This window comes from Cololabis saira, chromosome 11 (genome assembly GCF_033807715.1).
Source record: "Cololabis saira isolate AMF1-May2022 chromosome 11, fColSai1.1, whole genome shotgun sequence".
NCBI classification, from domain to species: Eukaryota; Metazoa; Chordata; class Actinopteri; order Beloniformes; family Belonidae; genus Cololabis; species Cololabis saira.
The window spans coordinates 42,239,752-42,352,797 of record NC_084597.1 but is presented as its reverse complement, the minus strand read 5'-3'; the positions used below and the strand labels follow the sequence as shown (position 1 = coordinate 42,352,797).

The window sequence follows — 113,046 nt, the reverse complement described above, 5'->3', positions numbered from 1 at the left end:
CACACACACACAGTATATAGATGTGTGTGTATATTTTTAGTGGGGCTTAATGAGCCACCACTAATCTTCTAAGAGCCACATGTGGCTCCTGAGCCGCGGGTTGAGCATCGCTGCATTACAGCAATCTAGTCTAGAAGATACAAACGCGTGAACTCATCTTTCTGCATCACTCTGGGAGAGGATGCAGGAGACATAACCCTGCTCAAATGCTGACAGAAGTTTAGTATGTCCTGTTGAGTGGATATACAGCTCAAATAAGTCTAGAAACATGTTAAGGTTTTCACGTTCTGTGGTGTTACTTTTAGTAAAGGTCATGCAAAGTTTTACAGGAAAAAACAGACTTATACACAAAATTCAGGGTGGGTTGAAAAACAAGAGGATATATAAAGCACGAGACCCTGAACCAGAACAGAAACCAGTTATATCATACCAGTCTGACCAGCTTAAAACTAGTGGTGAACAGATGGACTACTATGATGACTCATAACTTTCCTACTAGCAACAATTCCCAGCTAGAGTGTTAAAAATTCCCCTAAACCAGCGAAGCAGACTGGCCTGATCTGAGCTGACCAGATTTACCAACCTGGTCAAACTAGGCTGATGTTCTTTTTTTATTTTTAATTTGCAGGGCCATCAAAAACAAAATTACATGCACTATTTAGACCTCAGAAAACTAGTCAACAGCCTTAATTATTGTTTGTGTAAAGTTACTTGATGCTATGGCTCATTATTAAGTGATGCTTTAAAGTAAAAGTGATCTAACTTTAAAAAAAAAAACAATCTCATGGAGCTAAAATGATCATTGTTAGATGTTGGAGTTCTAAAATGAGAACATGTGAACAGTATGAGGTGCATGAGACAATGAGACTTTTTGCCTTTATAAAATAGTGTGTTGTATTTCTCATGTTATACTCGTGAAGCACTAAACAGTTTTTATTTAAAAAAAAAACACTTCTTATGGATCAGAGGAAATGGAAAGACTATTTCCTATTCCTACAAAAGTAGTCCAGTTAAATCATTGACACAACAGAAGATCTCTGCTAACATCTACACATCCCCACACAAAACATTCCTACTTTATTTCTGCTAGTTTAGAGAATCAGGATTTTTTTTCCCCAAACAAAACTCCCATGTATAAAAAAACGTATCTAATGTTGTCCAAATGTTTCAACCTTTTCTCAGTAGTTAACAGTTTCCTGTGGTCATACTGAAACATTTTAACGATTGTGAAGAGCACAAGAGCTGCATGTGAACAGGCTGTTTTTCCAGGAATTGAGGCCCCTTTCAGGGCTGGATTTATTCCCTGCACTCTGTTCCCAGCAGAAACCAGAACAATACAGCTTCAGATAGAACTGGTGGGGAAGACCGCTGGTGGGGAAGACAGAAATGGTCTCTGTTCCAGTTTTATTAATGCATGCTGTCTGTTCTCTGATCCAAATATATCACTAGTTTTTCACTGACAGTGAAGTCATGTTCTAGTGTGGTTCTCTTCTCCGTACTTCTATCCTACACACTTTTCTTATTGAGGGTAAGTTGCATACTGGTTTGTTTTTAATCCTGTACATATTAATTGTTTTGGGTCTTCCAGCTGCTATTTTGTTTTTTTCTGGCAACTTTAACCAGTTTGAGAGTGTTTTGTTGTGCAGATGTTAGTCCCCTGCAGTTGTGCAGACACTTCAGCAGCTGTCTGTCTGAAACATGTAACCGTGTTCATTTAGCCTGTCATGGGAATTGACTTGTTTTTGCAGCCAACCTCTGGCTGCTAGTTGTGGACCGTAAGGAAATCTAGATCTGTATGGGTCTCATCCTGGACCCATACCAGCGGCTCCAGGGTTGTTGTGACGCCCGAAACTTGAATGACTGTCAGGCGCAAATACTGATTTTTGTCACACTCTGATGTCTGTTTGTATTTTTTAATGTCAATCTTTAGATCAAGTGGAAAAGTGGCTATCCTTTTACAACAAGAGTTCGTATTTTAGAAATGCGGGAGCGATAGTCTAGTGGCTACAGAGGAGGGCTTGAGTCTGGAGGACCCAGGTTCAAGCCCCAGAATGGCAACCAAGATGAAGCCCCTGATTGACCCCTGAGCAAGGCCCTTAATCCTAATTGCTCCCCGTGTGTTTGTTCTCTCAGACGTAAGTCGCTTTGGATAAAAGCGGCTGCTAAATGACAGTATTATTATAATTTATGTAGCGAACTGCAGCAGTGTGAAGGTGCTCTTTTTCCACACAGAGGTTTCTCGGTTTTATCAGTGCCAACATGTGTGTTATTGGCAGTAATGTGGGGACACAACCTGTTAAGCCGGGCATACACTGTGCGATTATCGGCTCGTTTTGAGCCGATTTTCCAGTCATGTGACTTTTTTTTGATCGGGCCCGATTTTGACCCAATCGTTGCTCGTGCCTCGTGCAGTGTACGTGGGGTAACGCCGAGAGATTAACACCTCACGACGAGCTCCCGATCAGGAATCGTGAGGTCGCGAGAAAATCAAGCATGTTTGAAATCCTGGTCGCTCCTCGTGAAGGAATCACAGTTGAAGCAGCTACGACCCGATTGGACTCATCCTTTCACAGAGAGCATGCACAATCTCTGATGTCACGTCAAAAACTATTATTTGTAGTTTAAGTGTTGCAAATTCACATTACAAATCATGTTTTAATAGCAAAAAAAAGACCGCATCTCCACGTACGGTGCGCGTCGCCGCGTACCCTGCGCCGTAGGCTCTGCGTTGGTGTAACGCGGAACCATAAATCAGCTTTTAGTGTGTGCGCTGTCTGCTGTTCGGAACAACTCTTTTTTCTCTTCTCATTTTGCTGGGACGCCGGGTTCCTCCGCCGAGACACAACTTTTGCGGTATGCGTTCTTTGTTGTGTCTAAAAATGATGCGCAGTGCCCATCCAATCAGAAACGGTACAAATATTTTGTGATTTTTTTAATATATATAAAAAAATAAAATTATAAAAAAATAAAGGATCCCCATAACCTTTGATCGGGTGGGCAGGACGCACGTTTGGGTGTGGGAACAGCCCACCCCTGCCCCAAAACCGGCCTCGAGTTCCAGTACACAGAGGTCCGACGGGAGGATTATGATCGTATAGTGTGAGCAGACGGAGCATCAGAGCATCGGCTCGTACAGTGTGAGAACATAAATCGTGGGCTCTGAACTTTTGAACTCTGCGATCTAGTCGTGCAGTGTGAGATGGGGCAGTCTCATACGATTTAAAATATCGCCGTGTGTTTACGGGGGGATTCCCTTGACACTATCCTGACCAATCACAGGGAAGCAGGGTCGTGACAATAGCCTCACCTGATTGGTTAATCACTCTTTTTGTTCCAACTCAGCTTGTCCTCCTTACAGGCAACAGAGTGCAGTACCCTGTTTTCACCACGTAACCTTTTTGGGGACGCTGTTTTACACATCATAACACGCTCAATAATGAATGCAGAGATAAGAGGAGGAGACGACAGATCCACACAACATGCAAGGATTACATAAACTGTTAAAAAAGTGTCTTTTACTGAATGATGGTTGTTTTCTGGAAAAGTGAGGAAGCCTAGCATCCCTTGACATCGGCAAGAAAACGCCACTGGTTATTAGTGAAATAAATAGCTCCTCTCTTTATTTCGAGGATAGTGAGTCAAAAAAGCGATTCATGCATTTGATTGCTTTGCTTGTTTGAATTTATTCCAAAAAAAAGAATTGTCATTTTTGATTAGTTTATGTGTCATTTATTGTCAAAGGGCATGAATAATTGAAACAGGATCGAGTTTATGGCAGGATTTGGGAAGCAATCAGCGAGCGAGGACGACAGCAAGAGAGAGAAAGAGAGAGCGGTCTCTCAGTCACAGCCTGTCGGTACAGTCGGGTCCTGGCCTAACGGCATATGGTGGTGTGCTACTGGTGGAACCGGACATGGGGGACAGGGGCTAAAGTGTGTGTGGGGGGGCAATGGTCCCCTGCCCCCCCATTCCAGCGCTGAAGACAAAGAAGAAGACTCGGACACAGCTATTAACAAAAAAAACTTATAAACCAAAGGGGGGCCAGCAGAAGTAGTTTGAGAACCACTGCTTGAACACATGGTGTATTTCCAGATCACATACGTGATGTTGCCGGCAGACAGACAGACGGACGTCCACCTGGATGTGGATCAGCTGCTGCTGCTGCTTCTGCTGTGGAGTTCAGGTAGGACTTCAGAGATGACCTGGTATGGTTCTTGAAGCAAAGCAAAGGAAACTGATCTTAATAATACCCAACCAGTTGCTTTAAAAATCTTTAAACATGTTTGAGCAAATATATTCTATAGTCTTAAGAGTTAGTACACTGAAAAAACTTGTTTTTACGAAAGTAAAAAAGCCTTGTTAAAAAGAATTAGACTATTTTATACTATTTTGTTAGTTTTAAGAATTCTATTCAAGATTTCTCTTACTCACTTATTCATGGAGATTTTATTTGCATAAAATAAGAGAATATTGACTAGATTTATTTCTAGAGGAGCTGTTTTTGCAGTGTACTTTCTTTATTTCTAGAGGAGCTGTTTTTGCAGTGTACTTTCTTTATTTCTAGAGGAGCTGTTTTTGCAGTGTACTTTCTTTATTTCTAGAGGAGCTGTTTTCGCAGTGTATTTTCTTCCTTAAGGCATGATGCATTGGATTTATATTGCGCTTTCCTCAAAATCAAATCCCTCACAATGGTTCCACTATTCATTCACTCTTCTTTCATACTTGGGGATGGTAAACTACATGTGTAGACACAGCATCCCTGGGGCAGACTGACGGAAACATGGCAGCCAATCTGTGCCTCACAGCCTCTCCGACCACCACCGGAACATTCACACACACAGCAATGTTCTCACTGGAGGCAAGGAGGGAGAAGTGTCTTGCCCAAGGGAGCGGGGTTCGCACCGCCAATCCTTTGATCATTGGACGACCTGCTCTACCACCTGCTGCCCCTAAAATGTATGTCTCTACCACTGGTTCTGGAGCAGACACGTCCTGAAGGTTCTTGCTTCTGTTCACATTTGTTCTTTGTCTTTGTATTTTTAATCACTGCTGTGATTGTAGAAAATCGGAAAAAAATATCTACTCTCTACGGCTCCCAACAAACACACGAAAACAACAAGCTCACCTCAGTATAACCCTTGGATCTAATGTCTTTAAACTTTCACATAGTTTTGCTTTAAAATGTAAGAACTTGAGTGCAAACTTCACAAGTTTGACAGGAAGCCTCAGCCATTTCTATTGCCTTTTTCTTTCTTTTTTTTTTTAGCTTTTTCAGAATCCCCATTCATTTTTTTTTAACCCTCAAAATCTGCTACGCCCTCAGTATCCTTTTATATTCCTGGAAATCCTGTGTTTATAACTCCAAATTAGTTTCTACCTGTCCTTTTTGAATTAGCTGACCTGAGATCAGGTTTGGGGCCAGCGTCCTTGATAACCCGCATCTAAGGGTATGCTTAAACATGGGTCTGCTTGGCTGTAAATACCTTGACGTGGGATGGGGGAACTGCGTGGGAATAGTATTTGTATTTCAGCGGGAGTGCAACCCACGGGAATTAAAAAAAACACTAAATGGAAGATCAGAGCAACAAAAGCAAGAGGTGACAAGTGCAACTAAAAAACAGAAAATGGCACACAACCACGGCAGCAGGAGTGGTAGGGGAAGAGTGGACTGGCCATATTTTGATTTAGGGGGAGCCATCTCCCCAAATCATGTTGCTATTCAGGGTAGCTGGCGTTGATACTCTATGCAGCGCCGCATCTTCCCATGCAGCGATGTGCTGTGTTACAGCACGTTACGCAATATCACATGATCAGGGGCCTCATCTATAAAGCTTGCTTGCGCAGAAAAAGCGCCTGAAAGTTGCGGAAGCCGCCATCTACGCAAAGCCTCGGATCTAAAAAGAAAAAACTAACCGAAAAATCTGCGTATCTTTACGGCAACTCGGACCCTCCCGTAAGAATTTACTTAAGACACGGGGAACTGGCGACACAGGCTGTGAGGTGGTGAAATGAAGGCAGATTCATGTCATACTCTTAATGATGTCATCACATATCACAACATATATCAGACTTATAATAAAATAGTGCTGATAACGGAGCAGTGGGGGGGACAAATACATGATTTTGAAAAGTGGGGGGGGATATATAGGGATTATACCCTACGCCGTAGGCTCTGCGTTGGTATAACGCGGAACCATAAAACAGCCTAGAGCAGCTCTGAGGGGAGACGGGAGGGAGGAGGAGGAGCGGGGGCTGCCGGGCCGCCGTCCCGAGTGTCTTGATGATTTGCTGAGCCTACCGTTAGTTTTTAAACTGTAAAAAGTGGGGGGGACAAATACATCATTTTGAAAAGTGGGGGGGACATGTCCCCCCTGCCCCCAGTGGTAATTGCGTCGTGGCACTAACGGGCAGCAACGGCGTGCTGCCACTCACTCGCTTTATTTTATACTATTTATATACTTTTCCTACTTTTACTGTGACCACCAAATAATCTCGTTTCACTGTCCTCTCTCCACATAATCCACAACAGATCTCAGATCTCAGCGAAATTCAGTGGCATGGTGGCTCGACACGTTCATTCATTCTGACGCATTCATCACTAACAGGCTGCAGGAAGCCACTGCGCATGCTCAGTAGGCTCATCCATATGGATTTATGGGCGTGTTGAGGGCGGGATATGGGGCGGATTCGGCTGCGCAGCTTTCCAGGTGGACTGTGATTCATAAAGGGAACATTGCGTGGAAGTCTGCGTGCACGCGGTTTTATAGATCCATTGCGCCCGCCATTTTCGGCTTTTGGGCGTACGTGCACTTTTAGTATGAATCCTACGCACTCCATTTTAAATGAGGCCCCAGGCCCCTTGGCTCCTTGGGGATAAATTTAAAACTACAGGGTCTAATTTAAGAATGCCCCTTTTATGAAGCTATTATTATCTTCTCACTGGCCTCATGAGCTCACTGCATGAGATGGCATCAATTAGCTTGCTGTTTTCACATTTAAGTTGGTGTAAAATCATTTGAAATTCTTAATTTGATCTGACTGAAAATAGGATAAATGCATTTAAAATGGGCTACTTACAACATATATGACATATATTTAAAAAAAAAAGAAGCACCTTACAGATATTTAAAAAAAAGTTAACTTAGGGCATTTACATAAAAGTGGGCCTTTACTCAACTGGGGCCTCATTTAAAATGGACTGCGTAGGATTCATACTAAAAGTGCACGTACACTCAAAAGCCGAAAATGCAGTGCGCAAAAAAAAATCCGGATCAATAAAACCATGTGCACGCAGACTTCCACGCAGTCCAGCTGGAAGGTTGCGCAGCTGAATCCGCCTCATGTCCCGTCCTCTACACGCCCACTTTTTAGCATAAATGCATATGGATGAGCCTACTGAGCATGCGCAGTGGCTTCCTGCAGCCTGTTTGGCGTCAGAATGAATGAGAGGGTGTCCAGCCACCGTGACACTGACTTTCACGGAGACTCAGATCAAGATGTTGTAGATGATATGGAGGCCAGGAAAACCACATTATTTGGTGGTCACAGTAAAAGTTAGAATAAGTATATAAATAGCATACAATAAAATAAAGCGATTGAGTGGCAGCACGCCGTTGCTGCCCGTTAGTGCCACGACGCAATTTCCACTGGGGACAGGGGGGACATACCCCCCCCCCACTTTTCAAAATCATGTATTTGTCCCCCCCACTGCTCCGTTATCAGCACTATTTTATTATAAGTCTGATATATGTTGTGATATGTGATGACATCATTAAGAGTATGACATGAATCTGCCTTCATTTCACCACCTCACAGCCTGCGTCGCCAGTTCCCCATGTCTTAAGTAAATTCTTACGGGAGGGTGAGGGTTGCCGTAGGGATACGGAGATTTTTTGGTTAGTTTTTTCTTTTTAGATCCAAGGCTTTGCGTAGATGGCGGCTTCCGCAACTTTCAGGCGCTTTTTCTGCGCAAGCAAGCTTTATAGATGAGGCCCCTGGCCTTTACATACGGACCTAAGCAAGAGACAACAATCCCCTAAATTTGTGTGACTCAACATTGTCTCCATTCATGGTAAACAAAAAGTAAAAAAAAAATCATAGCAGAGATTACACTGTCAACTTTCCCGATAATATAAGAGTGTCTTCCTCACCAGGGGCCTCATTTATAAAGCTTGCGTGCGCACAAAACAGGGCTTGAAAGATGCACACGCCACCTTCTACGCAAAGGTTGATATTTAAAAAAAAAAACTAACGGGGAAAATGTGCGTATCTTTACGCAAACTTTTATCCTAGCGCACCAAGATTTTGAAGATATGGGGAACTGGCGACGCAGACGGTGAGGTGGTGAAATGAAGCCATGTCATACTTTTATGTCATCACATATCAGACTTGTAATATAATAGCGCTGATCGTGTCCCTCTGTGTTTGAATCACAGCGTCAGTCAGGACACGCCACTTCCAGCTGCGCCATGCGCTTGGATCTCTGTGGTGCTGCTGGTGCAGCCGCGGTGCAGGACACGCCGGGCCGGTGTCATGCCAAAAAGTGATTGCCTGCCAGAATCTGATTTTCCCCTGAAAATGGGTCTTTTTACCTGCCAAAAATTGATTGAAGGCCAAATACAGTTAATGAAAGGTTGTTTCTGCCTAAATATGACTTGAGCTTCATAATCTGAAAATCTGACGTTTTAGCGCTGTCGCTCAACGGGCTGCTGTGCGCGCTCCCGCGGCCAGAAATCAGATTCTGGCACGCAATCACTTTTTGGCACGACACCTGTCATACGACACCGGGCCACTTTTCTCTTGGCCTCCACCTTCAGATCGTACCACTTCTTTTTTATTTCTGCCACAGATCTGTCCGTGACACTCACGGCGTTTACAGCAGCAACGACGTGCTGCCACTCACTTGCTTTATTTTTGTTAGTGATGCCACTACTGTGACCACCAAATAATGTGGTTTTCCTGCCTCCACCTCATCCACAACATCTCCATCTCAGTCTCCGTGAAATTTAGTGGCACGGTGGTTCGACACGTCTCATTCATCCTGACGCAGCAGAAACAGACTGCAGGAAGCCGCTGCGCATGCTCAACAGGCTCATGTATATGCAAATACAATCATCATGTAGTTTGCATTCACCATTCACAGTAGAAAGTGGGCGTGTAGAGGGCGGGATATGAGGTGAATTCACCTGCGCAACCTTCCAGGTGGACTGTGATTTATAAAGCGAACATTGCGTGCAGATGTGTGTGCACACGGTTTTATAAATCAGGATTTTTTTGTGCGCACGCCAATTTCGGCTTTTGAGAGCACGTACACACTTAGTATGAATCCTACACACTCTTTTATAAATGAGGCCCCAGCTGCGGTGTTATTTGTGAGCAGTTTTAACTACTAGTGCTGCTCGTCCCTGAAGTGAAGTGCAGTTTCCCTTTGCTAACGATTGTGGTCGGCACATTTACAACATGATAAGAACGTTTTTAAATTCTCACACTTCTCACTCAGTTTTCTGGGATGGGGGGATGGCCCTTACAGTACTTACAAAACCAGTCTCTGCTTTTTTACATCTTTTTGCCTACCTTGGGAAGTGGAAAAAAGAGGTGATCAGATTTGACGCCTATCTGGAAGTGGGTCTTACATGCAGGCACCAAGACTATCAAAAGGGGGAAATGTTGCACACATAAAAGCCACTATGTAAGAGTCTTTACTGTCAAGTCAAACTCTGAGTGTGTGTAGATGAGCGGAGAAAAGTTCCACTTTGACGAGAACCGGAAGTGCGAACCCGGACCAGTAAAAAGGCGACACAGATCACAGGAAACAGATTAAATTAAAATTTTAAATTCAATTTTATTTATATAGCGTCTAATACAACAGATGTTGTCTCTAGACGCTTTCTACACTACAGGAGCGATGGACAAGAATGAGAGCTATGAGATACTTATAATAAATAAAAATGGAAATGGAGAAGAGAGGAAGGGAGACAGAAGGTGTGCAGACAGCATTTGTCATTTGAGTGAGATCCAGTTAAAACTCTGAGCAGATGACTCAAAGCCCTTTCAAGTGGGGTATTGCATGGAAAACAGCTCAGAACTTGAGAGTGAAAAACTGTGAGTCCGGGAAACTGAAGAGCCAGGAGACGAAACTCTGGGAGCTTCAGCTGGATCAGCAGGATGATAACCTGGAGTTCTGGCATCACAAGGGAAGTTGGGCTTCTGTGAACAACCTGCAGGCGGAGACATGGCTGACCCAGCTGGTCAAAAATCCATGGAGCAACTTAAAGTGGAGAGGACAACAGCTAATAGACGATTTTCTCGCCTGATCAACAGTATAACAAGGACATATGCAGCCATGTCTGAAGAGGAGTTCAAACACAGTTACAGCAAACTCACACTGTGGGCCAACTTTGGAAAAGCTGACATGTCTACAGAACTGCAGGCAGCAGAGGCGGAGTGTGAGCGTGTTGAGGGTGTTCAACCGGACATTAGCCAGGAGGCATATGAATTCAAGCTCAACCACCTGCAGGGGCTGGAAAAAGCTGCAAAGGAAGCGTACAGCCGGTGGAACCGGTGGGTCCCTCCAGATGAACAGTGAGCATCTCAAAGTCATCTAAAAGAACTTGATATCCACACCCCCATGTTGGTTTCCTTAATACAGGCAAGGATAAAGGAGGATGCTGAAAGACAAACGCAGATGCTGATTACCTCCAATCATTCCTTCCCAGCCATCAAATTAAAACCAACAGCCCTCCCCAAGTTTACAGGCAATAAACGTGATTTTTACAGATGCAGGAAGGATTGGGAAGCTCTTCAAAAGCAGGGGGAACCAACCAGCTCAAGAGAGGTCAAGAAAGTTAAGTTGCCCCACACTTTAACCCCCACACTTTTTTTAAATGAATCTACCTTCCAACCTTGTCTCGCCCCCCCTGCAATAGCGCCGCGCCCCCCTGCAATAGCGCCGCGCCCCCCCTAGGGGGCGCACTCCCAAGTTTGGGAACTACTGTGCTACGGCAACCAAACCTCCATTGCTGATTCAAGCTGTGGAGAAAGCACTACAGGACCTGAGTGACCTTGGAGACACAGGTGCTATCAAAAATCCTCTTGACACAAAATCCATTGAAAGCAAACTCCCAGAGACTCTCAAAAAAGAATGGCTTGTCTATGTTGCTAACAGAAGATATGCTGTGGTACCAGGGAACCGGTTTGACAGTCTTTTGGCATTCCTCAAAGAGCAAGAAAGCATATATGAGCAGCTTGAGCCTCTGAGGGAGGAGGAGCCAAGCAAGAAAAGAGCCCAGGGTGGAGCCGAGACACGCAAGAACCAAGTCAACCAAGGCAGGCAGCGACCACGCATGGTGTGTGGTCTGTGGCGACCCGAAGCACAGGAGAAAACTCTACTTTTGTAAGCAGTTCCGGGGGCTAAAGCTGGCAGAAAGGAAAGCTGCTGTAAGAAAGGTGGGAGCGTGCAGAGAATGCCTCGAGGTCCATGATGACAGCTCATCCTGCAAACCTGGCTACCTGTGCAAAAACCAAGACTGCAAAGATGGAAGCTCTCCAGTGTACCATTATTACCTCTGCCCTGTTTTTGAGACAAAGGGAAGCAGCGCAGTTCAGAAGAGGAACAGGTTTGGTTCAGAGGAGGATAAAAGCAGGAGGAGATACACAGAGGAGCAGGAGGAGTTCTTCAGTAAACTCTCGCCAGAACTGGCAAAGCAATGTCAAGATGTGTTTTCCAATGCTGCTTCAAGAGTCTTCAAAACTGTAAAAGACCAGCCGGGCCTCCTAGTGGGAAGTGGACTTCAAGAGCTGCCAGTGATAATGATGCTTCTTGAGGTTACAGCAGGGCAGAAGATTGGAACATTAATTGACTTGGCATCAGACACCAATTATATAACCCACAAGGCTGCAAGAAGATTAAACCTCAGAAGTGAAGAGATCACACTAGTTGTCCATGGAGTGGGAGGAATGAAGGTTCACTTTGAAACAAAGTGGTACCTCCTGAAGATTCGAATAAAAACCCCCAAAGGAACTCTCAAATCACACCAATTGGTTTGTTATGGACTTGACAGCATTGCAGATGTCCGCAGACATGTGACACCATGGCAGCTCCAGAAGTTTTTCCCAGACGTGTCACTAAATGAGCTAGTGAGACCAAGAGTAATAAACCTGCTCATCAGCCACAGGGAAGGTCAACTAGCGCCTCAGAGAGTCAGAGCTGTTGGGGACCTCGTGCTGTGGGACGGACCCCTGGGAAAGACAGTTGGAGGGACGCATCCTGGACTCTTTGAGGAACTTACGGTGTCAGCCCACATGTCCAGATCAATGAGAGCAGCTGCTGTTACGTATGAGGAACTCACCAGCAGGGTCCCAGAGCTACCTCCACCAAACGGTCAAGTCACCATCCAGGTCCAGGAGTCAAGGACTTCAGCCACTAATCAGGACTTCCTAGAGTGGTGGAGGTGGGATAGCATCGGGGCAGCATGTGAGCCTAAGTGTGGGGGTTGCTGCTGTGGAAACTGCCATCCAGGTGGCAAAGAAATGACTCTTTCTGAGGAGAGGGAGCTCGAGATAGTCAGAGAAGGCCTCACTTATGGCACGGAGACAGCCACAGCAGTGAACCACACTGGCACGCCAGAAGATCCCGCCTTACCAAACAATAAAAGGACAGTTGAAGCCACATTTCTCAGGACAGAAAAACAACTTGCCAAAGCACCCAAGTGGAAGGTTGCCTATGCTGCTCAAGTGCATGACATGGTCGATCAAAGGGCTGCAATCAAGTTGTCAAACGATATAATCATCAGCTGGAATGGACCAGTATGTCACCTCATCACTCCCAACCAGCACTCTGTCACAACCCCTCTAAGGCTCGTAGAGAACAGCAATCAAAAGTTCAGAGGTGTGAGCCTGAATGACCTGCTAATGAAATGCCCAGACGTCCTCAACCAGATTTGTGCCATCCTTCTCAGGTTCAGGGGTGGAAGGTATGCTGCGCTAGGAGACATAAAAAAAAAGTATAATTCAGTCTGGTTGGAAGACAGAAAGGTGCACCTACACGGATTCCTTTGGCGAGACTCAGAAGAGGAGGAACTGGGAGAATACGTCATCACAAGAGTAAACATTGCCAGCAGGGTGCAATGCGCGAAACTGCAAACCTCCCTCCTTTCACTCACCTTCAAGAGGAGCGGCAGGTTCTCCAGCATGACAGCTACGTTGATGACATTCTCACATCCCACAACGACCTTGACCGGCTTAAAATCATCACAGCAAATGTGGAAGGTTGATTAACCTCACAATTCCCTCCTGTTGTCCTTTTGAAACTCGCAAGTAATATCCGTCCATTAGGCTTAGAATAGTAGCATCACATTAAGGTCAAACATTTAAGAAATAGCAAGGGGAGCTTATAACACACTTAATGCAAGCTTGTTAACAAGTAATTATACGTCAAGGGAGCGGCGAAAACCCGGCTATATGGGGCAAAATTCCTCTCCGACCCTCCTAGTGAGCGATCACTCATTCTGAAAAGGCCAAGACACCTACAAGCTTAAAACATTTCACAGTAAACAAAATGAAACAGTCTACACTCCATTGTCATCATAAACCTCCTTGTCATCAGTTAGGGTTCGTTGGAGTTGTCGGTAATAGACTTCAGAAGAGGTCAGCCAGGACCAAAACGTGGTGCCTGCTGAGCGTTTGTCTTCTGACACGACTTTGGCCAAGTGACGCAATTCGGCTATAGCTTTGGTAACATTAGCTTCAGCACCAGTTTCATCAGGGATAAACGGTGTTCCTAAATTACAACAACAATGTAAGTAAAGAGTTTGAGGAACAATTCCTAACATGTCAGCATGACTCATTAGTGGAAAAGTGTCTTCCATCTCTCGTATCTCCTCTCCAGTCTGTTGTAGCCAGTCAGTTTGGGGTAGTCATCTTCTTCAGGCCCGTGGCTGGTGAGTAGGCGTCAGATGAGTTCTTCAGCGGACAAAGGTTTTGATACCGTCCAACTTCCGGCCTACTCAGGGTCTGGAAAGTTTTCTACTAGCTTGCACTGTGACTGGTGGATCCACGTAGATCGTTCAGCCACCTTTACTGCTGTCGTGGTCGCAATCTGGTTGCCAGGTACGAACTATCCATGTTAACATGTCCAGACTTGGCCTACCAACTGAGCAACAGCCCGTTGCTTGCCACAGTGCACTGTGTTGGTACCAGGGGCAGAGACACCAGAAAACTCTTAAGCATATGTCAAATGAAATTTCTCCAAGCATATTTTGTTTTAGGTAATTATAGTCATGAACGTGTATATCCATGTGTTCATTTCTTCCAATAAGTTGATTTTAATTAGCTTTTTTAATTGTAGAAACACAGTCTGACATTCCCCAGCTTTTACTTTGGTACAGTACTTCCAGTTACTGGCATTCTGCAAATTAGCTAAATATTTAGTTTTACCCGAAATATTTAGATTTAGATTATACATTAAGATTTAACATATTTATATTTAACATTTAAAATTAAATTTAACATTTATATTTATATTTAGTTTAATATTTATATTTAACATGTAATATTTAAGTATACAATTTAATATTTATATTTAACTATCTTGTGTATTTCTCAGTTAACACATATTGTTGTAAATGTGGTAAAAAGTGGCCTACAAAAATCTTTAAGCATGATTTGAAGCTAAAAGTGACAAAACTGGCTTTTTTTGTGTGTGAGCCGCTTTGCAAACGACGCGCCCCACTAAGACAAATTATTTAATATAGCATGAATATAGTGAAGAGACAATGGCCTCTACAGTGCTGTCCTTTGCTATAAAATAAATAATATTTGATAGTGAAATTTGTCCTTTCTGAGAAAGCTGGGTCAATGGGACACTCGGAGGGAAACTCATTCCAAGCAAATTTAAAAACTTGAGAGCCCTGACCTGTACTCACATCATACTATATGGTTGCATGTCTGCAGTGACGTCCAGTGAGGTTCATGTCTGGTGAGGCAGTGACTTCATCACAATCAGATTTACAACCAGGAACCCTAAAAAGCAGCTTATTCACTATTTGAAATGCAGCAGTTTATGGGTTATGTTTAAAATCTCATATCAGCTTTCTTTACACATATCACCTTTCTTGTGTGTGACAAACGCACAAAAAAAGGACATTAAATTAAAATAAATTATGATCTTACCTTTACTTATAAATTAAGTTATCCACTTTGAAAGTAAGGTCTGACTTGTGGAATAAATAAACGGATGGCTGCACTTGAATTATTTACTGTAGGTTGTAGCTTTCTGTCACTTATTCTGCAGCGGAGGAGTCGCAAGAAGAATCCCTGGGTTCAAGACTTTCCCCTACCGCGAGGCAGGAGAACTGTGTGACTCATCTTGTGTCTCTCCGCAGACATTTATGATTGCTCAGCACAAGTAACGTATTAGGAAGTATTACACCAACCCAACGGCCGACCGTCGCCAAAAAAGCAGTTGGACCAATAGTCGGCTCCCGTCTCCCTGAGTTCGTCAAAAAAAATACTCTCGAACACACCGACTGGAGCGTACATTCTGCGTGTGGCCTGATATGTTCCCATAACTGCAGGCGGTGCTAATCTGTGATGTCGCCCAAAAAGAAAAGGAAAGAAGAACAACCGGAAATGACGGATCGCTCAAGTTTAGAGTTCTGAGCAGAGCCCACTGTCATCAGCCAGTGTTTTCATGTTTGATAAAAGTCAAGAAAGATGCTAATAATGAAAATATAGTGGCATTCACACCACAATCAAACACAATCCAAATCCCAAATGACTGCACAGGACACAGTAACCTGACTCGAGTCATTGACCTTGTCCGACTGTCCAGCGGTGTCTGACACCTGATAATGGGGTTGGTGTGTCTCGGCCTTTACACACATATAGTTGACAAAAAAACTACATTATATACATTACCTAAACTATGGAAATTTAGTTAATATGGCAAAAGAGTTTGAACATTTTAATTGTGACATACAGTGAGACAGCAATACGGTCTCATTGCATAGCATGCCAGCACAGTTAGCCGAGTAATTGCACAATCCATGGTGAGGCTCATCTGGCTGCTACCTCACCGCACGTCTCTTCCCAGTATTTGAACAGTAAACATGAAAATTCAGCAATTTTTAAATAAAAATAAAACTGGCGAAGTTAGATGGAAAATAACTTTATAGTTCCTGGATAAATATGACATTTTACATTTTTTCTTTCCCTGACAACGGGTGAGGCACATCACTTCATGTCTGTGTGTCTGTCATTATGGTAAAATACTAATTCGGGCTGCTTGTTTAAGCCTAGAAATGTGATGGAACAGAATCTTTGTTCACTTATTATCATTACTTATTACATATATTGTGACATACATGCTATTTATTAGGCATTTGACTTAGCCACATGCTGCCTTAATACCACACTCAGTATCATTCAGTTTTTTCAGCCTAAATATGTAAATATACAGACAAAGAAATTAACAAAAACACTCTCAACAAGTATTAAGGTTGCAAAATTATATGTATTTATGTATGAATTACATTTTATATAAGGTTGCACAAACTGAAACAAGTGTATTGATCTCTGGAGTCAGAAAAAGCTTTTCTTATTTTTCCAAACGCAGCAGTAGTTTAAGAAACAGCAGGACAACCTTTTTCCTGAGCCATGCCCGCTGTTCGTAACCCAACCTGAGTGTGTTGTTGTTGAGCTCCAATCAGAATCCTTCATGCTGAAGGTTGTTCTCTGCTTTTGTTCCCAGGAAACCAGGCTGAAGAACACTATGATTCACCAGGTAAATACAGAAAATGAACACGAAAGAAACTTTTTGTCTTAACTTCTTTCATCACAGACCTCTTTCTGGTTTGTGTTCAGACTCCAGCCATTTCAGGGTGGTGGGCGGAGCCAGTCGCTGTGCAGGTGTACTGGAGATGCATGATTGGGAAGGATGGAGACCTTTGGCTAAGTTTAAGTGGACCCTAACGGAAGCAGCTTTTTTGTGTCAACAACTGGACTGTGGTTCTGCTGTTTCTGCAGAACTGAGAGAGTCATCCTCAGATAGAGATGTCTGGTGGATGGATTCTGATCTTGGATCTAAACATTTTCAAACGGTATCAACCAAATACTCCAACATTATAATGGAAATCACCTGCTCAGGTAAGCCTTCAAGTGACATCATTAATGATTATGATAGTAATGTACCGGGTGGACATATACTAACCAGCTACAACAGGAGAAGACTGTCTTGATGAGCCATGACAGAGCAGCGCTTCAATTCAATTCAATTCAATTCAATTCAATTCAATTCAATTCAATTCAATTCAATTCAATTCAATTCAATTCAATTTTATTTATATAGCGTCTAATACAACAGATGTTATCTCTAGATGCTTTCCACGCTTCAGGAGTCCTCTGGAGCAACCAGCTTAAAATTACTACTTCTTCTGCTCTACAACCTTAGGTGGAGATGACAAAACTGGTCACAATTAACAGCAGCTCGGCTATGCTTTATGAGTATCTTAACTCCATCACAACATCCTTCATATCAGGCTGTAAATGTTTTGGTCTCATTTAAATGGCCACGTTGACCTGTGGAACCCCTGATGCTGTTGACAGGTACTGGCATGCCAAGCAAGCCGCATCCCAGGCGATCCTGGAGGTAAAAGCTCAGGTCTGGGAGGTGTTTGTGAGCCCATGGAGGACTACCAGTTGACCTCGAAGAAATTCTGGCAAATCATCGGGCACATCAGAAAGGGGACGCAGTACTCTGCTAACACTGTTTACAATGCGGGTGGAGGGCTGTTGACCTCAACTGGGGACATTGCCGGATAGTGGAAGGAATATTTCGAGGATCTCCTCAATCCCACCGACATGCCTTCCACTGAGGAAACGGAGCCTAGGACTCTGGGGTGTACTCCTCTATCACACAAGCCAAAGTCATTAAGGTAGTTTGCAAGCTCCTCAGTGGCAAGATGCCGGGGTTGGATGAGATCCGCCCTGAGTTCCTCAAGTCTCTGGATGTTGTGGGGCTGTCTTGGCTGACATGTCTCTGCAACATTGTGTGGAGGTCAGGGACAGTGCCAGTGGAGTGGCAAACCAGGGTGGTGGTCCCTCTTTTTAAAAAGGGGGACCGGAGACTGTGTTCCAACTATTAGGGATCACACTTCTATGCCAGGGTATTGGAGAGGAGAATTCAGCCAGTAGTCGAACCTCGGATTCAGGAGAAACAATGTGATTTTCGTCCTGGTTGTGGAACACTGAACCAGCTTTATACCCCCACACAGTACTTGAGGGTTTATGGGGGTTTGCCCAACCAGTCCACATGTGCTTTGTGGATCTGGAGAAGGTATTTGACTGTCCCTTGTGGTATTCTGTGGTGGTTGCTTTGCGAGTATGGGGTCCAGGCTCCTCTGCTAAAGGCTTTTCTGTACGACCGGAGCAGGAGCTTGGTTTGCATTGTCAGCAGTAAGTCAGACCTGTTCCCAGTGCATGTTGGACTCCCGCAGGTCTGTCCTCTGTCACTGGTTCTGTTATCTTTATGGACAGGATTTCTAGGTGTAGCCAGGGGATGGAGGGGGTCCAATTTGGGAACCATCCATCCATCCATCCATCCATTATCTATACCCGCTTTATCCTTTGCAGGGTCACGGGGGTCTGCTGGAGCCTATCCCAGCTTATTTCAGGTGAGAGGCAGGGGTTACACCCTGGACAGGTCACCAGTCCATCACAGGGCCACATATAAACACACAAACCATGCTCACAACCACACTCACGCTCACACCTATGGGCAATTTAGAATCACCAATTAACCTAATATGCATGTTTTTGGACTGTGGGAGGAAGCCGGAGTACCCGGAGGAAACCCACGCAAGCACGGGGAGAACATGCAAACTCCACACAGAAAGGCCCCTGCCGGGCCTGGGAGTCGAACCGGGAACCTTCTTGCTGTGAGGCAACAGTGCCTCCGGGTACTCCGGCTTCCTCCCACAGTCCAAAAAAGTGCATATTAGGTTAATTGGTGATTCTAAATTTGGGAACGCTGGGTTTAAATCTGTGGTTTTTGCAGATCCCCTTCTTGAACCGCCACCTTACTGTGGTGGAAGGGGTTTGTGTGCCCGAGTGATCCTAGGAGCTATGTTGTCGGGGGCGTTACGCCCCTGGTAGGGTCTCCCATGGCAAACAGGTCCTAGGTGACGGGCCAGACTAAGAGCGGTTCACAACGCCAATCATGAGGAGATCGGCGTCGCCGGGGCCCCTCCCTGGAGCCAGGCCTGGGGTTGGGGCTCGCAGGCGAGCGCCTGGTGGCCGGGTCTTCGCCTTCCTGTAGGCCCACCACCCGCAGGAATGACCGTGAGAGGCCGGTGCAATGTGGGCCTGGTAGCAGTCGTGGCGGGGTGCCTCGACGACCCAATCCCTGGACCAAAACCCTCGCAGTAGGGACATGGAATGTCACCTTGCTGGGGGGGAAGGAGCCGGAGCTTGTGCGTGAAGTTTAGAGATACCGGCTAGAGATAGTCGGGCTCACCTCCACACATAGCTTGGGCTCTGGAACCTAGCTCCTTGAAAGGGGCTGGTCCCTCCACTACTCTGGAGTTGCCCAGGGTGAGAGGCAGCGGGCTGGTGTGGGCTTGGTTATAGCCCCCCAGCTCAGTCGCCATGTGTTGGAGTTCACCCCGGTGAACGAGAGGGTCGCTTCCCTGCGCCTTCGGGTCGGGAAAAGGTCTCTCACTGTTGTTTGTGCCTACGGGCCGAACAGCGGAGTACCCGGCCCTCTTGGGGTCCCTGGGAGGAGTACTGGATAGTGCTCCAACTGGGGACTCCATTGTTCTACTGGGGGACTTCAACGCTCACGTGGGCAGTGACAGTGATACCTGGAGAGGCGTGATTGGTAGGAACGGCCTCCCCGATCTGAACCCGAGCATTGTTTTGTTGTTGGACTTCTGTGCTAGTCACAGTTTGTCCATAACGAACACCATGTTCAAGCATAAGGGTGTCCATCAGTGCACGTGGCACCAGGACACCCTAGGCTGGAGGTCAATGATCGACTTTGTTGTCGTTTCATCTGACCTTCGGCCGCATGTCTTGGACACTCGGGTGAAGAGAGGGGCTGAGCTGTCAACTGATCACCACCTGGTGGTGAATTTGGATGCGCTGGCGGAGGAGGAGGTTGGACAGACCGGGCAGACCCAAACGGATTGTGAGGGTCTGTTGGGAACGTCTGGCTGAGCCCTCTGTCAGGGACGTCTTCAACTCCCACCTCCGGGAGAGTTTCTCTCAGATCCCGGGGGAGGCGGGGGACATCGAGTCCGAGTGGACCATGTTCTCTGCCTCCATTGTCGACGCAGCGGCTCGAAGTTGTGGACGCAAGGTCTCCGGTGCCTGTCATGGCGGCAATCCTAGAACCCGGTGGTGGACACCGGAAGTACAGGATGCCGTCAGACTGAAGAAGGAGTCCTACCGGGCTATGTTGGGGGGGACCGGAGAGTGTGCTCCAACTATAGGGGGATCACATTTCTCAGCCTCCCCGGGAAAGTCTACGCCAGGGTACTGGAGAGGAGAATACGACCGATAGTTGAACCTCGGATTCAGGAGGAACAATGCGGTTTTCGTCCCGGTCGTGGAACACTGGACCAGCTCTATACCCTCCGCAGGGTGCTCGAGGGTTCATGGGAGTTTGCCCAACCAGTCTACATGTGTTTTGTGGATCTGGAGAAGGCATTCGACCGTGTGCTTCGTGCCATTCTGTGGGGGGTGCTCGGTGAGTAAGGAGTCCGGGGCCCTCTGTTAAGGGCTGTCCGGTCTCTGTATGGTCGGAGCAGGAGTCTGGTTCGCATTGCCGGCAGTAGATCAGACTTGTTCCTGGTGAATGTTGGTATGGAACCACATAACTTTACTGGGAATGTTTTATAGTCAGTCTGACATCCAGATGGACATCATATCCTCTTAGTTTTATCCTTAGAAGAAAAATTGTCTTTTATATTTTGTGTTACAACATTGGAAAAGAAAACAGATTTTTATTTTATTTTTTTTTTAAATAACAAATGAACTTACTTAATTGGAAAATGCAAAAACATTAAAATCGTACTGGGTGGAAAAAAATCAATTTATATACATACATATATATACTGTATATATAGTTGGGGTGGGAATTTAACGCATTAATTACGATGAATTTATTACAGATGGATGCCTTGATAAAAGCATGGTTTTGTGCAAATTGTGTAAAAAAGAGGCAGTTCAACTTACGGTATCATCTTGCAAAGCATGTCTCAGTGAGCACATAAATTGCCACAGATTGAAGTCTAGACTAGACCATGATGTGTACGTGTAGTAGACATAATGCTTAAAAGTGTCCAGGCTGTTAGAAACACTGTCTCCTCACAATATTCATACTATATTCAATAATTTGTCTTTGTGATGTATAATAATAATAAAAAATCTAAATAATAACAAAACCAAATGGGCCCTTTGAACAGCAGTGGTCTCATTCTGCTCTCAACAAGACAAAATGAAGTAAAGAAAAACAGATTTAGCCCTAGATGAGCTCATTGAATGGTGATGGTTATTCTGTGAGTGTGTTCTTGTGTGTGCGTGTATTTATGAGTGATTTTTTGTGTAACTTTGGTTACTGCCGCTATGCGTTCATTAAACATTTGAAGCTGAATCTCAAAACTTACTCAGCAACAAAAGATTCTATTTTCTGATTGGTTGATAGGTTGGTGACACGAGACAGCTGCTCTGATCTGAGAGCTCAGCGCACAATAGTGTAGTCAACCATTGAATTGATATTAAGATGGGCTGTTGGAATTACTGTGTGGTGAAGTTAATTTCTCAGGGTGAGAAATGTAATGTTTGGCGTGAGAGTGTGTGAACTTGTTAAAATTTGTGACTTGAAAGCCCTGGTGTTGAGTGAAGTTTAAATTGCTGAGTTCTTGTTTCGTGACATGTTTTTATTATTCTCGTATGTGTTTCATCTCAGTTTGATCTTCTGTTATGTCTCAGACTCTGTCAGGTTGGTGAACGGGACCACTCTGTGTTCGGGAAGACTGGAGGTGAAGTCTAGCCAGATCTGGTCCTCGGTGTGTGAAGATGACTTTGACCTCCAGGATGCAGAGGTGGTCTGCAGGGAGCTGGGCTGTGGGGCTCCTTTAGTTCTCCAGGGAGGGCTCTATGGAGAAGTGGAGGATCCAGTTAGAAACACCTGCTCAACTGGAGGAGCTGTTGAACTCACCTGCTCAGGTAGAAGAGCTGCTGCTTTGACCTGCTTCTTTTCTGATGACTGTTTCACCGACCACTCTCTAATCTGTGTTCAGAACTTGAATCTTTCAGGTTGGTGGGAGGAGCCAGTCGCTGTGCAGGCACACTGGAGATGAAACATCTTGGAGAATGGAGAACAGCGTATGCCCTTTCTTGGACCATGAAAGAAACATCTGATGTGTGCAAACATTTAGACTGTGGATCTTCGTTTTCTTTCCAACATACATATCTTTTCGATGGAATACCTCAATGGATGCTTTATAGCTGCCTGTCCACTCTGAGAGACTGTACAGCTTCAGTTTTCTCAAACATTATGCTGAACATTACCTGCTTAGGTAAGCCCAACGGTCATCTTCTTATTACTTTATAAGATTTTGTGGTATTTGTGAAAGTTTTTTGAGGAACTTTGGAACAGAAAAACAAGTAAGACACGTTGTGAAGAAGGTCACAGTCCTGTACCGCTTGCATATATACATATAATCTCTTTGGGTTCCTAGACGTGTACAAAAGTGCTGATTTCATACGTGGAGATGGACCAGCAAAGCAGTGACATCAGAATCAAGTTCCTTTCAGTCACCGTAATAATGAAGAAGAAGAAACACTGAAACAATTTGGCCCCCAAGACCAAATTTAAACATTAAACTAATTGCTGTAAAGGATTCCCTCTTGTATTTTCCCAAAGCGGGTATGATGGGAGTAAGTTAATAAGGATAACTGTAATTAGGGTCCGAGCACTTACAGTGCAAAGGCCCTATTTTATCTGTAGGAAATGTAGGACATTTTTTCCTTCTTACGACTAAATGAGGGCCTTTTTGCCCCCTTAAACGTGTCCCAAAAGTCACCAAATTTTGCACGCAAGCCAGGCCTGACAAAGATTTTTATTTTTAATGGGCGTGGCAAAATGGCTGGTGCACCCAGGTGTGTTATACATCAAAATGTGCGTCTCGATCCTGTGACGACGCGCATTACTTTTTCAAAAGCGTTACCGTGGCAACGCTAGACGCCAAAAAGCTGATTGGTCCATATTTGATAGTTCCCCAAAAGTCACCAAATTTTGCACGCAAGCCAGGACTGGCAATAAATTTGATATTTAATGGTTTGCATTAATGGGCGTGGCCTAATGGCTCAACAGCGCCCCCTAGAAAACTTCGTGCCTCAAGCCCCACAATACGGTTTGACGTACATGCACCAAAATCACTACACACCCAGTGTTGTGCATGAACGCGTTCATTGAACACGTTCATTTCTGTGAGAACGTTGAACTGAACGCAACATGTTTACTCATAAAGAACTTGAACGTGAACTTGTTCATTCTGCAGATCATGAACTGGAATTTGAACTGTTCAGATTATGTGAGTTGCAGCTTCACTGTTTAGGTCCAATTATTACGGAATAATCCTTCTCATTTCACCAGCGTGCAGCGCGCACATTTAAAATGCTCGACGAGCCCGATGCAGTCTGTATGTAGCTGATTTATGGTTCAACGCAGAACCTATGGCGTAGGGTACGCGGCGTGTGGACCGTATGGTTCGCGTCGCCGCGTACCTTACGCCGTAAGCTTCGCCGTCGATTTAACGCGGTACCATAAATCAGCCTTGACAGGTGAAGAGAGACGTTGCAGACGCAGCGAGCCGTCAGATGATGATCCTTATCATTATCTGCGGGAATTTTACACATCATCTCCCAAAGAGTCTGACGGTAAAAATCTAACCTTTCTGTGCAAATTATGTGACGCGTTTCATTCGTACTTCTCACCTAAAAATATTGAAATGAACTGAATTTGAACTAGTTCAAAATGAAAATGGTGAACTATGAACGAGAACTGTTCATTTTTAAACTATGTGAACTGAACTTTGAACTAGTTCATGAGAAGTATGAACTTGCACAACACTGTACACACCTGTATCATGTCACAACTTAAAGAAAAGTCTCTTGGCGCCATGGCCGAAACCGAACAGGAAGTCGGCCATTTTGAATTAATCGTGTACTTTTGCTGCAATTTATGCCATTTCTCCGGCCGTTTCTTCGCCCGAACCAAACCATAACGTGCACCTAGGTGTGTTATACATCAAAATGTGCCTCTCAATCCTGCGACGATTGCGCATTACATTTCTCAGTCAAAAGCATTACGATGGCGACGATAGACGCCAAAAAGCGCGCCCCCCCCCTTCATCTGATTGGTCGATATGTTATAGTTCCTATTTTCTGCCATAACTTTTGAATGGTTTGACATAAAGACTCGTGGGTGGTGTCATCGGACTTGGTTTTGAGTCCTTGAACATAATTGGTGCAAATTAGCCCCGCCCCTTCTTCTAGTTGGTTGATAGCTGACAGTTCCTACTTTCTGCCATAACTTTTGAATGGTTTGATATAGAAAATCGTGGGTGGTTTCATCCGCTAAATGTCCAGGCCTGAAGAATCTACATGCAAGTCATACAAGCTTCCTGCAGCACACTTGAACATGCACCAGGGTGCGAGGGCCCGTTAATCGCTGCTTGCAGCTTTAATTATCCTTATTATTCCACACGGTAGCACGATATCAACAGAAACTGTAATAATAGAGAATTTGTTCATGGGATTTTGACAGTTTTATTGGTGTATTATCATAGTCACATAGCTGGAAACCTGCTTGTTGTAACAGTGACCACAATGTTTGTATACCAAAACACTACAGAAAAGAGGGTACATTTAAAATATTGCGTACATTATTGATTTCCAACAATAGCAAATGTGCGACCATGGGATTTTTGCCAACATCACCAACAGTAGCACCACCTAAGATTTTTTTCAGGAGCCAACACAGAAGAAGAGTTGCTACAAGGTAAATGCATTACCACACCAGGGCCAGTCTGACCACTTACTCCTGCTTTCAAGCACTGATACTATAAACTATATCCATAGACATATATAGACAAAGTATATCCATGTCTATACCAACCAGAAGCCCTGGATGACTAGAAAGACAGAGGTCCTATTGAACGACAGAGAAACATGGGTTTCAGTTCTAGTGGTGGGGCACAGTACAGTACTACCAGGGTCAACTTGAGTGGAGGCAGCAGAGAGACCAATATTCCATGAGAGAGAGAGAGAGAGAGAGAGAGAGAGAGAGAGAAAGAGAGAGAGAGAAAGAGAGAGAGAGAGAGAGAGAGAGAGAGAGAGAGAGAGAGAGAGAGAGAGAGAGAGAGAGAGAGAGAGAGAGAGAGAGAGAGAGAGAGAGAGAGAGATGTCTCAATAAAGTCCCTTTATTGAGACATTGCAGGACATGTCATACAACCGTCATATCAAAAACTCAAGAACAAAAAAGAGCCAAACAAAGACAAACCAACGAACCCTTTCAACCAGACACAGACAATATTCCTCTGCTCAGAATTTTAAAAACAGTTCTACCGGCACCTTGGGTTTGTTTTCTGCGTGTTAGCCAGATCGCCAACTTAACAGAACCTGACAGGAAGTTGATCAGGGTGTGAACAGACCTCCTCTTGGCACTGTACCTTGGACCAAAAATAAACAAAGGAAAATAAAACTCCTCCCCAAGACCCTCACACCATCCCTTCAGGAGCTCAAACAGTGCTTCCAGCCGAGGACATAGAACAAATAAATGTGCCAAAGTCTCCGTCTGAGAGCAGAAGACACAGCCCTCCCCCAGTCCTGGATCCAGGCGCGCTCTGTATCTGTTTGTAGCTATTGCCCCATGCACAATCCTACACTGGAGGTCTGCTGTCCGCTTCTCAACGGGTAGCTTGTACAGGGACCGCCAGCTGCCCTTCGGGGAAACGTCTGGACCAAAAAACTCAGTCCACCTCGACTCTTTCAGGCCCGCCAAACAACGCAGGTTCAAAACCTTGACGCAGACTGTGTAAAGGTCTTTCTTCTCTGCAACCTTGAAGGTGTCCAGGCGAGGGGTTATGAGAGACAGCAGCTGCCCCCCTCCCTCCTGCCACTCTCCCATAGCTGGACAGACAAACAGCGAGGGGAAACTGTACTCACGGTCCTCCCCCCACTGCTCACACAGAGAACCGTCCCTCACAACCGCTCTCAGGGGTTGTGGCAGGCTTGCACAGACCTCCTCCACCACCCTGTTGATCAGCCTGATAGAGGTGATGCTGCTGTTCCTCCTCAAGGTGTCCACCGATGTCGCCGTCATCCTCAGTAGATGGCCCAGTTTAGTACAGCCGGCCTCCCTGAGACTGGTTCGCAGGCTGGCAGACTGCAGGGTTCGAGTCTGTATGAGACCATTGAAGAACAAGGGTTCCTCAAACAGCCACAAGCCTGGGGTATCATCTGTGGTCCATGTGATTTTAAAGACCTGCCAGGCCTGCAGCACCGAGCTGTAAAATGGTGACAGTCCAGAAAGGTCAGCACGCTCAGGCTGCAGCAGGAAAAGCTACTTGTCATACCCCCATCTTCCAGCTCTCCTCAGCAAAATTTGGGTTGTATCCAGCCAACCCGGGCCGCAGCCATACAGCAGTCTCTGCGCGGTCTGAAGTCTGAAGGAGGCAATCCTTGACTGGATGTGGATCAGCCCCTGCCCCCCCTCAGCCACAGGCAGATAGAGAGCCGCTGCTTGGACCCAGTGATGACCAGACCAGAAGAAGTTCAGGATAGCTCTCTGGATTCCCTCCATCAGGCCTTTGGGTGGTGTCAGAACGACCAGTCTGTGCCACAGAGTTGAGGCGACCAAGTTATTGGCGACCAGAACTCTTCCCCTATATGACAACTGGGGTAGCAACCATGTCCATTTAGACAACCGAGCAGTCACCTTCTCCAGGACTCCCTCCCAGTTCTTGGCCTGAAACCCTTCGGTGCTGAAAAACACTCCCAACACTTTCAGCCCCACCCTGCCCCACTCCAGGCCCCCAAGCAGACTGGGCACCGCCTGATCCCTCCACTGCCCCAGCAACAGAGCTTCTAGAGCTTTTAGCACCAAAGCTTTTGAGCTTTTAGCCCAGTTCACCCATGCAGAGGAAGCCTTTTCATACAGGGCTAGGGTTTCCTTTAACCTGTTTAAATCCCCCTGACTGGTGACAAAGATGTTCGTATCATCAGCATAAGCAGAAACAGTATGGGGCCGATCCTGACAAGAGGACCCAGATGGTAAGGGACCACTGAGCCGATCCCTCAACCTGCACAGCAGAGGTTCAATAGCCAGACTGTAGAGTTGCCCTGAGATAGGACAGCCCTGCCTTATCCCTCTCTGTACAGGAATTGGCCGATTCAGCCCTGCCCCCATCTTCACCATACACTGGGCACCATTGTAGAGCAACCCAACCCAAGCCTGAAACCCATCACCAAAACCAAAAGCCCTAAGTGCAGAAAATAAATAGGAGTGATCCACCCTATCAAACGCCTTTTCTTGGTCCAAAGAGACAATGCCGACATCCACATGATCACTTCTACAGATGTCAATAATGTCCCGAACAAGGAAAATGTTGTCCATAATGGTCCTGTCAGGTACACAGTATGCCTGGTCTGTATGAATGATCATGTCAAGGACACCTTTCAGTCTGTTCGACAAGGCTCTGGAAAGCAGCTTATAGTCAGCACAGAGGAGGGCGACTGGCCTCCAGTTTTTAAGTGAGGCCAGGTCTCCTTTTTTGGTCAGCAGGGAAAGCACTGCCCTCTGACAGGAAACAACAACAAACTATCCTGAAACACTCCAATAGGACAGCATGGAAGTCAGGTCCAAGAGTTGCCCAGAAGCGCTTGTAGAAGTCCATCGATCCCTGGTGCTCGTCCTGGCGCCATCTGATGCACCGCCACCGTCAGCTCTTCCAGCGTCAGCTCGCAGTCCAGAGCAGCTTTCTCCTCTGGGCTGAGCTGAGGAAGCCCATCCAGGAGCTCCCCACGAGTCTCCACACTGCACTGCTCTGCTGCAAAGAGGTCCACGTAGAAGTCCATTGCAAGGCTCCTCATCTCCCCCGGACTGGTGGTCACTCCGCCTCCTGGCAGCTTCAGGCAGGTCATCTGCTTTCTCTGGGCCACAAACCTCTCAAGGTTGAAAAAGAAGGAGGTTGGAGCATCCATATCCTTCAGCCGGAGGAAGCGGCATCAGACAAGAGCTCCCTTCACCCTCTCCTGCAGGAAGGAGCTCAGCTCCAACCTCTTCTCCCTCAGCAGCTGACCTGTAGTGTGATCTGAGTTCCTGTGCAACCCTTCTTCAATGGTCCTAATGTCAGCCTCAAGTTCCTGAACTGCTGCCCTGATCTTAGCAGTGGACTGAGAGGTGTACTGCTGGCAAAAAATACGGATCTGTGCCTTACCCACCTCCCACCACAACTTCAAAGAACTAAAGCAGGCCTTTTCCACTTTCCACTGCTTCCAAAAGTGTTCAAAGCTCTGACAAAACGTCTTATCTTGTAGGAGTTTATTATTGAAATGCCAGCATGATTTAACCCTTTCACCTGGCGAAATGATCAAATCTATGCTGACAAAATGATGGTCTGTGAAGCCAACTGGGATGATGTCACTGTGGGTTAATCTGGAGCTGAGACCGTGGGAGATGTAGATCCGGTCTAACCTGGCTGTACTCACTGTGTTGTTATTGACCTTCACCCATGTATATTGCCTGGTCTGTGGATGTTTAACCCTCCATGTGTCCAGCAGATCTAGTTGCGTGACTACACTATTCAGGCTCTGAGCAGACTGTAGGTGAGGCTCCTCACTCGTCCGATCAACTGTAAAATCCAGTGTGCAGTTAAAATCCCCAGCAACGATCAGCTGATCTTGCTGGTGATTCTGTATGTAGGTAGAACAGTCTCATAATTCACAAATGCACAGGACAAGTTTTACAAATGCACAGACCGATTTGCAAATGCACAGAACAATTCACACGTGCGTAGGACAAGATATACAAATGTATTTTTGATGCACACACAAATATAACCTGATTTACAAACGTCTTTTTGTCTGTGAGCTGCGCTGGATTTGCGTGTGACTTTTGAGACTCCCCTGACGTGACTCGATCCACAAATAAGTTTTTTTTAACACGAAAGGATCTGCAACCAATCAGATGTCTCCCTTTATTTCAGCCAATCATAAGAGCACACCCCACGTGGGGGACGCAGAGCAGTGGATAAAACACGACTTACTCTAAACCAATCAGATTAAAGGGGCGGATACACCTGCTGTTTGAACTGCGTTAGTGCCGTTCGCTTAGAAAAGTGATTGATTTTTGGAGTTGGTGGAGTAAAGATAAATAAACAGCAACAGGAGATAAAAGATAAATAAACAGGATGGAGAGGAGATCACTGTTCTGCTTTTCTTGTGATCTCGGTAAAGAAAACAGCGCGATCGGAGATGGTTTGTCGGGCCGTTCAACCAGAGCCGTCAGGAGAGCTCTTAGTCCTGCCGATGCAGCAACTGATGATGAGAAACAGCAGAGATATTTCTGTATGATGGCAAGGTCTACTTCAGGCTGAATCATATTTTATTAAAAAACCTTTCTGAACTATGTTGTTTTTTAGCTCATGTTAGTCATCTAGATTTTTATACTGAGTGGACATGTAGTGCTTCAGTTTGCAAAAGTATTGACACGTGGTCTTTTCATCAGAGCCGTCTGGGAGATTTGCGAGGCCCTGTGCAAAATGGCTGGGGGTGGCCCTCGCGCGCACACAATTTTTGGGTTTTTCGGGTCGCATCGGGTGTCTATATGCGCAATTTTAACTCTCCAATTAGCAAAATACTGTATACCTTCCCCTGACTCATCATCATCTGGGCTTGGCTCCACGCGGGGCCCCGCGGCTGCTTGAGACCCGGTCGGATCGGTGATTTTTGTAACAAATGTATCAAACGAGCCTTTCAGAGAGGCATTAAACTCTTCCATTTTCTTTAGTTTTTTTCTTTTTTCATTCCGTGCTGGAAATTTCCTGAATCTGTCTCGTTCTCTCGACATTGTGTGACAGTTTGTTACACACTCCACCCGTCTCGATCAGAGCACCTTGTGTCAATGCGCTTGGTCTAACGCAGTTGTATTGAACAACTTGACATCAATCCGCAAGCACATCATTGCACATATATTTATTGATATGCACAGACTAGTACACATTTAGGTCTGTAATGGAACGTGACTGTTGATATTTATAAAAAATTAAAAAAAAACGCCCATAGCGCGAGGCCCCTTGGGGCGCAAGGCCCCGTGCGGTCGCACGGTTCGCACACCCCGTGTGGCGGCCCTGCTTTTCACAACCATATATTGATAAATGATTCAATTGATCCTGATATGAGGCATGGGAATGCTATATTTTATTTTAAATTAACATTTTATTGTTAAAAGAGCAAAAGAATATCACATTTCTACCACTTTTAAACACAGGAATGTCCAAATTGTGGGAGATTTCTCTCCACTTTTGTCCCTTTTTATTGATGTCCCGATAGGCCTGCAGTCTCATCCCACAGCTCCTCACACAGACTCACAGCCAAGATCATTCTTTCTTCCATCTTGATCGTCTCTGATCTACAAGCTGCAAGTTTTTTTTCTCCCTCCAGCACCTTCTCTCCTATTGGACACCGCCGAGATGCCGTCACAGGGCGCACAGTGAAATTAAAACATTTTCAATTTGCAGCGCAGCTTGCGCCGTCTTGCGCTGTCTTGCGCCCTTGCCGCCGCGTGCGCCCTGTTGCACGCCGCCGAGCTCGGCGGCAGACCCTGCGCCCTTGTGCGGCAGCAGCACATACACAATGAATGGGAAAGCCGGCAGCGCCCGCCGCTGTGCTATGTGAAATCCGCTTTATTCCTTGTCACCTAAGCATCATAAATGGAGCAAATCCTGCTGGGGAGTCATTATGAAAGTTTCTTTGTTTCAAACCACGTGGTCAGGCATTACAGTTGATCTTAGGGCTTTCTTTGCTCAACACAGGGCCAGGGACGGACTGGGACTAAAAAACGGCCTTGGACACCGACTAGGCCCGGCCCAAAGCAATCGGCGCACGGAAACTCAACAACAAGAACAACAACAATAACGCCTGGCATGAGTGTTACAATACTTAATTGTGGCTCATAATACTATACCATCCAAATTATAGCAATAGCACTGATGTTGACTAGATGTTGTGTTAAGAGCATAGTATTCTAGTTTAACTTGAATACTCTCACATAGAAATGAAGGTCTCACTGCAGTTCCTCTGGTTGAACTAATACAAAACAGGTATCTGAAATATACAACACTGTATGAGATATGATAAATCACGATGTAAAGAGGCTGTAAATATACAGTTTAACTTGAATACTCTCACATAGAAATGAAGGTCTCACTGCAGTTCCTCTGGTTGAACTAATACAAAACAGGTATCTGAAATATACAACACTGTATGAGATATGATAAATCACGATGTAAAGAGGCTGTAAATATACAGTTTAACTTGAATACTCACATAGAAATGAAGGTTGAATACTAACCTAAAAAAACAAACCAGCAATGCCATTTTTCTCAATGTTTGGGGATAGGGAGTTTCTTCAACAGGTCACTTTTTTCTCCAACTCTGTATATGACCAAGTCATTGTCAAGGATGTCTTTCTCTGTGGTCATAAGCATGAATGCTTCGAAGTGTTCTTGTGACTGTGTGCTCCCCCCTCACAAAAGAAAAATAGAGAAACATATTTTCTCATCAACAAAACATGTTGTTTTATTGTCTGTTATTGTCTGTTTTATGTCTGAAAGATGGTTCAAATGTTATTTTGTTGTCTGAAAAATGGTTCAAATGTTATTTTATTGTCTGAAAAATGGTTCAAATGTGATTTTATTGTCTGAAAAATGGTTCAAATGTTATTTTATTGTCTGAAAAATGGTTCAAATGTGATTTTATTGTCTGAAAAATGGTTCAAATGTTATTTTATTGTCTGAGAAATGGTTCAAATATGTTATTTTGTTACTTGAAAATTTTAAAATATGTTTTGTTGATGAGAAAATATGTTTCTCTATTTTTCTTATTTTTGTGAGGGGGGATATATATTGTTTTTCGGCACTACCTTGTTCTCTATAGCTGATATAACATGAATTACTCCTATGTGGGATCAATAAAGTTTATTTTTGCCATCTGAGAAAATGTTATATATTATATGTGGTGCCTAACTGTTTCCCAAGTATATTAGTGTGTGTGTGAATGAATAAATGAGACGTAAAAGGTAAATTTCTTTGTAGAAAGGCGCTTTATGAAAATAAGTCAATTTACTTGTATTAGTTTACAGCGCAGTCTTGAACATCCAATATGGCGGCGACGTTGACGTATCAGCAGCAGCTCCGTAGACTACTACTTCTTCTTCTTCTCCTGGCACGGCCGCGACAGCATCCAACTTAAAGATGCATTGCCGCTGGCCGTTCTGGAGTACCGGCCGTTTTGTGATTCAATAAACATAATAATAGCATCACTCATTTTGGTCAGTCAATCTCGGCACATGGCTTTGGAAACTTACATTTGTGGATCTGCACTCGTCGCGTCTCTTTCAAACAGCAGGTTCCTCAATTGTTTGTTCTATCAATATTCATTGATCTTTTGTGGTGTCTCAGACTCTGTCAGGTTGGTGAACGGGTTTCAGGTTGGTGAACGGGTGAACACCACTCTGTGTTCGGGAAGACTGGAGGTGAAGTCTAACCAAAGCTGGTCCTCGGTGTGTGAAGATGACTTTGACCTCCAGGATGCAGAGGTGGTCTGCAGGGAGCTGAGCTGTGGGGCTCCTTTAGTTCTCCAGGGAGGGCTCTATGGAGAAGTGGAGGATCCAGTGTGGACCAGAGAGTTCCAGTGTAGAGGTGATGAGTCTGCTCTCCTGGACTGTGGAAGCTCCGGCTCAGTTAGAAACAACTGCTCAACTGGAGGAGCTGTTGAACTCACTTGCTCAGGTAGAAGAGGAGCTGCTGCTTTGACCTGCTTCTTTTCTGATGACTGTTTCACTGATCACTCTCTGCTCTGTGTTCAGATCCTCTCAGGTTGGTGGGAGGAGCCAGTCGCTGTGCAGGCACAGTAGAGTTTAAACTGGGAGAGGACTGGAAACAAGTGTCTGGCTATATTTGGAACCTGAGGAGAGCAGCTGTCATATGTGAACATCTGGACTGTGGTGCTATTCTGTCTATGCAAACAATCGATGTAGCAAATTCAGAAGCCTGGTTGATTTCTGAGGACTTTGTTCGGTCTGGATTTTATCTGAAAGAGCATGCGTTCTCTGCTGATGCTTCCAACAAATTATTGGATGTCACCTGCTCAGGTAAGCCCACCTGTGACATAATTAGGGCCCGAACTGACAGTGCGAAGGCCCTATTGTATCTGTAGGGTTTTTCCTTCTTTTTCTTTCTTTCTTTCTTTCTTTCTTTCTTTCTTTCTTTCTTTCTGTTAAAAGATGACAGGGCAGCCACTTCCTGAGGATACTCAGGGGGGGTCGACTGTCCTGGAACGGATGTCCCATTGTCTTTAAAGGTTAACTAAGGTTTAGTTGGACGCATCTGTTTCAAGACCCCCATGAAGTTCCTGGTTTTGTCCAGGAAGGCATTTGACCTATGTGACCCATTGCTTCTAAAACGTATCACTTGCATACCAAAGATTAGTTCCTCTTTAACGGAAAATGTCACATGTGTGACCTTTTAACCTCCATGTCTGCTACCTCCGTATGTGTTTTCTTCTAATTGTCCATTGTCTACCTTATATGGTAATTTTCCTGTCAAATTCTCAATAAAAAGCTCATGCCGAAGAGGAGCCGGCAAGCACTGATCAGCAGCATTCACAAGAGAGCCACGTTGCTCTGAAGCTCTGACTTTGCTTCCCTTTCTGCAGAAAGCGCCTTAAAAATCTTTCTAACAGTCTCTGTGTCTTTCCTCGTTATGAATTTATGTAATGTTGATTTAGTGACCCAACATTTGGTGCCGAAACCCGGGACCTCATAGATCTGTGACGTTGGAATGGCGTAGGATCAACAGGCCATCTAAAACTCTCGACAGCCGTTCCGACTTCAGGGACGGGGCCAAGTTGATCCTGCGCTGGTCCAGGAGTCCAGTGACAGGTCCCCCGAGCCAGGAAAGGCACCTGAGACTGGTGAGAGACCTCTTCTTACTTAATATACCTGGGGTATTGAGTATTTTTGTGTAAAATACGAGTGAAATTCTGTGTATACTAACCAGGGGGTTAGCGAAAAAGGTGTTTTGGCGGCGGGCCGGGGGCCCATTTTTGAAGTCAGGGGACTTTAAAAAAATACTAGCCTAGAGCAGTGCATAAGACCACGCCCACTCGGTCGAGGACCGGCTTTAAGGTCAGGGGACTTTAAAGTACAGAATAACGAGAGGAGGTTTCTTAGGAATGTTTTTTAATGGTTTTTGTTTAATGTTTGTCTCGTCTAATGTTCTTGTCTAATGTTTATGATGGAAACTGTCTATGTTCAATGTTGAGGGTTTCCACAATTGTGAAGCGAAATTTCAATTGTTCACTAGAAAAGATCAGCGTTAAAACCAAACTGTCGAAAAGAGAAACTTATCAGCTAAAAGAAACTTGAGCAAAAAGCAAAAATGACTGGCTAAAATAGCAGACGCGTGGTTAAGCTGAAACGTATGCCTAAATAATTTCTAAAAGATGCTTAGTTGATGGGAGACGTCCCTAAACTCTAGGTGAGAAAAAGATGGTGACAAAGTCTTGTGAAATTAATATAGGAAACTTAAATTATTCGAAAATCAACTAATTTATGGCTAAAAGAAAGTTGTGAACCTGTAAAAGAATGGCATAAAGAGATGTGATTTGATGGGAGATTGGAAAGTGGAGAAAAAGGCTGCTGCTGCTGCTGCTGCAGCAGGGCCAAAGGTCATGGTGTGTGTGTGTGTGTGTGTGTGTGTGTGTGTGTGTGTGTGTGTGTGTGTGTGTGTGTGTGTGTGTGTGTGTGTTGGTATTCCTATCTTTATGGGGACATTGATCTGTTTACACAGTCACGCCATGGGGACCTCCAACCTCATGGGGACCAAAATGCAGGTCCCCGCGAGACAATGCCTCTTAAATGAATGCTGGAGCCATTCTGAAGGTGCCTGTGAAGTTTTAAGCTTCGGCCCATAAGTCATGTTTTTCAGTCGGGAAACACACACACAGATTTCTCACTATCGCCCCCTATCGGCCCCCATGAAGTATTGCAGCCAGTTGATTCACACACATTCTTCCATATATGGTAAGTTCCGCCCCCTTCCTGGTCCCCATAAAGAATGTTAAAAGCATTCATAGTGTTATTAACACTAATATACACTAATTAACACTAACATGTATTAAATATGTATATATATATATATATATGTGTGTGTGTGTATATATATATATATATATATATATATATATATATATAGATAGATAGATAGATAGATAGATAGATAGATAGATAGATAGATAGATAGATAGATAGATAGATAGATAGATAGATAGATAGATAGATAGATAGATAGATATATATATATATTATATATATATATATATATATATATATATATATATATATATACTAATTGTCTGATATATGGTGAAATGAAGAAAGGTACTATGAGTGAGAGGCCTGTGGTCCTTTATGTAGTTGATGATTTACTGGAATGTGTAGGTGAAATGGAAAGGATGAGAAATATTCTTGTGACTTTGGTGAACAGAACACCGGGGTCAAATGTGGAATTATTTAATAATACTTAGGAAGTAAATAAACTATGATACTATCTCATAAGGGTCAAATGGAATGGAGTGTCCAATCTCCAATAACACCAGTACAGTCTCCAATAACACCAGATAAGTCTCCAAACACCAGTATAGGCTCCAATAACACCAGTACAGTCTCAAATAACACCAGTACAGTCTCCAATAACACCACTACAGTCTCCAATAACACCAGTACAGTCTCCAATAACACCAGATAAGTCTCCAATAACACCAGGACAGTCTCCAATAACACCAGGACAGTCTCCAATAACACCAGTACAGTCTCCACTAACACCAGTACAGTCTCCAAACACCAGTACAGTCTCCAATAACACCAGTACAGTCTCCAATAACACCAGTACAGTCTCCACTAACACCAGTACAGTCTCCAAAGACCAGTACAGTCTCCAATAACACCAGTACAGTCTCCAATAACACCAGTACAGTCTCCAAACACCAGTATAGGCTCCAATAACACCAGTACAGTCTCCACTAACACCAGATAAGTCTCCACTAACACCAGGACAGTCTCCACTAACACCAGTACAGTCTCCAAACACCAGTACAGTCTCCAGTAACACCAGTACAGTCTCCAATAACACCAGTACAGTCTCCAATAACACCAGTACAGTCTCCAATAACACCAGTACAGTCTCCAAACACCAGTACAGTCTCCAATAACACCAGTACAGTCTCCAATAACACCAGTACAGTCTCCAAACACCAGTACAGTCTCCAATAACACCAGTACAGTCTCCAATAACACCACTACAGTCTCAAATAACACCAGAAACAAGCATACGCATTCCAGTTCACGCCTAGAGATCCTGGCGCTAACCCCTGGCGAGCTGTGCTTGACTGGAGAAAATTGAGCTAATAGTGGCTAACATATGGACGTAACTCCGATAAGAGGGGACGCGCCGAGCTCTGTGCACCGCCGGAGGATGTCATGTACCCAGAAACGACGGCGGCGTTTGGTCCTCTGTATTTCGGACTTCCAGAGCAGTACAGTGCAGTGATCGTTGTGATTTCAGCCATGAGAGAAGAAGCATGTTGTTGTTAGGGGATTAGGGGAAGCTTCGCTCGCTCGCTGCTCTCTTCCCTGCAGCTTCTCACTGTGGGCTGCGCATCCATGTTTGAGGGGGCGTGGACTTAGACAGATCACTGATGTGAGGGGGAGGAGGGGGGTGGAACTTAGATGAGGTGCTACTTTCAAATCTTGCTAGCTCTCCAACATTACATACTATAGCTTTAAAGCCTGCAAATATATTCAGACGCCCAAAACGATGTCCTACCAGTAATCCAGTCTGCTCTGCTATGGTGTTTCGTTAGCACCACCTGTGACACGTGACTTGTGTTTTCTGATGAATAAAAGATGCAATATGTTGTTGTTTTGATAATAATAATAAGACAATGATATATAGAGTAGATATTAATGGTGATAATAATAATAATAATAGAGCAAATGTCTGAGAAATGAATGTAGCCTACCTATTATGCAGACACACATAATAATAATGATAATGATAAAGACCCTAGAAACTAAAGTCTCTAGTGTTGAGTGTGAAATATGGCATGTTGCTTCAGCCTGCAATAAAACGGTTGTCAATTGAATTCATAATACTTTCTCATCTCCTAATTTTTATACTCAATATACAATGTAAATGGTGTGTAAGAAGAATGATTACATATTTAAATGCTGCTACACAATAAATAGGATATATATATATATATATATATATATATATATATATATATATATATATATATATATATATATATATATATATATATATATATATATATATATATGAAACCCAGTAGAAAATTGGGACTGGTAATATTATTGTTTCTTTGAAAATGTTTATTTTATTTATTAACTCTCATTTGGTTATTATTCTGTAATTATATTTATTTAGCACACACTCAGTCTTATTTGTGAGTGAAAGTAATTCCACCCTATTCTCGCGAGAGTTCCACCTATTCTCGTGAGAGTTAGAGCGAGAGAAATGCGGGCAGAACAGCTGAGTCAACGAGCAGATGAGAAATAGAGAATAGAGAAGAAAGTCACAATCTATTAAACAAATAGCGGTTGTTAACTCACGTAGGAGCACAGAAGAACTCTGGAAACTATACCTACAGGAAGCGGAGCAGTGTTTGAAGACCTGTGAGTTGTTTTCGGCAGAGACTGGTGAGTTACCTGAGCGAGCTAGCTCGCGCTAGCTAGCGAATGCTAACAGCAGTAGCCACATAGTGCATGAAATGGCGGAGAACTTGTAAAAAACATGAACGTGACTTACGGCTACTTTTCACTGTGTGTGTTAAGAGCTAAAGCTATTATTTTGCTCGGATTATCTATTAGCTATTTATTTTGCTGCTCTGTGTGTGTATTTTCTGTTTTATTCTGAGATGCACTGTTATGAGGTGTGTGTTAAAGCCTGCTAAAGAAGTTAATTCATAACAAGGCAGATACTCTGAAGTCTTGAATGTATTATTTTAATGTGTGTTAAAGGTGCATTTTGTTATTTTCAGCTCATTTCATACATAACGTGTGCAATGGTTAAAAAGAGTGTTGAAATTAATTTTATTTCATCTGGTAAACGGATAAAATACCATAATTCATGGTAAAGGCTTAGAAATAATTCATGTTGATTTAAATGTGTGAAAAATTTATGAAAATACTTACCTTGAGAAAAAAAGAGAACTGTACAGTTAAAAAGATAATTCATCTAAGCATTACTGTGTCATTTTTTATGATGTTTCTGTTTTGCATGGGTATTTGTAAATAATTACGTATTACTAATAGGTGTAACCCTGTCAAGCTTCCCGGAGCCTCCAGCCAAGGTTCCTCCAAGGGGTGTTTCCAGGTATGCTAAATGACATGTTTGTGCCTTTTTTAATACAGTTGAGTAACTTGCCTAATACACTGCGATCAGGGCTCTAAATTAACTTTTTTCATCACTAGTCAAAATGGCTAGTAGATCAATATCAACAATTTGGTGTTTTCTTTCCTCTGAAGTCTGGTGTTTTGGCATGTACTAAAGTTTAAAGATCCTTGAACATGTATTTTTATCTACTTGAGTTTTATATGGTGGGCACATTAAGGTCTTAATTTCTCCATTGTTTTCTTTATACATCATTGCAGATGACATTGTGTGCCCTGGATATTCATCCTATAAAGACGTCCCATCCTCTTGCCGTGTCTGAGAAACAGATGGAAGCAGCTTCGTGTCCACAGGACAGTCCTCAACAGGTACATTCACCTTTATCACTTGTTGTTTACTGCAACAGCCTCTCTTAGGTTTAAGTAACTAAATAAAGCAAATGGGCTCATTGTGCAGTTAATTTATTGTCGATCAGATCTACTAACAGTTAAATCTAATGCTACAATGTCACAATGTCATTTAGCAGACGCTTTTATCCAAAGCGACGTACATTTTAGAGTTATACATTCACATTCACACACCAATGGCACAGCCTTTGGGAGTAATTTTGGGTTAAGTGTCTTGCCCAAGGACACATCGACATGGAGAAGCCAAGAATCAAACCACTGATCTTCCGATTGGTGGACGACTGCTCTACCTCCAGACCACAGTCGCACTAAATAAAGCAAATGGGGTCATTGTGAGGGTAATCTATTGTCGATCAGATCTACTAACAGTTAAATCTAATGCCTCAATGAGGCAAAAGATAAAAGCACTTTTAAGATGGATCTGAACCTGTCTGGGCATTTTCTTTTGGCCTAAATATCAGTGTAATCCAACACATTTACGATGTCCCCACAATGTACTTATGATACTATTAGTGTTAAATAACATCCAGAGATGCTTAGTCCCCGTGAAGGATGATAACATGGTGTGTATTAAAGTCCCCATGAAGCTTGTTGTATTGAAGATGTGTTAAAGCAAACACAGGTTTACTCATTAGTCTGAAATATTACAATTTGGTGTTTTCTTTCCTGTGAAGTCTGGTGTTTTGGCATGTACTAAAGTTTAAAGATCCTTGAACATGTATTTTTATCTACTTGAGTTTTATATGGTGGGCACATTAAGGTCTTAATTTTTCCATTGTTTTCTTTATACATCATTGCAGATGACATTGTGTGCCCTGGATATTCATCCTATAAAGACGTCCCATCCTCTTGCCGTGTCTGAGAAACAGATGGAAGCAGCTTCGTGTCCACAGGACAGTCCTCAACAGGTACATTCACCTTTATCACTTGTTGTTTACTGCAACAGCCTCTCTTAGGTTTAAGTAACTAAATAAAGCAAATGGGCTCATTGTGCAGTTAATTTATTGTCGATCAGATCTACTAACAGTCAAATCTAATGCTACAATGTTACAGTGTCATTAAGCAGACGCTTTAGTCCAAAGCGACGTACATTTTAGAGTTATACATTCACATTCACACACCAATGGCACAGCCTTTGGGAGTAATTTTGGGTTAAGTGTCTTGCCCAAGGACACATCGACATGGAGAAGCCAAGAATCAAACCACTGATCTTCCTATTGGTGGACGACTGCTCTACCTCCAGACCACAGTCGCACTAAATAAAGCAAATGGGGTCATTGTGAGGGTAATCTATTGTCGATCAGATCTACTAACAGTTAAATCTAATGCCTCAATGAGGCAAAAGATAAAAGCTCTTTTAAGATGGATCTGAACCTGTCTGGACATTTTCTTTTGGCCTAAATATCAGTGTAATCCAACACATTTACGATGTCCCCACAATGTACTTATGATACTATTAGTGTTAAATAACATCCAGAGATGCTTAGTCCCCGTGAAGGATGATAACATGGTGTGTATCAAAGTCCCCATGAAGCTTGTTGTATTGAAGATGTGTTAAAGCAAACACAGGTTTACTCATTAGTCTGAAATATTACAATTTTCTTTCTGTTTTCTTTCCTCTGAAGTCTGGTGTTTTGGCATGTACTAAAGTTTAAACAATCCTTGAACATGTATTTTTATCTACTTGAGTTTTATATGGTGGGCACATTAAGGTCTTAATTTCTCCATTGTTTTCTTTATACATCATTGCAGATGACATTGTGTGCCCTGGATATTCATCCTGTAAAGACGTCCCATCCTCTTGCCGTGTCTGAGAAACAGATGGAAGCAGCTTCGTGTCCACAGGACAGTCCTCAACAGGTACATTCACCTTTATCACTTGTTGTTTACTGCAACAGCCTCTCTTAGGTTTAAGTAACTAAATAAAGCAAATGGGCTCATTGTGCAGTTAATTTATTGTCGATCAGATCTACTAACAGTTAAATCTAATGCTACAATGTCACAATGTCATTTAGCAGACGCTTTTATCCAAAGCGACGTACATTTTAGAGTTATACATTCACATTCACACACCAATGGCACAGCCTTTGGGAGTAATTTTGGGTTAAGTGTCTTGCCCAAGGACACATCGACATGGAGAAGCCAAGAATCAAACCACTGATCTTCCGATTGGTGGACGACTGCTCTACCTCCAGACCACAGTCGCACTAAATAAAGCAAATGGGGTCATTGTGAGGGTAATCTATTGTCGATCAGATCTACTAACAGTTAAATCTAATGCCTCAATGAGGCAAAAGATAAAAGCACTTTTAAGATGGATCTGAACCTGTCTGGGCATTTTCTTTTGGCCTAAATATCAGTGTAATCCAACACATTTACGATGTCCCCACAATGTACTTATGATACTATTAGTGTTAAATAACATCCAGAGATGCTTAGTCCCCGTGAAGGATGATAACATGGTGTGTATTAAAGTCCCCATGAAGCTTGTTGTATTGAAGATGTGTTAAAGCAAACACAGGTTTACTCATTAGTCTGAAATATTACAATTTGGTGTTTTCTTTCCTGTGAAGTCTGGTGTTTTGGCATGTACTAAAGTTTAAAGATCCTTGAACATGTATTTTTATCTACTTGAGTTTTATATGGTGGGCACATTAAGGTCTTAATTTTTCCATTGTTTTCTTTATACATCATTGCAGATGACATTGTGTGCCCTGGATATTCATCCTATAAAGACGTCCCATCCTCTTGCCGTGTCTGAGAAACAGATGGAAGCAGCTTCGTGTCCACAGGACAGTCCTCAACAGGTACATTCACCTTTATCACTTGTTGTTTACTGCAACAGCCTCTCTTAGGTTTAAGTAACTAAATAAAGCAAATGGGCTCATTGTGCAGTTAATTTATTGTCGATCAGATCTACTAACAGTTAAATCTAATGCTACAATGTCACAATGTCATTTAGCAGACGCTTTTATCCAAAGCGACGTACATTTTAGAGTTATACATTCACATTCACACACCAATGGCACAGCCTTTGGGAGTAATTTTGGGCTAAGTGTCTTGCCCAAGGACACATCGACATGGAGAAGCCAAGAATCAAACCACTGATCTTCCGATTGGTGGACGACTGCTCTACCTCCAGACCACAGTCGCACTAAATAAATCAAATGGGGTCATTGTGAGGGTAATCTATTGTCGATCAGATCTACTAAGAGTTAAATCTAATGCCTCAATGAGGCAAAAGATAAAAGCACTTTTAAGATGGATCTGAACCTGTCTGGGCATTTTCTTTTGGCCTAAATATCAGTGTAATCCAACACATTTACGATGTCCCCACAATGTACTTATGATACTATTAGTGTTAAATAACATCCAGAGATGCTTAGTCCCCGTGAAGGATGATAACATGGTGTGTATTAAAGTCCCCATGAAGCTTGTTGTATTGAAGATGTGTTAAAGCAAACACAGGTTTACTCATTAGTCTGAAATATTACAATTTTCTTTCTGTTTTCTTTCCTCTGAAGTCTGGTGTTTTGGCATGTACTAAAGTTTAAACAATCCTTGAACATGTATTTTTATCTACTTGAGTTTTATATGGTGGGCACATTAAGGTCTTAATTTCTCCATTGTTTTCTTTATACATCATTGCAGATGACATTGTGTGCCCTGGATATTCATCCTATAAAGACGTCCCATCCTCTTGCCGTGTCTGAGAAACAGATGGAAGCAGCTTTGTGTCCACAGGACAGTCCTCAACAGGTACATTCACCTTTATCACTTGTTGTTTACTGCAACAGCCTCTCTTAGGTTTAAGTAACTAAATAAAGCATATGGGCTCATTGTGCAGTTAATTTATTGTCGATCAGATCTACTAACAGTTAAATCTAATGCTACAATGTCACAATGTCATTTAGCAGACGCTTTTATCCAAAGCGACGTACATTTTAGAGTTATACATTCACATTCACACACCAATGGCACAGCCTTTGGGAGTAATTTTGGGTTAAGTGTCTTGCCCAAGGACACATCGACATGGAGAAGCCAAGAATCAAACCACTGATCTTCCGATTGGTGGACGACTGCTCTACCTCCAGACCACAGTCGCACTAAATAAAGCAAATGGGGTCATTGTGAGGGTAATCTATTGTCGATCAGATCTACTAACAGTTAAATCTAATGCCTCAATGAGGCAAAAGATAAAAGCTCTTTTAAGATGGATCTGAACCTGTCTGGGCATTTTCTTTTGGCCTAAATATCACTGTAATCCAACACATTTACGATGTCCCCACAATGTACTTATGATACTATTAGTGTTAAATAACATCCAGAGATGCTTAGTCCCCGTGAAGGATGATAACATGGTGTGTATTAAAGTCCCCATGAAGCTTGTTGTATTGAAGATGTGTTAAAGCAAACACAGGTTTACTCATTAGTCTGAAATATTGCAATTTGGTGTTTTCTTTCCTCTGAAGTCTGGTGTTTTGGCATGTACTAAAGTTTAAAGATCCTTGAACATGTATTTTTATCTACTTGAGTTTTATATGGTGGGCACATTAAGGTCTTAATTTTTCCATTGTTTTCTTTATACATCATTGCAGATGACATTGTGTGCCCTGGATATTCATCCTATAAAGACGTCCCATCCTCTTGCCGTGTCTGAGAAACAGATGGAAGCAGCTTCGTGTCCACAGGACAGTCCTCAACAGGTACATTCACCTTTATCACTTGTTGTTTACTGCAACAGCCTCTCCTAAGTTAGTTTTAAGTAACTAAATAAAGCAAATGGGGTCATTGTGCAGTTAATTTATTGTCGATCAGATCTACTAACAGTTAAATCTAATGCTACAATGTTACAGTGTCATTAAGCAGACGCTTTAGTCCAAAGCGACGTACATTTTAGAGTTATACATTCACATTCACACACCAATGGCACAGCCTTTGGGAGTAATTTTGGGTTAAGTGTCTTGCCCAAGGACACATCGACATGGAGAAGCCAAGAATCAAACCACTGATCTTCCTATTGGTGGACGACTGCTCTACCTCCAGACCACAGTCGCACTAAATAAAGCAAATGGGGTCATTGTGAGGGTAATCTATTGTCGATCAGATCTACTAACAGTTAAATCTAATGCCTCAATGAGGCAAAAGATAAAAGCTCTTTTAAGATGGATCTGAACCTGTCTGGACATTTTCTTTTGGCCTAAATATCAGTGTAATCCAACACATTTACGATGTCCCCACAATGTACTTATGATACTATTAGTGTTAAATAACATCCAGAGATGCTTAGTCCCCGTGAAGGATGATAACATGGTGTGTATTAAAGTCCCCATGAAGCTTGTTGTATTGAAGATGTGTTAAAGCAAACACAGGTTTACTCATTAGTCTGAAATATTGCAATTTGGTGTATTCTTTCCTGTGAAGTCTGGTGTTTTGGCATGTACTAAAGTTTAAAGATCCTTGAACATGTATTTTTATCTACTTGAGTTTTATATGGTGGGCACATTAAGGTCTTAATTTTTCCATTGTTTTCTTTATACATCATTGCAGATGACATTGTGTGCCCTGGATATTCATCCTATAAAGACGTCCCATCCTATTGCCGTGTCTGAGAAACAGATGGAAGCAGCTTCGTGTCCACAGGACAGTCCTCAACAGGTACATTCACCTTTATCACTTGTTGTTTACTGCAACAGCCTCTCCTAAGTTAGTTTTAAGTAACTAAATAAAGCAAATGGGGTCATTGTGCAGTTAATTTATTGTCGATCAGATCTACTAACAGTTAAATCTAATGCTACAATGTTACAGTGTCATTAAGCAGACGCTTTAGTCCAAAGCGACGTACATTTTAGAGTTATACATTCACATTCACACACCAATGGCACAGCCTTTGGGAGTAATTTTGGGTTAAGTGTCTTGCCCAAGGACACATCGACATGGAGAAGCCAAGAATCAAACCACTGATCTTCCTATTGGTGGACGACTGCTCTACCTCCAGACCACAGTCGCACTAAATAAAGCAAATGGGGTCATTGTGAGGGTAATCTATTGTCGATCAGATCTACTAACAGTTAAATCTAATGCCTCAATGAGGCAAAAGATAAAAGCACTTTTAAGATGGATCTGAACCTGTCTGGGCATTTTCTTTTGGCCTAAATATCAGTGTAATCCAACACATTTACGATGTCCCCACAATGTACTTATGATACTATTAGTGTTAAATAACATCCAGAGATGCTTAGTCCCCGTGAAGGATGATAACATGGTGTGTATTAAAGTCCCCATGAAGCTTGTTGTATTGAAGATGTGTTAAAGCAAACGCAGGTTTACTCATTACTCTGAAATATTACAATTTTCTTTCTGTTTTCTTTCCTCTGAAGTCTGGTGTTTTGGCATGTACTAAAGTTTAAAGATCCTTGAACATGTATTTTTATCTACTTGATCTATCTTCATCCTTACATTGTCTTTACCTAACAAATCATTGCAGATGACATTGTGTGCCACGGATACTCATCCTGCAAAGAACTCCCATCTTGCTGTCATGTCTGAGAAACAGATGGAAGAAGCTTCATGTCCACAGGACACACCAGGTACATTCACCTTCATCACTTGATGTTTACTTTTACAGCCTGTTTACGTTTGGTTTTATCAACTAAATAAAGCAAATAAGCTAATTGTAGGCGTAATGTATTGTCAATCAGGTCTACTAACAGTTAAGTCTAATGCCTCAATGAAGCAGAAGATAAGGGGATGTTTAAGATGGATGTGAACCTGTCTGGATATTTTCCATTGGCCCAATGATCACTGTAATCTGGCACACTTACGATGTCCCCACAGTGCACTTTTTATGTTACTATTAGTGTTAAATATGATCCAGACATGCTTTGTCCCCATAAAGGATGATAACATGGTGTGTAAAGATGTCCCCATTAAGCCTGTTGTATTGAAGATGTGTGAAAGCAAACACAGGTTGACTTATTAGTCTGAAATATTACAGTACAATTTGGTGATTTGTTTTCCTCTGAACCACTGAATCCACTAACAGACCAGCATTCTGGGAGCGGAGTTCTCTGGTAGGACAGTAGGAAATGATGAGGTCTTTCAAATAAAGTACATTATTTCAAAAACCAAAGCACTTTTGAGGGTCTTCCCTCTGGCCTAGAATGACATCTGATCACCAGTTGTGACTTTGTAGGTTTATGTCAGCTGTAAACCGATGGACTGAGTGCTGAAAACTGTGATCAAATCACTGAGAACAGATGCCTTTGATCAGCCTCATAATTTCACTTGTACTGATGCAGGACTTGGAACTGTAGCTTCTCCCTTATACTGTTACTAAAACCTTTATTTTTGTCTCCCTACTTACAGGTAGAGAGCCACAGAAACCAAGACCCTGGCAGTCAGCAGAAATCAGGGCAGTAGAGAGACAAATGATTAAGTTCATTCGGTCTGCTACAGTACCAACAAAGGCAGATTGTGAGAAATGTTTAAGAGCTGAAGCTGAAAGTCTCTGTAACCGAAACTGTCAGAATTTGAAATTCTATGTGTACAATAGAATCACAGCATTAAAAAGGACAATGCACTCTAAATAGCATAGTTAACATCCACCCAGTTCCAGCCTTGTGGGAGTTTTTTTTGTTATATGTTCTGTTAATGGTCTTCTCTTCAAAATTTCACTTTGACCTTGTTACCTTTTAAAAAAGTTGGGTGGGGTGGTATTATGTGCTGACTGAGTAGTAGAAAAGTAATCATGGTATCAGGATCCTGCATGATTCTAGGTGCTGCTACAGTAGATGTGAAACTCGACATTATGTGTTGGGGTTTAACTCCAATTTTGTAATAGGGTTTCATCTCATCCCAAGTGCAACATGTTGGAGAATTTACTATTATTTGCCATTTAAATATAATATAAGGTCCCCACTAGTCAAATATAAATCTGTGTGAAGTATGCAAATTTATGCAAATGTATGCAAATGTTGTCCCCAGTAAACAGGTTAACTCGTTTGACAGGAAGTCCCCATATATCATGAATACAACACATCAAAAACAAAATATCAACTTTTCAAAGATTTAAAGGTGTGTTTAGGCTCAACAACCAATGGCTACTTTACCTAATTTTTTTCACACTTGTAGAACCTCTAGAAAGGGTGGTCCCCATAAGTGATGATCGCAAACTTGGTCCCCATCAACCATGAAAACAAGTATGTGTGTGTGTGTGTGTGTGTGTGTGTGTGTGTGTGTGTGTGTGTGTGTGTGTGTGTGTGTGTGTGTGTGTGTGTGTGTGTAAGCCTGAGCAGTATGTGTGTGTGAAAGCGTGCTCCAGCATGGGTGCGGCGTTTACGAGGAGCTGCATGGGATGAGACTTGGTGAATCCTGAGAGAGAGTGATCTTCTCATTTTGGAGACTAGATGTCCATGAGTTGAGTGTTGAATTTCTTCCCTGTTGAAGTTTTTGTTAAAATGGTACAAATAACTGTATTTGGGTCTGTGTCTGCAAGGGTGACTTTTTGTCTGCTGGAAAACCAAGGGCCATGGTTCTCCACCGGGAAAGGGTGGCGTGCCTTCTCCGGGTGGGTGGAGAAGTCCTGCCTCAGGTGGAGGAGTTCAAGTATCTCGGGGTCTTGTTCACGAGTGAGGGAACGATGGAGCGTGAGATTGACAGACGGATCGGTGCAGCGTCCGCAGTAATGCGGTCGATGTACCGGACCGTCGTGGTGAAGAGGGAGCTGAGTCGAAAGGCGAAGCTCTCGATTTACCGGTCAATCTACGCCCCTACCCCCACCTATGGTCATGAACTTTGGGTAGTGACCGAAAGGACAAGATCGCGGATACAAGCGGCCGAGATGAGTTTCCTCCGCAGGGTGGCTGGACGCTCCCTTAGAGATGAGTTTCCTCCGCAGGGTGGCTGGACGCTCCCTTAGAGATGAGTTTCCTCCACAGGGTGGCTGGACGCTCCCTTAGAGATAGGGTGAGGAGTTCGGTCACCCGGGAGGAGCTCGGAGTCGAGCCGCTGCTCCTTCACATTGAGAGGAGTCAGCTGAGGTGGCTTGGGCATCTGTACCGGATCCTCCTGGACGCCTCCCTAGGGAGGAGTTCCAGGCATGTCCCACCGGGAGGAGACCCCGAGGAAGACCCAGGACACGCTGGAGAGACTATGTCTCTCGGCTGGCCTGTGAACGCCTCGGACTCCCCCCCGGAAGAGCTGGAGGAAGTGTCTGGGGTGAGGGAAGTCTGGGCATCCCTGCTGAGACTGCTGCCCCTGCGACCCGGGAACGGATAAGCGGCGGACGATGGATGGATGGATGGATGGATGGAAAACCAAGGGCTGGTTCTGGGCTAGAGCCAGACTTAGCGCCAGTTCTTTGGTTTTCCACAGTCTAAGCACCGGCTCCTGGCTCTCAAAACTGGTGCTAGACAAGAACCAACTCTTTGCTGGTCTAGAGGAAAGAACCAGGTTACGTCGGGGGCTACATGCTTACGTCAGGGGCTGGGGGCGGGGCTGGGGGCAGTGTTACTGAACAACCAAAGCAGAGTAAACACGGAAGAGCGCCATTTTTAAACAACGGAGCGTTGAAGACGGCGGTTAACTTAACAGACTTTTAAAATCTAACATTAAAATGGATGTAAAGCGGAAGCAGCAGCATCAACTTGCTGGATCGGAAACTTTTGCTGTCCAAGAAAGGCTTGAGAAGCCAGCAGCAACACTTGCAGCACAGCGTAGTCCTTCATCTTTGTTGTGGTGACTGAATTTGGCGCTAGTTGTACCGGGAAATGGTGATGTACACAGACGTATACAGTAACCTAATGACGTGGCTCTCTGGCTAGCTGCTGGCCAGCACCAGCTTGTGGAAAAGCAAACGGTTCTCAACCGGTTCTTACTTAGAACCAACCGCGAACCGGCTCTAGCACCAGCACTAGCACCAGCCCTGGAACAAGCTTGGTGGAAAGGGGGTATGTGAAGAAGGGTTGCTTGAGTTCCTTGTTGCTTAGAGCACACCAGTGTAGTCACTTAGCTCATTACAGAAGCCCATGAAAAGAGAGATGATTTATGTGTGCTATGGTTAAACTTGGCCAATACTTACGATCCATCCCACACAGACTAGTTGAACTTGCACTAAACCACCACCGTGTCCGTAGTGAGATCAAGGACCCGATCCTGGATTATTACAACCACATCAAGTTGATGGTCACTTCTGATTCGTAAACATCAGACTAGCATTGGCTTGAAAAAGGGATGATAACAAGTTGTAACAACTTTGTCATCATCTTTGCTCTGGAAATGAACATAGTGGGCAAGTCAGCTGAGATGGAATGCAGAGGCCTTCTAACTAGATCTGTTATGCACCAGCTGCGAGAAGAGCATTCATGGATGACTGCATTGTTACAACATCAGTCCCAGGGGTAAGATGAATCTTGCAAGGCCTTGAGAAGCTTGTCACTTGGGCAAAGATGAACTTATTGCCGACTAATTCAAGACCCATGGTGCTAAGAAATAGGGAAGTGGTTGACAAATTCCACTTCTCTTTGCCTGTTATGTTAATCCTCTGAATCACTGAGCAGCAGTATCGCACGTGAGGAATCTCTTTAATGCTTCTCTGAAAGACACTGCTGTCATTCAGAAGTCCAACAAATAGCTGGTAGGGCTCACCAAGGTCGACAAGTCAGGCCTCTCAGGTAGATTTGAGGCCTGGATCTAGCAGCAATCTATCCAGTAATGTCATACAGCTCTCATTCAGTGGTCTCAGCTCTGCAAATATTTCGGCGGGTTCGGCTGAAGGAGCTGAGAGCGGTGTAGCCTTAAAACACCCGCGCAGAGTTTCTTCAGCTTCCTGTGACCACCTCATCAAAGTCCTTGTGGTCACAGGTTGCCTCTGGGTGATGGGTTTGTAGGTGGAGGAGATAAAGATCAAATTATGTTCCACTTTGCCAAAAGCAGGTTGTGCAGAGGAGCTGTGTGCATCTCTGATGTTTTAATAAAACAAAACGAACAATTAGTGTTTTCTGATTGAACATTTGAAAAATTGTTCAAACACTGGAAATGTGTCAGAGAGAGATGTGGTTGAAATCACCAGTGACGGCTAGAAATGGGTTGTTGTGTCTGATGACATCACTCGCACCGGTACCAGTGGAATGCAAACTGCTGCTACAATAACACTGGTGAACTCTCTCAGTTGTTAAAAGAATGGAAACTCACACGTAACAGTTCAATATCCAGCTGTACAAATGTTGTTTCTGTTAGGTTCCTAAATCATCACAACATAAATTAATAACTTAGGAAAGACACAGAGACTTGTGGAATGATTTTTTAGGCACTCCTGCAGGAGGGGGAGAGCTTACTGACAGAGGCAGAACCTCCTGACAGCAAATGCTTCCCAAAGACCCTCCCCTTGCAGGAAGCTATTTATTGGTAAAACTGACAGGAAACATGACTATATTTGGAAAAGCGACTGTCAATGTATAGATAATGGACAATGAACAGATGGAGAACAGACATGGTATCAGATGATAGTTAAAGAGGTCACACCTATGACTTTTCAGTTAATAAGCAACTTATCTTGTGGTGTGCAGAGCAACAGACATCCTTTTAAGAAACCTCAAATGGTCAAGGGGTCAAATGCCTCCCGGAACTAAAACAGAAACTCTGAACAGATGTGTCCAAAGACACAATGGGTCAGCTTTTCCCAGGACAGCTGATCCCCCCCCGAGTATCTCCAAGGAAGTGGCTTCCCTGTCATCTGTTAGAGCATGTGATGGGGGTCTTGAAACAGATGCACCTAAAGACAATGGTTCATTGACTAACCAGGAAGTCAACAGGCCAACCTTCAGTTTTAACCTCCTGCGTATGTCAAAGCATGTCCTGAGGATAAACAGGCAGTTTTCTAATTCTGATTCTGATTCTTCATATCGTTTCATAAGGACAAACCTGTTCCAAACTTTGATTAATCTCACAGTTTCAGAGTATCATGTCCTGGATTACACCATCTGTTGGTGACAAGCACCTAAATTCCACCACCCTTGATTTTTTTCCTCTGCTCGTATACCCTGAAAGCTGGGCTCTCACACTGTAGTTGGAGATATGCCCCTGCATCCACATGAGACTGAATTAATGGGGATGATTAATGGGGAAAATTGAAAAGCCAGTGATATTAATGAAGAGAATACATTGAGAAAAAAGTAAAAGAAAGTTAGCAACAATCAAAGAGCTACTGCAACAAGCTGACACCATGAGCAATGCTGTTCTAGAAACATAATTGCCAGAACATCTCTTTACACAGACGTAAATCCCCTTTGTGGTTGCAAAACAACTAATTTATGCTCAAACTCACAGTGCACTCGGAAGAGCAAATGGAAGAAGCCAATGTAAGGAAACATGCAAAGTACCAGCAGCTAGTGATCAAGTGCTGATAAGGAACCCATCCGCTATTGGCGCTTTTATACTAGTACCTACTCAGCGCGATTCCACTCGTCACGCCTCGTCTCGACTCCACTCGCCTTGTCCTCGTTTGTTTTTAGACACCCAGATGAGAAGTAGGAGGTTGGAGTGAAGCTGCTGTAATGTATTTGATTGTGTGATCTAAAGGAGGAAGACAACAACACTAAAGATGTAGAACCTGCTGCTTGGTCTGTGGCTTGTGTTCGATATCAATTAAAAAAAGAGTGAAAGAAGCTTCAAGCGGCTTGTTTGTTTGTCTCGGTGCTGCTGAAAAGTCAGCTGGAGCCGTGAGCAGCTATGAAGAGACAGAGCTCCTGGTAGATCTGGTCATTCCTTATCGCCCGTCTAGATCCCTTTTTAATTCTCTCCTCAGCACCAGGTTTATGAACATCTGCACCTCAGAGTTGGATCACCAAACAGACGTTTGCGCTGCCATTGCCTGTTGAATAAAATGAAGAAGCCGCGAGCCGCTCTTGCGCTGATTCCCGCTTCCTGATTCAAATGTCTGACGGCTCCCCGGCCAATCGGTGGCCTGTATTGTGTTGACGTCAAATGCAGCCGACTCATCACGCTTAGAACCTCGGCAGAATAGATACAGAAAAAGTATCTACTCAGCACGCCTCCACCCGCCTCCACCCGTAGTGTAAAAGCGCAAAATGGGGGCGTTGTGAATCGAGTCGCGCTGAGTAAGTACTAGTGTAAAAGCGCCATATGAGTGGTGGGTGTAGAGGATTTTCAGGATGGTCAAAGCTTTACTCTCAAAAAATGTTGTGGAATAAAATATATATTAACAAATGAAATGAGGATGTTGAGAAACAAGAGGAATGTCTTGGAATTATTATGCAAAGAAAAAAAGTCAAAGCAAAAGCAAGAATCACTGCTTCTATAAAACAGAATTGTCCAAATTTGACTAACCTTTCTGATGTATGTTTGTAATAAATGTAGACTTGATGCTGAAAATTCTCCCATCAGAGCTGTTAGAAAAATCTGTTCTGGTCTTCATGGTGAACTCACTTTGGAGTAGTGTTGAAGGTTGAATCAATGAATTCTTGTGTGTTGAAATGTTGTTTTTTTGGTGTCAAATATCTTGGTTTGATCTTCTCTTATGTTTCAGAATTTATTCACATGTTGATATGAATGATCCTAACCCGCATGAATGTTTTTAAATGTTCAGTATCACCAATATTGGTCCGTCAATCTCGGCACTCCCTTTGGAAACTCAGTATTTGCTCCACGCATCACATTTGTGGATCTGCACTCGTCATGTCTCTTTCAAACAGCAGGTTCCTGAATTGTTCGTTCAATCAATATTCATTGATCTTTTGTGGTGTCTCAGACTCTGTCAGGTTGGTGAACGGGACCGATCTGTGTTCGGGAAGACTGGAGGTGAAGTCTAGCCAGATCTGGTCCTCGGTGTGTGAAGATGACTTTGACCTCCAGGATGCAGAGGTGGTCTGCAGGGAGCTGAGCTGTGGGGCTCCTTTAGTTCTCCAGGGAGGGCTCTATGGAGAAGAGAAGGATCCAGTGTGGACCAGAGAGTTCCAGTGTAGAGGTGATGAGTCTGCTCTCCTGGACTGTGGACGCTCCGGCTCAGTTAGAAACACTTGCTCCCCTGGAAGAGCTCTTGGACTCACTTGCTCAGGTAGAAGAGGAGCTTCAACTTTGATCTGCTTCTTTTTTGATGACTGTTTTACCGACCACTCTCTGCTCTGTGTTCAGAACCTGTCAGGTTGGTGGGAGGAGCCAGTCGCTGTGCCGGTACACTGGAGATGAAACATCTTGGAGACTGGAAACTAGTGTACGGTTCTGAGTGGACCCTGAAGGAAGCAGCTGTCATATGTGAACATCTGGACTGTGGTTCTGCTGTTTATATTGGCGAGAGAAAGATGTCTTCACATTTTTCTGTCTGGGACGTGAGAGGTGACTGTATTCATTATGATGATAATGATCTAAGGGACTGTCCAGAACCAGATGACTCTAATATCATACTGAACATCACCTGCTCAGGTAAGCCCACCAGTGACATCAATGATGATTATGGCAGTAATGAGTAATGTACCAGGTGGACACATACTAACCCGGAGACTGCTGGAGCAACCAGCTTTAAAGGACTTCCTATTTCATTGTTATTCTTATGAACTTCATTTAATTTGCTAATATACTTCAATTTTTACATTTCAGATTTGAAACACATTCTGATACACAGTTTTTAAGGGGTCATTTAGTGCTACTAAGGAGAGGAAAAGAAATAGTGGAAATAGTGTTTCCAACAGGTGAAGACAGCAGGCTATTCTAAATATGTTTTGGTACAAAAGTAGTTTGAAGGCAAAATGTTTCAAATTGTAATTTTGCTTGTAGAGCTGGTTTGAAAATATGTAAAATATGAAAACCATTAAGCCTTTTTAGATTAGATCACACTATTTTCGCTGAATGATGAACATGTTTTTAATGTGCATTGGGTAAAATAAATGCAAGGCATGTTATTTGCCACCTTGCGTCACCTTAATGCGCCGTCACCTTAATGTTTTTAGCTGCATTTTCATCTGTTTCTGTTGCGCCGCCACCTGTTTAGCTGTGTTTTCATCTGTTTCTGGGTGCGCCGTCACCTTTAATGTTTAGTTGTGTTTTCATCTGTGTTTCTGATGCGCTGACACCTTAATGTTTATGTTTGCATCTGTGTGGAGGTGCGCAAAATAATGTCACCATATCTGTAGTGCGCCGTGCGCACGTTATCCAATTTGTCACTGCAAAGTTTTGTTTGAGGAAAAAAGATCTTTGAAATACTTATTGAACAGCCAACCAACCTATCCTGGTTGTGAGAGTGAGAGCCTGAAATTAGCCGTATAGAGCAGTGGAGGACTGTTTCTGTGCCTACTACAAAATTGAATCCTGGCGGCGCCACTGTCCTAATGATTTATAAAGCATAGGACAGCGGTGGATGCTAATAATCTCCAAAATTATTGATATTGGAATACGTTTTATCACACAATAGCTTAAAGTGAACAGCTGCTGACAAAAACACGAGCTCTTGACAGCAAACGCTCTCCTCCTCTGTTTGCATTGAGACGCAGTTGCTGCACAGACACCAGAGATTCTGTCGCACTCTCGCCTCATCCTGTCTTTTTTGGTCTTCATTTGGCTCGTTTTGAGATATGTTTTCAGTGTTGTCCTCCTCCTTGACCTTGTGCTCGGGTTCAAATTGAAACGGCTGAACAGATGACATTTTTATCCTCTGGATTATCTCGTTGAACAGTCACAACAGTGTTCGGGGGCCAGCAGGAGCCACCGTGTGACGTCACTACCCAGAATTAGTTAGTTAAATTATATTTTCAAATTTTATAAAAACGAAGACATAAAAAAGGTTTTTTATATCACATTGTTATAATTGATACCAACATTTATCTTTTAAGACCTACATGTCTTAATAGCCAGGGTTCCCTTTAAATCAAAATGATGAAAAACAATAAATAAAATCCTTAGTTTAAAAGAAATAAAAACATTTTCATCTATGTTCATATCAAAGGTAGCTTTGATGCCGAAAAGTCTCCAGTCAGAGCTGTTAGAAACATCTGTTCTGGTCTTCATGGTGAACTCACATTGAAATGGTGTTTGTTGTGATAAGCTATACACGGGAAGTATTATAACTTATCTTATATAATAACGGCACACGGATACTTCTTAGTTTCAGCTGAACTCGGGAGCTTGGTTTATTTCCAACGTCTCAGTCCGCACCTGCAATTCTCACTGACCGTTAGAGCAGCGCAATACATCCGGTTAAGGATAGACTTTCAAAATAAAAGCTTTAGCAGTGGACATTGCTAAACATTACATCTCCCTTTAACAAAAAAATAAGATGTGCCTATGGAGATAATCAATGGCATGCAGAAAAACTGAAGCACTTAAACACAATTCTGAGCCACAAAATTAAGTCACAGTATACTGTAAATCCTTAGCAGTGCAAATAACATCAGTATACTCAAAAGTGCTATAATATTTAAGTGTGCTACTTCTGGAACAAAATTAACAAAATCAACAAATCCTGAGGTACTTAAAATAACTTAATAGAGGGAATCACTCTGTTTTAACAGTAAATAGGCTGGTGAACATATCAATATAAAGTACAGTGTTCACAGTGCAATCAGGTTCTTCATCACAAACAGGTTTTTCTTCCTTTCAATTTTTTTTTTTTTTTTTTTTTTTTTTTTTTTTTTTTTTTTAGGGCAGCGATCCGCCTGCACCCTTTAAAAGGTCAGTTATAAGTCGAGGACTTGCCTCGGCTTAATGACACGTCCATACCTTGTGCGTTGACAAGGCTCAGTGTGAACAGGTTTACACACAGAACTGGTGTGATGACGTTGCGCACCTGGGTCTTCTGGTGTAGTGTTGGAGTCATCATCGCCGGCCTCTGGATGCTGTGTGATGGGTGCGTGGTTGTCCAGTAGGTGCCGTCGGTTGCGTCTGAATGACTGACCTTCACCGGCCTCGATGTAGTAGCTCCGCGGTGTCTCAGCTGTCGCTAGTTTCCACGTGCCATCTCCCTGCTGGAAACGGATGGGTGCTCTGGCGCGCAGCGTTGACAGCGGTCTAGTAGATCTGTCGTAGTGTTGTTTCTGGCGCTGCTGGCATTCCTCTCTCCTTGCACGAACAGTAGCCTCGGGGGTCACCTGAGGTCGGAGTTGTTGAGTTGTCGTGGGCAGGATGGAGCGTAGTCTGGATCTGGGCTGGGGATTTTAGTCCATCAACTGGTGTGTTCCTATACTCCAGAAAACAGAGATAGGGGTCTTTCTTGTCCTCTTTGGCCTTGGTGAGGATTCGCTTTGCAGTTTGAACAGTCTTTTCTGCTAAGCCGTTGCTCTGCGGGTAATGCAGGCTCGAGGTGATGTGCTGGAAACCCCATGACTCTGCAAACTGCTTGAACTCACTTGAGTTGTAACATGGCCCATTATCACTGACGACCCGGCGGGCGATTCCTTGCCTTGAAAACACCGCCTTCATCTTGTGAATGACAGCGGCTGTGGTGATGTTAGGCAGGCGCTCAATTTCAAAGTATCTGCTGAGATACTCACAGATAATGATATAGTTCTCAGAGTTCCATGTGAATAGATCTGTTGCTACAGGCTCCCATGGGGTCTCTGGGATTTCATGTGAGAGCATGGGTTCTTTCGTGTTGGCACTACGATGTGTTTGGCATATGTCGCATCTTTGGACTGTTTCCTCAATCTGTTGACCCATACCAGGCCAAAACATTACATCTCTTGCCCTGTGTTTGCTCTTCTCAACTCCAAAATGTCCTGTGTGGATGCACTTTAGCATGTGTGGTCTGAGCTTGTGTGGAATTATTATTTTCTCACCCTTCAGAAGGATCCCATCAGCCTCTGTGATCTCGTCACGGTGGTTCCAATAATCACTGACGAGTGGGTGACAACGTTTTCGTGTTTCCGGCCAGCCTGACCGAATTACTTGCTTTAGCTTGGAGAGCTGCTCGTCCTGAGCTATCTCTGTTCTGATGCTATCTAGCCTATCAGTACTCACTGGGGCTGTGCTAATGACAGTATGTACCTGAGTTTCCATAGCCTCAGATAGGGACTCGTCCTCTTCACACATGGATTTTCTCGACAGTGTGTCGGCTACAGGGATCTCTTTACCTGGCCTGTGGACGAGAGTTATGCTGTATTTTTGTAATGCAAGCATCATGCGCTGTAAGCGCGGTGGAGCAAGGGCTAGCGGTTTGCGGAGAATAGCCTCTAACGGCTTGTGGTCTGATTCCACAGTTATGTTTCGCCCATAGACATACTCGTGGAACCTCTTACACCCATACAGGGCTGCATACAGCTCTCTCAATTTGGGCATAATTCTGCTCTGTGCTGGTGAGCAGCTTGGATGCATATGCTACTGGTCTGCCTTCCTGCATGATGGTTGCACCCAGGCCGTGTTTTGACGCATCCACTTGCAGTGTCACTTCTTTTTCAGGATCAAAGTAAGCTAACACTGGCCCTGGCTCTGCTGTGATGATCTCTTTCATTTTCTGAAATGCATTCTCATGCATAGTGTCCCATTTAAACTCTGTGTCCTGCCTTAGCAGTAGTCTGAGTGGTGCACACACCTCAGCTAGGTTGGGTGCAAATCTCGCTAGGTAGTTGACCATGCCTAGCACAGTTTCAAGCTCTGCCTCACTTGTTGGTGGTGACATGTCTCTGATGGCTCTCACCTTAAGTGGGTCTGGTTTCAAACCGTTGCCTGTGAGCTTATGACCAAAGTAGCTCACCTCAGGAACACAGATACGGCATTTATCTGGGTTTAGCTGTATGCCTCTCTCTCTGGTGCGGTCGAGCATGGCCCGGAGATTGCTGTCGTGTTCCTGCTTTGTTTTTCCAAACACGACGATGTCATCGACGATACCGGTTACTCCTCTCAGGCCTTCATATGTCTCATCCACCCTCCTCTGGAACTCGTCCTGGGCGGACACGATGCCGAAGGGCAGCCTGAGGAAACGTTATCTTCCGAAAGTAGTGTTAAATGTAGTGAGCAGTGATGACTCCTCACTCAGCTTGATTGCCCAATACCCTGATCTAGCATCTAGGATGCTAAAATACTTTGCCCCTGCTAACTTGGATGTCACATCCTCCAGTGTGGGTAGGGGGTAATATGGCCTCATTATTGCCTTGTTTAGGGGTCTTGGGTCTAAACACACTCTGAGTTTGCGTGTTTTGGGCTTTTCGCACACAACTAGAGCATTAACCCACTGGGTGGGCTCTGTCACCTTGCATATTATTCTGTCCCTTTCCATGTTGTCTAGCTCTGTTTTTAGACGGTCCTTAAGGGCAAATGGTACCCTCCGCGGTGGGCAGACAACCGGTGCTACGTTGGGGTCTATTCTGAAGCTGCATTCGCCTGGGAACGTGCCGATGCCTTTAAAAACATCTGAGTACTCACTCAAGATGTGGTCTGACTGGGTGCTGCTCTCTTCGTCACTGTTGACGGCATACACTACTTTTATGAGTCCCAGGGCTTTGCAGGCTTTGTAGCCTAGAATAGGTGGGCCTTTACAGTTCACTATGTAGAACATTTCTATGGTTGACTTAGTTTTGTATGTGCTCGCTATTTTGCAGCAGCCATTCACTTCCAGTGCATGTCCGCCGTAGCCTGTCAACTTACGGTCAGCAGCCATTAATTGTGTGCTGGGCATGAGCGCATTAAAGTCTTTGGCTGGTATTACACTTGCCTGTGCCCCAGTATCTAGCTTAAAAGTCAGTTTTTTGTTCTGTGGGCCCATTTGGATAGCTGCATATGCACTTTCCTCATCTTTCCTCTCTGTAGTAACAGTGTCCACAAATAGCTCTGAGCCATCATCTTCATTACTTTCACCAACTGTGTGGATTTCTCTGTGCACTGTTCTACCTGGGGTGTGAGGCTTAGTTTTGCACACTTTTGCATAGTGATTGAATTTTCGACACTTTAAACATTGTTTGCCTTTTGCTGGGCACTCTATGAATTTATGGTGGTGTCCCCCACACTTGCTGCAGGCATTTTCATGCGTTCTTGGGCTGTCATGGTGCCTGCTAGCTCCCTTTATAAAAGCTGGCCTACCAGGTTTGCGGTGGATTGCATGTACTTCATGACTGTCGTTAGCCATAGCCTTTAGCTGCACTTGTGATAGCTCATAGGAGTGGGCTATATCGATCGCTTTATCGAGCGTGAGCTCCGGCCCTTGACTGAGTAATTTTTCGCGCACTCTAGGTGAGTTGGTAGCAAAATTATACGGTCCCTGACCATCTCGTCGCTGTCTGTGTAGTTACAGTCTTTAACTAGCAGCTTGAGATCTGTCACAAAGTGCTCAAATGACTCACTGTGTCCTTGCGTCTTCTCCTGGAATTTATATCTTGCAAATATAGGATTTGCTTTGGGAGTGAGGTATTCTGAGAATCTGTCATAATATGTATTTAGCAACTTAGCTTCATCTTCAGCCAGTGTCCATGTGTTGCTGATGTCCCGTCCTTTGTCGCCAATCCACAGCAGAAGAAAGCTGCATTTTTCCTCTTCTGTTCTCTTTTTGAGCGGTCCTGTGAACATCAGTTGGGCATGTTGCTTGAATCTCCGCCACGCATCTGGTAGATTAGATGAATCCCAGTCCATCTTCGGGGTAGGTACGCCAAACGCCTCCATCGTTAACTTTCCTTCGTCTTTTTTTTTTTTTCAGCTTCGTCTTCTACGCGGGTCCGTCGTCTAAGTACTTTTTTTTTTTCGACTTTCACTCTGACACCATGTTGTGATAAGCTATACACGGGAAGTATTATAACTTATCTTATATAATAACGGCACACGGATACTTCTTAGTTTCAGCTGAACTCGGGAGCTTGGTTTATTTCCAACGTCTCAGTCCGCACCTGCAATTCTCACTGACCGTTAGAGCAGCGCAATACATCCGGTTAAGGATAGACTTTCAAAATAAAAGCTTTAGCAGTGGACATTGCTAAACATTACAGTGTTGAAGTTTGATACCAGTTCTTGTTTGATAACATCGTATGTTGTGTCTCAGGCCCTGTCAGGTTGGTGAACGGGACCACTCAGTGTTCGGGAAGACTGGAGGTGAAGTCTAGCCAGATCTGGTCCTCGGTGTGTGAAGATGACTTTGACCTCCAGGATGCAGAGGTGGTCTGCAGGGAGCTGAGCTGTGGGGCTCCTTTAGTTCTCCAGGGAGGGCTCTATGGAGAAGTGGAGGAACCAGTGTGGACCAGAGAGTTCCAGTGTAGAGGTGATGAGTCTGCTCTCCTGGACTGTGGAAGCCCCGGCTCAGTTAGAAACACCTGCTCAACTGGAGGAGCTGTTGAACTCACCTGCTCAGGTAGAAGAGGAGCTGCTGCTTTGACCTGCTTCTTTTCTGATGACTGTTTCACTGATCACTCTCTGCTCTGTGTTCAGAACCTGTCAGGTTGGTGGGAGGAGCCAGTCGCTGTGAAGGTACAGTGGAGTTGAAATTGGGAGACTGGAGACCAGTGGGATATATGACCTTGGAGGAAGCATCTGTTGTATGTGAAAGTCTCGACTGTGGTCCTGCTGTTTCTTCAAGATTGGGGACATTGCACTCAGCCATACCCATGTGGCATATGAAATCGCGGTGTATTGATTATGGTTTTTATCCAGTTGACTGTGCAACAGACGGGGGGCTATCTAACAAAATTCTGAATGTCACCTGCTCAGGTAAGTCCATTTGGGATATTATTAACGATTATGACAGTAATGTATGTGTTAGGAAAGTTAATAAAACCTCAGGAGCATGCCCAGATTCTAAAAAGCAGACAATAATTTCCTGCAGCAAGTGAGCATACACTCATCAGAAGACAATAATGCATTGCTCTAGTTATTAAAGTTTGCTCCTCCTCTTAGTCTCCTCCCACAATAACAACATGTTCCTTAACTAGAACTAGATACAATAGGGAATAGGAATAGGTAAACTAGATCTTTCTGGGGACAGGGAGTGGCAAAAGATGATCAGCAAGTGCTCGACTTTTTAAGCACGCAAAGGATCAGCGTTCACAAACTATCTGAGTTTAGCTGGCAACGTCAACCACCAGAAATGTAGACTAAGGAGAAAGGTGGCTCTGCTCACTCCAAGATGACGGACTGGTATGCAAGGATACTTTTCTGGGACAGAAAAAAACAGGCAGCTCACTGCTCTCCACAGTGCCTGCCAGTGCCTTCACTATTCCAGAGGTACAAAAAGACACATTTTTGACTACTGTCAGGGTATTGTTGTTCTCTGTGGCACTCTTGGCAGGCAGCCACCAGAGGGCTCCTAGGAACACGGCTGCAGGATTCCCTTAACTCCTCAAGCCTCATTACAACCTGGATATAACCAGTATTCGAATTGTAAAAAAGAATCAGTGGGGATGGTGGATTTTATCATATGGGGACAGATGATTTGTGCTGATTACAAATAATATAATATATTACAAATAATAGCAGTGACCAAAACAGCTGCAGAAATACTGCAGGAATGACATAGCAGCAGTTAAATGCAGCCTTCTGTAAGCTTTAAATATCCACTGGGCTTACATCAAATACATCAAAACACAACAATAAAAAACACTTTTCTGAACTTATCAATATGACTCTGTCCTTCACAGGATAAGTAACATGGATCACTGCAAAAACTCACAATCTTAACAAGAATATTTGTCTTATTTCTAGTTAAAATGTCTCATTTTAGTAAAAAAAATCTCATTACACTTAAAACAAGACTCATCACTGGGAAAAAAAAAAACACACATTTTCACCTGTTTCAAGTAGATTTTCACTTGAAATAAGTAGAAAAATCTGCCAGTGGAACAAGATTTTTTTGCTTGTAATGAGAAGATAAATCTTGTCCCACTGGCAGATTTTTCTACTTATTTCAAGTGAAAATGTACTTGAAACAGGTGAAAATTGTCAAATAAGTTATTTTTCTGGTGATGACTCTAAATGTTGAAATAGCAGTAAAACCACATTCATTGATGAAATGACATAAGGGATGGAAAGGAGGGATGGCAGTTTTACAGGGGGGATGATTTGGACCGTTTTTATTTCGGGGGGGATGATTTGGACCGTTTTTATTTCAGGGGGGATGATTTGGACGGTTTTTATTTCAGGGGGGATGATTTGGACGGTTTTTATTTCAGGGGGGGATGATTTGGACCGCTTTTATTTCAGGGGGGATGATTTGATTTGGACGGTTTTTATTTCAGGGGGGGGATGGTTTGCACCGTTTTTATTTCAGGGGGGGGATGATTTGATTTGGACGGTTTTTATTTCAGGGGGGATGATTTGATTTGGACGGTTTTTATTTCAGGGGGGGATGGTTTGGACCGTTTTTATTTCAGGGGGGGATGATTTGATTTGGACGGTTTTTATTTCAGGGGGGATGATTTGGACGGTTTTTATTTCAGGGGGGGGATGATTTGATTTGGACGGTTTTTATTTCAGGGGGGATGATTTGGACGGTTTTTATTTCAGGGGGGATGATTTGGACGGTTTTTATTTCAGGGGGGATGCCCTCCCCCCTCATCCCCCCTCAACTCGAGTACTGGATATAAGGAGATGCTTGCCAGTCACTCTCTGCCTGAGTGTTAACTCATACACCCCTGTTTTCTATCCCTGTAAAAGGACTATCATTAAAGATCTTTCTTTTTTTTTTGACAGTACCTTATGTCTCTTAACAGACCTGCTGGTTCAGCCAATCATCTCTGTGTCGTCCTTCATGAATGGGGTCTCCAGGATTCGGGGGGGATGATTTGGACCGTTTTTATTTCAGGGGGGATGATTTGGACCGTTTTTATTTCAGGGGGGATGATTTGGACGGTTTTTATTTCAGGGGGGGATGATTTGGACCACTTTTATTTCAGGGGGGATGATTTGATTTGGACGGTTTTTATTTCAGGGGGGGATGGTTTGGACCGTTTTTATTTCAGGGGGGGATGATTTGATTTGGACGGTTTTTATTTCAGGGGGGATGATTTGGACGGTTTTTATTTCAGGGGGGGGATGATTTGATTTGGACGGTTTTTATTTCAGGGGGGATGATTTGGACGGTTTTTATTTCAGGGGGGATGCCCTCCCCCCTCATCCCCCCTCAACTCGAGTACTGGATATAAGGAGATGCTTGCCAGTCACTCTCTGCCTGAGTGTTAACTCATACACCCCTGTTTTCTATCCCTGTAAAAAGGACTATCATTAAAGATCTTTCTTTTTTTTTTGACAGTACCTTATGTCTCTTAACAGACCTGCTGGTTCAGCCAATCATCTCTGTGTCGTCCTTCATGAATGGGGTCTCCAGGATCCAGCAGCAGGGGTTTCAGGTGTACAGAGGCTCCAACTTCGCTATCAGCTGCTCCATCCAGCCTCAGTACCCAGGAGGCTCCTTCCAGCTCTCCTCCAGCACCTCTGACTTCACATCCAACTACACCCAACCTGCTGTCAATCACTCTGCATATTTCCGGTTTCCTGTTGTGGAACCCGCCCACCAAGGAAACTACAGCTGTGTTTATCGCGTTAAAGTTTTTAGCTATGAATTCTCCTCTGAGAGTCGTCCGCTGTCCCTGACTGTCTCAGGTGAGCTGAAACATATATTTTTATCTTTTTTTATTACATTTTATTTTTGTACTTTCTCTTTCTATGCTTCTTGATGTGGAAGGACGTTTACTGCTTTGCTTGTTCTTCTGCTTGAGTTTCCCTTTTCTCTCCCTCTACATTCTCAATTGTCATTGTAAGAAATTAATGGACACACCTGGATACTTGCAAATCACTAAGATCACTATTCACTACTAATCACTATTTTCCAATACTTTTTTTCCAAACTTATCAGTGTTACGTGAGCGAGCGTGACCGTCAAACAGCAGAGACCTAAACTACAACTGACAAGCTAAAGCTAACAAAATCAGCAAAATGCCCCCCTTTTCTGAAGATGACTATCAAAACCTTCTTCTGAAAATCAACATGCTGGAAACCAACTAGGCAAGGCAAGTTTATTTTAATAGCACGTTTCAGCAACAACACAATAAGTCAAGGTGCTTTGTTGAAGTTGTTTATTTATAGTAGGATAAGCCCCTTGAGTTTACGAGGGGGTCCTACACAAAAAACATCAAGACATAACACAACTCAGCACAATACAGTGAAAGGAGACAAGACAATACAATACAATACAGACACGAAAACAAAACAAAAACAAACAATCAAACAAAAAAAAAAAAAAAAACAACACAGACATATGCAAAAATCACTTCGACAAAATTGCAACCAGAGTTTGAACAAATATTGGATGAGAAAATAAAAAATATGGTGACAGAGTTAATGAAAGCAGGAGCAGGGTGTTTCAAGGTAGGTGGATAGGACTTGATTAAAACAGATTAATGATTGCGATGATCTGATAACTACAGGTAGATGGTTCCAGTCGTTTGGACCTTTGAACATGAATGCTTTTGTACCTACTGATTTCCTATTGTGAGGCACTGTCGAGTATGAAGAGAGGGGAAGTGAAGAGACTGGTACATTGAACAATGGTGAGTATGATAAGGACAGTCCAGTATAAATCTGCAGATTCTATTGTACACTTTGTTAAGAGGAGCTAAAACACATTTAGAAGAGGAAAAGTAAACATCACATTAATCGAATATCGGAAGGATCAGTTGCACAACCAGTCTCTTTCTAACACGATTTGTAAAACATTTTCTGGATCTATGTAACATGTTCATCCGACAATTCACTTTCCGTACAATACTTTCAATATGTGAATTAAATGACAAGGTGGGATCCATCCATACACCAAGATATTTAAATTTATCGACCTTCTGCAGAAGTGTGCCATCTTTACAGAATATAGACAGTGAACTTGATATAGATTTCAATTTCAAGTTAGAACCAAAGATCATAGTGACAGATTTATTTTTATTAAGAAGTAATTTGTTGCACGAGAGCCAGTCTTCAAGTCTATTAAAGTCAGATTGAAGAATGGCCTGCACTTCCAGTGGGTCAGATTTTGATGTATAGATGACCGTGTCATCAGCATACAGTTGTACAGAAGAATTATAATACATTTTATTTATATATAGCGCTTTTCAGGGCACTCAAAGACGCTTGTCTTTGAGTGCCCATTTGAGTGTCCATTATTGAAGATGGATGGTAAATCATTTACATATATAGAAAACAGAAGGGGTCCCAAGGTGGAACCTTGTGGCACTCCTCTTTCCTGGATCAGACAATCAGAAAATTTGCCATCTAAAACAACACATTGTTTTCTATTGTGGAGAAACGCACTAAACCACAGAATTGCATTCTTAGATAGACCTATATTGTACAGTTTATCTAATAACAAATACCGGTCAACAAAATCAAACGCTTTGGTTAGGTCAATAAATATTGCACCTGTGACTTCACCATTGCCTGCAGCAGTGAAGATGTCATTTGTTATTTTCAGCAATGCAGTGGTTGTTGAATGATTGGATCTGAAGCCAGATTGAGCAGGTGATAGAATATTATTAAGCTTTACATAATAAAAATATGAAAAGTGAGGAGGAAAACAAAGTTGCAGTGTAAAGAAAGAATAAAGAAAAGTTAGACTTAAGCTCGAGTTACAATCGAGTACTAAAATTAACATTGTTCAAACTTAAATTCAGAATAGTTTAAATAATTAAGTCAAAGGCAGTTTTTAACCTTGATTAAAAGGAACTGAGGGTTTCAGTTTCCTGCAGTTTTCTGGAAGTTTTTTTCCTGATCTGTGGAACATAAAAGCTGAATGCTGCTTCTCCATTTTGTTCTGATTCTGGGGACACAGAGCAGACCTGAACCAGAAGACCTGAGAGGTCGGGGTGGTTGCTATGGCAACAACACATCTTTGATGTAGGCAAACACAAAGTCGGGGCTCCGGGATTTTGGGCACCAGGTCGGGCAGACCGGCAAGACAGTTTAGGGGCCGTCCAGAACGGCGAGACAGTTCAGGGGGCCAACCTCAGAGCCGAACTCGGGACCGGGCACACCGGCCAGACGGGTCAGAGGGACGTTCTCGGGACTGGGCAGACAGCCGTTATCGGGACTGGGCTGACAGCCCTTGTCGGGACTGGGCAGACAGCCGTTGTCGGGACTGGGCTGATAGCCCTTGTCGGGACTGGGCAGACAGCCGTTGTCGGGACTGTGCTGACAGCCGTTGTCAGGACTGGGCAGACAGCCGTTGTCGGGACTGGGCAGACAACCGTTGTCGGGACTGGGCAGACAACCGTTGTCGGGACTGGGCAGACAACCGTTGTCGGGACTGGGCAAACAACCATTGTCGGGACTGGGCAAACAACCGTTGTCGGGACTGGGCAGACAACCGTTGTCGGGACTGGGCAGACAACCGTTGTCGGGACTGGGCAGACAACCGTTGTCGGGACTGGGCAGACAGCCGTTCTCGGGACTGGGCAGACAGCCGTTCTCGGGACTGGGCAGACAACCGTTGTCGGGACTGGGCAGACAACCGTTGTCGGGACTGGGCAGACAACCGTTGTCGGGACTGGGCAGACAACCGTTGTCGGGATAGGGCAGACAACCGTTGTCGGGACTGGGCAGACAACCATTGTCGGGACTGGGCAGACAGCCGTTGTCGGGACTGGGCAGACAGCCGTTGTCGGGACTGGGCAGACAGCCGTTGTCGGGACTGGGCAGACAGCCGTTGTCGGGACTGGGCAGACAACCATTGTCGGGACTGGGCAGACAGCCGTTGTCGGGACTGGGCAGACAGCCGTTGTCGGGACTGGGCAGACAACCGTTGTCCGGATAGGGCAGACAGCCGTTCTCGGGACTGGGCAGACAGCCGTTGTCGGGACTGGGCAGACAACCGTTGTCGGGACTGGGCAGACAACCGTTGTCGGGACTGGGCAGACAGCCGTTGTCGGGACTGGGCAGACAGCCGTTGTCGGGACTGGGCAGACAGCCGTTGTCGGGACTGGGCAGACAGCCGTTGTCGGGACTGGGCAGACAGCCGTTGTCGGGACTGGGCAGACAGCCGTTGTCGGGACTGGGCAGACAACCATTGTCGGGACTGGGCAGACAGCCGTTGTCGGGACTGGGCAGACAGCCGTTGTCGGGACTGGGCAGACAACCGTTGTCCGGATAGGGCAGACAGCCGTTCTCGGGACTGGGCAGACAGCCGTTGTCGGGACTGGGCAGACAACCGTTGTCGGGACTGGGCAGACAACCGTTGTCGGGACTGGGCAGACAGCCGTTGTCGGGACTGGGCAGACAGCCGTTGTCGGGACTGGGCAGACAGCCGTTGTCGGGACTGGGCAGACAGCCGTTGTCGGGACTGGGCAGACAGCCGTTGTCGGGACTGGGCAGACAGCCGTTCTCGGGACTGGGCAGACAGCCGTTGTCGGGACTGGGCAGACAGCCGTTGTCGGGACTGGGCAGACAGCCGTTCTCGGGACTGGGCAGACAGCCGTTGTCCGGACTGGGCAGACAACCGTTGTCGGGACTGGGCAGACAGCCGTTGTCGGGACTGGGCAGACAGCCGTTGTCGGGACTGGGCAGACAGCCGTTATCGGGACTGGGCAGACAGCCGTTGTCGGGACCGGGCAGACAACCGTTGTCGGGACTGGGCAGACAGCCGTTCTCGGGACTGGGCAGACAGCCGTTGTCCGGACTGGGCAGACAGCCGTTGTCGGGACTGGGCAGACAGCCGTTCTCGGGACTGGGCAGACAGCCGTTGTCCGGACTGGGCAGACAGCCGTTCTCGGGTCAGAGGTCACATCTCCCAAAAGCATCACATGTAAATGCTATTAATCACTGGTCTGACACTTCTTTACTGAAGTTTAAACTTCATATATCATCCTTTCAAAAATATGCACTTTAAAACTGAAATAAGTCAATTTTATTTCTAATAATTGGTTGTGTTTCATCAGATCCACCAGTTCCAAGAATTCTCATCATTGTGGTCGTCCTGCCATTGTTTCTGCTGTTGGTGGTCTTCGGCCTTTATTACTTCTATAAGGTAGTAATGTAAGGTATTACTACAATAAGCTAATACTATAAGGCAGTGGTTCTCAACCCTGGTCCTCGAGTACCTATGTCCTTCATGTTTTAGATGCTACTGTGCTTCCGCACACCATGATACAATTAGCTGTGTGATTAAAAGAGTTTTGGAGACCCTGACGACATCCTAATGTGAATCATTAATTAGAATCAGGTGTGTTGGTGCAAGACAACATCTTAAACATGAAGAGCAGGAGTAATCGAGGACCAGGATTGAGAACCACTGCTAAAACTGTTAAAAGGTAATGCTCACATCTTTGTCGCTGAGGATGAATCAGTGTAATCTGTGTGCTGTCATGTCCCGCCAGGTCACTAGAGGAAAGAATCAAGAGACACTGAGCAAGAAGAACACCGGGCAGGTTGATGGTAATTGTGGTGTTTGTACAGCTGATGAAGTTCCAGCTAAAGAAGAAGCTAAGGAAATAGAGGAGAGCCTTTGAGGCCCTCAGCTTCCATTTACAGAAGGGGTAGGCAATTTCTGGTCCTAGAGGGCCATGTCCTGCAGGTTTTTAGATAGTTTCCCTGCTTCAACACACCGGATTCCAATTAAAGATTGTTATCAATATGTCGTCTAAGGCTACACAAGTCTGGTTATGACACAGCCATGTCTATCAGGCTTGTGTTTAAGCAGGAACACATCTAAAATATGCAGGACACGGCCTTCGAGGACCACGAATTGCCCCTCCTTGATCTACATGGTTACGGTTGCTGATTAACTGTCGTCATTATTTCTTGGTCGTTTTTTTCACTGTATCATAGATTAAGCTCATTTAATGTTTTAATAACTAAATATATCACTTATGAAAACCTTTTAACAATTAACACATGTATTAAAAGGAACCCTGGCTATTAAGACATGTAGGTCTTAAAAGATAAATAATGGTATCAATTATAACAATGTGATATAAAAAAACCTTTTTGATGTCTTGTTTTTATAAAATTTGAAAATATAATTTTAACACGTAGGTCGCCATTGTTGTTTACATTCTGGGTAGTGACGTCAGACGGTGGCTCCTGCTAACCCCCTACACTGTTTTGACACCCAGAAACAGATGAAAACACAGCTAAACAGGTGACAGCGCACCAGAAACACAGATCAAAAGACAGCTAAACATTAAGGTGACGGCGCACCTACAAAAAAGTAAAAAAAAAAAAAAAGAAAAAAAAGTGCAGCACCATAAAGCATGAACTATAAAAACACCATAAAACTCAGACAGACTAACAGACCACACGTTTCAACTAACAGATAGCCGATGCTACAATAAAAACCCCAGCCAGATCTGGCGTCATTAAATTAGATAAAGATGTTCTTGCCTATTTGACGCGAAGTCTGCGCCTCCCTTTTCGTCAAAGTCCCGGGCCAGTCCCCTCAGCCTCTGGTCTGTCATCAAACGGTGGACCCAGCACTGAAGCCGGTTTTAGGGGGGCGGCAAAACGTGCATCCTGCCCCCCGGCGTCTTCATCCCGGCGGCGGCGAGAGCGGGTGGCGGAGAGCGGATGGCGGAGAGCGGTGCGCTGCAGGCTCTAGTCTAGACGTAGCCGTGGCTGGCCCGGGACTTTGGCGAAACGGGAGGCGCAGACTTCGCTTCAAATAGGCAAGAACATCTTTATTTAATTTAATGACGCCAGATCTGGCTGGGGTTTTTATTGTAGCATCGGCTATCTTTTAGTTGAAACGTGTGGTCTGTTAGTCTGTCTGAGTTTTATGGTGTTTTTATAGTTCATGCTTTATGGTGCTGCACTTTTTTTTTTTTTTTTTTTACTTTTTTGTAGGTGCGGCGTCACCTTAATGTTTAGCTGTGTTTTGATCTGTGTTTCTGGTGCGCCGCCACCTGTTTAGCTCTGTTTTCATCTGTTTCTGGGTGTCAAAACAGTGTACGGGGGCCAGCAGGAGCCACCGTCTGACGTCACTACCCAGAATGTAAACAACAATGGCGACCTACGTGTTAAAATTATATTTTCAAATTTTATAAAAACGAAGACATCAAACAGGTTTTTTATATCACATTGTTATAATTGATACCAACATTTATCTTTTAAGACCTACATGTCTTAATAGCCAGGGTTCCTTTTAAGGACCTGGTTGCACTCAGGACTTTGTAAGCGACATTTGCATAAATAATCACCTGATTATCCAAATCCTACTGAAATATAAGATCAGATAAATCACAACACATGATACAGCACCTGATTGAGTGACAGTAGCTGTGATTGAGCTCCATCCATCCATCTGTCCATCTGTGTATCCATTTATCCATCTTTTACCACTTACAGTATTTAGGTCTGGGACACTGGTCCAACAGTGTAAACACAAATCTCAAACCTTGCTCTCCTCAACCACCTACTTTATCACCGTGGCTCTTAGGTGGTGATCTGAGGTGCAGGGCTTTCTCATCCAAGAATGTGTTTCCCGAAACCATTTTTGCTAACTGCTTTAATATATTTGGTAGGGTGGATGCTTACTGCATGCATACTTGGAACACTGGAAGTAATGTGTGTAATGTGGAACCTTCATAGCGTGAGCATGGGTGTTGCTTGCAGGTTTTTTAAGAAAAAACATTTATAACCTATACAAAAAAGCCTTAGTACAAAACTGGACAGTGATGTTGAATTTAATGTTCAGTACACATTAGTTTAGTGGTCAAGTCCAGCTTTATCAGTGGAGGCAATTTACCGAGATTAAGCCATTTAATTCTCAATGTCACTTTGAGATTTTAATAGATGCTTTTATCACAACAGGCTACTCTATGTTTTGGTTTGCCAGAATTCACCTCCTTGACTGCAATTAGTTTAAAATGCTGTTGCTCAGCATTTACTTGGTGCAGGAAAACAAAACCATATTGCCTCAATTTCAACATCTCTTCAGTGGGTCTTTGTCCATTTATGCATTCATTTAAAGAAATGTTGAATATATCTTTAAATCTCTTCCTGGTCTCGCTCCATGGTATTTGTCCATCATGCTCCACCCTTCTGCTCCACCCGTTTGCTCCTTCACGCCCCCTCGGGTTAGCAAATCAATAGTGGTCACCGTCTGCGACAAAGAAGAAGTTTAGAGGTGGCCATTCTTTAGTGGCTTCCCCCAAAATTATAGAACAAGTCACCTTCGCACATCAATGACATGGTCTAATTTCACAGTTTTATTTTCTTTAAATACCTCTCTTTTTTTACTTTTAACTCAGTTTGAGCTCTTGGCTGTTATTGTTTTTTTTACTGTTGTCTTGTGTTTTTATGAATTTAATATTTTACATCTCGAGTTTCTTTCCCTTGCAAGTAGAGATAAATATGTTTTATAAACAATTAACCTTGTACAACCTTTTGAGATCCAGTTTTCCTGATTCCGTGGCGTGTGAATGTTAACTTGATCTGTGGAGCTGTAGGAGAGGGGGTGGGGGGGTTTCTGGAGCATCTGCAATTCTGTGATTGACCAGGGGTTGCGGTTACTACATGTCAATCACAGAGCCAAAATTAGTCAAAAACATCTTGGGACAAAATATTCACACAAGCAATCGTCATTGTAGATAACACTGATAAATGATCTAAGTTAGCAACAGTATCTAGGGGGCCGGGGCTTACTGACAGTTCAGTTGGATCATCTAGGTTTAATAAAGTGCCTTGTTAAATAGGAGGTAAATAAATCATCTTTTTACTTTTTTATATGTCTGTTTATTTTTTTAAGTCATTCACATGTAAATGAAAACATCCAGAAAATTAAACTTATTTTAGTAACTACTGTGTGAATGTGACAGTGATTTAAAATGTTTGTTTTATCTGACACAAACAATCTTGTTTTCCCTCACACACCGAGGCTGAACATGGATGACTCAACAAGAAGTTTGAGAAAGTCATAACTTTTTTCAACAATGCCGTGAATGAAAACCATGAAGCCTTTACAGTCCTTATTCATTGCCACAAAACCTCTAAATGTGTTTCTTACAATTTCGTTATTGGTGCACAGAGCCCCACCACGCCTGTTGGAACTGCGGTTCGGCCCTGTTCATATCAGCGATACTGGTCCAAGGTTTATTTTGATCTGTGACAACACAGCATTTTGAATGATCGTGCGAGGCCGTCCAACTCCCTAATTGAGTTGTGACTGAATTCATATTGAGCACTTCATAATTCCTAGGATTACAAGAGGAACCATCATGGCATCTCTGATTTCCCACGCCTTGGCGTTCGGGTCACTCTTGACTGCATTATTAATAGTGACATACAGATCTCCATCTGAAAGAAGAAAAAAAACAATGAAATACATTTAGGACACTAAATAGGTTGTCATGCTATAAAACTGTACGATGAGGTCTTTGTGAAACAATTTAGGGAATAAAAAAGTAAGTAGTATTTTATGAAAGAACACTTAGTCTTTCAGATATGGAGCTAGAACAGTCTCATAATTGACAAATGCACAGGACAAGTTTTACAAATGCACAGACCGATTTGCAAGTACACAGTAAGTCGTGTTTTATCCACTGCTCTGCGTCCCCCACGTGGGGTGCGCTCTTATGATTGGCTGGAACAAAGGAAGACAGTTGGAGAGGAGTCAGCTGACTGATTCAACTCAAAACTTTATTTAAATTGGACAAGTCAAACTTTATTGACAATCAAAGAAACAACAACACAGAGAGATATCTTTAACTGCTACAATCTTCTCACTCATGGTGCACCAGCAACCAGGGGGGTATTCCAAGAAGGAGGTTTAACAAACACTGAGTTAAAGTCTCATCTTGAGGTTACTTGAACCCATGACGACTAAACCCGCTCAGTTAGTTCCAACACACCGGTTATGAATTAACTCAACTAACCCAGAGTTGGTTAACCCAGAGTTGTGTGAGTTCCCGGTGAATCCATAAAGACATCATCTATCGAGGGTTGAAAAATTGAGCAAGTCCTCCTGATCCAACCGTGATACAAGAAGCTTGGTCATCAACAGAACTATCCAGACTTTGATGACAAGGTGGTGACGACCGTTAATTAGAATCAGGTGTGTTAATGCATGGAGACAACTAAAACATGCAGACTGCGGCCCTCGAGGACCAACTTTGGACACCCGTGTATTAAATGAATGAAGCAAACAATGGGAAAACGAATTGAAAAAATAAAAATAAAAAAAGTGAAAACTCTGTCAAGTGTATTTTTTTAATTGAAATGATTGAGACAGATTTGATCACGCACTCTGTGACTATCATTTTGAGCCGGTTTCCGCTGTGAGTCCCGTTGAAGCGTGTTTGCGCTCCAGCATCTGGATCGGGGTACGGGGTAATGAGCGTGGGGAGGCGCGGATATCCTCTATCCCCCAGGAGATAGCAATCAAATTCTCCTGCAATTGCACATATAACACAAAGTTAGACACATGAATATTCGCAAAACTGATCAATATAATATTAGTAATATAACGCACTCTGTAGAAATGTGGTGCTCAAATTTGATTCCCTACATCCTGGCATCATGCACAGAGCCTGGCCATCTCGCCTCCATGTTTGATATTAGATTTGCAGCATCGCATCATCTGGCAATTGAAAAAATACATTTTCAAACATCATTAAGAGAGCGCTTAAAAATAAAAGCAGCTTACGGTTCCATTATACCTACTTGGACATTGATGCTGTGGAAACCTTTCCTGTTAACAAAGTCAGCCTCATTTTGGGATGGTGCTGTAATTGGCACATGCGTCCCATCGATGCATCTAATAACGTTTGGATAGCCTGCAAAGTAGCCATTGCTCATTAAATGTAATCTCACCAGCAAAGATTTCTGTGCAGATTTGAGAAACCTAAGCGATGCTGAACTGCCAGTTGGTGGAACTCCGTCTTAATGACCCTCGTAGGTTTGTGGCCAGGAAAATGAATAAAGTTGTGCATGAAGCGCTTCAGCGCAAGGCACACTTTACACACCGACCGACAGGCAGTTGCTTTCCCGATATGTTCAGCGTCTCCAACACTGTACAGAAACTCCCAGATGCAAAAAAACAGAGAGCTATGCACATTGTTTGCAGGAAGAGAGGGCAGACCCACGATGGGTAACGTTTGTAATCTATACATTGCAAACGTTAAACGTTAAAAATGGTTGAATTGTAACAGTGGTGTCGCTTTCATTTTTTCTAACATTATTAGCTGATTATATGTATAGTGGGCTGGCATCAGTATTTGATTTTAGAATGAATTTTGAGTGTACGTCTCACAGACTATGAGTTGAGGAATATTGAAAATTGTTAGTGTATTTCTCCCAAACTATAAGTTGTGGAATATTACTTTTTTAAAGATGATATTAAGATAATTTAAAGCAACTGTAAGTGTAATTTTTTATTTTATATAAACTTAAAACATTTAAGAATATCACAAAAATATTTTTGGGTAATCAGTTACAAAAAAATTCTTGAGTTCTGTGAACTTGTTAGAGTTTACAGTGTATGGATGGAGAAGGTTACTCAAATAAATCAAGGATTCTGCTGAAAAACGGTGGCGCTCTCGCAAATACTCATCGGGGAAAGATAAAATGTCATATCGTGGTCTTATCACCCTCTCACGGTGAATTGCACGGACGATTTGGGCTTCTATGTGTAACAAGTTGCAGCAGCCCTCCTAAACTTGCGCTTAAATACCCGAACATAACTGGGTTATCTGAACAAAACCGGCATAAAACCTACCCCCTACCAGGTTAGGTTCAGAGCCTATGTTACCATGGTGACTTACTTAACCTGACCATTTTGGAACGGAAATCCCAGGTTTACCATTTACCCTGGGTTAACATACCCAGTTTAGCCACTAAACCTCCTTCTTGGAATACCCCCCAGAACATAACCTGTGAAAACCATCGCAAATGGAAGACCAAACAACTCTACAGAAAGAATGAAAACAGCAAAACCACGCAAATAAAACACTGAAAACCACAGTTAGTGAAGGAAACCTTCAAACTAAAATGGCATCCCATGAGTCTCCCCTGACAGTGCTTCAGCATGGACAGCTGCCACTACAATCATATGTGGCTTGTAGATGTAGTTACACAATTAAAGCAACTGAAATTAATAACTAAACACTTCTCATAGTAAACAAGGGGATACGCATAGGCTATGTGAATTGTCCCGTGCATTTGTGACTATTGAGATCATTCTAGCTCAAGGGTCTCCAACCCTGGTCCTGGGGCCTGTACTACGAAGCGGGATTTGGGGTTAGCGAGGTAACTTCAGGTTTAACCCTGGGTTTTCAGGACTACGACGGTGGTTCACTTCTTAGCGGGGCACATCGCCATGGTAACTTATGCTGAACAGCTAACCTGCTCCGGAGCAGGTTATGTTCGAGATACAGATCGCCGGGTATAAAAGCACCGCCCACTGACCAATCAGCTCTCTTGGAAAATGGCATGCCCTTTCGAAGAGAATCCAGTGGAGCTCGGTGCGCGGATCGTGAGAGGATCCCTCCGAAGAGAACGCGTATTCAGGGACCCTCCTGTCTTCTTCTTGTCATTTTTTTTTCTGTTTGCTGCAAGTAATGTCAATGCTATTTCATTGTGCTTTTGTATACTGATATCATCCTAAAACAGAGAGTGATAGAAACACTAAAGCCTTGTACTTGTTGTACTTCTAAGATATGAAAGTGAGCCTACTTACCGCTTTGAATTATATTTTTATATTTATTTTTTATTTGCTCCCATGTGCGTTTCACTCCGCTGGGGTTGCAGCTGAAGGAATGAGGCTACAATTGTCATACACGCCATACGAATACATCTAAGCAACACATGCATTTAACAGAATAGACAACTGTAATTATAGTCAGATCTACTTATGCCCTAATGATGGGGCAGTGATGTTTATATCCCTATGAACTTACGCATTTATACAGTCAGCGATCTTTTGCCAGCTGTCTTTCCTGCATTTTGCAGCTGCAACTGTGTTGCTTTTTGCCTGTATTATATGCCTATACTCATCATATTTCCGTAAAATTATTGTTTGCTCTTCGCTACTGAAATAAGCGGCTCTGACAGCGGACTTCTCCATGCTTGCGATTGGTCATGCGCTGAAAACACCGCCCCTTTTATGTGCACGCGCTCATATCCAGATTGGAGAAACCTGGGTTGATATACCGAGTTGATAACCACCGTCGTGTGACCGCTTAGCGCAGGGGTCACCAATCCTGGTCCTCGAGGGCCGGTGTCCTGCATGTTTTAGATGTTTCCCTGCTTTAACACACCTGATTCTAATTAATCATCATCATCATCAGCTTGTCATCCAGGGCTGCACAATTCTGTTAATGACACAGTCACTTGTATCATGGTGCAATGAAGCAGAGAAACCTCTAAAACATGCAGGGACACCGGCCCTCGAGGACCAGGATTGGTGACCCCTGGCTTAGCGTGATTGCAATTGTCCGGGTTAGTGAATCTGGATAAGGAAAAGATATCCTGGGTATGTTGAACTTAGAGCACCTATCCAGCATGTTTTAGAATTGCTGATACAGCTCCTTTTATCACGGTGTGCTGAAGCAGGGAAAGATCTAAAACATGCAAGACAGTGGCACTCGAGGACCAGGGTTGCCTACCCCTGGGACCCCACCAGCACACCATGATACAAGGAGCTGTGTCAACAACAGAACTGCCCGGACCTTGATGACAAGTTAAGGACGACCATTGATTAGAATCAGGTGTGTTCATGCAGGGAGACACCTGAAACATGCTGGATAGGTGCTCTCCAGGACAGGAGTTGGAGACCCCTGATCTAAAACATGCAGGACAGGGGGTCCTGAGGACCAGGGTTGAAGACCACTGCAACAAGGGATTGAAAGTAAAGTCTGAAATGGCAAAGACTGCATGTACTATCTATTACACTACACCAGAGGGCAGCAAAGAGAACTGATCAGAAGCTGTTATCAAATGTCAGATTATCAAGACTACACCAGAACCAAACACTTAATACAGGACTAAAGAACAAGCAATGTTTGTGCAACTCAGACCTCCAATGAAAATGATAATATTGGAAACGTCATTCAGCAACAAACACATTACTGCTCAATTAAATCAACAACAGCATGCAACATCTATTGCACCAAGAGAAATACCAAGATTTGACGGTAACCCTCAGTATGGATCATTTATCATGGCATTTGAACAAGGCAGTGGTCTTCAACCCTGGTCCTCGGGACCCCTTGTCCTGCATGTTGCAGTGGTTTCCCTGCTTCATCACACCATGATACAAGTGACTGTGTCATTAACAGACTTCCATGGACCTGGATAACAAGCTGATGACAACCATTAAGTAAAATCAGGTGTGATGATTCAGGGAAACATCTAAAACAGGGGTGTCGGACTTCAGTCCTCGAGGGCCGGTGTCCCTGCAGGTTTTAGATGTTTCCCTGCTTCATTGCACCATGATACAAGTGACTGTGTCATCAACAGAACTAACCAGACTTTGATGACAAACTGGTGACGATGATTAAGTAGAATCAGGTGTGATAAAGCAGGGAAACATCTAAAACAGGGGTAGGCAATTCCGGTCCTCGAGGGTTGGTGTCCTGCATGTTTTAGATCAGTGTTTCTCAATCCTGGTCCTCGAGTACCACTGTCCTGCATGTTTTAGATGTTTCCCTGCACCAACACACCTGATTCTAATTAAAGGTCCTAATTAGCTTGTCACCAAGGTCTGCACAGTTCTGTTGATGACACAGGTACTTGTATCACGGTGTGCTGAAGCAGGGAAACATCTAAAACATGCAGGACAGTGGTACTCGAGGACCAGGATTGAGAAACACTGTTTTAGATGTTTCCCTGCTTTAACACACCTGATTCTAATTAATCATCGTCATCAGCTTGTCATCCAGGGCTGCACAATTCTGTTAATGACACAGGTACTTTTATCATGGTGCACTGAAGCAGGGAAACATCTAAAACGTGCAGGGACACCGGCCCTCGAGGACCGGAATTGCCTACCCCTGATCTAAAACATGCAGGACAGGGGGTCCCGAGGACCAGGGTTGAAGACCACTGGAGTAAGGGATTGAAAGTCTCAAATGGCCAAGACTGCATGTACTATCTATTACACTACACCAGAGGGCAGCAAAGAGAACTGATCATGTTATCAAATGTCAGATTATCAAGGCTACACCTTAACCAAACACTTAATACAGGACCAAAGAACAAGCAATGTTTGTGCAACTCAGACCTCCAATGAAAATGATAATATTGGAAACATCATTCAGCAACAAACAGGTATTACTGCTCAATTAATTCAACAACAGCATGCAACATCTATTGCTCTGAGAGAAATACCAAGATTTGACGGTAACCCTCAGTATGGATCATTTATCATGGCATTTGAACAAGGCAGTGGTCTTCAACCCTGGTCCTCGGGACCCCTTGTCCTGCATGTTGTAGTGGTTTCCCTGCTTCATCACACCATGATACAAGTTACTGTGTCATTAACAGACTTCCATGGACCTGGAAAACAAGCTGATGACAACCATTAAGTAGAATCAGGTGTGATGATGCAGGGAAACATCTAAAACATGCAGGACAGGGGGTCCCGAGGACCAGGGTTGAAGACCACTGCAACAAGGGATTGAAAGTAAAGTCTCAAATGGCAAAGCCTGCATGTACTATCTATTACACTACACCAGAGGGCAGCAAAGAGAACTGATCAGAAGCTGTTATCAAATGTCAGATTATCAAGGCTACACCAGAGCCAAACACTTAATACAGGACCAAAGAACAAGCAATGTTTGTGCAACTGAGACCTCGAATGCAAATGATAATATCGGAAACATCATTCAAAAACAAACAGACATTACTGCTCAATTAATTCAACAACAGCATGCAACATCTATTGCACCGAGAGAAATACCAAGATTTGACGGTAACCCTCAGTATGGATCATTTATAATGGCATTTGAACAAGGCAGTGGTCTTCAACCCTGGTCCTCGGGACCCCCTGTCCTGCATGTTGTAGTGGTTTCCCTGCTTCATTACACCATGATACAAGTTACTGTGTCATTAACAGACTTCTGTGGACCTGGATAACAAGCTGATGATGACATTTATTGAAGCTTAACCAGCGAGTTTCAGGAGCAGGACCACGCCTCAACCACGCCTCTTCCGCACCACGCCTCTTCCGGCATACCTTCAAATACTAACCTAACCCTCAGTTCCTCTTCGTTCTCGTTCTCTGCACGCTCGCTCTCGTTCTCTGCACCAGAGCCGCAAGCACGTCAACGCTACTACACACTTTCGTATCTCTAAGATCGTTACTCACCCATTCAGGCATGGATCTTGCGTTGCTATCCCCATCGGACGACGAACTGTTTGCAGGGGAACTCCAGCAAACACAGCGGATCAAGATTCGGGGGAGAAAAACTTTTCAGCCGTCGCCGCCCCCACCACCGGGGGGTGCTGCGCCTCCTTCTCGGTAGCGAGACTGAGTCGCCCCGTCCGCCCCAGGTGTCACGGAGCCCGCCGCCGGGCAGGCAGACCTCCGACGTTGGCTGCGCTCTGGCGGCGGTTTATTCCTCCGGAACGCACGGTGTTTCTCAAACTCTTTCAGCCACGCTGCGGAACTCACGGTTGAACCCAGCTCCAGCGACCCCCACCCAGAAACGAGTGGTCCACATCCCGCCGGTTCATCTGTCCTGAACATCCGTGATTGCTGCAGCTCGCGCGTGGTATCCTCCCCGTCTCCTGGCCCGCCTCCGTCATCGGCGGGAAGGGGACGCGGACAATCCCTCGCCGTCGACCCAACAGCACAGGTTGCGCAATCCGCCGGCAGGGGGGCCCCGACGGCCGGCCTTCTGCAGGTGTCCCTTTTCACCGCACGGACAATAAAGCAAAACTTCTCAATCATCTCATGTCAGCCCGCATGGCCACCGCTCCGCCGGCGGCGGTTTCTCTTCCGGGTGACGTCATCACGCAAATTTCAACAGCGCGCCATGACGTCGACGCCCCCATTAAAGGGCCAGTCCGACCCAGCCCCCGGGTCTCGCACTCAGAAGGCACGCCGATTTTTCCAGTGGCCAGCCACGGTACTGCAACAAAAAATCCCATGGGGCCCAGAAAGCTTTTTCCCATAGACCGCAATAGTGAAAGAGAAGCCTCTAAAACGTTCACAGGACACCTCCAGCTGTAATCACTGGCAATTACTAATCCCATGGTTTCAGGTCAATTACCTACTTCAGTTTCTGGCACCGGGATGCCAGCGCCCCCCGCTGCCCACATCCAGCAAATACAACAGCTAACTTCGGCCGGGGTTTCTGGCACCGGGATGCCAGCGCCCCCCCCAGCCCACCTCCAGCAACTACGGCAGCTAGATCCGGCTGGGGTTTCTGGCACCGGGATGCCAGCGCCCCCCCCAGCCCACCTCCAGCAACTACGGCAGCTAGATCCGGCCGGGGTTACTAGCACCGGGATGCTAGCACCCCCCGCTATGCTCGTTCAGCAGCCTCAATTGCCAGCGGTAGAAGGGGCTCTTGGCACCGGATTGCCAGGATCTTCTGCTTCCCAGCTCCATCAGTCCCAGCAGGTTACCTCGGTTGGGGCCACCGGCATCGGGATGTTGGTACCTGGCATCCTCCCACCGCATTTCAACCCAGTTTCCTTCCTCAACCCGTTCCGGCCCCGTAGGCAACTACTCATTTCACCCTGTCCACAGCTAATCCCGCCGTCCGTCATCCCAGCGCTTTCGCTTCCCCCCCTTCTCCAGTTCCGGCCAACCTGCGCAGGCAAATCATGGAGGGTGGCTGCAGGTTCACATTGGAACATCTGGTTACTTTACTGAGAATGAATTTAAATCCTCTGTTGAACATAAAAACATGAAATGTGATTTTTCCATCATTCATTTTAATGTCCGCAGCCTGAAGACAAATTATGACAACTTATCTTTATGTTTGACTAAACTTGATTTCTCATTTAAAGCAATTGGACTAACTGAAACTTGGTTGAACGACACTAATGTTAATTTATATGAACTTAATGGCTATAACCATATATACAGATGTAGAGCAGACCAAGGGGGAGGGGGGGTCTCTTTATATCTCAATTCTAATTTGATGTATAAAGAAAGACGAGATATCGAAAACTACTTCATCTCCTCTTCTGAAGCTGTGTTTGTTGAAACTGAACAGTACATTATTGCTTGCATATATAGACCACCTAGCTCTAGTATTCCTGATTTCAACAATGACTTAGCAAAGGTCCTTGACATTCTTTCTAAAGAAGGGAAACACTGTTATCTAATGGGTGATCTGAATATCAACATTGCAAACATGAACAATAATCTAACTATGGATTTTATTGATACAATGTACTCATATTATTTTCATCCTCTGATCTCGGTTCCAACCAGAGTGACGGAGACCTCTGCCACTGTGATAGATAATATTTTTACAAATGTGTTGGGTGATAACAACAAGTCAGGAGTTCTGTGTATGGAGGTTGCTGATCATTGTCCAATTTTTGTAATGACATTCAAGGAATATATAGAGTCTACTTCTACCCTATATCCCCGATATAAGAGAACATTTAATGTAGCAAATACAGCTAAATTCAAATCAGAGATCAGCAAGTATACATGGACAGATATCCTTCATTCTGTAGACCCACAAGAGTCTTATACTTGTTTTTTAAAGTCTATCTCACAAGCTTATGATCTGTGTTTTCCTCTTAGGCCGGTATCTTCCAAACCCCATAATAAACCAACTAAACCATGGATAACTTCAGCCATCATGAAATCCGTAAATACCAAACATAGTCTGTATAAAAAATATCTCCTTAGTCCAACACCATTTAATCATGCTCAATTAAAAAAATATAGAAATAAATTAAATCACATTATTAGAGGAGCGAAAAAACATTACTATAATGAAGAACTCCTAAAACATAAAAATAACATGACTCTTCTATGGAGAACAATAAATAGTATTCTCAACAAAAAACAAAAAGGAAAAGGTTTGCCCAAAGAATTTAAGGTTGATAGGGGGGTTATTTCTGACCCTCAAGAAATTGCCAATAGTTTTAATTTTTTTTCTGAAGTTGGTCCTAATTTGGCTTCCAAGATTCCACCCAGTAGCCACGATCCCCTTCAATTTATGAATTATCCTATCCTTGAAAATATGCATTTCCCAATGGTATCAAAGGATGAGGTTTTGAAGACATTACTTGGTTTGAAGGATTCTTCACCAGGTTATGATAATATTGATTGTAAATTATTGAAAATCATTCATGAGTCTATTTTACTACCTCTTACTCACATTTTTAATCTCTCATTGGAACAAGGAATAGTTCCTTCCGAACTAAAAATAGCTAAGATCATCCCTATTCATAAAGATGATGACCCTGCCATTTTTAATCATTATAGACCTATATCGATTCTGCCTGCTATATCCAAAATTCTTGAAAAACTTGTTTATCATAGATTAATTGAACATCTTAATAAATACAACATTATTTATACACATCAGTACGGGTTCAGAAAGAAGCACTCAACATATATGGCACTTATACACCTAGTAAATGAAATTTATAATGCTAGAGATAGAAAGGAAAATACTATTGGTATCTTTCTGGACTTGTCCAAGGCCTTTGATACAGTCGATTATCATATTCTTCTTCAGAAACTGTCGCATATTGGAGTAAAAAATAATGCATTTCTATGGTTCAAGAGTTATCTTAAAGACAGACAGCAATTTGTATCTTACAATGGAATTAATTCTCCACCCCTTCACTTGCAATGTGGAGTGCCTCAAGGTTCGACTCTGGGGCCTTTGTTATTTTTGATATATATTAATGATCTTTCAAATGTCTCAGATAAACTGTCTAAAATCCTTTTTGCAGATGACACAAGTGTCCTTTATTCTCATAAAGATCCCGACACAATTATAAACGTCCTGAATGAAGAACTTGGTAAGCTGTCTGTTTGGTTTCGGTCTAATAAATTATCACTCAACATAAAAAAAACTAACTTCATATGTTTTGGTCTTAAACCACATTCTTTGAACAAATCATCTAAAATATACATCGATAATATCCCTATAACTAATGTGTTCTCCACACGATTCCTCGGCATTATGGTAGATGAATCATTATCTTGGAAATCACATATTATGTTTATATCTACAAAGATTGCTAAGAGTGTTGGTATTTTACGTAAAACCCGTCATTTGATCAGCTCTGAGGTAGCCATTATGTTATATTATTCTATGATTTATCCTTATATTAATTACTGTAATATAGTCTGGGCTAGTACCCATCATACCAAACTTGAGCCTTTATACCGTCTTCAGAAACGAGCAGTCAGAACAATACATTGTGTTCATCCTAGACATTCTTCTCAGGCTTTATTTAGTTCACTAGGTGTCCTCAGTGTTTTTCAGGTGAACCATCTCCAAATTGGTCTGTTTGTTCATGGCTCACTTGGGAAAACCCTTCCCCCTTTCTTCCATAATATTTTTAGTTACAACTCACAAGTCCATACCTATCCAACACGCAGCTCTAATCACCTCAGACCCCCAAAGACTCGCACATCACAATCTCAGTTTAATATTGGTTTCAGAGGATCCAAAATATGGAACACATTACCTTCATACCTATGGCAATTCTCATCCAATCAATTAAAAAAAACTCTAAAATCAACTCTCTTAAACAATAAATACTTCCCATACGGTCTTCCAACTTAACCAGGTGTACCAAATCTTATCATTTTTATTGATTTTTGTTTAATGTTTTTGTATTTAGTTATACTGTCCCCCCTCACCCCTTTAATTTTATAAATTGTATTGCCTTCCAATGCTTTAGATGTATGTAAATGGAGAAAGCCACTTCTCAAGCCCCTGGAGGGTTTTTAGGCTTTCTCCTTCACATTTCTTTGTACTTTTATATCGTGTTACAAATGTTTTCTATATGTGAAAACAAATAAACAAACAAACAAACAATTGGTCTTGCGCTCCTCCTCGTGCTTTCCCTCCACCAACCACCCGCAGACGGACATCTTGAAGACCATGAAGGGTGCCTCCACTCGAAAGGAAAGTGATCCACCCGTTCAAAAGAGCTCACACCGACCGAGTTGGCATACGCTTCTCTCTTTACAGAGATGTTGCGTGTTCCGCCTTTCTTCACATCGCCGGGGGCTGGACGGCTCGGGTCCGGCCCTCCGCTTCGGAGGCAGCGGCTTTTATCGATGCCGCATCCGCTTCGCTTCCGGGGCTGCAGCTCGCCTTCATCAGTTCGGCGAGGCTCGTGCTGAGGCGCCCGGACACTGAGTCGTGTTGCCGCGTCTTTGCCGCCCGCGCAGCCCCGGCGTGCTCTTTGTGCGGTGCCCCGTCGCACCCAGCTCGTCCTGCTCCGTTCCTGCCCACGCCGGGCCTCACTCCACCCGAGCGAGAATTTCGGCTTTCTCCCGGTTGTCGTTGGCAGCGCCGCCGGCGCCCTTGCTTCCGGCGCGCACTTCGTCCGCCCCATCTGTTGGCATCCCGGCGGCCGGGGGCACCGGTGCCGGAGGCGGGCCCATCGTGCATCAATTCAATTCAATTCAATTTTATTTATATAGCGTCTAATACAACAGAGTTGTCTCTAGACGCTTTACAGAGACCCATACCCAGAACATGACCCCCGAGCAGTTATTACATAAACAATGGCAGGTAAAAACTCCCCTGGTGGGAGAAAAACCTTAAGCCAAACAGTGGCAAGGAAAAACTCCCCTTTAGGAGGGAAGAAACCTTGAGCAGGACCAGGCTCATCAGGGGGGACCCTCCTGCCGAGGGCCAGACTGGTGGTCAGGGACGGCAACAGCACAGCAGGCAGGTGGAAGCAGCAACGGGATGACCGGGGGTGGGGACCGCAGGCCAGCACGCAGCTCCCGAAGCTCCGGCCCAATCAGCAAGTCCCAGGTTGGGGTGCAGGGTCAGGAAAAGACTTGTGCTCCGTAATGCAAGCTACAGCCACCCACGACCACCTGCAGGACAAAAGAGAGAAAAGGGAGGAGAAGGGGGGGCCAGCAACGGGATGACCAGGGGTGGGGACCGCAGGCCAGCATGCAGCTCCCGAAGCTCCGGCCCAATCAGCAAGTCCCAGGTTGGGGTGCAGGGTCGGGGAAAGACTTGTGCTCCGTAATGCAAGCTACAAGCCACCCACGACCACCTGCAGGTTCCGGTGTCCGGCAAAGGATGCTGCAACATGGACAAAAGAGAGAAAAGGGAGGAGAAGGGGGGGCCAGCACAAGAAACTACAGGAGCGACTCTGACACACTAAAGTTTACACTACCTAGAGATTTACCAACACCAGCTAGAGGTTTACTAAACACTAACTATAGGCTTTACTAAACAGAAATGTTTTAAGTTTAGTTTTAAAGGTGGAGGTGGTGTCAGCCCCCTTAACCCAGATTGGAAGTTGGTTCCATAGTAGTGGTGCCTGATAGCAGAACGCCCGCCCTCCAAATCTACATTTAGATACTCTAGGAACTACGAGTAAACCTGCACTCTGAGAATGGAGAGCTCTGACAGGAACATAAGGCACTATCAGGTCTTGCAAATAATGTGGAGCTAAGCCGTTTTGGGCTTTATACCCAAGTAATAAAATTTTAAATTGGATTCTGAATTTTACGGGTAACCAATGGAGCGACGCTAACACTGGAGAGACGTGGTCTCTCCTGCTGATTCCTGTCAGCACTCGTGCTGCATCAAGGAGGCCGCTCCGTTCGAGGTGACTTCAACGACGCTGGCTGCAGCGTGTTCCAGTGCCGCTTCGTCCGCGTCTGCTCCTGCCGCGGCGGCGGGCACGCCCACCCCGCCCGCCCGCGCCGCCCAGCTTCGCGGAGGCTGGGCGAGCATCTCTCTGCACCTATCGGCATTCCGGCTCTGGAGGTGGCGCTTTGCGGCCGCCCCAGTCCGTGCTTCGTTGAGTTCCTCGTTAAAGGGTTCAGTCAAGGTTTCCACCCCGGCATTATCTCACTTCCGTCCTCATCTTTCGAATGCAAAAATCTACCGTCCGCCATAAACGAGTCGGAATCAGTCGATCGCTCGCTTGCCAAGGAAGTTAAGGAAGGCTTCATGATCGGCCCGTTCACTCATCCCCCCTTTCCGAATTTTTCGAATCGGCCCTCTCGGCATTGCAACCGGGAAATACTCAGGAAAGAAACGTATCATCGTCGATCTTTCAGCGCCTCATGGCAGTTCCATTCCAAGCATCAATAGCCTGATTCCGAGCGAAGACTTCTCCCTTCACTACGCCCCCATCAATCACGCCATCGCCCTCATTAAACTCGTCCATCCCTCGAATGATTTCCTCCCCGTTACCCCTTTCTCATCGCCACCCGCTTCCGGCCTGGTCACCCTGACTTCCGTTTTCTCCGAACTCGGGGTTCCATTGTCCGCCGAGAAAACGGTGGGCCCCTCCACTTCCCTTGAATTCCTCGGTATCACTCTCGATACAGATCTGTTTCAGGCTTCTCTTCCAACCGAAACGCTCAACCGAATCAGTCTTCTTATTTCCATTTCCTCTTAGCCCCAGGCCGCACCAAACGGGATCACTTTCTTGTATGATGACCAACTGGCTCATCCCCACGACATCAATCTATACACCGATGCTGCTCCTTCAATCGGTTTTGGGGGCTTTTACGATGGCAGATGGTTTGCAGCAGGATGCAAACTGTAAACTAATACAAGTAAATGGACTTATTTTCATAAAGTGCCTTTCTACAAAGAAATTTATGTTTTACGTCTCATTTATTCATTCACATACGCACATAATATATTATTATATTATAATATATAATATAATAAAACAAATTTTCAAATAACAAAATAACATATTTGAACCACTTTTCAGAGCGTGCAAACGAATACCACAACGCATCGACCGAACCATAGATCATCATCGTCATTGCCATCGTCATCGTCATCGCCATCGCCATCGCCATCATCATCACCATCGTCATCACCATCGCCAGCGTCATCGTCATCGCCATCGTCATCGTCATCGCAATCATCGCCATCGCAATCATCATCGTCATCATCATCGCCATCATCGACATCGACATCGCCATCTTCATCGTCATCGCCATCGTCATCGCCATCGTCATCGCCATCGTCATCGCCATCTTCATCGCCATCGCCATCATCATCGCCATCATATTCGCCATCATCGCCATCGTCATCACCATCTTCATCTTCATCGTCATCGTCATCGCCATCGCCATCGCCATCGCCATCGCCATCGCCATGGCCATCGTCATCATCATCATCTTCATATCGATAAGTATCGACGTAATTAATAAAGGACGCTCCAACTCCACATCCATCATGCGCCGTCTAGTCTGGCACTCAGTCATACATCAATTTATCCTCTGTGCAGCACATGTCCCCGGTCACTCCACCACCATCACCGACTCTCTTTCTCGTTTCTCATCCCCGAAGAAGACCAATCACCACTGAATACTTCGAGACCCTGGCCAACTACTTGTCATTCCGGAAAACACAGAGCACATCTTCGAAAGATCATTTTGCGTCCGAGTCAGGACAGTCGTCACCAGTTTCTGGTTTCACCATCGCTTCCGTCATATACTCTCCTTATCTGGCATCTCTCCCAAGCACTACTCCGGTCACTCCTTTAGGATCGGAGCCGCCACTTCAGCCTCCCGCTACACATCCCAGAGCACCTCATACAGCTCATGGACCGATGGTCCTCCCAAACTATCATCGCTACATTCGCTCAGATCTTACCGACCTCAGATCCGCTCAGTCTCATCTCCTTAAATAATCCACGGTTTTGGGGGTTCGTCGTTGCCCGGGCACTGCGGCGGATTCCCTACCAGCTTCCCCACAACGCATCGAACGATCCATAGATCATCATCGTCATCGTCATCGCCATTATCATCACCGTCGTCATCGTCATCATCTTTGTATCAATAAATCAATTAAACGTATCCTGTTGATGGCGTGGTCGTTGCTAGTGAATTGAAGCTTAACCAGCGAGTTTCAGGAGCAGGACCACGCCTCAACCACGCCTCTTCCGGCACCACGCCTCTTCCGGCATACCTTCAAATAGTAACCTAACCCTCAGTTCCTCTTCGCTCTCGTTCTCTGCACCCCCCAACCAGGGTTGAAGACCACTGGAACAAGGGATTGAAAGTAAAGCCTCAAATGGCCAAGACTGCATGTCCTATCTACTGCACTACACCAGAGGGCAGCAAAGAGAATTGATCAGAAACTGTTATTAAATGTCAGATTATCAAGGCTACACCAGAGCCAAACACTTAATACAGGACCAAAGAACAAGCAATGTTTGTGCAACTCAGACCTCCAATGAAAATTATACTATTGGAAACATCATTCAGCAACAAACAGACATTACTGCTCAATTAATTCAACAACAGCATGCAACATCTATTGCACCAAGATAAATACCAAGATTTGACGGTAACCCATGGATCATTTATCATGGCATTTGAACAAGGCAGTGGTCTTCAACCCTGGTCCTCGGGACCCCTTGTCCTGCATGTTGTAGTGCAGGGGTGTCCAAAGTCGGTCCTCGAGGGCCGGTGTCCTGCATGTTTTAGATGTGTCCCTTTTTTTATCAAACTGTGATACAAGGAGCTTGGTCATCAACAGAACTATCCAGACTTTGATGACAAGGTGGTGGCAACCGTTAATTAGAATCAGGTGTGTTGATGCAGGGAAACAACTAAAACATGCAGGATTGCGGCCCTCGAAGACCGACTTTGGACACCCCTGATCTAAAACCTGCAGGACAGGGGGCCCCGAGGACCAGGGTTGAAGACCACTGCAACAAGGGATTGAAAGTAAAGTCTCAAATGGCAAAGACTGCATGTACTATATATTGCACTACACCAGGGGGCAGCAAAGAGAACTGATCAGAAGCTGTTATCAAATGTCAGATTATCAAGGCTACACCAGAGCCAAACACTTAATACAGGACCAAAGAACTGTTTGTGCAACTCAGACCTCATACCCAGGGGGCAAGGGGGAGTGTGCTGCATTTGCCCTGCTATAAAAGGTAGTCCACCAGAAATAATACCTATGACCCAGTAGGAACACAACCTATATGGACTACCTTGCCAATTTTTTGCTGGAAATTCAATACGGCCACCTTAATATTGGCCACTTATCAAAACATAGCTTGGTGATAACTTTTAAACCAAATGGGCTAGAAATGCAAACTTGGTGTCTATTTAATGGTTTCAGAGCACGAGAAAACCATTAGAATACTTATTTTTATGATTGGGTGTATCTGGACCTTTAATTTGCATATTTCCAACACGGACGTCCCTGAAAATGAGCTTTACTATGGATTTTTCTAGTGACAGCTAACTGTTATGGCAAATAATCTGCTTTTTAAGCAATGTCAACACATTTGGTCAGTTTGAGAATTCATTTCTATGTTGTCAATATGGCTGCAGTCATAAATAACGTATGGAATTACATTTTAGCTCAGATTCTTTCTAGAGTTGTGGGGACGATTGCAGAAAAACAATATGAGAAAACATCTACAATGTATCTTAAAGATTACATTTTAATAAACTAAATATAAGACATATATACTTAGACGCCGCATCGAGTGTTCTTGCCCGCTGCTGCGATACGTCAACGTCGCCGCCATACTGGATGTTCAAGACTGCGCTGTAAACTAATACAAGTAAATGGACGTATTTTCATAAAGTGCCTTTCTACAAAGAAATTTATGTTTTACGTCTCATTTATTCATTCACACACGCACATAATATATTATTATATTATAATATATAATATAATAAAACAAATTTTCAAATAACAAAATAACATATTTGAACCACTTTTCAGACAATAAAATAACATTTGAACAATTTTTCAGACAATAAAATAACTGAAAAAATTTGAAAAATGGTTTTGTGACTTGAAAAATTTTAAATGTTTATGTAAAATATGCTTTGTTGATGAGAAAACATGTTTCTCTATTTTTCTTATTTTTGTGAGGGGGGATATATATTGTTTTTCGACACTACCTTGTTCTCTATTGCTGATATAACATGAATTACTCCTATGTGGGATCAATAAAGTTCTTATTTTTTCCATCTGAGAAAATATATTATATTTGGTGGTAACTGTTTCCCAAGTATATTAGTGCGTGTGTGAATGAATAAATGAAACGTAAAACGTACATTTCTTTGTAGAAAGGCGCTTTATGAAAATAAGTCCATTTACTTGTATTAGTTTAAACTTTACAGTGCAGTCTTGAACATCCAATATGGCGGCGACGTTGACGTATCGTAGCAGCTCCATGGGAGGATACGTATGTCTATGGGTCTGACCCCTCAGGTCCGGCCAGAACCGTCCCGGTGGTCCCGGCAGTGAGAGCAGACCCACTGGGTCGGAACTTCCCGACCTGCAGGAGACGTAACAGTCCGACTTCCGTCCTGCTTTAGCTCGACTTGTGTCCGGTCCGAACGAGGCCGGACCCGGGCTGGTGTCGGACCCGGTTCTGGTGTCGGACCCGGTGTGGGACCCGGTTGTGGACCCGGTGCCGGACCCGGGCTGGTGTCGGACCCGGTGTCAGACCCGGGCTGGTATGTAGTATACAGTATGTAGTATGTAATATGCAGTATGTAGTATATGGTATGTAGTATGCAGTATGTAGTGTACAGTATGTAGTATGTAGTATGAAGTATGTAATATACAGTATGTAGTGTACGGTATGTAGTATACGGTATATAGTATGCAGTATGTAGTATACGGTATATAGTATGCAGTATGTAGTGTACGGTATGTAGTATGCAGTATGAAGTGTACGGTATGTAGTATACAGTATGTAATATGTGGTATGTAGTATGCAGTATGTAGTGTACAGTATGTAGTATGTAGTATGAAGTATGTAATATACAGTATGTAGTGTACGGTATGTAGTATACGGTATATAGTATGCAGTATGTAGTATACGGTATATAGTATGCAGTATGTAGTATGCGGTATATAGTATGCAGTATGTAGTATGCGGTATGTAGTATGCAGTATGTAGTATACGGTATGTAGTATACAGTATGTAGTCTATGGTATGAAGTATGCAGTATGTAGTATGCAATATGTAATATGCGGTATGTAAGATGCAGTACGTAGTATACGGTATGTAGTATGCAGTATGTAGTATGTAGTATGTCGTATGAAGTATGCAATATGTAGTATACGGTATGTAAGATGCAGTATGTAGTATGCAGTATGTAGTATACGGTATGTAGTATGCAATATGTAGTATGCAGTATGTAGTATACGGTATGTAGTATGCAGTATGTAGTATGCAGTATGTAGTATACGGTATGTAGTATGCAGTATGTAGTATGCAATATGTAGTATGCGGTATGTAGTATGCAGTATGTAGTATACGGTATGTAGTATGCAATATGTAGTATACGGTATGTAGTATGCAATATGTAGTATGCAATATGTAGTATGCAGTATGTAGTATACGGTATGTAGTATGCAGTATGTAGTATACGGTATGTAGAATGCAATATGTAGTATACGGTATGTAGTATGCAGTATGTAGTATACGGTATGTAGTCTACGGTATGTATTATGCAGTATGTAGTATACGGTATGTAGTATGCAGTATGTAGTATGCAGTATGCAGTATGTAGTATGCAGTTTGTAGTATGCAGTATGCAGTATGCAGTATGTAGTATACGGTATGTAGTATGCAGTATGTAGTATGCAGTATGTAGTATACGGTATGTAGTATGCAGTATGTAGTATACGGTATGTAGTCTACGGTATGTAGTATGCAGTATGTAGTATACGGTATGTAGTATGCAATATGTAGTATGTAGTATGCAGTATGTAGTATGCAGTATGTAGTATGCAATATGTGATATGCGGTATGTAAGATGCAGTACGTAGTATAGGTATGTAGTATGCAGTATGTAGTGTACAGTATGTAGTATGTAGTATGAAGTATGTAATATACAGTATGTAGTGTACGGTATGTAGTATACAGTATGTAGTCTATGGTATGAAGTATGCAGTATGTAGTATGCAATATGTAATATGCGGTATGTAAGATGCAGTACGTAGTATACGGTATGTAGTATGCATTATGTAGTATGTAGTATGTCGTATGAAGTATGCAATATGTAGTATACGGTATATAGTATGCAGTATGTAGTATATGGTATGTAGTATGCAGTATGTAGTGTACAGTATGTAGTATGTAGTATGAAGTATGTAATATACAGTATGTAGTGTACGGTATGTAGTATACGGTATATAGTATGCAGTATGTAGTATACGGTATATAGTATGCAGTATGTAGTGTACGGTATGTAGCATGCAGTATGAAGTGTACGGTATGTAGTATGCAGTATGTAATATGTGGTATGTAGTATGCAGTATGTAGTGTACAGTATGTAGTATGTAGTATGAAGTATGTAATATACAGTATGTAGTGTACGGTATGTAGTATACGGTATATAGTATGCAATATGTAGTATACGGTATGTAGTATGAAGTATCTAGTATACGGTATGTAGTATGCAGTATGTAGTATACGGTATGTAGTCTACGGTATGTATTATGCAGTATGTAGTATACGGTATGTAGTATGCAGTATGCAGTATGCAGTATGTAGTATGCAGTTTGTAGTATGCAGTATGTAGTATGCAGTATGTAGTATACGGTATGTAGTATGCAGTATGTAGTATGCAGTATGCAGTATGTAGTATGCAGTTTGTAGTATGCGGTATGTAGTATGCAGTATGTAGTATGCAGTATGTAGTATACGGTATGTAGTATGCAGTATGTAGTATACGGTATGTAGTATGCAATATGTAGTATGTAGTATGCAGTATGTAGTATGCAGTATGTAGTATGCAATATGTGATATGCGGTATGTAAGATGCAGTACGTAGTATAGGTATGTAGTATGCAGTATGTAGTATGCAGTATGCAGTATGTAGTATGTAGTATGCAGTATGCAGTATGTAGTATGCAGTATGTAGTATGCAGTATGTAGTATGCAGTATGCAGTATGTAGTATGCAGTAAGTAGTATGCAGTATGTCATATGCAGTATGCAGTATGCAGTATGCAGTATGTAGTATGCAGTATGTAGTATACAGTATGCAGTATGCAGTATGTAGTATGCAGTATGCAGTATGTAGTATGTAGTATGTAGTATGCAGTATGTAGTACACACTCAGTACGTTTACATGCACTAACAGGAAGTAGAATTGTTGCTTTAATAGAAGTTTTAAAGCCCATGTTTATTACAACCTGCAGAAAACCAGGTTTCTAGACGCTCTGAAGAAGAATCACGACTTTCAGGGTCCAGTTTGACCAGGGCTGGTGTCGGACCCAGCTCCGGACCCTAAAGGTCTCTAAAGCTGTGTAATGCTTGCTGACCTGATATTCTTTGGCAGGTTTTGGTCGAGCATATCTGTACTCTTGCTCAGGTGTCTTAAGACTTGGTCCACTGTACCGGTCAAAGCAGAAGTGAATAATCTCTGTGCCGGCAGGCACATCATTCAGTAGAAGTTTTAAAGCCCATGTTTATTAGAACCTGCAGAAAACCAGGTTTCTAGACGCTCTGAAGAAGAATCACGACTTTCAGGTTCCAGTTGGACCAGGGCTGGTGTCGGACCCGGCTCCGGACCCTAAAGGTCCCTAAAGCTGTGTAATGCTTGCTGACCTGATATTCTTTGGCAGGTTTTGGTCGAGCATATCTGTACTCTTGCTCAGGTGTCTTAAGACTTGGTCCACTGTACCGGTCAAAGCAGAAGTGAATAATCTCTGTGCCGGCAGGCACATCATTCAGTAGCAGACTATGGTATCGCCCAGCGATTGTTCCAAACGTTTCAGCTTTCAGGAAGTTTCAATGGCGTATGGCATACATGGCATCAACAACTACTGCTGTTTTTCGGTGTTCTTTAGGCAGGTCAGGGACGCATGCAACATTGGTCTCTTCTTTCAGGACATTCACAAGGCGTGCCTTGGTACCTGTTCGCATCCTGCCATCTTCCTGGAAGAGGCAAGGGGGGAAGTCACTGCACTTGTGGTTGCCTATAAAGTCAACGATGTTGAGTTCTCCACCACTGGCTATGATTTGGGTCATGCGCAGGAGGGCAGTTATTTCATTGCTCTTGCCAGGTGCTGAAGATTTTCCCTTACACTTTTTGGATTTGGTGTTTTGCGTGTGGAAAGTGTTGAGCTTCATTATACTTGTCTTTTTCTGATCACTGGACAGTGACTCACACAATGCCTTCAGACCCAGTTCTTTGACACGGATCAAGTCATCCTTGACTGTACAATCAGCACACTGTCCCGTAGATATGTTGATTATGGATGGTGTTGTCACTGTAAACGGGTTAGTCTCCACTGCTGCCATGACCTTGACTACCATCTCTGCATCGCGGGTTACACAGCCTTAAACCAGACTCATGGTGTGGGCTGGATGAGTGGAGGTGGAGCATTGACTTCAGCTCTGCAGAGCCAGCTGCAGTGAGTGGTTTTGTATAGACCCATTTTGCCCGTAATACCATACATTATTTATTATGACTGCAGCCATATTGACATTGACAACATAGAAATGAAAGCTCAAACTGACCAAATTCAAGTTCACATTGCTTAAAAAGCAGATTATTTGCCATAACAGTTAGCTGTCACTATAAAAATCCATAGAAAAGATCCTTTTCAGGGGTGTCCGTGTTGGAAATATGCAAATTAAAGGTCCAGATACACCCAATCATAAAAATAAGTATTCCAATGGTTTTCTCATGCTCTGAAACCATGAAACAGACACCAAGTTTGCATTTCTAGCCCATTTGGTTCAAAAGTTATCACCAAGCTATGTTTTGATAAGTTGCCAATATTAAGGTGGCCATATTGAATTTCCAGCAAAAAATTGGCCAGGTAGTCCATATAGGTTGTGTTCCTACTGGGTCATAGGTATTATTTCTGGTGGATTACCTTTTATAGCAGGGCAAATGCAGCACACTAAGAAAACAGGGGACTTGCCCCCCGGGTATCAAATGAAAATGATAATATTGGAAACATCATTCAGCAACAAACAGGTATTACTGCTCAATTAATTCAACAATACCATGCAACATCTATTGCTCTGAGAGAAATACCAAGATTTGACGGTAACCCTCAGTATGGATCATTTATCATGGCATTTGAACAAGGCAGTGGTCGTCAACCCTGGTCCTCGGGACCCCCTGTCCTGTATGTTGTAGTGGTTTCCCTGCTCCATCACACCATGATACAAGTTACTGTGTCATTAACAGACTTATGGGAACCTGGATAACAAGCTGATGACGACCATTAAGTAGAATCAGGTGTGATGATGCAGGGAAACATCTAAAACAGGGGTCACCAACCCTGGTCCTCGAGGGCCGGTGTCCCTGCAGGTTTTAGATGTTTCCCTGCTTCATTGCACCTTGATACAAGTGACTGTGACATTAACAGAACTGTGCAGCCCTGGATGACAAGCTGATGACGATGATTAATTAGAATCAGGTGTGTTAAAGCAGGGAAACATCTAAAACATGCAGGACACCGGCCCTCGAGGACCAGGGTTGATGACCCCTGATCTAAAACATGCAGGACAGGGGGTCCCGAGGACCAGGGTTGAAGACCACTGCAACAAGGGATTGAAAGTAAAGTCTGAAATGGCAAAGACTGCATGTACTATCTATTGCACTACACCAGAGGGCAGCAAAGAGAACTGATCAGAAGCTGTTATCAAATGTCAGATTATCAAGACTACACCAGAGCCAAACACTTAATACAGGACTAAAGAACAAGCAATGTTTGTGCAACTCAGACCTCAAATGAAAATGATAATATTGGAAACATCATTCAGCAACAAACAGGTATTACTGCTCAATTAATTCAACAACAGCATGCAACATCTATTGCTCTGAGAGAAATACCAAGATTTGACGGTAACCCTCAGTATGGATCATTTATCATGGCATTTGAACAAGGCAGTGGTCTTCAACCCTGGTCCTCGGGACCCCCTGTCCCGTATGTTGTAGTGGGTTCCCTGCTTCATCACACCATGATACAAGTTACTGTGTCATTAACAGACTTATGGGGACCTGGATAACAAGCTGATGACGACCATTAAGTAGAATCAGGTGTGATGATATAGGGAAACATCTAAAATATGCAGGACAGGGGGTCCCGAGGACCAGGGTTGAAGACCACTGCAACAAGGGATTGAAAGTAAAGTCTCAAATGGCAAAGACTGCATGTACTATCTAGTGCACTACACCAGGGGGCAGCAAAGAGAACTGATCAGAAGCTGTTATCAAATGTCAGATTATCAAGGCTACACCAGAGCCAAACACTTAATACAGGACTAAAGAACAAGCAATGTTTGTGCAACTCAGACCTCCAATGAAAATAATATTGGAAACATCAATCAGCAACAAACAGGTATTACTGCTCAATTAATTCAACAACAGCATGCAACATCTATTGCACAAGAGAAATACCAAGATTTGACGGTAACCCATGGATCATTTATCATGGCATTTGAACAAGGCAGTGGTCTTCAACCCTGGTCCTCGGGACCCCTTGTCCTGCATGTTGTAGTGGTTTCCCTGCTTCATCACACCATGATACAAGTTACTGTGTCATTAATAGACTTCCGCGGACATGGATAATAAGCTGATGACGACCATTAACTAGATTCTAGTTACTAGAATCATGTGTGATGATGCAGGGAAACATCTAAAACAGGGGTGTCTGACTCCAGTCCTCGAGGGCCGGCGTCCCTGCAGGTTTTAGATGTTTCCCTGCTTCATTGCACCATGAAACAAGTGACTGTGTCATCAAACAGAACTATCCAGACTTTGATGACAAGCTGGTGACGATGATTAATTAGAATCAGGTATGATGATGCAGGGAAACATCTAAAACATGCAGGACACCAGCCCTTCTGGGATTCAGTTTGACACCTGTGATCTAAAACATGCAGGACAGGGGGTCCCGAGGACCAGGGTTGAAGACCACTGGAGTAAGGGAGTGAAAGTAAACTCTGAAATGGCAAAGACTGCATGTACTATCTATTGCAGGGGTCACCAACCCTGGTCCTCGAGGGCCGGTGTCCCTGCAGGTTGTAGATGTTACCCTGCTTCAGCACACCGTGATAAAAGGAGCTGTGTCAACTATCCAGACCTTGATGACAAGCTAATGTGCACCGTTAATTAAAATCAGGTGTGTTAAAGCAGGGAAACATATAAAACCTGCAGGACACCGGCCCTCGAGGACCAGGGTTGGTGACCCCTGATCTATTGCACTACACCAGAGGGCAGCAAAGAGAACTGATCAGAAGCTGCTATCAAATGTCAGATTATCAAGGCTACACCAGAGCCAAACACTTAAAGGGGACATATTATGGCATTTAATGTATATTTTAAACAGGCCTTGAATGTCTTAAAAACAATCTAAAGCGTGTTCTTTCTACATAAATCAGAAATTCAGCCTGTGGGCCATGTCTCTAGTTTAACCTCTTCTAAAGCCTTTTTCTGTGCTTCATTTTAGGGGAGGGGAGGCTATGATAATGAGGCTCTGCGCTGATTGGCTGCTTGAATGACGTGTAGCAGAGGAGGAGAATAACCTCGCTCCGGCCAGAGCAGCCGGCTGCGGCGTACACAAAACGTGTCCCATGCGAGAAGCTTCTGCGACAAAATCAATTCCATTGCTTTATTTTTTTTGTATTAGACTGTCCTAACTGGCCACGAGTTTAACAGTTTCAGTGTGGACAGAGAGCGTCCGATGTCACGCAGCTCGACCTGATAGTCGGACGCTCTCATTCAGTTACACCAGGGGTCACCAATCCTGGTCCTCGAGGGCCGGTGTCCTGCATGTTTTAGATGTTTCCCTGCTTTAACACACCTGATTCTAATTAATCATCATCATCAGCTTGTCATCCAGGGCTGCACAATTCTGTTAATGTTACAGTCACTTGTATCATGGTGCAATGAAGCAGAGAAACCTCTAAAACATGCAGGGACACCGGCCCTCGAGGACCAGGATTGGTGACCCCTGAGTTACACGGTGGAAACGGATCTTAAAGCCTGATTTACGGTTCTGCGTTAAATCGACGCGTACCCTACGCCGTAGGCCAGGGGTCACCAATCCTGGTCCTCGAGGGCCGGTGTCGTGCATGTTTTAGTTGTTTCCCTGCTTTAACGCACCTGATTCTAATTAATCATCGTCATCAGCTTGTCATCCAGGGCTGCACAATTCTGTTAATGTCAAAGTCACTTGTATCATGGTGCAATTAAGCAGGGAAACATCTAAAACCTGCAGGGACACCGGCCCTCGAGGACCAGGATTGGTGACCCCTGAGTTACACGGTGGAAACGGATCTTAAAGCCTGATTTACGGTTCTGCGTTAAATCGACGCGTACCCTACGCCGTAGGCCAGGGGTCACCAATCCTGGTCCTCGAGGGCCGGTGTCGTGCATGTTTTAGTTGTTTCCCTGCTTTAACGCACCTGATTCTAATTAATCATCGTCATCAGCTTGTCATCCAGGGCTGCACAATTCTGTTAATGTCAAAGTCACTTGTATCATGGTGCAATTAAGCAGGGAAACATCTAAAACCTGCAGGGACACCGGCCTTCGAGGACCAGGATTGGTGACCCCTACCGTAGGCTCTGCGTTGGCGTAACGCGGAACCATAAATCAGCCTTTAGTTCCCTGACCAGGTCACCTCGTCTTCCCACAGGAAGATTTCTCATCATTTCTTATGTTACAAGACAAATGAATCATGTTAACTGTAAAGAAATCACAACACTGAATTTTCACAAATGGCAACTTTATTGTTAAAAAAATAAAACATGAGCTGTAAATAAATAACATGTATGCACTATTGCTGGCTCAAGGAAGGGCTGTGCGTTTTCTGAAGGTGTCGTTGAACAGCTTCAGGTGCTTGGAAGATCTGAAACCAGACAGAAAAGATGTATTACTAATTTACCCAACGAGTGAGTGGCTCCGTTAGGGAACACTGGAGCCGCCGGGGCCCGGGGCTCCTCACCGGGCCGGTCCGTGAGCAGCTCTGGCAGCTCCGTATGCGGCCCCGGTGCTCCGGAGCTCAGCTAAATACTTAGCCCATGCAAAACTCACTTACCGCTGACTTTTGTGCAGTTGCCGGGTCCGTACTGTGGGAACTGATCCTTTTATGAGGGTAAATGTCGATGCAAAACCTAATTTCCACTGTCCCTCGTTGTTCAAACGAAAGTTACGCCTGTAACTACGGTTCTATGAGTCCCGGATGACCGCCAGGCGGTGCTGTAAGCACTGGATATCTTCCCTCGCGCATGCGCATGTCGAGTACAATACCAACAATGTCACGTCACCCATGACCCCTGCATGACCCCCGGAAGGGTATATCTTCCGGCGTCAGCATGGGATCGACTCCTAGAATCTTCTCGCGAGAGCACGAGGATTCGGAGTGACCGGCAGGCCTGGCGGTCATCCGGGACTCATAGAACCGTAGTTACAGGCGTAACTTTCGTTCTATTTCGTCCCTACTGACCGCCAGGCGGTGCTGTAAGCACTGGATGACGAATACCAACAATGTCACGTAGGATCCCGGTCACATACCTCACTGACCAGGGGCAGAAGGAGCCGGGAGTAGAACCACGCCCAATGGTTGGGGAGTGGCGACATTGATCCGGTAAAACCTGGAGAACGTGTCTGGCGACGTCCATGAAGTCGTGGTGCAGATGTCCTCCAGAGGCACCCCCTGCAGGGCAGCCAAGAAGCTGCGACGCTTCTGGTCGAGTGGCACCTCACCCCCACTGGTAAGGGGCGGCCACTGGCCCTGTGGGTGCGCTCGACGGTGTCCACCACCCAGTGGGACGGCGCTGTCCAGAAACAGCACGCCCCCTGTTGGGGCCACCATGGCAGAGAACAAGCTGCTCCGACCGTCGCACAGGCGCGGTAGCATAAGCAGCAAGGGCCCGTACGGGGCACAAAGGGCTTGGCCCACTCTCTGCAGGACCTAGGGCAGGAACGCCACGTTCGGCCACAACGTAGCCCCTGAGCTGACTGACAGGGCATGTAACTCATCGACTCGCCGATGTCATGGTGAGGAGAAAAGCGATCTCCATAGAGAGCCACTTCAGGCCCACCCGGGCCAAGGGCCCAAAAGGGTGGAGAAGAGAGGGCACCTAGCACCATGGGCAGGTCCCACACTGCTCGGGGGTTTATATTCATGTTTATGTTCTGGTTCTCTGGAAAGCGTCTAGAGACAACATCTGTTGTATTAGACGCTATATAAATAAAATCGAATGGAATCGAAAACTGGGGCCTTTGGGCTCCTTAGCGGGGGGGGGCGCAGCCTCAGAGCCCCCCCTGAGAGAGAGAAACCAGCAGGTGGCACCCCACGGTGGCATTCTCAACCAGGGCATGTTGCGACGAAATGACCGCCACATACACCCTTAAAGTGGACTGAGCACGGCCACCATCCAGGAGGGACCGAAAGGAACCCCAGGACCGTGGCCACGGGGCAAAGAACAGGGTCCTCTGCCCCGTCTGCACACCAGGCAGAGAATCTCCCCCACTCGCACTCATACCAGAGGCGGGTGGGAGGCACATGGGCATTCGAGATGCCAGCCCTGACGTGTTCAGGACAGCTTGACAACAATGGGTCGAGCGCCGCAGCGGCCAGACTCAGAGCCAAAAACGACGGGGTCGGGGTGCAAAACCTGAATCCCCGGCTGGAAAAGACGGTCCCTCTGGGGGGCGTCATGTTGTGTCGCAGCAGAGCCTCCGCAGCAGTGGAAACTATGTTTCCCCGGTCGGAAGGGGGCCACCAAGAGGAGCCCGTGAGCCCTCTGGAGGACCCTCTGCAAAGGCGGCTTGCGCCGGGAGAGGAAGTCCGTCACCCGGTTCCTGTCTCCAGGCAGGAACATCGCCCGAAGGCCGGGCAGGCGAGGAGCTATCCACGCTAGGAGGCCCCGGGACACCTGCAGCAGCTGTGCAGAGTCGGGGCCCCCTCTGGTGGCCGATCAAGGAACAGTGGACACACTGTCCGACCGACCCGGCACGTGCCTCCCCCACAGGAGTTGCAAAAAATGTTAGTGTGAAGTGCAGAGCCCAGAGCTCCAGCACGTTGATGTGGCGCGTGCGGACCCGGGAGGACTACTGATGACAGCCTCCCGGCAGGGAGGGGACAGCACCTAAGGGCACACCCCTCAGCCGGAATGTCCCGCCTTTCCAGGGTACAAGGGTATAGACACACACCCGCGAAACCCTGACCAGCCTGCGCCCGTGCCTCTTGGCATCCAGGCGAGGCTGTCCAGCCACATTGCAGGGGGCGAAGCGACAGCAGGCCCAAAGGTATAAGAGGGGCAAGGGTTGCCATCACGCACCTGGTGAAAAAAATCCTCGGTGACAGGGAGAGCCCGCACAGGAGCACCCTGAACCGACAACGGTGGCCCCGGTAGGCGAACCCCCGGAACTACCGGTGACGTGCCGCGACCGGCACGTAAAACAAGCGCCCTGTAGGTCCACAGTTGCAAACCACTTCCTCCTGACCAACGCAGAGCATCTGCTGTGGTCAAGCCTCCTGAAGGGCAGGACCTTCATGTATTCGTCGAGGTCCCTCAGGTCCAAGATGGGACGACGTCCGTCGTCTCTCTTGCTGACGAGAAAGTAGCTCAAGTAGAACCCCCAGGCCGCGGCGGGGGGTCCACCGGCATGATGGCGCTCTTGGCCAGTAGGGCGGGCAACACCTGAGCCCGAGCCGGAATGTTTGCCGGGTCTCTGGCGATGGTCATCTCAACCCGGCCGGAGGTAGGAGGCCGGTGTCGGAACTGCAATACGCACCCCTGGGCTAGGGTGGAAACCACCCGGGCCCAAATGAGCAGGCAGCCCAGTAACCGAGCTGCTGCCGGGAAAGTAGCTGACGACCGGCTCCGTGGCCTTAGCGCCGTCTCCCCCGGGCTCTGTCGCTTCGCCTACCGGGGCCACCGTTGTCGGTTCAGGGTGCTCCTGTGCGGGCTCTCCCTGTCACCGAGGATTTTTTTCACCAGGTGCGTGATGGCAACCCTTGCCCCTCTTATACCTTTGGGCCTGCTGTCGCTTCGCCCCCTGCAATGTGGCTGGACAGCCTCGCCTGGATGCCAAGAGGCACGGGGGCAGGCTGGTCAGGGTTTCGCGGGTGTGTGTCTATACCCTTGTACCCTGGAAAGGCGGGACATTCCGGCTGAGGGGTGTGCCCTTAGGTGCTGTCCCCTCCCTGCCGGGAGGCTGTCATCAGTAGTCCTCCCGGATCCGCACGCGCCACATCAACGTGCTGGAGCTCTGGGCTCTGCACTTCACACTAACATTTTTTGCAACTCCTGTGGGGGAGGCACGTGCCGGGTCGGTCGGACAGTGTGTCCACTGTTCCTTGATCGGCCACCAGAGGGGGCCCCGACTCTGCACAGCTGCTGCAGGTGTCCCGGGGCCTCCTAGCGTGGATAGCTCCTCGCCTGCCCGGCCTTCGGGCGATGTTCCTGCCTGGAGACAGGAACCGGGTGACGGACTTCCTCTCCCGGCGCAAGCCGCCTTTGCAGAGGGTCCTCCAGAGGGCTCACGGGCTCCTCTTGGTGGCCCCCTTCCGACCGGGGAAACATAGTTTCCACTGCTGCGGAGGCTCTGCTGCGACACAACATGACGCCCCCCAGAGGGACCGTCTTTTCCAGCCGGGGATTCAGGTTTTGCACCCCGACCCCGTCGTTCCCGGGGGGGGCGACAGTCGGGATCAACGCCCCGACGCTGGTGGGACGGTCCACGCACAGGGGGGCGAAAGTCACCAGCAGGCTGACTCACAGACCGCTGAAAGCCGCGCGAGGCCCGGGGGCCGGTGAAGGGCCTCCCGGTGTACAGGAAGCGGCCGCACCCCTGTGAAGGTACACCAGCCGCTGCCTGGTCTCATCGGCCAGGGCGGTGCGGTTCAGAGCTTCCAGGGCAGTTGCCCCAAACAGCTCCCCCGGTTCTGCCGGTGCCTGACGAAGAACCCTACGAGCAGTCTCCGTCAGGGGTGACTGCGCCAGTCAGACATGACGGCGCGTGTGCACCAGGGTGGACATCAGCGGCCCCAGTTCCCTCGTTTGGGAGGCAAAAGCCTGTAGGGATATGTCACACATGTCCTGTGTGGAATCATCCACCTGTGCATCCTGCAGGGAGGTGGAGAGAGCCAGTAGCAGATGAGAAAGGGTGTTCCCCAGCCGGCCGATGCGTGCCGCTGTTTCATAAGCCTTACAAATATGCCCATCAGTAACCCTACTCTGGGTAGAGGGGCACTTGGGATCTGGCTTCAGAGCCCCATCAGGAGCCACTATCAGTGCTGCAATGGAGGGCTCGATGGGGGGGGGGCATGTGGTGGAGACCAGCCACAACAGCGTCCTCCATCGCCGTCAGAGCACGGTCATCAGCCGGCTGTGACATCTCTCCAGCATGAGTGCAGCTCCCTCGATGAAGACGGAATGTGAATTCCACCGGAGAAGGATTGCGCCTGTGGAAGGCGCTAGAGGCCACCTCCGTACGCGGTGCATTCGGCTGCAAGTGTGCCAGGGCAGTGCGGATAATGCTCTGCACGGAGGAACAAACCGTCCCCTCCCGAGAGCTCTGGGCAGATGAGTGCGAGGAGAACCCTGAGCGCTGTGAGGCCGGGTCCCCTGATGACACGTTGAAGTGGCTCGCCGAGGCTGCACTGGAGATGGCGTCCTCCGGCAGCGGCGGTGGCGACCCCAGAGCAAACTCTGGCATGGCAGGTTCCACCTGGCCAGTACCAGGTTGCAGATTGAGGAGGGGCGCTTTCATCTGCTCCATGTCGGCAGCCAAGCGATCTACTTTCGAGGAGAGCTGGCTCGTCATCCGCCGTCGTTTGGGGGCCCCCACCACTCTCTTTGCCGATCGCTTCAGAGAAGACCCCGGCTGAGATGAGGGGAGGCTGGCCGACGGCCCCGCTGCTCAGGGCCGAGACACGACACGCAGAGGTCCTGGTCATCCGCAGGGTCCAGGGCGGCCATGCACCCTGGGCATGAACGCTCCATCACAGCGACCGGTGGGAGAGGGAGCGGACACGCTGCCGTCGCCACGGATGTGCTGGCAGGAGAGAGGAACGGACACGCTGCCATTCACACGAATGTGTCGGTGAGAGCGGTCACGCTGCCGTCACCACGGATGTGCCGGTGGGAGAGGGGAGCGGACGCGCTGCAGTCACCACGTAGCTGTCGGTGGGAGAGGGGAGCGGAAACGCTGCCGTCACCACAGCGAGCACGCTGCCGTCACCACCAATATGCTGGCGGGAGAGGGGAGCGGCCACGCTACCGTCAGCACGGATGTGTCAGTGGGAGAGGGGAGCAGAAACGCTGCCGTCACCACAGCGAGCACGCTGCCATCACCGCCAATGTGCCGGCGGGAGAGGGGAGGGCCACGCTACCGCCAATACGGATGTGTCAGTGGGAGAGGGGAGCGGAAACGCTGCCGTCACCACAGCGAGCACGCTGCCGTCACCACCAATATGCCGGTGGGAGAGGGGAGCGGCCACGCTACCGTCAGCACGGATGTGTCAGTGGGAGAGGGAGCGGACACGCTGCCGTCACCACGGATGTGCTGGTAGGAGAGACGAGCGGACACGCTGCCGTCCACACGAATGTGTCGGTGGGAGCGGTCACGCTGCCGTCCACACGAATGTGTCGGTGGGAGAGGGGAGCGGTCACGCTGCCGTCACCACGGATGTGCCGGTGGGAGAGGGAGCGGACGAGCCGCCATCACCACGTAGGTGTCAGTGGGAGAGGGGAGCGGAAACGCTGCCGTCACCACAGCGAGCACGCTGCCGTCACCGCCAATATGCAGGCGGGAGAGGGGAGGGCCACGCTACCGTCAACACAGGTGTGTCAGTGGGAGAGGGGAGCGGAAACGCTGCCGTCACCACAGCGAGCACGCTGCCGTCACCGCCAATATGCAGGCGGGAGAGGGGAGGGCCACGCTGCCGTCACCACGGCTATGAGAAAAGGCAAAAATAGGCGTCTTTACTCAAAAAGAAGAGAACAATCCTCTCTCGTTTCTTTCCTTTTTTTTCTTTTTTTTAAAGAAAAAAATAACTGCAAGGAAAAATAATAATGTCACATCAATAAGCGGGAGAGGGAGCGAATGCTGCCGTCACCACAAATGTGCCGGTGGGAGAGGAGCGTGGCCTTCACCACGGCTGTAAGAAAGACCAAAAAAGGTGTTTGTATTGTTTTTTTCAAAAGAAAAAAATAATCCTTTTCTGTCTTCTTTTTTTTTTTTCCTTTTTTTTTTTTTTTTTCTCAAAAGAAAAAAATAATCTGCAAGGAAAAAATAATGTTGTCACATTAATAAAGTGGGGAGAGGAAGCGAAACGCTGTCTCCCTGCGCAGATTGTGATCAGGTGTCAGGCGCAGCTTGACAGCTTACTTTCTGTCAGCTGGGCTGGGGGGCGGGGCGGGGAGACGCCGCCGCAACCCGACACCATCAATACCGCGCCGGCCACAGCTCCTCGGAGGACGAAAAAAATCATTACTCCTACCTGAATGGCACGAAGCTGCACAGAGGCCGGCGGTTTCTTAGGGAGGAAAGGAAGAAGCTTCACAAAGCTCCTATTTCCGTCCTGTACTTCAGACGCGCGATGCGAGAAGAATAAGGAGTCGATCCCATGCTGACGCCGGAAGATATACCCTTCCGGGGGTCATGCAGGGGTCACGGGTGACGTGACATTGTTGGTATTGTACTCGACATGCGCATGCGCGAGGGAAGATATCCAGTGCTTACAGCACCGCCTGGCGGTCAGTAGGGACGAAATAGAACAGCCACCGCTGCTGAACAATGGCTGAAGCTCCGGCCGGTGGAGAGAGTTGTGGGCGTGGTTTCAGCAGCGGAGGAGACAGAGGGCGTGGTTTGCATTTTGGTGACGTAAAGAAAATGCACAAATCTAAATGGCTCGTAGAAACCACATGACACTGGGGGATTCAGTCGGGCGGGGGAGAACAAACCTTGCAGATTCTCATGGGATTTTATCTCCCCTCTGCTGGCAGGGTGAGGGGAGACCACTTTATATATGTTAAAACAAGAAAAAACGTGTTTTTCATAATAGGTCCCCTTTAATACAGGACTAATGTTTGTGCAACTCAGACCTCAAATGAAAATAATATTGGACATCATTCAGCAACAAACAGGCATTGCTGCTCAATTAATTCAACAACATTGATTGAAAGTAAAGTCTCAAATGGCCAAGACTGCATGTACTATCTTTTGCATTACACCAGAGGGCAGCAAAGATAACTGATCAGAAGCTGTTATCAAATGTCAGATTATCAAGGCTACACCAGAGCCAAACACTTAATACAGGACCAAAGAACAAGCAATGTTTGTGCAACTCAGACCTCAAATGAAAATGATAATATTGGAAACATCATTCAGCAACAAACAGTTATTACTGCTCAATAATTCAACAACAGCATGGAACATAAGATAAGATAAGATATCCTTTATTTTCTCCCTCAGTGGGGAAACTTATTTGTTGTCAGCAGTACACACATATAGGGGAGGGGTAAAAAGACTGAAAAGTCAGAAATAAAAAATATATAAAAAATACAAAAGATACGTATAAATTATAAAATGTGAACACAGGATATGAACAGTATATACAGTTTAACAGTGCAGAAAAGCAGGTGGAGTGTTGTGAGGTAGAGGCAGATATTGCACATCTTATGTTATTGCACATATTATTGTCACATTATTGTCTGTTGGCTACTGAGAGCAGGCGTGGTTATATAGTCTGATGGCAGCGGGGAGGAAGGACCTGCGATGCCTCTCGGTGGTGCATCGTGGGTGACGAAGCCGGTCACTGATGGAGCTCTCCAGGGCTCTGACAGTCTCATGAAGGGGGTGGGAGACATTGTCCATGATGGAGGACAGCTTAGCCACCATCCTCCTCTCCCCCACCACCTCCACCCGGTCCAGACTGCAGCCCAGGACAGAGCCGGCTTTCCTCACCACCTTGTCCAGTCTCTTCCTCTCTGCTGCAGTGATGCTGCTGCTCCAGCAGACCACCCCATAAAAGATGGCCGACGCCACCACAGAGTCGTAGAATGTCCTCAGGAGGCCGTCCCTCACTCCAAAGGACCTCAGTCTGCGCAGCAGGTGGAGTCGGCTTTGGCCCTTTTTGTAGAGAGCCTGAGTGTTAACAGTCCAGTCCAGTTTATTGTTCAGGTGAACACCCAGGTACTTATAGGAGTCCACAATCTCTATGTCCGTTCCCTGGATGTTCACCGGCGAGGGGGGGACTTTGCGCCGGCGGAAGTCCGCCACCAGCTCCTTCGTTTTTCCAGAGTTAATCTGGAGGCGGTTCCGCTGGCACCAGTCCACGAATCTGTTGTTCAGTTCTCGGTACTCCGTCTCGTCTCCGTTGTTAATGAGACCGACGATGGCGGAGTCGTCCGAGTACTTCTGGAGGTGGCAGGTTGGTGTGTGGTGGGTGAAGTCGGCTGTGTACACGGTGAAGAGGAGGGGGGCCAGGACGGTCCCCTGTGGAGCTCCGGTGCTGCAGACCACCGTGTCAGACACACGGCCTCCTGTCCTCACAAACTGTGGTCTGTTTGTGAGGAAGTCCAGGACCCATGATGTCAGCTGCTGGCAGACTCCAGCATGGTGCAGTTTGTTCCCCAGCAGTTGTGGCTGGATGGTGTTGAAGGTACTGGAGAAATCATAAAACATGATCCTCACAGTGCTTCCAGCCCGCTCCAGGTGGGCCAGGGACCTCTGCATGAGGAAGATGACGGCGTCCTCAACTCCGATGCTCGGCCGGTAGGCGAACTGCAGGGGGTCGGCGGTGGAGCTCACCAGGGGGAGCAGGTGGCCGAGGACCAGCCTCTCCAGGGTCTTTGCCAGGTGGGATGTCAGGGCCACCGGCCGGTAGTGGCTGAAGTCGCCGGGTCGAGACGACTTAATAATAATAATAATACATTTTATTTACATAGCGCTTTTCAGGGCACTCAAAGACGCTTTACATTAAAACAAAACACATAATACAAATTACAATACACAGGACAGTACATAAGGACACAACATGACAAAGGACATTAATCACACATTAAAAGCTGCTCTGTAAAGGTGAGTTTTGAGATGGGATTTGAATGCTGGGAGGTCTGTACAGTCACGGATGTTTTTGGGGAGGGAGTTCCAGAGGGTGGGAGCAGCGATGGAGAAGGCTCTATCACCCCAGGTCCGGTGCTTGGTTCTGACAGGAAGGGACAGGAGGTTGGCGTCAGAGGAGCGGAGGCTGCGGGAGGGAGTGTAGCGGTGGAGCAGGTCGGTGAGGTAGCAGGGGGCCTGATTGTGGAGAGCTTTGTGGGTGAGGAGAAGGACTTTGAAGTGGATCCGTTGCGGGATGGGGAGCCAGTGGAGCTTCTGGAGGACTGGAGTGATGTGGTCTCTGGAGCGGGTGTGGGTGAGCAGGCGGGCGGCAGAGTTTTGAATATATTGGAGTTTATTGAGGACCTTGGAAGTTGAACCGTAGAGGATGCTATTGCAGTAGTCGAGTCTTGAGGTGATGAAGGCGTGGATCAAGGTTTCAGCGGTAGAGAAGGAGAGTGATGGACGGAGACGGGCAATGTTTTTGAGGTGGAAGAAGGCAGTCCTTGTGATGTGGTTGACATGGTGTTGGAAGGAGAGGTTATTGTCCAGGATAACTCCGAGGTTAAGGATGTGAGTGGAGGGAGACAGAATGGAGTTGTCAATGGTGAGGGTAAAGTTGTGAGCGGTTTTGGTGAGGGATTTTGGGCCGATGATGAGCATGTCCAATTTGCTGTAGTTGAGTTGGAGGAAGTTTGAGTGCATCCATGATTTGATTTCAGCGAGGCAGTTGGTCAAGGTAGAGTGGGTTGCAGAGGTGAGGGATTTGGTGGAGATGTACAGTTGAACGTCGTCAGCGTAGCAGTGGAAGTGGAGGCGGTGGCGGCGGATGATGTTGCCAAGGGGGAGCATGTAGACTTGGGCACCGGTACCACGCAGGACGTCTTCCACAGCTGTGGTACCTTGTGCAGCCTCAGGCTCATGTTGAATATGTGCTCCACGATCCTGCACAGTTGCCTGGAGCAGGATCTGAGCAGCCTGGAGGTGATGCCATCTGGACTTGCCGCCTTCTTGAGCCTGGCCAGTCCTCTCTCCACCTGGGCTGTGGAGAGCACCACGCTGGGCGGGGGGGGTGGTGGGTGGGCTGGGCGGGGGGGGTGGTGAGTGGGCTGGGCGGGGGGGGTGGTTAGTGGGCTGGGTGGGGGGATGGTGAGTGGGCTGGGCGGGGTTGCAGGGAGGGGGGTTGGTAGGTTCGGTGGAGTTGAGAGTGGGCTGGGGGGTTGTGGAGGGGGAGTAGCAGGGAGGGGGGTTGAGGTGAAGGTCCTTGGAGCAGAAGAGGCTCCAGTCGGGGGAAGTTGCAGCAGGGCTGGGTGGGTGGTGGGAGGGGTGTCTGGTTGTTCAAACCGGTTGAAGAACCGGTTCAGGTCATTCACCCACTCCTGGTCCCTGTCCACCGCAGGTCTGGAGTTGCTACGTCCTGAGATGGTGTTCAGGCTCCTCCAGACCCCACTGATGTCGTCCCGCTGCAGCTGGTCTTCCATCCTCCTCCTGTAGCTGCTCTTCCCCTCCCTGATCTTCTTCCTCAGGTCCCTCTGCACCGTCTTCAGCAGGTCCCTGTCTCCTGATTTAAAGACCCTCCTTTTGTCCCTGAGCAGGCCTTTAATCTCAGGGGTGATCCAAGGTTTGCTGTTTGCAAACACTTTAACTGTCTTGGTGGGTATGATGGATTCTACACAAAAGTTGATGTAGTGACACAGCTGGTGAGACTGTCGATGTCGTCCCCGTAGTCCTCACAAAACACATCCCACACCGTAGTCTCAAAACAGTCCTGGAGAGTCTCCAGAGACTGTTCAGACCAGATCTGTCTGGTGTGGGTGACTGCTGGTTGTCTGTGCACCAGAGGCTGATACAGGGGGAGAAGGTGGAATTGCACCAAGAGAAATACCAAGAGAAATACCAAGATTTGACGGTAACCCTCAGTATGGATCATTTATCATGGCATTTGAACAAGGCAGTGGTCTTCAACCCTGGTCCTCGGGACCCCTTTTTCCTGCATGTTGTAGTGGTTTCCCTGCTTCATCACGCCATGATACAAGTTACTGTGTCATTAATAGACTTCCGCGGACATGGATAATAAGCTGATGACGACCATTAACTAGAATCAGGTGTGATGATGCAGGGAAACATCTAAAACATGCAGGACACCGGCCCTTCTGGGATTCAGTTTGACACATGTGATCTAAAACCTGCAGGACAGGGGGTCCCGAGGACCAGGGTTGAAGACCACTGCAACGATGGATTGAAAGTAAAGTCTGAAATGGCAAAGTCTGCATGTACTATCTATTGCACTACACCAGAGGGCAGCAAAGAGAACTGATCAGAAGCTGTTATCAAGGCTGCGTCCCAATTGAACCCCTCGCCCTCGTTTTCTTCACTAACTCTAACTTTTGCGCGTTCCCGTGAAGGTAGTGGTGTCCCAATTCCTCTTTTCACCTAGGGGGAGGGGGCATAACGAGGGCTAGGGGCTGAGAATAGCCCCTACGGATCGAGGGATTTCAGATGCTCACTTGGCGAGCGAGGGGGTATAAAAAATTTCCCAGAATGCTTTTCGTCGTCATTTGCGGACTGAATAAAAAAAAAAACATGGCGGACATTTCTTATTTTTTTGTGAATAAAATCAATATTTTGAGTTAGTTTCTGCATAAAAATGCGTTTTGATTACATTTCTAGTTGCAAACCAATATTTTAGTTTCATAATATTCACTCAGTGAATGTACATAATCCCTTTTTTGTCCGTTGTTCGCTAAGATCGCGCCGGAGTAAAGGCTGTTAGGTTACACCGTAGGCTACGTAAGCTACGCCGTAGGCTACGTCGATTTGACTCGCCGACCGAAGGCAAACAGGCAGACTCATCTCAGAGAAATAGAGAGAAATAATCCTGACTCGTCAGATTTGTTTTGGATGTTTCTGATATAATAGTTTTCAGAAACCACAAAGTAATCCAGCTGTTATCTGGGTAATTTACACACTTTCAGATAAAGTTGCCGAAGATCACGCCAGAATAAAGGGATTTATGGGTCCGCGTTACACCAACGCAGAGCCTACGGCGTAGGTTACGTAACCTACGCCGTAAACTCTGCGTCGATTTAACGCGGACCTAAACTCCGGAGCCGGCAGACAGAAATCTCTAAATTTCGGAGCAAATTTCTTAACAGGCGTTATTTGGATAAAACTGAGCCCCGGTTGCGGATCTTAAAGGTTACCTTTATACCTGAAAAAATATGAAAACTTAATAAAGTGCCATATTAACAGCGCTACAGCTGAAATTAAAACAGCTTTTGGCTCTCAGCTTCCTGATCAGGGTAGGGATGAAAACGAGGGGGAGTAGGAGAATTGGGACAGGCACCTGGGCCAAGTGCCCTAGATTTCAAGTGCCCTAAAATCTCCCCCTTCTTTTTTAGGGGTTAGGGAAGAAAAGAAGGGCGAGTGGAGAAAAGAAGGGCGAGTGAAGTTTAATTGGGATTGGGCCCAAATGTCAGATTATCAAGACTACACCAGAGCCAAACACTTAATACAGGACCAGAGAACAAGCAATGTGTGTGCAACTCAGACCTCAAATGAAAATAATATTGGAAACATTATTCAGTAAACGTATCCTGTTGATGGCGTGGTCCTTGCTAGTGAATTGAAGCTTAACCAGCGAGTTTCAGGAGCAGGACCACGCCTCAACCACGCCTCTTCCGGCACCACGCCTCTTCCGGCATACCTTCAAATAATAACCTAACCCTCAGTTCCTCTTCACTCTCGTTCTCTGCACCCCCCCCCCCCCCCCCCCCCCCCCCCGCCCCTTTTCTCTTCTCCTTCTTCCCTCTCTTTCTCTACCTCATAGATTCCTAGGGGGTTCGTCGTTGCCTAGGCGCTGCGGCGGATTCCCTACCAGCTTCCCCACAACGCATGGACCGATCCATAGATCATCATCGTCATCGTCATTATCATCACCATCGTCATCGTCATCATCTTCGTATCAATAAATCAATTAAACGTATCCTGTTGATGGCGTAGTCCTTGCTAGTGAAACTAGAATCAGGTGTGATGATGCAGGGAAACATAAAACATGCAGGACAAGGGGCCCTGAGGACCAGGGTTGAAGACCACTGGAGCAAGGGAGTGAAAGTAAAGTCTGAAATGGCAAAGACTGCATGTACTATCTATTGCACTACACCAGAGGGCAGCAAAGAGAACTGATCAGAAACTGTTATTACAGTTTTTCACAATCGTTAATACCCATTTCTCAAAACAATAACAGCTTTTTTCAAACTGAACACACAGATCTGAAAACCTCACACACAAAATGCTAAACCTGACACTCCCTTTGCAAGATGACTCTTTGCCATCAAATCTCTTACCTGTTCACAAAATGGAACTCGTGTCTTCATTTGGTACACACAGCCATTTTTTCAAATGACACACACATACCATTCATTGAGTACACACAACTAAGCATTTGTCTGCACACTACCAAGCATTTACAGCACACTTAGGTGCAAAACTGAAAACACAATTATAGAAACAGAACACACCATATGAATGACAATGACTTTGGAAAATGTGCTTTTTCTCCTTTTGTAAAATGTCTGTAGGCCTACTTTTGTATAGTCAAACATAAAACAGCACACAAATATGCAACCAAAAAAAGTTTAATTTTAGCACACATAGAACAGTACAGTACAGTAACCCCCCCCCCCCCCCCCCCCCCTCACAAAAAAAAATTAGCCATCATGTCTCCGGTTCCTGTCAGGCCAGAGGGCCTCATCGACATCACAGGCAATGTGCTCCCTGTCAGCGTTGGAAGAATCGCCTTGAGTGGT

The 113,046-nt window shown here is 45.2% G+C and overlaps 1 protein-coding gene across 3 annotated transcripts; it reads left to right on the top strand.

Annotated features, from left to right (window-relative positions):
* The first annotated feature begins 1,372 nt into the window (after positions 1–1,372).
* On the top strand, positions 1,373–68,972 carry LOC133454780 (antigen WC1.1-like). Of its 3 annotated transcripts, none has more exons than XM_061733502.1 (15): positions 1,373–1,528; positions 4,093–4,183; positions 16,748–16,780; positions 16,861–17,142; positions 21,988–22,224; positions 22,299–22,577; positions 32,745–33,074; positions 33,152–33,436; positions 52,935–53,240; positions 53,318–53,605; positions 60,135–60,440; positions 60,518–60,796; positions 63,353–63,682; positions 68,002–68,090; positions 68,440–68,972. In XM_061733502.1, the coding sequence occupies exons 2-15, from the start codon at positions 4,105–4,107 to the stop codon at positions 68,569–68,571; spliced, it is 3,255 nt and encodes a 1,084-aa protein (XP_061589486.1). In that variant the 5' UTR covers positions 1,373–1,528; positions 4,093–4,104; the 3' UTR covers positions 68,572–68,972. The 3 variants fall into 3 exon arrangements, with proteins under 3 accessions (XP_061589486.1, XP_061589487.1, XP_061589488.1); XM_061733503.1 differs by having other exon boundaries at positions 68,002–68,098; positions 68,440–68,610; XM_061733504.1 differs by lacking the exons at positions 21,988–22,224; positions 22,299–22,577.
* Positions 68,973–113,046: the final 44,074 nt, after the last annotated feature.

Excerpts from the sequence above, each read along its gene's own strand:
- LOC133454780 (XM_061733502.1), top strand. The coding sequence starts at position 4,105 with ATGTTGCCGGCAGACAGACAGACGGACGTCCACCTGGATGTGGATCAG. Across the intron at positions 22,578-32,744 it reads GCTGAACATTACCTGCTTAG|ACTCTGTCAGGTTGGTGAAC; the intron begins GTAAGCCCAACG and ends GTGGTGTCTCAG. Across the intron at positions 63,683-68,001 it reads GCTGTCCCTGACTGTCTCAG|ATCCACCAGTTCCAAGAATT; the intron begins GTGAGCTGAAAC and ends GTGTTTCATCAG.